Consider the following 115751-nt stretch of genomic DNA (forward strand, 5'->3'; position numbering starts at 1 on the left):
ACAGTAAACTCGAATGAGCCAAGAAAGAGCGGCGTACGGTGCGGGGCCGGTCGGAGCGCACCCTTTTCTCGGTGGCTGGCGGGCGAGAGAGTGCTGCGTCGCCGGCATCGGCGTCGAAAGAAGCCGAGCCGAAAAAAGTTAAAGTACAAACGTGCAAGCATACTAACCTAACCCTAGGTAAGGCATATCAGAGCGAAAGACAGTAAACTCGAATGAGCCAAGAAAGAGCGGCGTACGGTGCGGGGCCGGTCGGAGCGCACCCTTTTCTCGGTGGCTGGCGGGCGAGAGAGTGCTGCGTCGCCGGCATCGGCGTCGAAAGAAGCCGAGCCGAAAAAAGTTAAAGTACAAACGTGCAAGCATACTAACCTAACCCTAGGTAAGGCATGTCAGAGCGAAAGACAGTAAACTCCAATGAGCCAAGAAAGAGCGGCGTACGGTGCGGGGCCGGTCGGAGCGCACCCTTTTCTCGGTGGCTGGCGGGCGAGAGAGTGCTGCGTCGCCGGCATCGGCGTCGAAAGAAGCCGAGCCGAAAAAAGTTAAAGTACAAACGTGCAAGCATACTAACCTGACCCTAGGTAAGGCATGTCAGAGCGAAAGACAGTAAACTCGAATGAGCCAAGAAAGAGCGGCGTACGGTGCGGGGCCGGTCGGAGCGCACCCTTTTCTCGGTGGCTGGCGGGCGAGAGAGTGCTGCGTCGCCGGCATCGGCGTCGAAAGAAGCCGAGCCGAAAAAAGTTAAAGTACAAACGTGCAAGCATACTAACCTAACCCTAGGTAAGGCATGTCAGAGCGAAAGACAGTAAACTCGAATGAGCCAAGAAAGAGCGGCGTACGGTGCGGGGCCGGTCGGAGCGCACCCTTTTCTCGGTGGCTGGCGGGCGAGAGAGTGCTGCGTCGCCGGCATCGGCGTCGAAAGAAGCCGAGCCGAAAAAAGTTGAAGTACAAACGTGCAAGCATACTAACCTAACCCTAGGTAAGGCATGTCAGAGCGAAAGACAGTAAACTCGAATGAGCCAAGAAAGAGCGGCGTACGGTGCGGGGCCGGTCGGAGCGCACCCTTTTCTCGGTGGCTGGCGGGCGAGAGAGTGCTGCGTCGCCGGCATCGGCGTCGAAAGAAGCCGAGCCGAAAAAAGTTAAAGTACAAACGTGCAAGCATACTAACCTAACCCTAGGTAAGGCATGTCAGAGCGAAAGACAGTAAACTCGAATGAGCCAAGAAAGAGCGGCGTACGGTGCGGGGCCGGTCGGAGCGCACCCTTTTCTCGGTGGCTGGCGGGCGAGAGAGTGCTGCGTCGCCGGCATCGGCGTCGAAAGAAGCCGAGCCGAAAAAAGTTAAAGTACAAACGTGCAAGCATACTAACCTAACCCTAGGTAAGGCATGTCAGAGCGAAAGACAGTAAACTCGAATGAGCCAAGAAAGAGCGGCGTACGGTGCGGGGCCGGTCGGAGCGCACCCTTTTCTCGGTGGCTGGCGGGCGAGAGAGTGCTGCGTCGCCGGCATCGGCGTCGAAAGAAGCCGAGCCGAAAAAAGTTAAAGTACAAACGTGCAAGCATACTAACCTAACCCTAGGTAAGGCATGTCAGAGCGAAAGACAGTAAACTCGAATGAGCCAAGAAAGAGCGGCGTACGGTGCGGGGCCGGTCGGAGCGCACCCTTTTCTCGGTGGCTGGCGGGCGAGAGAGTGCTGCGTCGCCGGCATCGGCGTCGAAAGAAGCCGAGCCGAAAAAAGTTGAGGTACAAACGTGCAAGCATACTAACCTAACCCTAGGTAAGGCATATCAGAGCGAAAGACAGTAAACTCGAATGAGCCAAGAAAGAGCGGCGTACGGTGCGGGGCCGGTCGGAGCGCACCCTTTTCTCGGTGGCTGGCGGGCGAGAGAGTGCTGCGTCGCCGGCATCGGCGTCGAAAGAAGCCGAGCCGAAAAAAGTTAAAGTACAAACGTGCAAGCATACTAACCTAACCCTAGGTAAGGCATGTCAGAGCGAAAGACAGTAAACTCGAATGAGCCAAGAAAGAGCGGCGTACGGTGCGGGGCCGGTCGGAGCGCACCCTTTTCTCGGTGGCTGGCGGGCGAGAGAGTGCTGCGTCGCCGGCATCGGCGTCGAAAGAAGCCGAGCCGAAAAAAGTTAAAGTACAAACGTGCAAGCATACTAACCTGACCCTAGGTAAGGCATGTCAGAGCGAAAGACAGTAAACTCGAATGAGCCAAGAAAGAGCGGCGTACGGTGCGGGGCCGGTCGGAGCGCACCCTTTTCTCGGTGGCTGGCGGGCGAGAGAGTGCTGCGTCGCCGGCATCGGCGTCGAAAGAAGCCGAGCCGAAAAAAGTTAAAGTACAAACGTGCAAGCATACTAACCTAACCCTAGGTAAGGCATGTCAGAGCGAAAGACAGTAAACTCGAATGAGCCAAGAAAGAGCGGCGTACGGTGCGGGGCCGGTCGGAGCGCACCCTTTTCTCGGTGGCTGGCGGGCGAGAGAGTGCTGCGTCGCCGGCATCGGCGTCGAAAGAAGCCGAGCCGAAAAAAGTTAAAGTACAAACGTGCAAGCATACTAACCTAACCCTAGGTAAGGCATGTCAGAGCGAAAGACAGTAAACTCGAATGAGCCAAGAAAGAGCGGCGTACGGTTCGGGGCCGGTCGGAGCGCACCCTTTTCTCGGTGGCTGGCGGGCGAGAGAGTGCTGCGTCGCCGGCATCGGCGTCAAAAGAAGCCGAGCCGAAAAAAGTTAAAGTACAAACGTGCAAGCATACTAACCTAACCCTAGGTAAGGCATGTCAGAGCGAAAGACAGTAAACTCGAATGAGCCAAGAAAGAGCGGCGTACGGTGCGGGGCCGGTCGGAGCGCACCCTTTTCTCGGTGGCTGGCGGGCGAGAGAGTGCTGCATCGCCGGCATCGGCGTCGAAAGAAGCCGAGCCGAAAAAAGTTAAAGTACCAACGTGCAAGCATACTAACCTAACCCTAGGTAAGGCATGTCAGAGCGAAAGACAGTAAACTCGAATGAGCCAAGAAAGAGCGGCGTACGGAGCGGGGCCGGTCGGAGCGCACCCTTTTCTCGGTGGCTGGCGGGCGAGAGAGTGCTGCGTCGCCGGCATCGGCGTCGAAAGAAGCCGAGCCGAAAAAAGTTAAAGTACAAACGTGCAAGCATACTAACCTAACCCTAGGTAAGGCATGTCAGAGCGAAAGACAGTAAACTCGAATGAGCCAAGAAAGAGCGGCGTACGGTGCGGGGCCGGTCGGAGCGCACCCTTTTCTCGCCGGCTGGCGGGCGAGAGAGTGCTGCGTCGCCGGCATCGGCGTCGAAAGAAGCCGAGCCGAAAAAAGTTAAAGTACAAACGTGCAAGCATACTAACCTAACCCTAGGTAAGGCATGTTTGAGCGAAAGACAGTAAACTCGAATGAGCCATGAAAGAGCGGCGTGCGGTGCGGGGCGGGACGGAGCGCACACTTCTCTCGGTGGCTGGCGGGCGAGAGATTGCTGCGTCGCCGGCATCGGCGTCGAAAGAAGCCGAGCCAAAAAAAGTTGAGGGACTGCATGTGCCAGCATACTAACCTAACCCTAGGTAAGGCTTGTAAGAGCGAAAGACAGTATACTCGAATGAGCCAAGAAAGAGCGGCGTGCGGTGCGGGGCGGGATGGAGCGCACACTTCTCTCGGTGGCTTGCAGGCGAGAGAGTGCTGCGTCGCCGGCATCGGCGTCGAAAGAAGCCGAGCCGAAAAAAGTTGAGGGACTGCACGTGCAAGCATACTAACCTAACCCTAGGTAAGGCATGTCAGAGCGAAAGACAGTAAACTCGAATGAGCCAAGAAAGAGCGGCGTACGGTGCGGGGCCGGTCGGAGCGCACCCTTTTCTCGGTGGCTGGCGGGCGAGAGAGTGCTGCGTCGCCGGCATCGGCGTCGAAAGAAGCCGAGCCGAAAAAAGTTGAGGTACAAACGTGCAAGCATACTAACCTAACCCTAGGTAAGGCATATCAGAGCGAAAGACAGTAAACTCGAATGAGCCAAGAAAGAGCGGCGTACGGTGCGGGGCCGGTCGGAGCGCACCCTTTTCTCGGTGGCTGGCGGGCGAGAGAGTGCTGCGTCGCCGGCATCGGCGTCGAAAGAAGCCGAGCCGAAAAAAGTTAAAGTACAAACGTGCAAGCATACTAACCTAACCCTAGGTAAGGCATGTCAGAGCGAAAGACAGTAAACTCGAATGAGCCAAGAAAGAGCGGCGTACGGTGCGGGGCCGGTCGGAGCGCACCCTTTTCTCGGTGGCTGGCGGGCGAGAGAGTGCTGCGTCGCCGGCATCGGCGTCGAAAGAAGCCGAGCCGAAAAAAGTTAAAGTACAAACGTGCAAGCATACTAACCTGACCCTAGGTAAGGCATGTCAGAGCGAAAGACAGTAAACTCGAATGAGCCAAGAAAGAGCGGCGTACGGTGCGGGGCCGGTCGGAGCGCACCCTTTTCTCGGTGGCTGGCGGGCGAGAGAGTGCTGCGTCGCCGGCATCGGCGTCGAAAGAAGCCGAGCCGAAAAAAGTTAAAGTACAAACGTGCAAGCATACTAACCTAACCCTAGGTAAGGCATGTCAGAGCGAAAGACAGTAAACTCGAATGAGCCAAGAAAGAGCGGCGTACGGTGCGGGGCCGGTCGGAGCGCACCCTTTTCTCGGTGGCTGGCGGGCGAGAGAGTGCTGCGTCGCCGGCATCGGCGTCGAAAGAAGCCGAGCCGAAAAAAGTTAAAGTACAAACGTGCAAGCATACTAACCTAACCCTAGGTAAGGCATGTCAGAGCGAAAGACAGTAAACTCGAATGAGCCAAGAAAGAGCGGCGTACGGTTCGGGGCCGGTCGGAGCGCACCCTTTTCTCGGTGGCTGGCGGGCGAGAGAGTGCTGCGTCGCCGGCATCGGCGTCAAAAGAAGCCGAGCCGAAAAAAGTTAAAGTACAAACGTGCAAGCATACTAACCTAACCCTAGGTAAGGCATGTCAGAGCGAAAGACAGTAAACTCGAATGAGCCAAGAAAGAGCGGCGTACGGTGCGGGGCCGGTCGGAGCGCACCCTTTTCTCGGTGGCTGGCGGGCGAGAGAGTGCTGCATCGCCGGCATCGGCGTCGAAAGAAGCCGAGCCGAAAAAAGTTAAAGTACCAACGTGCAAGCATACTAACCTAACCCTAGGTAAGGCATGTCAGAGCGAAAGACAGTAAACTCGAATGAGCCAAGAAAGAGCGGCGTACGGAGCGGGGCCGGTCGGAGCGCACCCTTTTCTCGGTGGCTGGCGGGCGAGAGAGTGCTGCGTCGCCGGCATCGGCGTCGAAAGAAGCCGAGCCGAAAAAAGTTAAAGTACAAACGTGCAAGCATACTAACCTAACCCTAGGTAAGGCATGTCAGAGCGAAAGACAGTAAACTCGAATGAGCCAAGAAAGAGCGGCGTACGGTGCGGGGCCGGTCGGAGCGCACCCTTTTCTCGCCGGCTGGCGGGCGAGAGAGTGCTGCGTCGCCGGCATCGGCGTCGAAAGAAGCCGAGCCGAAAAAAGTTAAAGTACAAACGTGCAAGCATACTAACCTAACCCTAGGTAAGGCATGTTTGAGCGAAAGACAGTAAACTCGAATGAGCCATGAAAGAGCGGCGTGCGGTGCGGGGCGGGACGGAGCGCACACTTCTCTCGGTGGCTGGCGGGCGAGAGATTGCTGCGTCGCCGGCATCGGCGTCGAAAGAAGCCGAGCCAAAAAAAGTTGAGGGACTGCATGTGCCAGCATACTAACCTAACCCTAGGTAAGGCTTGTAAGAGCGAAAGACAGTATACTCGAATGAGCCAAGAAAGAGCGGCGTGCGGTGCGGGGCGGGATGGAGCGCACACTTCTCTCGGTGGCTTGCAGGCGAGAGAGTGCTGCGTCGCCGGCATCGGCGTCGAAAGAAGCCGAGCCGAAAAAAGTTCAGGGACTGCACGTGCAAGCATACTAACCTAACCCTAGGTAAGGCATGTTAGAGCGAAAGACAGTAAACTCGAATGAGCCATGAAAGAGCGGCGTGCGGTGCGGGGAGGGATGGAGCGCACACTTCTCTCGGTGGCTGGCGGGCGAGAGAGTGCTGCGTCGTCGGCATCGGCGTCGAAAGAAGCCGAGCCGAAAAAAGTTGAGAGACTGCATGTGCAAGCATACTAACCTAACCCTAGGTAAGGCTTCTAAGAGCGAAAGACCGTATACTCGAATGAGCCAAGAAAGAGCGGCGTGCGGTGCGGGGAGGGATGGAGCGCACACTTCTCTCGGTGGCTGGCGGGCGAGAGAGTGCTCGTCGTCGGCATCGGCGTCGAAAGAAGCCGAGCCGAAAACAGTTGAGGGACTGCACTTGCAAGCATACTAACCTAACCCTAGGTAAGGCATATTAGAGCGAAAGACTGTAAACTCGAATGAGCCAAGAAAGAGCGGCGTGCGGTGCAGGGCGGGACGGAGCGCACACTTCTCTCAGTGACTGGCGGGCGAGAGATTGCTGCGTCGCCGGCATCGGCGTCGAAAGAACGGCTGTTACACAATGCTACAGTCTGATTAAAATCCGTAGCCCAAGATAAGCCAACTACAGGGTGTGGACAAGGTCTTTTATATTTGGTGCATATTTCGCATCCATCAACTGTCTCATCTATAAGCTGACTATATTCAGGACAGTAATTTCCAACTTTGACCATCAATCTTTTCATATTTTCTTCGATGCATGCCCAAATTCTTTGTGAATTTTCAATCTATCATTTTTGCTGCATCTTTCCGACCCGTTTTCCAGACAATAAAATTTCAGTTTTGTGACCGTTTGAACGCCTTATCCTAGGCAGTATTTCGACTGCGTAGTGGCCATTATTGGATAAATGGAGTGCAACTTCCTGTTCCAACTTCATAGCCGTATCATTCTTCATATTCAGATAAGTTTATGCTCTCTTCAGAGATCTTTTACTCATCAGCAATGGAAGATGGGTGTCTATGATTTCCACTTCCAAAATTTTACGACCAATTTGAATGGGAATTACTACTCTTTTAATAGCATCAACAGTGCGGCCATCTCCAAATTTAAAGGTTAGACTACTGAGAAATATCTTGATGTTTTCACGCATCTCGGGCTCCAAAAGTTCAATGTATTTCTTAAACCAGGTTTTTCCTGCAACACTTTTTGTGCATGCGGTATCAACTATAGCATATTCAGCATTTCCCGTAGTGACGATTTCTTGACAGTCTCCATCGGCCAATAATGCCATTTGCACATTCTTCATCATCGGAGTCATCAGCACAGAAAACTTCCCGATTTTGATGAGGGCATTTGAGAGCCCAGTGCATTTTTGAGTCGCAGATGGAACATCTTGAGTGATATATTGCCATTTCTGTCAATCGGATTCATGTTTTGATCGAAATCCTTTTTACTTTTCACATGATAATCGGATTTCCTGGTAAACTTGTTACCGGTATTCCCAGTATATCTTCCCCTTGAAGATACCGGTAGTTCAGTTGAAGTTGTACCTTGTGACACAAATGCATCATTTGTTTGTGATAAGAACAACAAACTTCCTCCAGTGCTACCGGTACATTTATGTTTGAAAAAAAAATTTTCAATTCAGATTTCATTGACTCATGTTTAAATCACTGCCAACTGTCAATACAGGCTGTTTTTGTTTCTCAGTTGATAGTGCACCATCTATAATTTGGAATGCCAAACTGCATCCGGCAATATCATATCAAACTTTACCAAATTAGAATTCAAATTCTAATATATAATCAACCATTGCTGGGCCGGCTGGTCTAGTGTAGGAATTGAATGCAATATATGCATTATAGGCTAAATCAGTCCTCTCTGATTTAAAAGCAATATCCAATTTCTTAATAAGTAGGCTAGAGCCTTAGACCATCATCCACATTTAATTCATCTGCTGTTAGGTCAGAAACAGCTTTTTCAGCTTTAGAATTGCCATCTAAAGACAAAGTCGCACCAAAATTCCTTGTTTTTTCACCGGTATCTCAGTCACCGCTTTCCACGTGTCCAGTTTATTTACCTTACCCACTCCATGTAGGTCAAATCCTCACCAAACTTTGGTGGTTGAAGTTGCTTTGCAGTAATTTTCCTCTGCTACCAGTGTTAAACTGATTAATATCATATAATACAACCTTTTATTACACGATCAGAATAGATATATATTAGCTAGCACAGCACCCATGCTGCAACCATCATTAGCAAAGACAAGTAGATACAAAATCAATGAAGCGTGAAACATTAACATTGATAAGAAGTGAACAGGCAGTGTTGCCAGAAATTGACCAAACAAAATAGTACAAATAATACAATATCAACAATTTTAAATTATATTTGAAGACTAAAAGACATCAAAAATGTATTTTTGAAAAACAAATGGTTTTATCTGCTGATGCCAGGTTGATATTGAGGTTGACCATTTCAAAGCTAAATTTTCCCGATTTGGACATCCTTAGTCGAAAGGCACACTCGATTCGCAAAGTTTTGTAGATTGCGCACGGTACACCAATTTGTCTAATGTTTTGATTCCATAGGCAGGAGGTTGTGGATCGGTACTGCTTAGGATGGGATATTTATGGTTATAAATGCATATTACGTATTACGTGTTCCACATTAATCTTTTGTGTTCAAATTATGTAAAGTTGGAACGTGAACTCCAATTTACTCAACGTTATTGTAGTGGTGTCCTATTTGCACCCGTCTTGAAGAATTATGCGCAATCTCCCAGCTTCTAGTAACTGCACAACCAAAGTAGTAAAGAGTCAACGAGATCCTTGGAAAACGAACTGTATTCATCAATCTCCACATAAGAGTAAAATGTTGCTACAGCATAGAAACGTGAAGACCAACGATGTTATAACGACACGGATGTACTATTATAAATAAGCAGGGATGGCCAATTCGAATAAAGTATTCGAATATCACGTTATCCGAATATCGGAATTAGCGTTCGCTTCCGAAAACAAACAATATAACTAATCCCATACCCGACTCGGAATGGTAACCGGACGAGAGGCCGTGGTTCGCCATATGGATAAGCCGTCTTATCGGCTTTCCTCTCCCCCTGGATAAATATGTAAATCCTATCCTATCCTTGTGTGACGTCACACATTTTCAACGCCGCTTTCAAGACGTTTCCGTTGAATGAAAAGAAAACATTCTCGATAGAAACGTGCGCGTGATTGTTTCAATCACTCATCAGCAAATAACCGTAAACGCCTTTACGTTTGTGTTATTCTCTCTAAAATGAAAATTTTCGACAAATTTGTTCCACGATAACGATGACAATTAATTTATTTTTGTATCATTGTGAATGTGGTAAATACGTTCATCAGCGGCGAGTTTCTAGAGACAACGCAACTTTTTGATTGAAAAGCGGCAATTTAAAATACTGAAAATAAAACCGTAATCGATATAAGTTTTACTGAGGCCCGCGAAAATTTAAAAAACGCTTTTCTAGGCAGTGAAAATCGCAAAATGTCGTGTGCCTCTGGCACACATTATGTTGGGTCAGCGTTTAAAAACATATCGTCACGAATTGAGGGCGGGATTTTCCTGAATATACATTACTTTAAATTGCCGTCGAATAATGATACAAGGTTTGAAACGCGACTTTTTCCCGGGTTCTGAGGATGTATATAATATAGTTAATCTAAAGTATATTCAATCAATTTTATTGTGATGAAATAAATTTTACTCTGTGATGTTACAGCAGATTTATGGATTTTTCGAACGGTTTTATCTAAAAATAATCAGAGTGGCAGCATTTCGATTGAGCGGAGTCACTGATAACAAGCAGGCTACATCTAAATATTTGCAGAATTCGCAAAATAGGGATCAAAATATTATTTAATCGGGCAGTTTACCACACGTTTCTATTTTTATGACCGCGGGTGCAATGGTATATAAGAGTGGTGAAGATTTTATTTTGTCGACGCAACCGCAGGTTAAATTAAAGATAATTAAATTAATAAAGCAAGACATTTTAAATATGCCCGTATCGGTCACGAATTCATCACTTTGCACAACAGAAAAATATATATTCGTTGTTATATTATTTGTTGTAAAAGTCGACTCTTTTAACAGGTGGTATAATCGCGGCGATGAATATGTATTTTTAATTTACTGCTAAACTTTACATGTATATTCATTGTATCAAATGAATTATACTCTACACTTAACAGGATTTTATATCATTATTTGAGATTGTTCTAACGGCGATAACGAGTTGGCAAGATTGCAAAAATACGTATTAAAATTAAATACATCAGGCAGTTTATCTCGTACTTCTAGGTCACAGATCGCCGTGGACCGAATAGTAATGTTTTTTTTTTTGACGTAAGAAGAAGCAGCCGCGAGTTACGTTGGACACATTAAATTAATATATAAAGATATTTTAGAATCTCGTAGTTGTCATGGATTGAATATTTTACGTAACAGGATGATCATTATACGCTGAGAAGACGGCTCTTTTAACGAGCGCGGAATCGCGGTGGGTGTTACAGGCGACAATGGGAATTTCCGATTTCGAAAATTCTGGCTGCGCGGCTGGCGGTGGTGGTCATCTATCCTCTACTAATTTATTTCTAATTTCAAACACAACAATATGTTACACATAATAACAATATGATTCACATAAATTAATATACAAATATACTGGTAGGAGGTAGAATACTATAGGCTTAAATATTAGAATTTTCGAAGGCAAAATGAATTTTCGATTGTTGTTGCTTGTTTCAGATGTCTGTATTGCCAATAAATTTTATTACTCTTAGAAAATATACAAAATTATCTGAATACAAGTAGTATTTTTGTCAATAGACTTGACTATTATCGAAATATCATGGTATCAATGATAGAAAGCGTCAGACAACTCCAACTCCAGACTGTGTCACAAGTTGCTATTATTTTTTTATTGATAGCTATGAGCTATCAATTACTTTGTGTACATATACTGTTGGTTTGTGGCTTTATTCTGATATTTCTATTGAAGCTTATTTCCTAATTTACTGGGTTTTAATAAACTAAAACAAAAATGTGTTATTTTCGATTTTAGAATGTATTCGGAATTCCAGATTCGAAAACATTATTTTAGAATGTATTCGGAATAGCTTAGTATTCGGAAATAGCCATCCCTGTAAATAAGCAATGAAAAAATGATAAAATAACATTCACAACAACAAGCAATAATAGCCAGTACTAAATAGGACCTAACTAAGCTAACTCAATGTGACAGATTTCACGAAGCCCGCACCCCTACTATAAATTATATTTAAGACAAATCTCAATATTAAACGACACTTTCGCAATCCCACAGTGCCGTATAGAACAAAGAATCAGAAAAGCGTTATCCCAAAACCCGGGGGAAAGTTTCACTCCCTATGTCTTTACTATGGCGTAATAATGAGTCACTGTCAACAGGAAATCAAGATAATAAAGATGGAACATAATTTGTCTGAGATTGTTAAGATAATAGAGAAATATAAATAGTCAGAAGTGTGAGGCGTGCGAGGTCAAATCTAACAGATTATATTATACGACTGTTTTCAAGGCTCCAACTTTTTTCTTTGGTAAACGCAGAATGCATGGGCCAATTAGAGTCACTAATATCCAAATCTTTATCAGCAAGGATAAGATGACCTGGAAATAACATTCCATAATTTAGGGTCAAAAATATATCTACCTCCACAGCCCATTCAAATGAAAGATATGATGCCTTGAGGGGTAATTTATATCGAAGTTATACAGTGTTATGGTGCTTCTAGTTAAAATGGGTTTGGGCGGCTGTTTTTAATTAAAGAGGTAGGTCTTGCCCTGAAGTGCAATGAAAATATTATTTCTGCTCTTGCTCGAACGGTTTTCAATTTCCAAAACAAAATTAATGGCAAGAACATTCAGTCATTTTCCGAATTTTAAAGAGAGGCTGAATGCATGTCCTGAGACAGTAATAAAAGAAACCGATCTGAAAGAATACAAAGATAGATTGCAAGTGCTTCTGAAAAAGTTAGAGACTCGATTTAATGATTTGAAGAAACCGCACAGACTTCTTTTAGTTTTTAGCACAACATACATACTATGTTGTTATTTTCAGTAATGAACTTCATAAAATCAAAATTCTGTGCAACTTTAGCAAATGAACATATGACAAAATTGGTTCGCACTGCATTGGCTATACATATCGCCCAGACTTTCAAAGACTTACAGATAGGATAGAAACACACAATTCAGCTACTCCTGATAAGGCCTCGTAATATTATTATTTAATGTTATTAGATATTTGTGTAAATTTCTTTTCTGTTCCTGGTATTCTGATATTAATAATTTCAAAAACTATGCGCCTATCACCTATTTCTGACTTGCTGCATGGGGCTCTCATACTAAAACATTTTGCCCACCCCTGCTTGCCTTAAACTTCATGCAAAATTACGCCGACGAGTTCTCAGTTCTACGTCATCAACGGATCTTACTAATATTATCGGTCAAATTTTGAGGGGTTGACATTTGAAAACTCATGTCTCGCAATCGCAGTCCACTTTATGTAAGCGGTAAGCGCCAATAATCTTAAAAAATTGTAGAATCAAATTCGCAACAAAAATATTTCCGTGTTAACCCATCTTTAAAGCCATCATCCAAAGTACAAAGTCGAACTGGTTTATTTCTGCCCTAATTCGAATTAAATTTGAATTCGCATTATATTCGCTCCAACCTACAATCTTACGCATTGTTTAATATAATTATATATTTACACGAAATCGTATTATGGGCTAAACTCAATAGGCAATTTATGAAAATTTTCATTAATCCTAGAGGGTATTTTGAATTAAAAGAATTTAAGGATTTTTTTTCAAAATGTTTCGAATTTTCAAGGATGCACACGCCTGTCACGTAAAAACAGGAAATCGTAACATATAATAACATAACATATACCGATCTTAAGATCGATAAGTAATAACGGAGTGATGGAGAGGTTTATTTCAGTAATATATTTGAAAAATTGAGGTTAAACTTTCGAACCCTACTTATTAAAAGTTACAATAACATCACACATTGAACCGTGAAGTTGACATAATTCAGTTGTTCCGCCTAGAATTTTGAGGCGTCCGATGATACTCGAAAAAATTGTACAATTCACAAATATTTGAAGTAGAAATGCACTGTACACCGTGTCCGAGAGCTATGGTGATCATGTTTAGCTTACGAAATGAAAAATATAAATATAGTTGTCCCGTCAGTATTGATAGAAGCAAACTAAACCCCCAAAAAATATACCATATGCAGTGAAGGGGTTACAAAACATTATGAGACGTTAACGCCATTTTTTTCAAAATCAGAAAACTTCATATTTTCTCTTCATGTCTGGTTTCCTGCATTTGATGCAAACATTCAGATTCAGCATTTCTCTTCTTACATAAACGTATATTGTATCTAAAAAATGGAATAACTCAATCATGTGGCTAAACTACCCTAGCATATGCATCATAGCATCGTGTTGTCTAATCAACTTTCCATGGTCTAACACAGCGTGTCTCAAACTTTTCCCCCCGGAACACCTACGCATTTTATCTCGCTGAGTTTGAGTTTCCTCTTCATGGCGTATCTTTGACTAAAGAAATAGTTTCATATACTTACATGCGACATTGAACGATTAACAAAAACGACATGCTTCCCAGACTGACACTGGGGCTGTCTGCTTGGTTGGATATCAAATTTATGACCCATAGTTGCCGAAGTACGACCGAGATCGTCATGGCGACCAATTTAGTCGCAATTTCGATACCTGTTCCGCGGAACAATCCAAAGTAGCTCGTGTAACACAGTTTGAGAAACGCTGGTCTAACCTTGGTTGGATATCGAATTTATGACCCATAGTTGCCGAAGTACGACCGAGATCGTCATGGCGACCAATTTAGTCGCAATTTCGATACCTGTTCCGTGGAACAATCCAAAGTAGCTCGTGTAACACAGTTTGAGAAACGCTGGTCTAACATCTTTGATGCTCGGTTAATGCTTATGATAAGTATTAAATAATCCTGAATTTAGTACTAACTTGTCTAAATCGACGGAGTCTTTTAATGTCTCAGGTAGTGGCACTTTGAGAGTCTCTGGAAGCAGCAATGTTGATAAACCAGCCATTACAGAAAATCCTCCCATTACTAGGTATGGAATGTATCGACTGACACTTTCTCCTGTAAAATAATTATTATATTGTTTTTCAAGTCATTATAAAGTATGTGTACCAATATGGAGGTAACTAATTTTGTTCGCCTACTTCACATCACGGTGTAAAGGGACGAAAGGGGTATATTCACTTGGCTAACACAGACAGTCCCCGAACTCGTAATAGGATTAAATTGAGGGAGATCGGAATAAAATTATGGCCTAACCCTAACCTGGTACACGTACAACGGGAGTACCGTCTTGTCAGCCTAAGACAGGGACCTATTCCAGTCTTTTTCTTCCTGCACTAACAAATATACGAATATATATACAGACAAAACGTACCTGCAAAAATAAGGTAGGGTGCTGCAATAGCTCCCACCCTTGCCATTGTAGATGATGCCCCCACGCTCATATTTCTCATCTTGGTTGGAAACATTTCGCAACAGAATATGTAAATGATAGAGAAAACTCCGGTCACACTGAACTTGCTTATCATGGAAGATGCAATCATGAGAGATTCGCTGACTAAAAAAATATAGTTGAAATATCAAGCACTTAAAAAAAATATTTCAACTATCAATTTTAACAGTTGTCTGAGCAATCAGATGGTGGTGTCACCCTATATACAATATATAGGCAAGTAAGATTTATCATTATATAAATCTAAATGTATATATAAAAATTATAATTTACCATCAGTTTATTTCAGGTTTCTAGTATTTAGCCGACTTTGCTTGACTCGAAGTCTCGATCGTCAAGATGTAAAGATAAGTATTGTGAACACTAACTTGAAGAAAAAAACGGCGCTGCAGCACAAGCTATTCCTCCCAAAATAAGGTAACTGGATAAAATGGTTCTGCGGCCGAATTTCTCCATAAGGAAATAGGAGGAAACGTAAGCAGGAATTTCAACCGCCGCCGCAACAAAGCAGTTGACAAATTTATTTCCGCCCAAATCAGAAGTTCCCAAGCTAATGCAATAGTAGACCATACTTGCTGTAAACCTGCGAAATGAATTCAGTAATGCAATATAATGCAAGCTCACGGCTTCAGTGCAGAAAAGAATGAAATCTAGAGTATTCCTATTGTAGCTATTTTGCTTTAGTGTTATGAAATTTATTACCACCTGCTCGTACATATATCTGGTTGGTATAGCCAATGTTACGTACTTGATTGAAAACGATGCTATTTGCACCAGCGCTCAGACTCAATTAGCAATCAAACTAATTTACGAAACACTATGAAGCGAACGCCTCATTCATTACACAATGAACTCTATTATCATTAGAGAATTGTTGATATGGTGGCAGCTATAACTTGAGCTGACAAATAGCCAAACGGAAGCTTCACCGTTTATGGACTGGCTGCTATAAAGATAGATCAAACGCTAAATTACTGATTAAAATTTGATATATTTGAAGAAATATGTACAGTTATAACGAGTGAGATTCAGGGGGTTCGCGCGAATCCGATCTTGCTCACGACTTGCGTTTTATTCGGCGATCCGAAAGTTATGTATTCGTTTTATTTAAAAGGTGTCATGTTAATGCAGACGAAGTGGTGATCTAACATACATATTCTGAAATGAAGGAACTGTTATTCGTGAGTTCGATACAAATAGGCTCCCGTTCTCAAAATTAAAACAAACAAACACGCAGAATGTATAGCTGCTCTTATATAATTGTACGTCATATTTATCAATGAATCTCACAAAATAAACTACATGAACATGACACGCTTTACAATACATAACTCTTGACGCGGCAAATACAACGGATTTAGACAATCCGAGGCCTCTAGACCAGTGAGTTCCAACCTTATTTTACTCAGGGACATTGATCGGTAAATAACTATGTGTTTGTGATTCTGTTTTGAATAATTTATTGTGGGACTCCGTAAACAATAGTCAACCTTTTTATTTAATAAATCAAAATTCGAAACTGCATGACGAAACCACAAAGGCTTGGGATTCTTAGGCTTCAGTCCACCTTGTCTATTTGTAAATCCGGCACTGACGTTACCCGTTTGCCACAGTCGCTCAACGTTCGAAACAAAATCAGGTTTGCTGATTATCGTGACATTCTCAGAACGAAGTCACGCTATAACTCGTCCGAAGCCCCTGAATCCCATCACTGGTTATAAGTTATAACGCCTGTAACAATCGTCATTTTAGGTACAATTATTGATATATATGATACATAAAATTTACCAGATGAGAAACATTAAAAATGATCTTCGTCTAATAGACGGATGGCGAAATAAATCAAGGTACGTAAACTGCTCTTCTGTACCATCAGTCGAATCTTTGTCCATCTTGACTTTGTTTAACTATTATGAGTGTAATGTAAATAGAAGTAAAATTCGACTACGACTCTACGTCCCCGACCCTCTCTTTATTTCCGAGTGCGTTCTTGTAACCTTGCCATGTCTTGTACAAAGTTTCAATTAAAAAATGTATGATTAGTTGTTTCATGTTTGTCCATATAGAGTTATGTTTGTCCATTTATTTATTCATGATATATTCGGTATTTAAGGCACTAGTTTTGATCTGAGAATTATATAGCCTACAGTTCAAAAAGAACTCCACAGAGAGCCCGGCGCCAACTATTGTATACACCCCTTAGGAATTGAATCAGCAGGCATTTTAGTCTGTTATGTCGTTCAGAAGACACTAGACGCGTTAAGGCAGTCATCCCCCACGAATCGATCACGATGGCAAATTCACGGGTTAGTTCTGCTAACGTTGCCCATATAGTGTGTCTAACGATCATGAAAGCTACGTAAAAGATAGTCACGAACACTGATCTAATAAACCGATAAAATATAAAATCGAAAATAAGTTTGGTTGCCACTAATCATTCGTTTATCGTTTCGTTTATCAATTCGTAATCATAGTTTTGGGTTTCAGGCAGAAATGCGATACTTGGACAAATCTTAAATTTTACCGACAGAAGGTCTTCTTCTTGAAGAGATTTTCCATTTGTTTTTGCAATTTTTAAAATTATTTGCTTAGCTTCTTCTTTTCCGTTTATAATCAACCATCGTGGAGACTCAGGTATCAACCTGATAAAATTAACAAAGAACAATAATTCCTGCAATAAGAAGTTCAGAATACCCTAAAAGTTTGCATAATTGGGCTGATCTACATTACCGCTAACCAAGTATATTATACTGTGTAATCGATCTTATTTTACAAAATGTCCAGGGAGGCAATTCACGAGTTGGACAGAGTTATGATCTTGAAGTAATAGTATAATTACGTTGTATATATCATATTGGCGAAATAGTTCATTTTAATAATTTGTAAGCAATACGGTTAATATCACTGAAATATGGGAGATCGATTCCTCGGGTTTCATCGATAGATAAACCTAATTTTGTAGATGAAAGTAGATTCTCATTTCATTTAATATCTTCATTATGAGCAAGTATTCATGAAAGTATCAGAGATGCAAATTTCCAGTTATTGCAAATGTTTTAGGAATGAGTAACTTGCGGTAATTAGCCAGCACTGCCCAAACCATGCACTTTCTTACCTTAAATAATTATTTATTTTACAGATAATTCCATTTAAATTCGAAAGTCGGCGGGGAGGGGAAAGGATGGGTCATTCCACTTGTTTGTCAAAGTATTCATAACATCATACTATGCTTCAAATAATATCTTAACATCTTAAGAAGTGTGATGTAAATATAATGATTCTATACCCACCAGTAATATGGAATGAACAGAACTCCCAATGCTCCCATAAACCACATCAGCCATCGCCAATCGGTCAAATACCACGCAGCTGCAGGTAACAACATGTAACCAATTGTGAATCCTCCGACCTCTAAAGATCCTACCAGAGCACGCTTAGAAGAGTCCACAATTTCTGTAACTGCAGTTATCAATATATTTAAATGAAAGAACGACATTTGCCAATGATTAGAATTAAATTCAAAACAAATGAGATATTTCGGTTTGACTCTAAATACCTATGGAAAATAAATCAAATCTGAAAAAAACAAATTTGAAATAATTCAGAAAAATTTAGACTATAAACAATCTGTTATACATTAAGTATTGAGTGACAATTGCAACTTATTAAAATCCCCCAATGAAATGAAAGTATTCATTTATTTTTTATCCAACTCTTTGCTGTTGGCAGATAGTATAGTAACCTTAGCATTGATTGAATACCTATCTGGTTGAATCGATTATGATCCTCTAAAGAATATATTTAATATACGGTTTGGGAGTATATATGAGGTGTTCGAACTAACAAAATAATGTTGGAAAGTGTATGAGAGCAGTTAAAACTAAAAGTTCACACAGCTATATATATGAACTATATATATGAACTGTTTGTAATATTAACTGGCGGTTAGGAAAGAACGGTCAATACATATATATATATTCAGTTTGAGCTGTAATGAACAAATATCAATAAACGATATTGATACGTAATTCAATGAATATTCATATGAAATTTCTCTCTTGATCTAAAACACAAAATACAATCATTTTGTTAAAAATTTAGTTGAGAATTAATAAAAACTTTAAAAAATGAAGGCACTGTCGATGTTGTCAAATTTGTAATAACTACAAGATCACAAGTATTAGAACAAATATATTCTAATAATATCATTTTACCAAGTGTTATGTTTGCTTTTCCGTGCATATATATGTCGGTGCCACCATAATGTTTTTATGATGTCTAACCCTAATTTGAATTAATGTTTTCAGGATAAGTGTCTTATTATAACTGCACGAAATGTTCTTGTTTTTATCTTAGTATTTTCCAAACAGCGTCGATTTTACTTTCGCCTGCGGCGAAGATAATAGGGCGTATAAATAATTTTAGCTAAACATGCGAACATCCCACACTATGGAAATTTCCATTGTATATTCCGTAGTAGCGAGCAGCGAAAGAATGCGTTTGCAGTTGACACTGATTATGTATACAAAAAGATAACAATAGAAATATTTAAAAATTAAGGAGAGTTGAGAAATCTGTCTATTCTCAATTCAAACTGAAAATATAAAACTATGCATTTACTATGAAATCTATTCACTAAAACAATTTTTTTTTACCTATAACGAATGCTGCTACGTAATTTATCAGTGCAGTGCATCCTGCCATGAACATAGTAGCGGTAAACAAAGCAGAGTTATTACAAAATCCGTTACAAAACATTGAAACGAATTGCAAAAACGTTCCCCACAAAAACACTGGCCTTCGTCCATACCTGAATCAAATTTGGTAGAAAGGTTTTGAATTGTGTAGTATAGCAATAGGTAAAGCACGTTAATTTTGGGCACAAGTCTAAAGATTTACAAAACACTCGGAGAAGCGACTATTTGTAGCTACTATTCAGCCTGCATTTATACTAGGCAGCAACTGTTTGAAATATAAAAGCTTTCGATCAAACATTTGATGATTCTGCTCCCGAAATTTATTTATTTGTGGTGACCTAAGGGCATGAATAAAATTTTTATATATAAAATAAAAAGGAACAAATTAAAAAAAGCCAAAAAAAAACAAAAACAACCACAGTGAACTCTAAATGACTAGATTCCTACAAATGCATTTTGACCTTATTTATTAACTAATCTGTGATAGTTTTCGACGTTGATAAAAATTATCATAGTAATGAAGTTGAAGGAAAGCCATTTGTAATTCAGCATACACACATCAAGTAGGGCTTTATGCACCGGGAAGTTATGAAAAATTGAGATATCAAGAATTACAATCTGATTCAAAATAAAATAACCTGTCAGACAAAACGCCACTGACTAGAGATCCAAGTAGAATTCCAGCCATGTAGAGAGATATCACCGACGGCTTTTTCCACGCATCATCACATACCCAATTCAACTATAAAATATGTTATGTCTAATTACAAATGCCATGTTTTTATAGGTCGGATATAGTCCCTAAGTACAGGAGTCGCGATTTTGCTGTTTTTAACTTTGCAACTTGAATGATATTCAATTCCATTTTCCACGATAACGTACTCGGGTTATAAAAATTCTAAATCGAAAAACGTGATACTCAGAAATCAATAAGGTGATTATGTTATTGAACTAAAGGAACTACATGTTTTAAATTATTCGCAAGAATTGTTAAGCCTAATCCTGTTTCCATATTTTTGATTGAGCCGCTGATTGAGATACAATTTTCTTCCGAGCTACATTCACAATCACTAATTTAAAACTATATTGAAACAAAAATATCGTTTAGGTTTCCTAATTTTACCTAATTATATATTTGATAATCAAACTTTGAGGAATGAAATAAATTCACATTAATTCCAATATAAATTTATTTGGCAACAAAGAACTGAAGGGACAACGCCACCGATGTACATCATTACCTCCATGACGACTGTCGTTTCAGCCCACATCGGGTAAAAAGTCCATCCTCCATCACATGGAATTATTGTTCTATTCTTGGTATTTGTAGAGTTAATCGAAGTCTTGTTGAACCTGTATGCAAAACCTTGGTATTATATCATTTTCGAAGATTGAAAAACCATACCGATATATATATACCGTATATAATCCCAACGTACTCGGGTGCATATTTCTTGCACTGACTTCTGACCAGTTCTCCATCTTCATTGTGTTCCCACGGAATTAGCTGGTCCAACCATAATTCTTTTCCAGTTTCTGTCAATTTAGTCTGCAAGTATTTTAATAAAAATTGTTTGCAAAATTAGATTTAAATGCTATTTTTGGACCATTCTGTATCTGATGCATGCATCATTCCACGACAGAAATAGCAATGCGGCCATTATTCGGTTCCGTGGTCGTATCATCTTGAATCAAGCAATAAATATATATATGACAACTTTTTGCTGCCCAGTATACAATAGTAATTCAGTTTTATCATATCTAAAAATATTCGGCCGAGCACGTTGCACGAAATGTTTGCATGCTCATTTTATGGAATCTTGAGTCCTCAATTTGGGCACTGTCAAATTATTCTCGCTTTATGATTTTACATCGCACATCTTTACTGTGACGTAACACATGACTTATTCCCTCCCCCCTCCCGTGCTTTACAGCCTTCTAGAATTTTCTTGCCACGAGGTAGAATGGTAGATGCTCTTTGCGGATTAGGGAGGATGCTGTGTGATTATATATTTTGTTAATGATGGGGTTTTTTATTTTTGGGTTAGGCTTATGCCATACAATACAGAACGATTATCAGGTGGGAATTTTATTACTTGAAATATAATTCAGTTTATTGTTTATTCATAAATTAGCCGAATGGGATTTGATGTATCATCATTATCTTATTTTGTATCTTAGCATACTTGTGGCTGTTCTTTGAGTCCTTGTCAAAAACAGTCAATTTATCACTAATACTAAGACTGTTAACACTGACGTCAACATTAGCTGCATTTTTTGGCTCCTTATCAATGCACAGAACAAAGTTTCTTTCAACACGAGTGTACAGGATTTTTGGTGTACCGATTGCGGTGTTGTTCAGTTGTTAGTGCATGGATTGAAGAAATTAATTTGGGGACCCAAGGGACAAAACGCGACTTTAGTTACCCTGTAAATCCGAGTCGTAGTGGGAGACATTACGCGTACTTATCCCACAAGTTGCAATTCCTCTGCTATAGCAAGGCCGTGTATGGTAATGACATGGTTGTTTGCATATTGATATCAAGTTGGCTGTATTTGTGTATCGAATTTGATTAGTTATATATTATGCACGATTTGCTCTATAATGTTTGTCACATTTACTACTCAGCTTTATTTAACTTGAGAATACAGCGTCGTCTATGGTGTAATAGAACTTGGATTTCGTAAAATGCCGACTCTGAACCCTGATTTGACTTCTATCGATAAAAAATTTTGAAAGTTGAATAAATTTCGGTAATTTGTGATCTAGTGAAGTCTGATTTCTTTGTTTCGTTGTTGGGGGTGAGGACCAGGCAACCATCACATAAATAGGGTGCGATAGAGATTGAGCTAAGGACTGAACCACTCCCATCAGCCCTAATATTATAAAACGCAAAATGATTACACTATATTGAACGTTGGATGGCTGATCCTAGATTTTGTTATGCCCATACTTGTTTTTAAATTACTTTCATTTTATGAATCTTACCAACATGATATCATTACTTGAAAATTGTTAATTTTAATGCGCGATTGTATGTCATTGAAATAATAATTATATAAAAAAATACAATAAAATTCTCACCAGGTTATACTTGGCAAAATCAACATAGCAGTGATGCGATGGAGTATCGAGTATAAAAACCGTCACCATCGTAAAAAGTCCATTAGGTATCGAGCTTAACACAAGCAATCCCACTATTATCTTCTGATACTTGCCGTAACCACCAATTCTATGCAGAATATCTTCATACTTCATTTTTAATTCGACGAAAAACTAAAGTATTCGTACTTATGTACTGCAGTGCGTAGTTGTTACACATCTGTTAGACCTGTACAACTAACAAGACCCTGAAAGAGACAAATGTACAGGATTATGAAAACGTGTCTTCTAATCCTGCAATTATAAATGTTTAATAAACAAAAGATCAATCCCGGAGATGTTGCGTATATTTGACAGGATTAGAACATGCATTTTGAAACGGGCTTTTCAAGACTTTCATACACCAATTATAATATATTATGTGTTTGTTTTTCAATAGAAGGTCAGTCTCAAAGAGAAAGGTATCGGATATAGCGCGAGATAGCAATATTTTTAACTCTCCTGGCAACCTCCTCAAAACCTGTGTCCCAAAAATTAAAGTCTTTCCAGAATATCAAATTAGTTAAAAATGACGACTTATTTAGCAAAATATCTTGCAAATTTTGATAGCAGATTAAAAAGGCTGCTGCTTATAAACTGTATCAGTGAGGTCGGAAACTTTTGGTGAGATACAAATTCAGTAATATTCACTGAGAATAAAGTTTATTATACAATGCAATACAATTTATTTTGGCATTCTGAAAACAGAAAATCTCGAACATAAAACGAACAAAACACATAACAGAAATGCCCGGAAAACGAGCAAAACTTATCAATAAAGTTTATAACGCACAATGCACGTGATCGTTTACCAAAAGTGAAACAAATAATATATTTATAAATAATAAAAAGATTCTATGAGCAGCAGTAAAAGGCTCATCGGGCATTTCATGTGAAAAAAGTGAGTCACACATGACACATGAAAAAATGACAATAAAGTTGATAGTGTGTCGGACACAAACGCGTTTCAGCCAAATAAACGCATTTGGGCAATAATTACATGTGATCAAAGAGAATGCAAACTAAACACAACAAAACAAACAAATTCCAGAACATGCATATACAGATGCCAAAATTTGAAGGCAGTCCAATTGTTGCACATAAAAACTAACAATATAAGTTTCCATAGATTTCGGATGAATTGAAGGTTTTCTTTACATTGAATTAGAAATTGTACTCACGGCTTTATTTTGGGGTCTAAATCCGATATTCGTGAAAATGTTCGAAATCTGCCGTTATGTTGAGTAGTTTGTGAATGATGATTGAATGAATTTTGAAAACTTTTCACTCTGATTGTAATTCGACGAATAGATTACTATATAAACCTATAATTTTGATGGTGTTTTACTCTGCGCTGAAGAGTTTATTCGTTCCAGGTTTTCTATAACCTTTTTCAAACTAGTAAACCGAAAAGAAAGCACTACCCTCGACTTCTATACATTTCGGATTTATTGCATTGGATCGCTTGAATTTGAAACAATGTCGAATCTAATGAATAATACCGAAAATAGGTTTGTGTTAAACTATATGTCCATGAACCTGATGCCACTGTAGGACACGATAGACCTTTTCAGGTCCACGAAATAAATTTTCGTCGAACTTAAAATACACACTTTCATCTGCATTAATATTTCCGAGACACTGGACAAACTGCCAACAAACGCACGCTGTTGCTTTTTCGAGTCGCTTCACGCTCACATATCCTGCGAAATATGTTAAGCTTTCTGTCCGCGTTACAAAGAATTTTTTTGACCAACTGTTAATCGACAGATTGTCCCATGGGACAATGCATACATAAATAAAATTAGACTCTCGTTGCTATTGGCAGTGTTTCCGGTACATTGCCACGGATGTAATATTGGTTTATATAACAACTCCAGAAAAATCATAATATCCGAAAGAAATATCAAGACAAACAGGATGTCATAATATTGGATGATGATTAATAATGATCTACCATTTGATTTCGTTCGCAGCACTAAACCTGGCATATAAACTTGCTAATTCTGAACATAATATGTGTCAAGATATTTTGGTAAACCTTGCTCTTTGGAATGATTTGGATCCAGATCAAATATTTCCGAGTTTCTTGACCGCAACTTCAAAGTAAGTCATACTCCCCAGTTTTAAATATTCTATCGTGCAAATGATGTTAACGCCGGCCTGGTGGATAACATATTTTTGATAAAATCCATAGATTCTTGTAGCCGATATAAAGTGGTTTAAAATTATTTGAAAAAAAAATGACGGCTACAAATAATAACTTTTGCATTACCGTATTTTACGAACCATAAGGTGCACGGTATTATAAGCCACACTGTCAATAAATACTTAGATTGAATTTTTATCCGTACATCGGGCTATAAGATCAAACGGTTTTTGAAGCAATACCGGTGCATGCTTTGTGTGTAGGAAATAAAGCACTACCTGATCCATACATTACGCTCACCGGCTTATAACGATCGATTCTCGAGGGGGAAAAGGGATTCAAAGTCTATTGGTCCGTAAAGTATGGTTCTCAGGTTTATTATATAAAGTTATATATCACATCCTCCATCCATGACCTTTTCAAATTGACCTCAAATAGGATCAGTGAATGATACTCACTCAAAAATGAAATAAAGTGAAAATTGCCAAGCCAGCTCGCGAAACCGAATCAGATTTTTATTGAATTAATATTTACGCATGTAAACAACACCAAAAGTCGGGACTTTCTAAGTCTACACAATAGCCCATCTCCCAAATTAATACCAATGTAACAGTTACAATGCAAAATGATTTAATGAGCTCTTTTGTTTATTAAATTGAATGTAAGTAAACTCGCGATATTTCGATCACTTTTGGGTTTTCTCCGACTTAGGGCCGGGGGACCTCCTCAAAAGTTTTGCGGTACTTCAACCTAGCGACCTTGAACCACCCTGGGGTAGACTACTAGGTACCGGTAAAATTTGGTACCTTTGGTATTTCGATTCACGTTGAGACTGGAGGCATGAATCTTTATTGTCACACTCCTTGATGATTAGAGCTCAACCGTTATATCGGCCCGATGTTGTGTGTTTGCCGATATATCGTATCGGCAGTAAACAGCCGATATATATCAACTAAATATAACAGGTAAAAAATCTGAAAATGTTCGTAAAAGTTGTTTTATTTACTGTTGGTTGTGATTATTCTTTATGTATAATAAACTTATGTGGTTTATTGTTTTTATAATTAAATTACACATAAAGGGGCACCAAAGTTCTCAGTGATTAGGGCACCAAAGGGGCATAATCCGCCCCTGAGTGTAAGATTGTTGTTTACCAGCAACTTATTGGAAGATTTTGTTGGTTTGTTGGAGCCGATAACAGCGTTTCTTAAAGAAAAAGGGAAAATTCTACCCACAGCTGGAAAATGATGCATGGCTGCAAGACCTAATGATTTTCACGGTTGTGAAGAGGCATTGGGAAACTTTCAATTTGGCACTTCAGGGCAATAAAAATACGATTTCTGATCTTGCCCTACCGGTTGATGAATTGCAAGAGCTTATGGAAAATTTTGAAGCTTGATTTAGGGATTTGAAGGAGACGCACAGACGCATGCACCTATTTCCGAAATGAAACTGATTGAACTGCAAGAAGATCTGGCTCTCGAGACTTATTTGCGTAAAAGCGAAACTGCGATTGATTTATGAGAAAAAGTTTCAGACAATAAATACTATTAAGTTAAAATGGCTAGTGTAAGACCCATTTCAGTTTTTAGCGCAACATACTGCTGTGAGTTGTTATTTTCAGTAATGAACTTCATAAAATTAAAATTTTGTGCAACTTTAGCAAATGAACATATGACAGTATTGGTTCGCACTGCATTGACTACATAGCGCACAGACTTTCAAAAACTTATAGATAGGATGGAAACACACAATTAAACTACTCCTGATGAGCCCGCGCAATAATATTATTTGATGTTATTAGATATTTGAGTAAATTACTTTCCTGTTCACGGTGTTGTGATATTAATATTTTCAAAAATTAAGCGGTTCTCACCTATTTCTGACTCGCTGCATGGGGCTCTCATACTGAAATATTTTGCCCACCCCAGCTTGCCTTTAACCTAATGCAAAATTACGCCGACGAGATCTCAGTATACGTCATCAGCGGACCTAACTAATATTATCGGTCGATTTAAGCAGGGTTAACATTTGAAAACTCGTGTCTCGCAAACGAAGTCCACTTGATGTAAGCGGTAAATGCCAAAAATCCTAACAAATTATATAGAATCAAATTCGCAAAAAAATTTTTCATTAATCCTAGAGAGTATTTTGAATTAAAAAAATTGGAGGATTTTTTTTCAAAATGTTTCGAAATTTCAAGGATGCACGCCTGTCACGTAAAAATAGGAAATCGTAACATATAATTAGTGTACAAGGATAAAGGCTAAACAAGATAGACTACAATAATACACAAGATTAGTATATAAGATGTGTTTATTTCAGTTATTAGAAAGATTCATATCAAATAATAAATAGCGGAGTGATGGAGAGGTATATTTCAGTAATATATTTGAAAAATAGAGGTTAAACTTTCGGACCCTACTCATTATAAGTTACAATTACCTCACACATTGAACCGTGAAGTTGACATAATTCAGTTGTTCCGCCTAGAATTTTGAGGTGTCTAATGATACTCAAAAATATTGTACAATTCACAAATATTTGAAGCCGAGAGCTATTATAATCATGTTTAGCTCACGAGATGAAAAATAGAAATAGAGTTGTCCCGTCAGTATTGATAGAAGCAAACTAAAACCCCAAAAAATATATTATATGCAGTGAAGTGGTTACAAAACATTATGAGACGTTAACTGCCATTTTTTTCAAAATCAGAAAACTTCATATTTTCTCTTCCTGTCTGGTTTCCTGCATTTGATGCAAACATTCCGATTGAGCATTTCTCTTCTTACATGAATCTATATTGTATCTAAAAAATGGAATAACTCAATCATGTGGCTAAACTATCCTAGCATATGCATCATAGATAGCATCGTGTTGTCTAAACAACTTTCCATGGTCTAACACAACGTGTCTCAAACTTCCCCCCCGGAACACCTACGCATTTTATCTCGCTGAGTTTCCTCTTCATGGTGGTACTTTATCTTTGACTAAAGGAAGAAGTTCATACTTGCATGAGACATCGAACGGTTAACAAAAACGACATGCTTTCCAGACTGATACGAGGGCTGTCAGCTTGGTTGGATATCAAATTTATGACCCATAGTTGCCTAAGTACCACCAAGATCGTCATGGCGACCAATTTAGTCGCAATTTCGATACCTGTTGCGCGAAACACTCCTAAGAAACTCGCAGAACAAAGATTGAGAAACGCTGGTCTAACATCTTTGAATGCTCGGTTAATGCTTATGATTGGTATTAAATAATCATATATAGTACTAACTTGTCTAAGTCGACAGAATCTTGCAATGTCTCAGGTAGTGGCACTTTGAAAGTCTCTGGAAGCAGCAATGTCGATAAACCAGCAATTACAGAAAATCCCCCCATTACTAAGTATGGAATGTATCGACTGACACTTTCTCCTGTAAGATAAATGTTAGTTTTTTGAATCATTATAAAGTCTTGCCGGCATAAGACACTAGCCTATTTCAGTCTTTTTCCTCTTGCACTAACAAATATACAAATATATATACAGACTAAACGTACCTACGAAAATAAGGTATGGTGCTGCTATAGCTCCCACCCTTGCCATTGTAGAGGATGCGCCAACACTCATATTTCTCATCTTGGTGGGAAACATTTCGCAACAGAATATGTAAATGATGGAGAAAACTCCAGTCACGCTGAACTTGCTAATCATGGAAGATGCAATCATGAGAGATTCGCTGACTAAAAGAATATAGTTGAAATGTCAAGCACTTATGAAAAAAAATTATATTTCGACTATCTAACAGTTTTCCTAGCAATCAGATGGTGGTTTCACCTTATATACAAAATATAGCCAAATACGATATCATCCTTCATGCGGATATCATAAACATTTACATATATTATATATATCTTTATACATATATATTATATAAACTTAAAATTTACCATTAGTTTAATTTAGGTTTCTGAAATTTAGTCATTTTTATTTCATTTTTTGGCGGCTTTGCTTTTAGATCTCGATAAAAATCGTCAAGATGTGAAGATAAATATTGTGAACACTAACTTGAAGTAAAAAACGGCGCGGCAGCACAAGCTATTCCACCCAAAACAAGATAACTGGATAAAATGGTTCTGCGGCCGAATTTCTCCATAAGGAAATAGGAAGAAACGTAAGCAGGAATTTCAACCGCCGCCGCAACAAAGCAGTTGACAAATTTATTTCCACCCAAATCAGAAGTTCCCAAGCTAATGCAATAGTAGACCATACTTGCTGTAAACCTGCGAAATGAATTCAGTAATGCAATATAATGCAAGCTCACGGCTTCAGTGCAGAAAAGAATGAAATCTAGAGTATTCCTATTGTAGCTATTTTGCTTTAGTGTTATAAAATTCATTACCACCTGCTCGTACATATATCTTGTTGGTAGCCAATGTTACGTACTGGATCGAAAACGCTGATATTTGCACTACCACTCAGACTCAATCAGCAATCAAACTAATCTACAAAACACTAGGCGAACGCCTCACCCGTTACACAATGAACCTTACTATCATTAGAGAATTGTTGATATGGTGGCAGCTATAACTTGAGCTGACAAATAGCCAAACGGAAATTTCACCGTTTATGGACTGGCTGCTATAAAGATAGATCAAACGCGAAACTATTGATTAAAATTTGATATATTGTTTAAATACGTATTTATTAATCATATAAGGCGATCTATGTATAGTTTAACTCGCGCGAACCCGTTCTTGTTTTAGAATTCGGACGAACGCAGCTGATGACTTACGTTTTTTGTTTGGCGATTTGAATGTTATGCATTAGTTTTATTTAAAGTTTGCCATGTTAATGCAGACCAAGTGGTGATCTAACATACATATTTTGAATTGAGGGACCTGTTATTCGTGAGTTCGATACAAATAGGTTCCCGTTCTCAAAATTAAAAACAAGAAAACACGTAGAATATATAGCTGCTCCTTTATAATTGTACGTCATATTTACCAATGTATCTCACAAATTAAACTACATGAACATGACTCCCTTTACAATACATAACTTTCGAGGCGGAAAATACAACGGATTTAGACAATAAGAGGCCTCTAGACCAGAGAGTTCCAACCTTATTTTCCTCAGGGACATTGATCGGTGAATAACTATGTGTTTGTGTTTTTGTTTTGAATAATTTATTGTGGGACTACGTAAAAAATAGTCAACCTTTTTATTTAATAAATCAAAATTCGAAACTGCATGACGAAACCACAAAGGCTTGGGATTCTTAGGCTTCAGTCCACCTTGTCTAATTGTAAATCCGGCACTGACGTTACCCGTTTACCACAGTCGCTCAACGTTCGAAACAAAATCAGGTTTGCTGATTATCGCGACATTCTCAGAACGAAGTCACGCTATAACTCGTCCGAAGCCCCTGAATCCAATCACTAGTTATAAGTTATAACGCCTGTAACAATCATCATTTTAGGTACAATAATTGATATACATGATACATAAAATTTACCAGATGAGAAACATTAAAAATGATCTTCGTCTTATAGACGGATGGCGAAATAAATCAAGGTACGTAAACTGCTCTTCTATACCATCAGTCGAATCTTCGTCCATTTTGACTTTGTTTAACTATTAAGAGTGTAATGTAAATAGAAGTAAAATTATATATAATGTAATAATGGGATTGGTTAATATATTTTGAGAAAATGTATAGTTCAAAAAATATGGTTCACACGCATCCTGGGAGTTCCGATTTGCACAGATTACTTAAATTAATATTTTCTTGACCGTGTTATTTTTAAATTAACTAAATCTCGTTATAATTGAGATTTGATAGTGCCCGGTAAAATATCGATAAGTTTTATTTAGCTCTTGGCCTGTTAGTTCACTTGTGATTCTACGTCCCCGAACTTTCTTTATTTCCGAGTGCGTTCTTGTAACATTACCATGTCTTCTGCAAAGTTTCACTTCAAAAATGTATATTGATTAGTTGTTTCACGTTTGTCTATTTATTTATTTATGATATTATTTAGGGCACTAGTTTTGATTCGAGAATTATATAGCCTACAGTTCGAAAAGTTTATCAGAGCGTACTAATCTACTCGTACTCTTTGGAGTGCACTCATAGTTTTAAATTTCAGGCAGAAATGCGATACTTGGACAAATCTTAAATTTTACCGAGAGAAGGTCTTCTTCTTGAAAAGATTTTCCATTTGTTTTTGCAATTTTTAAAATTATTTGCTTAGCTTCTTCTTTTCCGTTTATAATCAACCATCTTGGAGACTCAGGTATCAACCTGGTAAAATTAACAAAGAACAATAATTCCTGCAATAGGAAGTTTAGAATATACCCTAAAAGTTTGCAAAATTGGGCTGATCTACATTACCGCTACCCAAGTATATTATATATACTGTATAATTGATCTTATTTTACAAAATGTCCAGGGAGGCAATTCACAAGTTGGACAGAGTTATGATCTTGAAGTAATAGTATAAGTATGTTGCATATATCATATTGGCGAAATATTTCATTGTAATAATTTGTAAGCAATACGGTTAATATCACTGAAATATGTGAGGTCGATTCCTCGGGTTTCATCGATAGATAAACCTAATTTTGTAGATGAAAGTAGATTCTCATTTCATTTAATATCTTTATTATGAGCAAGTATTCATGAAAGTATCAGAGATGCAAATTTTCAGGTATTGCAAATGTTTTAAGAATGAGTAACTTGCGGTATTTAGCCAGCACTGCCCAAACCAAGCATTTTCTTACTTTAAATAATCATTTATTTTACAGATAATTCCATTTAAATTCGAAAGTCGGCGGGAAGGGAAAAGGTTGGGTCATTCCACTTGCTTGTCAAAGTATTCATAACATCATACTATGCTTCACATATTATCTTAACCTCTTAAAAAGTGTGACGTAATATCAACATAATTAAACTGATTTCATACTTACCAGTAATATGGAATGAACAGAACTCCCAATGCTCCCATGAACCACATCAGCCATCGCCAATCGGTCAAATACCACGCAGCTGCAGGTAACAACATGTAACCAATTGTGAATCCTCCGACCTCTAAAGATCCTACCAGCGCACGTTTAGAAGAATCCACAATTTCTGTAACTGCAATAATAATCAATATATCTAAATGAATGAAATTTGCCAGTACTTGGAATTAAATTCAGAATAAATGAAATATTTCGGTTTGACTCTAAAAAACTATGGGAAAAAAATCGAATTTAAAAAAACGAATTCAAAATGATTCAGAAAAAGTCAGACTATAAACAATCTGTTATACATTAAGTATTAAGTGATAATTGAATAGACCTGTACATTTGTTTCATTGATTATGTGAAGGCATTGATTGCGTCAAACACGGGGAGTTGATAAGAATGTTGGAGGATCTGGAGATTAAATGAGAAAGATCAATTGATTGCGAGTCTGTACTGGGATCAAAAAACAGCATTGAGACTCCATGGCACAAGCGGTGAATGGGTAGAAATTCAGAAGGGTGTCCGCCAAGAGTGTGGGCTATCTCCTGATATGTTCAATTTGTATAGTGAAACTGCTCTGTTGAAATTAACGACAAAGCCGAATGTATAGCTTGGTGATAGGAACTACAATAACTTCAGATATACAGATGATACTGCCTTGATTGCTGATTCGGAGGAAAAACTGCAAGAACTGCTGGATATAGCAGTCAAAAAAAGGCTGAAACTGGGGCTGTCAGAAAACGTTTTCAATGGTCTGTAGTAAAAAAAACTCAGATACCTCGTTGTCATCTATCTGTGGATAGAACCGCGATACGCCAGAAGGAAAGCTTTACATACTTGGAAAGCATGATTACATCAGATGGTCGATCAGTATCAAATTTAAAATGCAGAATAGCAGTCGCGAAGAAAATATTTTTAAATATGAAAAGTGTTCTGTGTGCACGAAATCTGGGACTTGGCACCAGAAAAAAGCAGCTAAAGGGTTACGTCTGGTCGGTACTGACATACGGAAGTGAGTCTTGGACAATCCACAAGACGATGCTTCAAATTTTATGGACAGAGAACGCGTCAAATGCTGAAGTCTTAAGAAGAATGCAGGTCGGTTGCTTGCTGATGCGGAACATCAGAGAAAGACGGTGCCGATTGGTTGGACACCTATTTCGCAAAAACGATACCATCGAACGGGTGTTGGTAGTATGGTAGATAGTAACAGGCCTGTCCATGGGACAAATTTTTTTGTCGCATTCCCGTAGTAATTTATGCCTGTTCTATCCCATCCCATGGGATTCCCATTGGAATACATTTCAATAAGAATAGTATTGATTGAATATCTGTTTGAAGCGATTATGATTCTCTAAAGCAGTGGTGTCAAACTTGTGGGTTTTTGAGGGCTGCATTGCATTTTGGAAATTGTGCAGAGGGCCGCAAAAAGTGATTTATTTTGATAATGTATACTTGAAACATATTTTTAGATAGGTTTGTGACTTATATTGTGAATTTGTGATGCAATTAAACTGTCGAATGAAGTTTTGTCATTTGCTCGAAATTACATTTTAATTTTTGCATTTCACTATTATTGCAATTTACTGTATTTAATACCAAAAATCATAAATTTTTATGTACAACTATCCAAATCATTTCTAAACAAAGTTTTCATAAATGAAGAATAATACATACACTAAGAAAGACTTATTCTAACTATAAAGACTCGAAATTTACAAAAATACTACAGAATAAACTCAATGTTTTTTCATTACATATGTCCTGACATTTGGCATCTTTTTTGTGCGTCCAACTTATTAATATCAGGCTGAAATGATTTTACAGTACCAACTCTAATTAACGAGGTCGCATGATCATCGGGTAATCTGGATCGTGTAGTATGTTCGATTAATTTGAGTAATGCAAAAATATCACGTTTATCATTTCATTTATTAATCAGTAAACAAACAGATGACTGACTTTTCGGACCAGACATTTCCCGCCACATTTCCTACCATTACGTGACATAGGACCGCTTAAGTTATGATTGATATTGATTTCTAGTAAATAGGTAGTTGTATAACTTTAATAATATATATATAACACGTGAAAATTTCCTGTTCGAAGTTGAACTTTAAATTTGTCATATTGACTGCTGAGCTTATTTTAATAACGTCTACTTATATCAGACATGAGCAAACTACGACACGATGGCCAAATCCGGCCCGTTGGGTAGTTCAATCGGGCCGCCATGCTGCCAAAACCAAACTAAAACCAAATTTTAATATAAGGAATTTGTTGAGAATGCGATTAAATTTAGTTTCGTTACGAGGATCATTGTTTTTCAGTTAGGCTTTTGTAACACTGTAAATATTTTTCATAAAATGTAAGTTTGACATCACACTTACATGAATCGCAAGTCTTGGTGGGAAATATTTTTAGCTCCTGCTCCAAAATCCGTGCCCACCCATGACTTATATTGTATTCTTTCATTGTCCTGATGGAAATGTGACGAATTAAACAATGTGCTTTTGAATTTTGAGAAATGCAGAAATATTGCAACTCCCATTTTTCTTCAAAAATGCCACCTTCTTCACGTACTTTGCGTTTCGTTTAATCCCTAAAGTGTTTTTTTTCAAATATTTTTTTGCTAGGTTGAGGTGTATCCATAGTTGGGTCAAATTGAAAACAAAACAAATTTTAATTTTCCAAAACTATCTTCAGTAAAGTGCCGTTTTCTGTGTGAATAATCAATTTCACATTTCAATAAAAAAAAAATTACAAAATATTACAATTATTGTTAAGCGTTCGAAGGCCGCATTGGAAGTTCTCTGGGGCCGCATGCGGCCGCGGGCCGCGAGTTTGAAACCCCTGCTCTAAAGATCATATTTAATATACGGTTTGGGAGTATACGAGGTGTTTGAACTAACAAAATAATGTTGGAAAGTGTATAAGAGCAGTTAAAACTAAAAGTTCACACAGCTTTATATATGAACTGTTTGTATTATTGACTGGCGGTTATGAATGAAAGAACGGTCGATATATATATATATATTCAGTTTAAGCTGTAGGCCACTGAACAAATATCAATAAACGATATTGATACGTAATTCAATAAATATTCATGCAAAATTTCTCTCTTGATCTAAAACAAGAAATACAATCATTTTGTTAAAAATTCAATTGAGAATCAATAAAAACTGAATATATATATGAAGGCACTGTCGATGTTGTCAAATTTGTAATAACTACAAGATCACAAGTATTAGAACAAATATAATCTAATGATATCATTTCACCAAGTGTTATGTTTGCTTTTCCGTGCATATGTATGTCGGTGCCACCATAATGTTTTTATGATGTTTAACCCTAATTTGAATCAATGTTTTCAGGATAAGTGTCTTATTATAACCCCACGAAATGTTCTTGTCTTAGTATTTTCCAAACAGCGTCGATTTTAGTTTCGCCTACGGCGAAGATAAGAGGGCGTATGAATAAGTTTTAGCTAAACATGCGAACACCACACTATGGAAATTTCCATTGTATTTCCCGTAGTAGCGAGCAGTGAAAGAATGCGTTTGCGGTTGACCGTGATTATGTATATAAAAGATAACAATAGAAATATTTAAAAATTAAGTAGAGTTGAGAAATCTGTCTATTCTCAATTTAAACTGAAAATATGAAACTATGCATCAACTATGAAATCTATTTACTAAAATAAATTTTTTACCTATAACGAATGCTGCTACGTAATTTATCAGTTGAGTGCATCCTGCCATGAACATAGTAGCGGTAAACAAAGCAGAGTTATTACAAAATCCGTTACAAAACATTGAAACGAATTGCAAAAACGTTCCCCACAAAAACACTGGTCTTCGTCCATACCTAAATCAAATTTGGTAGAAAGGTTTTGCATTGTATAGCAATTGGCAAAGCACGTTAATTTTGGGCACAAGTCTAAGGACACTTGGAGAAGCGACCATTTGTAGCGACTATTCTGCCTGCATTTATACCAGGCGGCAATTGTTTGAAATATAAAAACTTTCGATCAAACATTTGATGATTCTGCTCCCGAAATGTATTTAGTTGTGATCTATTCCAAAGCCATGAATAAAGTTTTTATATATATAATAAAAAAGAACAAATTAAAATTAAAAAAGCTAATATCCAACCACAGTGAACTCTAAATCACTAGGTTTCAGCATATCATATCAAGTAGGGCTTCATGCATCGGGAAGTTATAAAAAGTTGGACTTAGCGCTATCAAGATAATGATCTGATTTAAAAAAAAATAACCTGTCAGACAGAACGCCACTGACTAGAGATCCAAGTAGAACTCCAGCCATGTAGAGAGAGATTACCGACGGCTTTTTCCACGCATCATCACATACCCAATTCAACTATAAAATATGTTATGTCAAATTACATATGCCATGTTTTCATGTACAGGAGTCGCAATTTTGCTGTTTTTAACTTTGCAAATTGAATGATATTCAATTCCCTTTTCCACAATAACGGTTATAAAATTTCGAAATCGATGAACGTGATACTAAGAAATTAATAAGGTGATAACGGTATTTAACTAAAGGAACATGTTTTAAATTAATCGCAATAATCGTTAAGCCTAATCCTGTTTACATATTTTCGAGTGAGCCGCTGTTCGTTGTATTTACCGACTCCACGTATCTATTCAGTCTCAAAACCTAATCCGTGTCTAAAATACTATAATATGACGACATTTGCAGCATAGAGTGGTTTGCCCATACTGTATAAAGCGACGAACAATGTTTCTCCGATCTACATTCACAATCACTAATTTAAAACTATATTGAAAAAAAATATCGTATAGGTTTCCTAATTATATATTTGATAATCAAACTTTAAAGAATGAATTAAATTTATATTAATTCCAGTCTAAATTTATTTGACGAGTGAAAACTGTAACTATTACCTCCATGACGACTGTCGTTTCACCCCACATCGGGTAAAAAGTCCATCCTCCATCACATGGAATTATTGTTCTATTCTTGGTATTTGTGGAGTTCATCGAAGTCTTGTTGAACCTGCAGCAAAACCTTGGTATTATATCACTTACGAAGATTGAAAATCCATACCGATAGATACATATATATATAATCCCAACGTACTCGGGTGCATATTTCTTGCACTGACTTCTGACCAGTTCCCCATCTTCATTCTGTTCCCACGGAATTAGCTGGTCCAACCACAATTCTTTTCCAGCTTCTGTCAATGTGGTCTGCAAGTATTTTAGTAAAAATTAGTTGCTAAATTAGATTTAATCGCTAATTGTGGACCATTCTGTATTTGATGCATGTATCATTCCACGACTAAAATAGCAATGCAGAATACAGCCTCGTCTATATGGTGTGATAGAATTTTGGGGTAAATCGCTGGTCATAACAATTCATTTTTAACTAATTATTAGATGATATTGTGCGCTATTCAGGTCGTATACCCGTAGTTCGAGGACTAAACATATTGTTTTGACCGTACAACCAAGATTAGATTTCTTACCTTCCTTCATGGTACATCAACTTAGAGGCTGAATTCAATATGTGTAAGCATGTCAAGGTTTGTATTAAAAGAGGGGGGGGGGGGGGTAAGAAAGTAACAGTTTATTGGCTATAGTATAGAGTCTATACTATAGAATAGACGATGGTGTGGTTGATCCTAGATTGCATTATGCACATGCCTAATTGTTTTTAAATTATTTTCAATCTATAAATCGTACCAACAGATTACAATTTCATAAAAATTGTAAATTTCAATGCGCGATTGAAATTATAATTGAAAACATAATTATATGAAAATACAATAAATTCTCACCAGATTATACTTGGCAAAATCAACATAGCAGTGATGCGATGGAGTATCGAGTGTAAAAACCGTTACCATCGTAAAAAGTCCATTAGGTATTGAGCTTATCACAAGCAATCCCACTATTATCTTCTGGTACTTGCCGTAACCACCAATTTTATGCAGAATGTCCTCATACTTCATTTTTAAGTTGACGAAAAACTAAAGTATTCGTACTTATGTCCTGCAGTGCGCAGTTGGTACACAGCTGTTAGACCCGTACAACTAACAAGACCCTGAAATGGATAAAAGTACAGGATGTAAACGTGGCTTTTAATCCTGCAATTATAAATGTTTATTAAACAAAAGATCAATCCTGAAGGTGTTGCGTATATTTGACAGGATTAGAACATGCATTTTGAAACGGGATTTTCAAGACTCTCATACACCAATTATATTATATTTGTTTGTTTTTTAATAGAAGGTCAGTCTGAAAGAAAAAAGGTAACGAATATGGCGCGAGATAGCAATATTTTTAACTCTCCTGGCAACCTCCTTGAACTCTGTGTCCCGAAATTGAATATCGCTCCAAAATATCAAATTATGACGACTTATTTAGCGAATTTTGATAGCAGATTAAAAAAGCTGCTGCTCATAGAATGTATTTGGTGAGAGACAAATCCAGTAATCTTCACTGAGAATAAAGTTTATTCGTGAAAAAGGTCGAAATCTGCCGTTATGTTGAGTAGTTTGTGAATGATCATTGGATGAATTTTGAAAACTTTTTACTCTGATTGTAATTCGCAGAATGGATAACTATATTAACCTATATTTGTTATACGGTTGCTTGTGCTTTATTACAAAGAACTTCAAATGAAATTAGAACATAAATTTAATGATCTTTTACACTTTGCTGAAGCGTTTCTTCTTTCCGGGTTTCTATAACTTTTTCTAAACTATCATTCGAAAAGAAAGCTTCAGAATTTCCTCTACTTCTATACATTTCGGATTTATTTGCAAGGATCGCTTGAAACAATGTAGAATCTAATGTATAATATAGCTGAAATAGGATTGTGTTGCGCTCTATGTCCATCTGAGTCCACTGAACTTAATGCCACTGTAGGACACGATAGACTTTCTCAGATCCACGAAATAAGTTTTTGTCGAACGTAAAGCACACACTTTCATCTGCACTAATATTCCCGAGACACTGGACAAACTGCCAACGAATGTACGCTGTTGCTTTTTCGAGTCGCTTCACGCTCACATATCCTGCGAAATATGTTAAGCTTTTTGTCCGCGTTACAAAGAATTGTTTTTGACCAACTGCTAATCGACAGATTGTCCTATGGGACAATGCATACATAAATAAAATTGGACTCTCGTCGCTATTGGCAGTGTTGCAGTGTTTCCGATACATTGCCACGGATGTAATATTGGGCTCGAAAGAAATATCAAGACAATCAGGATGTCATAATATTGAATAATCATTAATAATGATCTACCATTTGATTTTGTTCGCAGCACTAAACCTGGCATATAGACTTGCTTATTCTGAACAAAATATGTATCAAGTTATTTTGGTAACCCTTGCTCTTTGGAATGATTTGGATCCAGATCAAATATTTCCGAGTTTCTTGACCGCAACTTCAAAGTAAGTCATACTCCCTAGTTTTAAATATTTTATCGTGCAAGTGATGCTAACGCTAATATCAACTTTTGCGTTACCGTATTCTACGAACCATATAGCGCACGGTATTATAAGCCACACTGTCAATAATTACTAAGATTGGATTTTTATTCATACATCGGGCTTTAAGATCAAACGGTTTTTGAAGCAATACCGGTGCATGCTTTGTGTGTAGGCAATAGAGCATACAGCAAAACACTACCTGACATTGGGCTCATCGGCTTATAACGCACGATCGATTTTCGAGGGGGAAAAGGGATCCAAAGTCTATTGGTCCGTAAAGTACGGTTATTATATAAAGTTATATATCACATCCCCCTTCCATGATCTCAACTCGACTTGAAATATCATATTCCATCGTCATTATTTCTATTTTTAAATCCAACCCGAGCTGTGATAATAAACCGCATTGATATATACCTAACGACCCCAATTGAATTTTTTTGTTGTTCTGGTTTATTGTGTCTTTCAGCTCACCTACCTACAGTTTAATTTTGGTGCAGTATTATCACAAGTGCTTCATATTTGGTATATTATATATATCACGTTAATAAGCCGTCAATAATTTGTTAAATAGTTTCAAAACGAACAAATAACCTATTTGAGATTGAAAAATTTTGTATGCTTCAATTTTGCTTATTTTATTCATTCAATTTGGAAGCAAATTTAATGCATCGAGAGTCGTAAGTATTTTGACTACTGGACGCGCACAAAACTTTCAACCATGATGTAAAAATTAACCCATATGACCAAACAATGTCTATCTAATACATGCAAGATGTAAGCAGCAGCCTAGCGCTTCATACAAACAGTCGAAGAAATACTTTTAACCATACATATATATACAGAAATATTAAAGGTTCCTCATTTTAGTTATCAATATTTTCCGTTACATTCTATATTACAGCGTTGATGACAATGGCACTTTATAATGCTACATTCTGCTGCAGAGGTTCTAAAAACTGCCTGTTTCAAAACACTAGGTCTGCATTTGGTGCCCCTTTGGTATGTGATCTTAGCGCCATAAAACTAGTTTGTTACGTGATCTCATACAAAAGTGGCACCAATTTGGTATGCGTTTAATATCACAAAGACATTCTCAAAGAATTTATTCACTAACCCTGTCATCATTGGATTGGGTTAATACTAAAATCACTGAGATCACACAATTTCTGATATCACACAACATTTGAAATCATATACCAATGTGGTACCTTGTATTACTATAGAAATAACCAGAATAGCACTGAAAAACTGCACGGCATATTTTTCTGATAAAATTCGTGCCACGACAACTCCGGCGCTATGCGGCTAACCCTAGTCCAAAAGCGATACAACGAATGGAATCTATACAAGGGTTCACGAGTTCTACCGTGTTGTTGATGATTGAAATATTTGTTTGTTCCTGATCTGACCTTAAGGCATCATAAAACCTCGCAGAAGTTTAAACGTAACATGAAGGTTGGCGATCTGCTAATTTCGATGCGTCGATGATAAGAAACTATAGTTTGTAGCCCGAATATTAACTTGTATATAAGCTCTGATTAGAATTACGACGTCTTGAATCAATTTTCGTGATTTTAATTTACCAACAATCGGGAAGTGTTTTACCAATGTGTTGCATAGAAATACTGTCTGTTTTATAGTTCTTTAATCAATCTAACACAGGGCATGTCACAAACATGTTTTGTCAATATAACGTCCAATAAGCAACGATACATGGAAACCAACAAAACATAGTGTTGACATACACCTTAAGTATGTATTCAGTGTTGAGGCCAAGAGTATGCTTCGAGGGCGAGGCAATAAATCTACTGGCAGTAGACTTTGTCACAGACATACTATGTTTTCCTACTATACAAAAAAGCTCGAAACGACACCATCTCTTCATCTATGTATAATACGGATGGAATAATACAATGCCTTGTGTGCCATGATTCACAATTCATCATCTACCCCTCGTATGTGTCGAAACCCGGCTCCGTTTTTATTCAATTTCTTATATTTGCTTTCCATGTTTTCGATGAATTCTACAATATCTGGATAGAGCATACTTGGAGCGTCTTTACCCCACATGAAATCCAAATGGTCCCAAGATTTTATCTGTGAAAGGTTTTTTGTAATGTTAAATTTGAATGTCTCTCAACGCTAAAATCTTGTTGCCGGCGACAGAAGTCATTTGGATAAATGTTCATTTGAACAACCGGGCTTAAATTTAAATTTAGATCGAGAATGGATAAAATAAAACAAAACGTAATCATTCTAAAACTCCCAGTTTACCTAAAATAAACATATATATAATTGTGATTCTCAAATACGGTTCAGTGGTCGTTTTAAATAACATACCATACGGAAGTGCACCATACTCCGGAGTTTCGCAGCAAGCATTCTAGCATCTCTCGGATCAGCCAGATCGTCCCTGGATCCCAAAAACAAAGCCACCGGAGTCGAAATCTTACTCACGTCGTATTCAGGAGGAGATTCCTGTCCATACGCTTTCATATTTTCAGCGACTGTTAAAAGCATATAACATAGTCATGTTGCTATATACACGAAAATCGAATTTCACAGTTCCTCCAACCATCTGCGACCAGATAACTCGATGAGTCACAGCCACAAAATGTAAGTATAGTACAACTCGAACGAATGATTTGAGGCCTCCAGAACAGGCCCTGTTGAATATGCGTGTATTATATGCATTAAACTTGAATTCATTATAAAATGGAGTGAATAGCGTTACTTTCAGCCGGTACATACCACTGCAAGGTTATATATTAGCCTTGAAAGTAGAGAAATAAAACGATAGTCAAACTGATAATGGCTAGACACTGATCTAAGAGAAATTTACATCAATCCATTGCCGACGCATGCAGTTTAGTCATTTTTAGTTGGTAAATTTTGTTATTGTAAATGCGTAATTAGAGTCATATGTATTGACCATTACATATTCTGGGTGGCCAACAACTATACGGTTCATAATTACCACACAATGGCAATGGGACTTTAAGCATAAGTTGATTGTTTAACTGAGTTAAATTGAACCAACATTTGCTATATAGTTCTTTGTAAAATAGTATGGCTGATAGGTATTTTGATCTTCGTGTTACAAGTAGGCTACTGCAGAATTTCATATGCCTACCTGAACCAAAATCCCACTTCTGAGTTCGTCCGGAAGAGACTAGTTGAGACATGTGTATAAAATTATGAAGAGATGTTCCCGACGGAGTTTGTGCTAGAAAAACTGCCAACCTATCTCGGTGATAATGCTTTACGTTGAAACCGACAAGAAATAACAATAAATTATGCCCATGATATGCGAATGAATCATCCTGCGTCATTCTGTAAAATAAAATTATTTGATTAGAAATGCACGAAGAGAGGCGACACCTCAAGGAATTTGGTTTAAAAGATTTTCGTAAATTTATAATCAAACATTAACACCTGTTGGATTAGAAATGTGAATTAACCGCAATACATGAAAGTTCATCACAGCATCCGCCTGTGCAACTGCATTCAAAATATTAATGTTGGGCACGAAGTAAACATATGGATCCCTTTGCGAAAATATTGTTGTTACTGACTGTTTTTGCTGGGATGTTAGGGGTTGTTGTTGTCGCTTATATAGCCTTTCGTCCCATCTAATTCACCCATCGATTTCAATGGCAGCAAATAGACTCAGAACTACTAAAATTTATAGTAGACACGTACATTTAACGATGTATTTTATTTATCAATTTTGTATAAGAAAAATATAAAAACTGAATATTACTTGTGCAGTTTGATTGTGATCCATTTAGAAAGCGAAGTACTTGGCATAATTTCAGCGCCTCCGAACAAAGACACTCCAAATTGCGCAATGTCAGTCAAACCAGAGAACATTTTTATCGGACTTCTTATGTGACCAAGTGTTGCGACTGGCGCCAATCCAAACATCATCTTTATTTTCTTGTTAAAAACGGGATCTTCTGATAATCGAGCAAAAGCTATTAAGGTGCCCTATAAGACAAAGCGAAATGAATAAATTCCAGTAGCCGATCAAACATTAATAATATCACACCGTATGGCAATTTATTGTAGTTAAAGTTATATTTCTAGGAAATGAGCTTGTTGCGTGACATACAAATATCACGTTATTACTGACCATGAGTGACTGTGCAAAAATTTGGAGGTCATGTTTTTTTCAAGTCGAATCATTACGCCAAAGCATAAAATCAATTCTAAGTGTCATTGTCATAAATTGGCGAGGCATTATCGTACCGCCTAAAATGGTTTGTGTATTTATCAGGAATACAGATATAGCTGATAAATAATAATACCTGAGAATGCCCAATGTAATACAGACTAGTTTGATCTGTCAATCGCAGTACTGCGTCTACCATCGCAGGTAGATCATATTCAGACATTTGCTGCCATGAAAATCTCCAGTATTTTTCATCTGTATCGGGATTTAAGTACACATGATCACGTGAGTAAGTGTTTCCGCGGATGTTTCCCATCCAAACATCAAATCCTGCATCAGCCAACACAAAAGCCAAGCTGCGATTCGGCCCGTTTGTTACCCAACATGAGGAATCGGAAAGAATTCCGTGCTGAAGAAAAACGACTGGTCGCTTGTCACGCCCTCTTCTAGTTCGCTTTCCCTTTGATTTTCGACGTCCAGTGTCTGTAAATTACCAATGAACAGTAGGACAGACTTGTAGTCACTTTGAATCTAGGCTCTTGCACATACCGTACAACACTAATTACTATGATATATATACAGCAGTGGTTTTCAAACTTCTTAGTGTTGTGACGCCCTTCAAAAAATATGTTTAAGTTGCGACTCCCCCTGAAAAACGCTTTAATACTAGGGCTGGGAATTTCAGGCAAAAAACTTTAACCGTTAACCGGGTAAAATCAACCGGTTAACCGCAGCGTGACGTTTGACGTAATAAGTTACAATTTTGGATTGTTACGTCACGATGGTTACAAACCAATTTTGAGTGATATTTTCCCGGTATCGCTCAAAATCATTCACGAATGGAGATAGTTTCATGATCGCTCTGCTGCAAGAAAAATGCAGCGTGCTTCGGATATATGGAAATATTTTGGTGAAACCATATTCCGTTAATAGATGCAATTTATGTGACAAATTTTAAGTGTTCGAACTGCAAATTCTACTTTGAGATACGAGGTGCGGCTAAAATGAAACGGGACTGACGTCACAGATTGCGCAACACGATTAACCATCGGTAATCAACACTTTTGCAGTGTGGCGTAATCTTTGTTTAACAGCTGTTTTGACACAATATCGCAATTATTGTTGCTTTTCAGGATCCATAAGTGAATAAATCCTCCTGATGTATTAATTGGAACACTATCGAATGACCCGTAACATTAGTGAGGTCACATAGTTAAGGTTGAACGTTACAATTTTTAAATTTATTGTCTACTCCAGTTCTCAAGTGTGATTCCAACGAGAATTAGACTTTTTCTACGGAACGCAGTTACAATTACGCGAAAAAGGAAAGTTTTGCGACGCCCCAGAAAAATTGAAACAATGGTTTATTTTAGTTATGTGTTTATAAATAAAGTTATATGTTTTAAATAAAGTAATAGCTGTTATGGTAATACATGTTCAATTGGTCAAAGTGAACGTTATAGTTTTTTCAGATACTGGAATAAGCCTTCCGCGATGTGCTTGAACAATATAATATAATTATCGCGTTCAACCATCGCATAATATATGCAATGAATAATAACCTCTTGTAGGGACTCCCATAGTCTTAGTTTATTGTGGAATTGGGAAATAAATGCTAAGACTTCAAAGCTGCTCTTCATACAAATGTTTTCGAATTTTTTTCAATTAATTAAGCGTTTTAGCAGGGTTATGTTATCGTACAACTATTCTACCTTCGAATGATTGTAATCTCCCACTTGTCAATTCTGCTTCTTTGCTGCCGAATGGAATCCTGTGCATCGTTAATTTATATCCATCCTTTGTTACCGTGGTGTACACAGCACAAGGATATCCTGTATATCGCACCATCTGAGGCTGAAAAGTTCCAGATATTGTAAAATTACATATACTGCTACAGTTGCAGAGGAACCTTATTACAATTAATTGATCAATGGAATGAATTCTGTTCATCAATCAAACAGATTCACGAAAAATATCACATAATAGTTTATAATTTACACCTCATATTGTTTATATGAGATAGTTGATTATACATTACTGAACTCAACAAACGCGATTTGTAACTTACGACTGTCATGAAGCATTCTGGTGGTAATTCCGCTTTGGCTTCCACGCTCGCTTCAAAACTTGTATACGAGTGAATCAGATCAGTCATCATGTCTGAAAGGTAAAATAAGTATAAACGTTAAATTCACTTAAAATATACTTTTTTCAGAAAGTTCACGTACGCTGCGACATCATCCATTTATGAAACTACCGTGTTTTCCCGAAAATAAGACAGTGTCGTATTTCAATTTTCTTTCGAAAAATAACACTAGGGCTTATTTTGGGGGCATGTTTTTTATGTAGACAAAGTAGAGAATTACGAAATTTTCAAATATGCAAAAATATGAACCGTGTCTTATAATCTTCACGTTACCTCGGGTGATTAAACCTTTTCCTCTCTCACACGTTTTAGACTAATCATTTGAAACGTGTAATAGGGATGGGCCGGGATTCGGATCCGGACTCGGATTCGAGTCGAATCCAGGCATTTTTTGGACTCGGATTCAATTTCTTCGAGTCCACGTCATTTTTACCGAGTCCATGATCAATTCTGTTTTTACTAATTTACGCCTATGTTTGTACTTTTGCCTCTATAAATCCCATGACATACCTTAACTAGTTAAAATTCAAGATTAGATCTGTAACAATATCCCTCGTGTGCATTATAAACACTCCTAATAAAACGACGACAGATATCCAGATAATATAACGAAAGTTAAAAACTATTGATCGCTTATAACAATTATTTTGCGCCAGTCGCCTTCAAACTATCCATCCATTTTGGTATACATGTGGTACACAATAAAATATGTGTTATTGCAATATTTTTGAGTTTTTGATTCGCGTAAAAATGAAACATGCTCTGGATCAACCCAATGTGAAATCTCATCAATACCTCTTTTAAATCGAGTTTATTGCGTGCAATCCTTTCGCTAAAATGGCAATGGAAAGCATGGAGAGTTTTAGAACGTTTACATGAACTACTAAATTGCAAGCAGGTGTACCACATTGTATTGACGACAAGTGGCATTTTTCTACCATGTGCGCACATGACATAGTAAATTTACGGCTAGAAATATCTGGAATTATGGAAAAGCATTGTGTTCGAAAACTTTTTATTTTTCATATTGACGTGTAAGAATTTCTGAATAGCCGCCCAGAATTGACGCAAGGTGGGCTGGAAATCCAGTTCACAGCCAAGGCGCACATTGGCCCACCTTTACGTTTGTATTATGGCCGCCAAAAAAGAGAAAAAATATATATTTAAAATGATTCAACAGCTATCTGCGGAACCATTAGGCAAAAAATATAAGCTACGACGTATGTTTGTGAACGCACGATGCTGTAGCAAGGTCAAAAGCACGTTTTTCTGCTTTTCCATTATGACGTTACGGACTCGGCAGATTCGATTCGAGTCTTTAACCTATTACTCGGATTCGTCGAATCTCTGTAATGCCGGACTCGTCCAATCCCTAACGTGTAATAGAGATTTCCTGCTATCGACTGGGTCAAAAAAAAATTCGCGCTATCGACTAGGTTGTATTTTGAGGGGGAGGCGTATATACTAAAATCATTTTTACAATTTAGGCTAGATCTTATTTTCAGGGAAACACGGTACATTGCTTTAAGGATTTTCTTCGGTGTAGACATTGTTCAGTCTGAAACTTTACATACCTGATGTCACTAACCCCCATATCTATATTTCACGACCTCTACTTCAAATCTAAACAATCTGGATTGTTATATTAAAGAATGGTTTAATTACCTATATTACTGCTATACGAATCGGATTCAACCCCATCATCGGCCACGTCATTATCCGCAAACGTCATGATATCATTCGTAAATTTCTCCCAGTTCCAATATTTCAGTCGACTTTGGATATAATCTGAATCGAAGCCGTAGTTGGAAAGATCCGGCAAGCTGTTCGGCAACCCGATATAGTCAAATGAATCCGCAATGACCTATATTCACAACAAATTTGTTAAGAGACGTTCAATACCTCAGAGCCTCGGTTTTGACTCATTCCTGAAAGACTCGCTCGTAAAAAATGACACAACAATAAATGATAATTAAAAACTTTTGCCGTTTGAGTGAGTTCAAATAAACTCTGAGTGTGGCTTTTTTAGATTAAGGCTTACAGAACACATTGGGGAATTGTATGCAAGTATCTTACTTCTGCGAATTGAGATCCGGCCCGAAAGACATCTTTCCAACCTATCGGCGATACACCAGGCAGCTCCAGGCTAATGACATCATCTGATGAATTCAACACTCGATGAAGTCGATCCGCCATGACATTGTTTTTGTCATGCGCTGTGTAAAAAGCAACGTTGGACGTAAGTAATAAAACGGTTAGGAGAACACGCCAGTTGGAAGAGTATGGGTAACATTTCTCGATGGGATAAAAGGCAGAAAAATAAAACAACCCATCCATTAATACAAACAAGCAGCTCAACAAGTTAGCCATGTTATCACACAATATGCTTTAACTTTGTACATATATATAGGTATATATATATATAGTTTAAATTGAAAAAGTACATGAAAAACTGGGGACATCCCAGAAGTTTGTGTTCACCAATATGGAAGTGACTAACTTTGTTTGCCTACTTTACATCAAGTTGTGTAAAAGTAAAGGGACGGAAGCAGTGGTGAGCTGTAGCCGGAACGCACCGGAACGGCGTTCCGTTTGTTGGACATTTTACTGCATTTGCGTTCCTGTTGTTGAAATAAAATTGTGGTACCAAAAGTCCAGTTTCTCTGGTATAGTTAGGTATTAATTTATGTTTTGTTACATCATAATTCGTAAATCTTTTACGTCACATCACGCAAATAATTAGTACAGTACAGCAGTAACGTGTAATAGATGTTTCCCCGACCTTTGACCCCATGAAAATCCTATATCTTTCTAATAATAAGATTTGTATTGAATTGCTATGAATACTCTTATAATTTTACACAAACATATTTCATATAATTCCTTCGTAGTTCTGTAAATTTCCGCGTGGTGTTGTTAATATATTACATTTTTGCGAATTAGGTGCGTTCCGGTTGTTACAATTTTTCCAGCCCATCACTGGACGGAAGCATGTGGGCAGGGGTATATTCACTTGGGTAAAATAAAAACAGTCTCCAAACTCGTAATAGAACAAAAATAAGGAAAATCGGAATAAAATTATGGCCTAACCCTAACCTGGTACACATACTACGGGAATACCAAAGAGGGTATGGTGAAATTTCATGATCCCAAAAATATCTTCAAGACGACGATACTAGGAAAAAACGAAGGACAAATTAACAGAATTGCCCGTCAGCAAACAGGTGACAGGTGATTCTCATTGAGAACTTCTTGCGTTGAAGCTAAAATTGACTTGACTACAAGAATAATACTAGCCTAGAGGTCAATAGCATATCAATAATCTTTAAAGATTACAGGCCGATTTAACTAGCTTTAGGAAGATTACGTCTTAAATAATAAAAAACTTAAATGCCCTATCGCATGAATACATTGTATGACATATCGAAACTAAGTGTCATGGTATCACCAAAGCATATTTTGTGTTGCCATCTCAAACTAAAAAGTAAAATTCTAACCATAATCGCTGTCAATGTCGCCTGCAGCCGCCTTATAGAGACTTCCCAGTGCTGAAGCGGTAGAATCCAAAAAAGTACCGGTAGCACATGGATAAAATACACTCATAAAGATGACAAAAACTAACATTGATCGCATGTTGAATTGAACTAAACGACTGCATTCATGCATTATACGTGAGTGACTGACTGGTTGCATTCAGTGTATAACGTATAACAACGACCTTTGTGCGGTGGCATATATTCGACAATGTACAAACAGAAAATGAACGAATGAAATGATGCGTGACCGATTTGTGTAAACGGGGTAAACAAGATGTCTTAGTATTTCCCATGATGATTTACAGTTATTCCTCTCAATCTTTTTCCTCTGGCAGACCTATAACATTAAAAATGTACTAATGGACCGGCAACAAAATATGGAAATGAATGGAACAGCTTTCGTATCATAATCATAGCAATGCTTTGATATAGATACATAGCCACATAGAAACTGGCAAATGAACATAATACAATTTTACTTCACATAGGGTGAATTTACGAAAATTTTGGAATTATTTAAAGCAAAGTTATCGAATGTGTGGCAGAGTTGCATCTGTCTTTAATGTCTTGTTAACTTGGAGTAAGTAAATAAAGGGCATATCATAGAATATAGATGGATATTATTCTGAATATAACGAAAAATGTTGAAAAACTAATAATTTTTTATATAGTTCAATTTTATGCAATATTTTTCCAAAAAACGCCATGGAAATATTTGCAAGTCCCGGAACCTATTTTTTTATCACTACCCACATATCATTTGTTGTTAAATTCTACACCATTATATATGTTTTTGATATCATACAAAGTCAATTTTAACTTCGGCGGAACGATAGAACAAAATTTATCCAAACATGACAAAAGAAAAGAAAAAAAAGTTTTCACCATATTTTCCAGAACTAAAGATAAAAGATATTGAAGAAAAACACAATCACACCATATTGACACATTCCATAGAACTTATAACTGAAAAGTTACAAAATCCTAACAATAATATTAATATGCAACGTTTTTTATTCTTTTTTGTTCAGGAACCCTTCAAATTTTGGACACAATCAATGCCCCCATATGCAAAACAAATTGCAATACTCAGTATTTATGACTCAATGCGAGGGTCGTTGCTGTTTGTCTGCAGCGAGGAAATGTAATTTCCTGGTGTTCAGTAAACCGACACGCTAGACCTGATTATAGAATTAAACCTAGTGGGAGTAAAAATATTAGTTCGGAAAAATATGTTTGCTTGCAATTATAGAAAGATAAGCTCTAAAAGGTCTGCATGGTCCTATACATTTTACTCGATTGTTTCAATTAGCTTTTATTCTGCGGACCCATTAAGTAACCATCGCAGATCCCTTGGGATATGATGAGCAGGCCACAACAAACGGCAAAATAATTTAATTCTTTCAGCCCCACGGGCGCTACTTCTATTTGGAACGAATGCGGTAATTTTGTAAATTTAAAAAAATCTTTTGTTAATTTTTATCATCATGCTCAGAATTTTTCTCGAATTTTTGCATTATAGAATAGGAAGTGTAGGTTTCTTGGGGACAGTCTTCGATTTAATCTTTGTTTCATGCTATCACAGGTTATCTAGATTCTGGATGTGATGTATGTATACGTGGCGGTCATGATGACCCAATCTTGCAGAAAAAAGCCTGAATTGCAAATTTATATATTTTTTTAATCGAAAAAAATAAATTACTATTATTAAGACAGAAGTTGATTTTATAATTGACAACGTAAACAATGCTTAGGTATTTAAAATGGCTTTGCAATTTGATCCGTTTTAAAATGGCGGAAATTTCGACCAAAATTTTGGAACATTAAGCTTGTTCGTCGAATAGCAGAATGTGCCACCAGCTTAAACTCCGAATACGTTATCGAGCATTTGGGTCGATTCATGTTCTTAAGTTTAGTAGTATAATGAGTAGACGTTGTTCTCTTATATTTTCTGCGTAACTAGAGCATAGTATGGTCACGCTAAGTTATAATATTTATGGCAGGAGTTTCTCAGTAAATCAATGGAGTAGCGTTGCCGAAATACTTTCAGAGTGAATTAAATCATATATCCTAAAGCAGTGTACAACATATTTTTGTCAGTGGATCATATAATCAACTTCTGACATTTAGCCAGGGCCACACAAAAAATTTAGTTAATCCATGCGGAAACGGCAAGAGAAGGAATGTGGCTATCGCTTAGCTTTACGATATTGAAAGCACCGTGCTAAACGGCGAAAGATTTAATCGCAGCGACAAGAGAAAAAACGGTAAGGAATTTTTACCCACTTTTTAAAAATAAACTGTCGGATTCGGATTTTATGTTTGACGGGGAAAAATCTGAGTATTGACGAGAGCCGCACTAAGGGGCTTGGCGGGCCGGCTTGTGGCCCGCGGTCGCCTGATGCACACCCCTGTCCTAAAAGAATGTTATGTTTGTCTATCTCCCAAGTGTTGATTTATTTCAGTTAAATGTCTCTACACCAAGGTGTGTCGTAAGAATTCCAGAAGATGAAACAATCAAATCCGAATCGTGTGGTTTATCTGATTGCTAGGTATCGGCAAATGAAGCAATTTAAGACAAGTGCGAGGAATGTCTTTTGTATAAACTACTGTTAAGTTCTTATAATCTGTTCCATTTAATTACTACTTTTATACAACAAGATCAACTATTATTCACAGATCTTGACGTAATAGCACACCATTACATGAATAAAAATTAATTTGCTCAAACTAAAATGAAAATGTGTCTTGAGATGAACTTGCGGAAATGTCCTTTCTATACACGCTTGCCAATCAAATAGTAAACCACGTAAACTTAGATAACTATGTTTCAACTTTTTTATAACTTCATTGTAGGCGCCAAATTCATGCACTATTTGTTGGGCAAAAATATAATTGCCAAATTTAACCGACCGGTATAAAAATAAAATAATAGTCATAAGTTTTAAAAATAGTACAACCTCTTTTGTTTTCCTACTATAAACGACAACAATAGTTTATATATAGAGTGTCCAAAAAAGTTTCGCCCGATTATATCTTTAAAATCAAATGTTATTTTTTTTAATTTTGAAAAAGATTCATAGTCAACCTGTTTCTAGTTGGATGTTATAGATGTTGAATGCTGTAGTCCCCATTTATCATACAACCAAATTTATTCGAATTTGCAATTGGTAATGCTATGAAATCGGTACATTGTACGCATTATATTATAAATACCTTTTATGGTCGGTCAGCACCACCATATCAAATTTCCTATGTAAACTTTTGACAAGACTTTGTAATAGTCATGTAGTGATTTCGTCTATAAGGAAATGATTGTGGGTAACTATTAAAAATTCCAAATGAGTTGGCATTACATCATCAGACAGCGATGCAAATTGCCTTCGGCACTCGTTTTTTCCTTTAGTTGACGTTTTTAAGATATTTCAATATAAAGCAATGGCAAAAGATCCAAACTGCAATAGGAGGACAGCTTGATTAGTGTTATAATATAGAAATTGCGTATAATGGAGCGAATGATCAATGTATAGCTAGTTATGACTGCCATGATTTCTTTTCAACTTGTGTGGATTTTAAATGCGAAAAGTATTGTCGAAATAATAATATAAAATACATGAAAGTTTGTATTTCACAGTGATGCAGATTTCACAGGAATGAGTCCTGGTTTGTGGTTATTTACCATAATTGGACGCGCTATTCAATAATTATGACTGTGCCAGTAATTCCGCCGCTTTAGATCTCCTGATCTAATCAAGAAAACCATCAGTTCTTGCTTGTCAGTGCAAAGTCTACTGTGTCGATGAGGCGCTGATAGGAGAGATGGATGACTTATGTAAAGAAATATCAGACTGATGCTTTATTAAAAGTCGCCGAACGACAATATGTGGCATAATCCGACATCAAATTAAACGTGAGCTTCTAATAAACTGTAGAAAGTTACTCAACTAATTTAAAAATGGTTCTTATTCATTTTTTCAATCAAACAACGCATTAAAAAGAGTGATGCTTTATTAAAAGTGGCAAAAGGCCAATAGTAACACTTTGGTTTGTCTGGGTAATTGTTTCCTAAAATATTCACGGAAACATTTAATTTAATAATACTGTATTTAAACGCTATACGCTTACAGTAGACAAATGAAGTGTGTAGACTAGAGTTTAGAGAATTGACAAATATGAATATAAATGGTATCATTAATTCAAAATCATTCAACTCTGTGCTTCTTCAAACTGCAGAAAGCTACTCAACTGATTCCAAGATAGTTCTGATTCGCCTTTCTCAATCAAGAAAGGCTAGACAGGTTAGGTTGCAGGTTTATATGTATACATTTACTCGTGAGCAAACTAATGTAATATGATATTTTGTTAATACATTTTCCTTTTCTGAAATGGAGTGTCATTTTGTACGGCGACTGTACATTAAAACGGCAATGAATTGTGTAAAGAAAGATTTTTTTCTATATGATAGGTCTTGTTCTAGGTATGGCAACAAGTGTTTCATTATCTTGACTGGAAATATAGTGAAGCAAGGTAACAAGTCAACGTTGCATTTCGCGAGGTATATTTCGTGGTATATTTCAGTTCGACATAGTCTCAGCAGTTTCTCATGATCATATGTACGGATTATTAATCTTGGCTAATCAGGAATAAAACCGGAGGTGGGTGGTGTCATTTGCTAACCGATATTTACTTTTCGGCCATCTTTTTTCACCGCGGTAGACTTATATACCTTGCTATAGATATAAACGAAACGTTGCCAAGCAGAGATCACAAAGAACTTACTTGTATACTCAAGGAATATTATATTAATATTTTTTTTATTGAGTGCAGTAAAATACCATCAAGTACAATTTGGAGGTGATAGTTGCATTGTATCCTACGACGAATCCACGAAAGTGGAACTATTAAATTTCAACATAAATATTTTTACTCAGTACCGAACTAAGTATGATATTTTTGTTCAAAGCCGATTATTGTTACTTTAAACTGGGATGACATTCTATGAATATCCATATACCTGTGTAAAATCTGGCCTATTTTCAAAGTGTGCAAAACCAGCGATTCCAATACCATCGGTAAAAAGATGTCGCGATCCAATGAACAACATGATCCAATTTTATTGAATTTAGGTTTTGATGATTTCGAATAACGCGAGCTTGAAATTCGACTATGACTAAACTTTGGTAGTCTTCGTGAATTTTTTTCGCTGTTACGAAAAAATTTTATTGTATGAAAACAATTGACTAATATCATGTGGAAATTCTCCAACAAAAAATGTATGGAACGTCAAAACCCCATTGTGTGATTCACGATTACTAAAGTCATACATTTATGACTTATACAAGACTGTTGCATTCAATTTCGCGTACAAAGTAGGTATTGTACATTGCATGACGAACAACTCCGCCGAAGGGTAAGTTTCAGCAGTTCTTGTCTGGAATTACCGCTGATATCAGTCGGCATATTATGCGCTCAGTTACGCTCAACACAAGCGAGGAAACTTGCTTACGGGATATGTATAACGCAGCGTAAAATTAACAAATCAGTAATCATTATTGTATGGTTTTTCTTGTTTTCAGATAAAGTATGCCTTAACGATATTTTAGTGTGTGCGCCCAATGCCTAAAGAAACGACTGTGGGAAAAACCGTAGATAACATTTTATCAGCGAAATGTTTACAAGAGATAAAAATGGCTGTATGAAGAAGGTTCAAAATAGCAGAAAAGAAGTGAAGACGCGGACACTAGAAAGAAAAGTTCACATAGAAAATATACGAGACTATACTATAAAACTGTGCCTTATCATAGCTATCATATTATGTTGTCAAGTTTCAACTTCTTACGCCAACATGTGCAATCCAAAAAATGCCTCAACGTGTAAATATATGGGAAAATGTGTGAACATCAGACTATTAAAACAATACTATCCTCGACAAACCCCAGTGGGAGAAGAATTGTACATATGTACTTGCCCACTCATGTCATGTTATACTTTAGCAATGGATGCCATTTGCGCCGACACTGGAACATCAAAAGAGTAAGTTGTTGTTTAGTTTTCGAAAACAATGGGTACCAAACACACGATGATACAGAAAATTAAAGCGGTCAGGCCTCAAGGCGCTTTCAAATCAAAGTTGTACCATTTGGACTTATTTTGCTGGAATTCGTTCGGAGATATATTGTAGTTGACATATTACAACAAAACAAAACCGCTGAACTCGACCTTCAAGTTTAAGATGTTTACTTTTAAGTGCACTTGAACTAATTATAATTACATAACGTGCCAAAACTTGAACATCGGTGAGCTACTATTTAGAAACGGGATCGTCTAGCTAGATTAAAAACACCATTTAGAGTCTGGACAAGTTATCACACCCGTAACTAGCTGATTGATACGTCTTGCTTAATGGTTTTACCGGATTCAAACCATATCGCATATCCGAAATGTTCGTAATCCGAAATGTTCGTATATATTAAACTTTTTTTGAGGGGAATATCACGAGGGTGTCATAAACTTCCCGCTAAACGTAATGGAGTGTGATGGAATCGAAGAACATTCGCTTATTTGAAAACAATTCAAATTAGAGTTAACAAAGCCTTTGGTAATCAATAAATTAGTTGCATTTTCAATTTTACCAAGTTTTTAAGGCGCCTTAACGTAATAAGACACAAATTCGGGATACCAATTATATATACCAATTATTCATGGTAGGAAATTCCTTTTGATGTTTTATTTACAGTAATATTCGCGTGTATAAATGAACCGTTGGATCAAATACTAATATTTACTTCCCCTAGTCTATCAGTGATTGTGTGCGCGAGACACTGTGTGCTGCTACACTGCAAATTTCCATAAAATGAAATTCTTTGCAGTGGAGTCGTCACCATATAAGATTTCAAATGTTACTTATGATTTTTTTAGGAAGTAACATTCGTAATTCCACATACATGCTTACATCATATATTGTCACGCTAATAACCGAATTGCGTAAGTCATTTTTAGCAGTTTTGAGAAAAACGTGAAAAACTTCCTAATGATATTGTTATGCCATTGAGAGTCAATCATTTGCCATGGTTCAATTTTTTAATCGTAGCCGGATTCAAGTTAATTTGTATAACGCAGTTAAGTGACGTCATAATGGCGCACTGTGACTTGGGCAGAAATGTGTCTATGACTTGGGGACATACGCAATTTTGCAACTTCACTATATGCACCAGTCCTGAAAACTGAACATCCCAACAACGAATGTAATTCTCAGTATCTACAATGTCTAATCCCCGAGATAGCTAATCAGTTTCAATTACAATATTTTTTTATGTTTAAAAATATAAATTTTATCAATATAATACGTTATGCACACCCACCGAAATAAGACTAAGATTAAATATAAAGAATAAAACACCAATGCACCCAATATAAAAGCCATCCAAGGTGAATTGGACTCGGACAGTGAATATCGCAAGTGCACACCTTCCTATACTGTAGTATAAATTCAAATTAATACGCGCTAAGCTAGAATCCGAGATGCAAAAACTCGAAAATACTTCGCCGAGGTTATTTTGCCTTTGTGACGTTACAATAGTCTTGTGGTAACAATGATAATTCATTGACGAAACAATTGCACAAATGTGCATGTCATACTAAATATCCATTTTTATGGGTTTCGGAATTCTTAAAATAAAATCTGAGTTAACAGACAGGCGCAGCATTACATAAATACCTATTTTATAAAAAAAAACTCAAAATCGCCAAATATGTCTTACGCAATTTGGTTATTAGCGTGACGATATGCTAACGAATACCAGGCCAAATATAGCCGATCTACCCATAGGCGTATAAGATTTCACCAGTGAAATACAATAAGTTTAAAAACTATTGGTTAAGTTATTATACATGGAAAATATTTTTGTATCAAAACAACAATTTAGCAAAACGAACCACTTTTCGATAATTACGTTATTTGGAGTTAAATTATTTAGCCATTATGTCAGTCAAGAAAACAATGAAACTTTGACTATTTGTTGCGAAAACTGGGGATAAGCTGGAGTTAATATTAATATAAGGTACGGAATTTGATTCAATCTACAGAAATGAAATATTTTAAATAATTAAAATATTTTTCTGTCTATATTAAACAGTAAACCGCGAAAAAGCATAGGCCAATGGATTCAAGATCTTTCTGATGCTTGAGTTTATTATCGGATCATTTTTACCAAATGAGACCCAATGGTTCAGAAAAAAATATAATTTAATAACTTGAGTCACACATGAATACCATTTTTCACTTTTTGTGTATTTTGTCCGCTGACTTCAGATAGAATCACTGAGCAAATTTTTTTCCTTTGATGACTAAAAAGATTTAACTTGATATTGTTTTACGCTTTTCTCACTAAATAACATACGTAGGTGTTCAGAGAATGTTTGAATAATACAGATTACAAATCATTTGGTGTTTTTTAATGTGAATTTCACTAGAAGTTCGGGATTCGCTGACGGATTTATTAAAAGTATTACATTTTAACCAATATAACCATTAAATATCGTGATTTTATAAATGGCGTTGATAGTTCATGACTTACATTCATGATGCCGTCGCGAAAAAAATAGCTCGGATATTGGAGTATTTACCATATCACAGTTGATGTACTGTAAAACCCGCTACAAAGGAACACGAAACGAAACTTTAGTCACCCATTTTGTTTATACCGACAATCTTTGTCTCATCGTGATCAGGCATTTGGATCTTTGGAGAAAATTCTTGTAGTTCCATTCAAGATCTATGTAATAAAACATCTACACGAATATACTGCTGAACAAACTAAGATGTTTTTTAAATGATTTTCGAAAAAAAAATTTGTCAATCTTTTCTGTATTCCGGTAAAAGCACCAAAGAGGTTGAAAGTGCGTTTCAAGCTTAATGTTACAGCTTGCGGGTATTTCGTTGGCAAGATGATACGGCCTAATATTGAATCATTGTCGCTTTTGTTATTTACTAGATGAAAACAAAAATAAATAAAAAAGATTGAATTTTTTAATCGAATTTTTCTGCAACATTTTAAATTTATGATATATTCTGAATTATATTTCCATTTATAATTGAGACTAGTGTATGAAATAGCGACTAATCAGATATATGACGTTATGATAACGGGGATAAAATCTGACATTTTCAAAACATAAATGTTGATATTGATAAGAATAATCGAATCAGTATTTGTGTTTTGATTTCAAATATGTACAGAAATTACAAATAAAGCGATGTTTGTCTTTGAGCAATGAGCCCCAAAATCGAACCATCATCATCTTATCAACTCGCGGAAGATTGTTTTCCATAATGGTTGAAATTACGGGACTTTTATGTGTAAATTTTTACGTGCAATCCCTAACTAATTTCGATTTATTTGTTTTATAATCCAGAACATTTTACAACGATATGTGCATGAGGTTAGCCCAGTGCGAAATGCAGAGGCCTTTCAAAAAAGTGTGCAGAGGAGTATGCGGGGACAAAAATTGCCGACGTGAGTATTGCCTCATTTTATAAATGGCAGATATTTTGTATTGTGCTCCGTGGCAAACAAATTCTATATATATTTTTTTGATTTGAGTATCCCAAAAATAGGTGCTTGAACTAGCAAATAGGACACAACATGCACCAACAAGCACGTCTGTGGTTTAGGAGAAGTTTGGCATGTTTTCTCTGGGGTCGTATTTTTCAATTCCCCGGAGTTTGAGACGGGGAATTCTGCATTCTCCGGATTCGGATTCGAAATATCGGATTTTTATTGGCGGTATAAGAGGTCAAAATTTACTACAGAAACCCAAGGCCATTGAGTTTGCTGAGTGTTCCTAACTTTCTGGTAAAGAACGCTTACACACGCTAAAATCATTCGTTATTAAAATTGGTTGAAGCTGAATGCAAAAAAAAATTTTTAATCTGGAGGCGGATTCAAAATTTTTCTCAACGCGTAGAGTCGGACCCAACATTTGTTTTCAACCGATTCGTAGTGGAATGTAAAAATTTCCCCGACTTCGTAGTTTTGCCAGCAAGTACAAAAAAAATAAGGAAAGGGGACAGTATTTTAGAATAGGTATTTCTGCCCTATGGAACTCTCTAACCTCCATCCTGCACTGATCCACCGTATTTATATGAAAACAGTCAATGTTACGGGAAAAGCTGAGTTCGTACGAATCTGATGTTTTGATTCACCGAGAACGTGATAATGTCGCATTTGTGCTGCATTGCAGAAAATCAAACGTTCAAATCTATGAAATCGATCGACATGATCTGGCATAATACATCAGTATAGATAGAAATCTTTAGCATCTGAATAAGGTCGCTCGGGGGCAACAATAATAAATGAGTGCATCCACTACAATTGGCTAGGTTGCTATGGAAAATAAATATTGTATTTAAGCCGGCTATTAAATCTGTTTGTTTTTTTTTTGCCTGACAGCTTCTTTCATTCTTTCTATTTTATTGCCGCATTGTATTCATTGTTAGGCGAATAACACGGACTTTAGAAATTTTGACGCACGTCAAGTACGATCATAAACAAAGATAAGCTGAAACCTGGTACGATTCTTTCAACTTTCGACCTTACGCACGAGTACATGATCGGATTACATTTTTGGTTCCTGTATGCAGTGATACTTAAAAATGTACGATGCAATTTATTTCAAATTTGTCCAAAAATAAAGGAGATTTTGAATACCGAATGGAATTTTCTACGAATGTAATAAGAGGTTTAATCGGACAACTACACGAGCAGAATTATCGTGTTTTCATTCTGTAGATTTTTATCACTAAGGAAACCTAAAATCAGGTATTAACCTCAAAAATACCTCACTAATAGTTTCATTTTAATTCCCACTAGCATTTTACGGTAATTTAATCTGCGCCGCAACGATGGATAATGGATTAGTGATAGTCAAGCATGGAACGTTTCAGGAGTGTACACAATCACCGGAGGCCGTTATTCCGCACACGAAAGTCCTGAAAGCCAGGGATTATAAACGTAAACAATATCAATGAAATTACCAAATGTAGCGATGACTATTCTGGATTTCGTAAATAGAATAAGCTGAATGACATGTCTTGTTTTCAAAATAGAGAATTAATCTTGGCACACGCCTAGATATTTCAAATAAATCCGCAGAGTTCGTTTTCCCAAGAATCAATGTTTAATTGTAGCCTGGGGTGCATATTAAATGAATATGTACTTTTGATTAGTCAAGTAAACTTCTGAATTATAGATTAACACAAGATATTTTTTAATACTAATAGGTAAAGTTTATTCTAAAACTGCTGTATTAATCCGCCACGCCTAACCTGAAATTAATCTGAATGAATAGCAGATAAGTTGAAACAAACCAGTTTTTGACCTAAAGGCTTCTTTGTGGCAAAGATTGCATTGAAGAACATGTTAACAAACTCACATTATATATTAAACTTGGGTGGACCAATTTGCAATATGCCTCTTAATTTTTTATTCTCAAGTTTGAAGGTAGAAATGCGCCAATCCACACATGCACAGTAAATAATTGCAAGCCTGATGTTCATATGTGTTATTACCGTTTGTACCAAACGACTATTTCACACTGATGGGCCTGATGGGTCGTTTTGCTGAATTGATGGCACTGACTGGTTGATTTGTTGAATGATTTTAGATTTAATTTTAAATTAATATATATTCTCTACATTTTTAATGATGCTTATAACTGGTGTAGTTTTGTGCACCAGGACTATGATATTAAGCGTTGGGTGTTCGAATGCTTCTCCCCGTTATGAGGACGTATTCCATAACAAAAGATATAGTTCTGAGATTCGTTAGCAAATTAATAATATTTGAGTCTTTTGTTTTCAGCATTTGAAAAAGAACCTAACTTGAAAAATTGTCCCGAAGAAAACGAAGATTACTGCCATAATAGAGGAGTATGTTTAATGTTCAGGGACGGTCCCCAAGATCCTTTCTGCAGGTAATCTTTTCAATCGAAAATTGCTTAAAGAGTCAATACTCAATTTGATAGTTGAAATTATAAAATCTCTTAGGGCTGTTTATAGTTTTGACAAAAGTTTAGGAATTGATACAAAGATAAGATCTTAGTATGAAATTTGATTTTCTTCGGGGATAGTCACGTTTTGGCCTTAAGTTATATGATGTCGTTAATTGTTTCACACAACTTCAAAACAAGTTTAGTTGTAAATTGAATTCAGAGTAATATTTCAGTACCATACTAATCAAATGTAATTATTCAAAAAATCATTTTGTTCAAATGCAAGATTCTAATTGAATCGTTAAGGTTGTTCCAAATGAATTGTCACGTAAAATATTTCTAGGTGCCAGAGAGAATACACAGGACCAAGATGTAAAGAGAGGCGCGTCTCTACTCTAGTGAGTAATTGAATTAAAGTACTACGACACTGACTTGCAAGGCAAGATCACGCATCATCGCGGTTTTATATCTATGTATTATCTGACTCCCATATTTACCGGGCTTGAGGATTTAATAAATTAAGGATGTTGAACCCAAAGATCTATTGTTTCTGCATATAAGAAGAGCGTTTCAACTCATAACACACCACATAACATATGACAATAATGGCAATATAGTAATGCAAAGCCTGATTTATTTCAAACTATTCATTCGAGGTGCAAAGCGTTACACGTAATTTTAAACATGGAAATACGGAGTTACGTAAAAGGAATATATATAACCTAAAAATAGGAAATTGAACTTTTCCTAAAAAGATCTTCCGCTGTTGGTAAAGTTATAAAGACAAGCTCAACAGAGTCTTCTTTCCCTGTTAATAAATGTTGCCATGCGATATACAAAAATTTTACGTCTTCCGAGGACGCTCTAAAAAATCAATGTCCTATTTTTTCACGGGATTGAATATTTAAAATTCTCCTAGGATATAATCAACAGTTTTTCATGTGTTAAGAAATGATTTTTGCGTGCGCAACACCTTATTCCTAATTTACTGATAAATTGTAGCTCAGTTTTACGAACAAGTCGAATGTAGGAAGTGGGTGTATATAAATTTAATAAAAATTGGAACGTGTTTTCTTTCACTAAGCGATACATTTGTGGCAAAGAATATTTCATTGTAGAGGTTTTCTGAATAACCATCCGTTCTGAACGACCTCAAAATTAAGACAAATCATAAAGTAGGCTATGTCTATTTCGGCAAAAAATTGTGAACAAACGCTTTTATCCGCATTCGAATGCAGTTTGTTGTTTGGGAAACGAATGACTTGAGCTACCAACATTTTTGAGGTATCATATCATCTTCCGGATCTCGACTATGAAATTTTTATACATCAAAAAAACGGTCGCTTCAGGCCCAATTGTGACACTACAATGACTATTCCCACACAGGGTATTGATATCTTAGGTTACACCACAATGATCATTTCCTACAACCTTGTACAAAATTAGCTTCCTTTTTGTAAAGATCTGGTTGCGCTCCTAGATTCAATACGATGGGGTTCGACATACTTGTCGTGCAAAATCGTTTATGATGTAAATCGTATTGCGCTGTTTATGTTTTACGTCATTTCACCTTGTATTTTGCAATTTAGTAAAGTTTCGATTTTGGCGGGAAATTACGTCAGTAACCCAGTCAAATATGTGGAAAAGAAGACCCCCCTTTTACCCAGGAAGGCCAGCTTAGTTTACAGTTGCACGTTGATAAGACAAAAAGGAATTACTTCATTGTCATCACTTCGTCCATTGCACTCCATTTAGAGTTTAGAAATACGGTCACTCCACAGTTACCGACTGACTTACCGATAATTTTTTTTACTTTTGTTACAGTTCGGAGAAGAGCTCTAGGATGTCTAGATTATCACTGCTGGCAATTGTTTTATCGCCAAGAAAGAAATTCAAAGAACTGTCATAAAGTCCAATTAAAACGGTATCGGTATTTCTTAGGACCGAAAAAGAACAATTTTATTTATTTTCATACAGGCACATGCTTTCTAGCCTTGAGATTTTAAAACTTCCAATATACTGAAATATGGTTCTCTATAACAGGCAGCCAATTTAAAAACATCGACTATGGAACAAAAAGTTCGCTTCGCGTTTCCACCAGCAAAATTATAATCTAAGGAACAGAAATAAAGCTGTTGTGTATTAAATAAATACCTGGATATGTAGAAGCAAATTAACCTTCGTTGCATATTGTATTGCAAAATAAAAATTAACCACAGATACATTTTAAAGTGTTCTTTCGTTGATTTCTGTCAAAAAGTACCTTCTTTGAATATTTTTAATACGTTGCTTAAATTTAAGCAAATTTTGTTATAATTTTATGTTTATCTCCTACACCTTTTTATTTATATTTTACCTACGTATTTTATACGTAAGGGTTCCTGTGTCAAAAAAATGTTGGATTAAATTTGAGCATTGGTTTCTCTGTTTATTTCTTGTTGTTTTGATGAGAGCAGACCGTCCCCAAGTCATTAAAGCTTTTATTAATAGATTCATAGTAATATTCAACGAATTCTGCACCAGTATCATTTCTCTTCGAATGAAATATGCATGGTTTGCTGTTCCAATGATTATTTATTTCCTAGCTGTCATATGTAGAAATATTCCAATTATACAGGGTGTCTCGAAAGTAAGTATACACTTTGATTTTGATTTTCTTCTGAGGTACTCATCATAGAGCGTTGATTCCTTCACAAAACATAGTATGGATAAGTAGTAAAATTCAGGTATTGTTTGCATTTTTCATCAACCCACAGAATAAGAAGGAGCTTGACCCCAAAATTGCTGTTTTGCAAGAAGCAAGTAAATCAGTAAGGCACATGTGTGTGAAAAATGTACACAATACCTAAATTCTACTACTTATCCATACTGTTTTCTGAATAAATGAACGCTCTATGTCCATGATGAGTACCTAAAAAGCAAATCAAAATTAAAATTGTTTACTTACTTTGAGACACCCTGTATATAGTGAAAGATGATTCCAAGGAAGAAATAGGTGCCATTCATTAACTTATCTTTCGGATAAATCTATAAGCATTGGTCACAAAAAAGGCCATTCTGCTTGATGCTGCATGATACATGCATTTTCACTCTGTGGTAAATATATGATTGTTATGAGTTTTGGTCGTACATAGCGATTAACGGATGTAAGTTATAAGCTCGGATTATGCGAAAAATAAGAAGACTAACCGGTTACTTTGAAACCGCTGATGGAACGTTCTATCGAAATAGATTGCTAGGCTAGTAGGATTTGAAACTATAACAAACAGCAGTCGTAAGCAGGCTTGAGACGAGGCAAGCCTTTAATCAAAAATGAAATGGTGTACCCATAATCATCGAAGGGAGGAGGGGGGCTTCAATCATTAAAATCGTTAGTCATGATATGACGTTGCTAATGGATTCTTTCTGCATTCAAGTTTACCTAAATCATTTGCATTTATAATATGTAAAATATCGATGTGTAGCAAGCAAGGTTACTGAAAAGATAAAGAATCTTTAACCCCAAACAATTTGCGCTGATTATTTTTGACTGGCTTGGGTAACTGAATTTAACTGAATCTCTGTCTCAGCCAAAGAAACGGAAAAGAGTTTTTATCTGTTATAAATCTGGGGAACTGTCAACTTAAAGCCCTATGTTCAAACACTAAACACCAAAATTTGTTGCAGTCACAGTACATGTACTGAATTTGTCAATAAATACACAAAATTTATTGTTATCAGTTCACCAGAAAGTGAAGTAGTTTTCTAGCAGGTAGGAATAGAAGGTGTTATTAAAAGAAACAAAAGCTAGGACATCCGTTATGATGCAAAAATATGGTTGCCATTTATATATCGTGCACTCATCACGAAAGTATATTTGGTAACAACTTGAAATCAAAAAAGGTAAGAAAGTCAAGGTTTCATACTACCAGGAATGTAAAGGATGTTTTTCTTGTGAAACCACCCATATCAAATTTCAACTCTCAAAACACTAACCGATTGCCATTGTCCTAGTGGCATTTGCTCAAATACTGCATATCCATCCGGTGTTTGTGTTAATCGTTTACGTCATGATAGACCGGATCAATATAACGCTAACAGATTCTTTGGCGATTTATACATATCTTTCAATATCTATATCCAAAGTATCTCATTGTTGCTAGTTGCTACCAATTTTTAGCATTACCATTTATATTTAAACATACAGTGCCATTGTGTATCCGTGTATTTAGCTGATGATTCAGCAAATTTTTGCCATCATTGATCTGCAGTTCGATATTACTATATCATTACAATTGGTTTAGTTCTGCTCATCAAAAGACGATTAATTTAGAAAATCTTGACCAGTGATATTTCATACCCCCCCCCCCCCCTCAGTATAACATACCCCTTTTCATAAAAAGTATTAATACATAAATGTTCACGGCACGTATCTATCAGGAGTACGAATGATTCTAGTTCGTGTTCTGCGTTGTCTGAAATTCGGAGTCACCGGTCTCTCGCTCGATTCCGCTTCATCTGAACGAGGAGTTTCAGAATTGTCCGCTCCTTTTGACGTTAGTTGTGGCTCTGCATGCGAAGATGGTTCTTGTTTTATTTCCTTCTTGTCATCGTATGTTGGTCTTAAAAACCATCTATTCCGCCTGTAGTCTCTTCCATCGATATGACCTTGGATACAATTGCTCAGTGCATGTATCAAATCTCCATCTCCCTTTGTTTTCAATAGGTATCACGAGCACTTTTTGCCCTTTGTGAAGCTTAGAAAGTTGTTTTGTGCCACGATCGTAATATTTCTTAGATCTTGCACGTCTGCTCAATTTTCGATTTGACATTTCTCTCAACTTTCGGCGCGAGCAGTTTATTCGATATTGGAAGAAAACATCTTGTGCGACGGGACATTAGTCTTTGACTAGGAGAACTGTCCATACCATCTGTTGGCGTATTTCTCCATTCGAGAATAGCTTTATATACATCTGAACAGTCTCTACGTGCCTTTTTAATCAGATTCTTTGCTATCTTGACGGCTGATTCGGCTTTACCGTTCGACCTGCTATGCAGCGGAGATGACGTTCGACGCAGAAATTCCCAACTTTTGGCAAATTCTCGAAATTCAGCATTTGCAAATTGTGGACCATTGTCCGAGATCACTGTATCTGGTTTGCCATGTCTGCTGAAATTCTTCTTATATACAGCATATGATCACCGATCTCGCAGTTTCGTTATTCAGTTCGTCGAGTTCCCAGAAATCTGATCGACAGTAATTAAATATTAAAAATAAATCCATTCCTATTTTACTCCATGGCTGGTTAGGGATTTCACTGTTATTATTAACCAATTCTCGTTGATTGTCACGTGCATGTTCCACACATACACTACACTGACCAATATAGTCTTTGATTTCTTGGTTCATTCGAGGCCAAAATACTATATCTCGGGCCTTTCCCATGCATGATTCACTACCCATGTGACATTCATGAATGCGTTCAAGCATTTCGGGCCACAGTGTCTTAGGAATTACTATTCTATGGCTTTTGTACAAAGCATTGTTTTGGTAGCCAAGCTCATCTCTACAATTCCAGAATTCTTTCAGACAATCATCGACTTCACCTTTTGTTTCTGGCCAGCCAACTCTAATTACTTTTTTAAGCATTTGCAATTGCTCATCATTCTGTGTATGATTCCGAATCTGTTTTAGTCGTTTATCTGCGACATATGCATAATCGGCAAGATTTATATTGTTTAATTCATTTCTAAAGTTTTTTTCTTCGCCAATTTGAAAAATTTCAAAACTGTCTTTAGCGGGTTGTGGTATATTATCATTTTGCACAACCTAGAGAGTGTATCTGCTATATGCATTTCTCCTCCAGGCTTGTACTGAACTTTTAAATTGTACTTTTGCAGTCTAAGCAGCATTCGCTGTAATCGTTTGGGTACTGCTAACAAGGATTTTCGAAAAATAGCATCTAACGGTTTGTGATCACTTTCCACAGTCACTTTTCGACCAAAAATATAATGATCAAATTGTTCGCATCCAAACACGATTGCCAAACTTTTTTTTTTTAATTTGTTCCTAACGACGCTCTGTTGTCGTTGACGAACGCGAGGCAAAAGTAACAGGCTTACCTTCTTGTAACAGAGTTGCCCCTAATGCGACTTCGCTCGCATCACATTGTAAGATTACCTCTTTTGAAATATCATAATATTGTAGAATTGTTGCAGTTGTTGCTAACGGTTTGATATTTTCACGCAGCCATTTCCACTCAACATCTTTGTTCATCAATCTACGAAGTGGCTCACAAATTTCTGATAGGATGTTTAAGAAATTTAGCGAGATAATGAACAAATCCTACAACACATTGTACCTGTTGTACATTTATTAGTTTGGGCATTTCAACAACACCCTGAATCTTCCGTGGATCTGGTAAAAGACCTTTATAAGTCAATAAATGACCTAGATATGGAACGGATTTCAGTTTGAACTTGATTTTACTTTTGTTCTATTTCAAATTTCTGCTCCTTGCCCTTTCAGAAAGTTTTATTACCTTCTGATGATGATCTCTTACCGCTTCTTCATATGTGTTTTCACTTCCAGCAATTAGTATATCAACGGCAATACATCGTATGCCTTCGAGACCTTCCAGAACTTCATTCAGTCTCCTCTAAAATTCTTCCGGAGCTGTCGAAATTCCAAACGGCATACGTTTCCATCTGTATCAAAAATGGAGTTATAAAAGTAGTTGAATAGCTAGTTTGTTCGTCAAGCTCGATTTGCCAGAATCCATCTTTCGCATCAAAGACAGAAAAAACTTTTGCGTTCGCTAACTCTTGTAAAACATCTTCAATATTTGGAATAGGATAATGAGAACGTCTTAGAGCATTATTTAGGTCCTTTGGGTCCAAGCATATCCTCACTTTACCAGGTTTTTTAACTGCTACCATATTGCTAATCCAGTCGGTAGGTGTGGTAACTTTAGCAATTACCCCTTTATTCTCTAATTCCTTAAGTTTATTCATAAGATCATTGCAAAGGCAATTCTACGAGGTTGATGCTTTACTGGTGAAGCTTTGGTATCTATTTCTAGATGATATTCTCCAGGAGAACAACCTGGACCTTCAAAAACATCAGCGTACTTTTCTGAAATATCATCAACTGTTAAACGATTTTCATGATGTTTGGCTACAATAGATTGTACAGTACCTTGACTTTGAGGTACATTGACCTGCAAAGGTTCCAAATCTTTACAAGTCCGAGCTGAAAGCAACGGATGTGGGCCTCTTTCCACAACAATGAGACAAATTGTAATTCTTACCGTTGTGTTGGCATAGAAAGTTGCATTGACCAATCGGCTTCAGCAAGCTACCATCATAAAACTTCAGCGTTACACTACTTTCTTTTAAAGCTGGATTTTTTGTGCCTAGGACCTTACGACAATCATTGAAGCTTATCACATTACTGGTCGAGCCGCTATCGAGCACACATTTGAACAGAACTGGTTTTCGACCACCTTTCGCATGTAATTTCAAATCAACAAACCAGCGAACACCTTTAGACTGGATACTTCCAACAGTCTCAAAATTATAAGCCGAGTCGCTTGATTTATTGACATAATTATTAGCAGAGTAAAGTTTTCGATTAGTTTGTTCACAAACAGCAGCAAAGTGATTTTTCTTATGGCAAGCGTTACACAACACACCATATGCAGGGCAGAATCGAGCCCCCTTTCTGTGACTTCTGCCACAATATTTGCATATTATCTTTGCTGTATTGTTACCAGTCATTGATCTTCTTTTTTGTTTGTACCCATACTTCGCTTTCTTCTCTTTATAAAATGTTTCAATTTCTTCATAGTCTTCAGTCTTTTCGATTTTCTTCATTTGTTCATCGGCCATTCCACTACTGCGACAAATTTCTATTGCAAAATTCAAAGTTAGTTCACTTTTTCTAAGCATTGCAGCTTTCACATTTTTATCTTTGCTACCCAATATAATTCTGTCTCTCATTAGCTCGTCAGTCATTGGTCCAAATTTACACGTTGATGCTAATTCTCTAAGTTTAGTGACATAATCATCAATTGATTCATCTAGTCTCTGGTCGCATGTATAAAAAACATGTCTTTCATATACAACATTTCTAGTAGGTTCGAAGTGTTTATCTAAAGCGCCCAATATAAGTTTCAAACTTTTTCTATCTTCTTCAGAAATGTCAAGATGTTGGTATATTTTGTAGCAATCTTTACCCATTACCCCAGGTAATGTGGCGACTCGAATTATACCAGACTTTTCTTCTAAGCCAGTTGATATTTCATAATTTTCCCATTGCGATCGGAAGATAGACCAATTGGCTGTTGCATTTTTGTTTATTTCCACAGCCAATGGTGCGGGGATACTATTTGTGGCCATTGAATAGAAAATATGAAGTACCTTGTCGAAATAAGACTTACTAATGTTTCGTTCTCTATCTCTGACACCATGTTTCGTTCTCTATCTAGCTTTACGGGTTCTCAACACATGACTCGACATTACCAACTTATATTAACAGTAAACATAGAAACACCGCACAGTATAACAGTTACAATAAGACTACCACGTTTTACAAGGATAACCAAGAACATGAAACATGGGTAGCGCTATAGGGTATATTACGTAATATCTTAACACAGACTACTGGCACCTTATAGGGAAAGATTAGTAATTTGGACAAACATTTTTAAATACATAGAAAAAGGCTAATTATTAGTATTGGCGAAATTCTCCGAATTCATAAATTAAATCGATAAAAAAACCATTTTAAATTAGGCAACATATGGCAACGAAAAATAACTGGATCAATAACGTTCAGGTGGTAATTAGTATTCAAAACCCCAATCAATAAGGCTAATGGAATCGTTAGCACCATTTTAATCCTCGGAATATAGATTTATAGATCAAATCCTTATACTATTCTTTACAATTCTGATTAGGTTAAAATCCTGGGGGAGACATGATTATTGTTGGTTTTCTGTATATAAGGATCGCTATCGCTGTAGTATTATCCAGTCTTGTAAGATGTAGTCTTGTAGTAACCAGTCTTGTAGTACAACCTTGATGTTGTGTATACTGTACAATAAAGTAAAGAAGAATTGTCGCAATTGTCGTTTGTCTGCTATCATCTATTGTCTGCTGGGGGCGAGCGCATACGTGACCGAACAACGAGGTGAAGAATAATTTGTACAAGTCTAGAAGACAAGAGCCCGTGCTCCGACTAAAGAGCTACCAAAGATCTCGTACGCCGACTCAAGTTATATTTAGGACACCCGTCATAAATTAATTGGTGACCTCGTGAGGTATTAAAAGGTCTGGTATTAGGAGTCAAGTCGTCTGGAGCGGTGTCGTGTCGTCATGTCTTCATCGCTTGTGCTCCGTGTATATCTACATTAAACTACATCAACAACATGTTCTTATTTGCTACATGTACTTAACGGGCTAAAATGGTGACCCCGAACAAAGAATTGCAAGCCTTCTGATGTGGAGTCGAAATCGCTAAAGGTGACCCAACAAAACAATAACAACGGTAAAGATGGTACAGCAATAAAGGTATCACCGCACGAGAGAACAAAGGTACGGAATCAATCGGAAAAGAATTAGACGACGAAGGATACGAAGACGAAGGATAAAGACCAAGTCCACACAATGAACTTTTGTTTAAATTCAAAAATGCAAGGTGAAAAATTGATATATGTACATAAGATTTTTCTCCTAACTGGGACATTTATCGTACTACCGGTACTTCCTTTCTCAATGTATAGTCCTTCTTTAACTTCTTTGGCGATATTAATTAGGATCTCAATTTCTATGAATTGCTTGAAAACAGAGTTTGAGTGTTTACTCAAATTGCAAATAATCTTATGGCCAATTGATTATGCAATGAAGGTGAATATTCGATTTCAAATTTCTTGTCATTTATATTAATTAAAATTTGACGGATTCAAACTATTTCGATTAGATAGATTTCATTAACACTGAACTATTGTTAAAAGATGATTCAAACGAGTCACTCTCTTAAACGTTTATAACATCGGTATAAGAACGGTGCATAAATGAGCTCATCAATATATTCGTCAAAACGAGTATATGACAAATTTTTTAACAAACAAAGCGCTATTTTTCTTTTTTTTTCAAAGCCCGAAGCTGGCATTATCAACAAATCGCAACAAGCGAACTTACAAAGCGCTATTTTTTCAAAAACATGAGCTATCAGTAATTCAGTGTGACGAAGTATATTGGATTGAAAGATCAGTTTTATCTGTCGAAATCAAATTTAAAAAACAATAAATCGCCTTTTCTTTTCTAATCTATACTCTTACTGTCATCCTCCTTCCCTCTCTTTATTAAATCTTCTCGTCCCATATTTTTGAATTTTATTATGTATATTTTTCGATTTTTTTTTTTTGTCATATTCAATGTGTTTTTGAAATTTACGTATGTTAGGTGACAAATATGTCCAAAACCCAGATTTCCAAACTAAAGGGCCTAGATATATATTCAGGGATAAAAAAAATTTTCAGGTAAAATTTATAAAAAGACTAAAAATTGCTTATTTCGAAATTCTCCAAATTCATGAATTGGATCGATATAGTTCCCGTTGAAATTAGACAAACAGATGACAACCAAAAATATAATTAGATCGATGACATATGGTAATTAGTATTCCAAACCCGAATCGATAATCCTAATGGAATCGATATCACCATACGCACATACGTATATAAGGTTTCAATTGGATATTTGGAGAAAGGGGGGTATTGAAGAAGTGAGGTATTGAAGAAGTCATGTATTGAGAGGTCTTGTATTAGGATTCGAATCGTCTTGATAAGTGTCGTCTCGTTTCTCGATGTCGTCATGTCTTAACAATCTTCTGTATTCTGTGTCTACAACATTAAACTACATCAACAACATGTTCCTATATGCTACACTGTCTTAACGGGCTAAAACCTTACGTCACACGATTCGTTAAAAAATTACGGTAGGCCCACAGTTACCAGTAGTCTACTGGCAACCAAATTAAAACAATTACATTTTATAAACCAAACACTTGTGTGAAGTGGGCTCATTATATGTAAACAGAAGCACTTTCATTATTTAATATCGCCCTACTACTGCGACCTTACCGACACTGAAGATTTGTATTTGTGCCGGTACGGTATGTTCAGGAAGGGTACGGTACCGTAACGGTGCCAGCTAGGATGAGGTATGGCTGTATGGTGAAATTCCAAAAAATTCTCAATGCAAACTGGAGTCGTGCTGCGCTCAGTTTATACCAATAAATCTTTGGACATCAAGATTTAATTCTCTGTTTCAAAACAACAATCTATCAATATCATGCCAATACGCCGCACCGGGACCCCACCAGTACCGGTATTTCAAATTTGTGTTCAACAGCGACACAATAGATGCGGAAGAGGTTTAAATTAAACTTGCACTATCTAGCTAAATTTTTATTTGTTGAAAAAAGCACCTCACTTACCAGAGATGAAGAAGAAAACAACTTCCGTGCCCCTTCGATCACGGTGATTCACGATTTCTCGAGTAGCACGGCGAAGCAACTGAGCAAGACCGGTACAGCTCGATTCACGAAACGTCTCGTAAAAACTTTACGCACGGTCACGCAAGTTCTCTCGAAATCTAACGCACGGTCGTCTTTGAACAGAATCAACTGTATGATCTCTCAACCGTATCAGTCACTGCCGCTAGTCGCCCTGAGCGGACAAGCTCATTTCGCGACAATCTGTATGGTTTCCCTGTTTATAGACTGTGTTTTAAAATTTGGGCCATATATAAGTAATCTATGGATATATGAAATAAATGCTGGAGTACATATTGTGAACTACTTATGTGACCGACAATAAAATAGATGAATGAATGCAATCCCATATTTGATGTTAGTACGCTGTTAGTTGGCATATATAGGTGGGTCCACAGCTACTAGACTACAGTCACTCTTACCTAAGTTAGGCATTTAAGGATTTTTGATGCCAATTTTTCACGAAGTATGCAAACACCACAGCATTTGTTAGGGTGCATGTGGCACATACTTGTCTTAGGCCAGTAAGGTATTGAACATGTATCCCGTCTTAGTTATACCGTTTAATTATTATGTAGATACTGTTACAAACAAACACACATACATTTTAACCTGAATTCATGCTAAGAACACGCCGAACTACTGTTAACGAGCAAAATTTTCCCCTCGTAAGTTTGCGAGAACTCCGGCGCGTTAAATAACTTTCGTGAATACCGATTCTCGGTAAAATGAGAGAAGAAGGCACTTTACGAGACGTCTGTTTTGGCGCGCAAAAAATTCTCTCGAATATTAACGATACTTCGAGGATACCATTTTTGCCTTTTACGAGAAAGTAGGAGGTGCTCAACTAACACGTTACGATAAAGAAGTTTAGCGAATGGCGCCCCTGTACTGATAGCACGGATTTGAATCGCAGGCGAACCGCTGAAGCGTGAATATGTGGTCGGTTAGACCGGTTCCAACGGACATGTAATCAGGCCTATTTATTGTCACTTGAACGATGGTCTTGGGGGATTGACCGAGATGACCAGTCGTTCGAGCAGGACTAGGCGAAGAATGCAGGGCTGACACTTTAGAAGTTTTGTAGATGGATCTTGATCAGGGCGGTCCAAACCCAGGCCCGCGGGCCACATGTGGCCCGCCTCTTTATTATCTGTGGCCCGCGTCACATTCGGAGAGTAAACAATAAATCGCATTTCGTGTTTTTTCGTAATAAAATTAATCAGAAAAATCTTTTGACATATTGTTACATCACTAATGTCACTTAATTGACTAGTGTTATGGCTAGCCGAGCCAAATAGCGGAGTTGAATGATGTGCTTGGCAGTCTAAATTATTATCTGGCTTTCTATCTTTTTGGTCGGGAATATATACTAACAATATAGGCATCATAGAAAACTAAAAATTGAATGCGGATTCTATTAGCCTGGGATGTCTGATAACTATGTGTTTGCACATTAAAAGTGTTTGTTTTGTATTGCACTGTACACCTATTTTCGGCACTATTGTGGCCCGCGAACAATGAAAAATTAATGTATGGCCCGCGGAGCCGACAACCTTGGACCACCCGGATCTAGATGTTGCGTTCAAGATCTAGATGTAAAATTTGGATTCTAGATGTTAGCTATAAAATCTGGATCTATTTTTTTACGTTATAAATATTATCCAGTGGAAAAAGGCGATGTGTATAATTGCTAAACGAATATCATCTAGTATTAGGTGTAAGGTTGATAAAACTTAAATAATATGCCCGATATGAAATATAAGGTATTTTTATCACAAAACTGAAGAGAACACTATAGCTGTATAAAGTATATGCCAAAGTTTTCTTATCTTCAGTATAAACAGCTGAAACAGAGACTACGTGCAAATTTGACGGTTTTAAAAAGCCTTTCTTTGTTTTTTGTCAAAAACATATGACATACATTGTGTCATAAAAAACATCTATCCTAAAAAGCATTATCGGCAGTGCAAAAAGTTGGCTACAAAACTTCAATCTTGTTAAGTCAGAAAGCAGAACAATAACACAGAAACAGCAATGTGCGCCATCAATGTTACTATGTCATTTAAGTGCTGATTTTGAAAACAATTTAAAGCAATAAACTATGAAAAAAAGTAAGAAACAGAAGGAAGACAGATTCACTGAATGCAATAATAGTTATCCCTAAATTCAACCCAATTTGAAATTATCAATGTTGCACGTCTTATTGGAAACATGTTTCGGTTTCAAAAAATATGTACAGAAGAAACCTATATAAATCCCTTGCAGCAACTGTAGCAACAACATCAACCTCAAATGATCTTTGAAATCTACTATGATGTAGTATAATGAACTATTTGTAATCTCTTGTTTCATTTATTTTTATTACATTTGGTAGATTCATATTAAATGTATTTTTGAATGTTTTGTTTTAAAATCTAGAATCTAGATGGTTTTTGAGGGCAAACAAGATGTTTTTATTCAGACAAAAGGGGCAGCCCTGGAAGATTGTGTGTGAGTGATGAAGAAATATGTGCAACGGATGCGAGTCCGTCTCCAAAGGCAAGGTCGGCATTTGAAACATATTCTTGAGAGAACATAAGTTCGGTGCAAACCGTCCTAGATTTCTGAAACGTTTTGGGGTACAATCATACACATACAGATTTTTTTACAAAGTTGTATTTGAGATCCATGCGGGGCCAGATATTTCATCCAAATGTTAATGTCGTATTAAATACACTTTTATATGATGTTAGATAATGGGTCATTCTATCACGCTTGTCCGTCGATATTTTATTAACAAACTCAGTGGTCAGCAAAGAACTAAAACGCGATCTTGATGTCAATATATTTTAGCATTGCTTCCCCATATTCATGATGTACTGGTCTGGCCAATTTGAGTTATTTCTCATTCAGTTCAAGTTATTTCTCATCCAATGCCAAATCAGTATCTGGCTTGAACTCACTCTAACTATTGCCTAAAATAAGGCATAAATTTCAACATATAATACTCACTGTTCACTTTCAACTTTTGATTTTTCCCATCAAAAATTAAAATAAATAATGCGTACAAGAATTATAATGATTCCATAGATGTGCTCGGAGATCAAAACGAGTGAAATTAGTAGTATAAACAAACTTTAATTCGATAAGTTTGTGGAAAGGTATTGTCAATAACCAATAGAGGAAAGGAAAGAGGGCCACCGGGCCCGGTGGAAAATCAGCTCTCGCACTAATACTATATCCATAATCGTTTCGAACTTTGACTCCGAATTTCGGTGAGTTATGACGGTTTAAATTAAAATTTTGCCATATCCGTTTTTTATGCTATCTTTGCCGGCAGGACTTGAGTGCTCAGAGACTTAGAAATTCTTATGTTTTGTGTTATATTAGATATTCTTTCGGCCCATGTCCCAATTCGGAATATATTCTAGATTCAAAAATATTTTTTTATGTGGTATTCAAAAAAGTAAATTATATGTACCCGTATTTGATGTTTATGGCCTTTTTAACAGATAACTGCCATTGTCGAGAATGAAAGTTACAAAACTCATTTTCAATCGAAATTAGACATCAACAAAAAGTAAAACAATAAATTTTATTTTAGATTTAATCATAGGAGTCTAAAATATTCAAGAGTAATTCTATAATGACTTTTTAGATACGCATGTCCCCAAAATAGTTGTATGTTGCCAATGTGGTAAATATATTTGAAAGAAGATCTAAAACATTTTAGTTAAACACTAATTTCAAAATTATGGAATTTTCAAATTTACAGTCCCACAGTTCGTTAGATGGTGATGCTGACTCGTTGCTAGTTTTTAACGGCATATTTTGTTGAATTTAATAGAATGCCCCAACGTGCCCCAGGGTGTTGCCCCAACGTGCCCCACCCCACCAACGCAATGGAACTGAAGCAATTTTCAGCCAGCACATTTTTCATGTTATCAACGATCAGCTGTTGTGGGGTATTATGACATCATAGATTGGCGCCTATTGGATATTTATCAAGAACTACGCGCACCGGCAGTTTTGTGTTTTATATTTTCCACCAAGCGGTAATTCAAATATTTTGTGGACAGTTTCTTGCCAATAGCCGCGGAATAGTTTTTTGAAATAAGATTTTCAGCCAGCACATTTCTCGTATTATCAACGATCAGCTGTTGTGGGGTACCATGACATCATAGATTTGCGCACATTGGCTATTTTGAAGAACTAAGTTGGCGCCTATTGGATATTTCTCAAGAACTACGCGCACCGGCAGTTTTATGTTTTATATTTCCCACCAAGCGTTACTTTGATTATTTTGTGGACAGGTTATTGCCAATAGCTAAAGAATAGTTCAACGAAAAGAGATTTTCACCCAGCACATTTCTCATGCTCTCCAAGATGAGCTGTTGTTTGATTAGTTTGTGAACAGTTTATTGCCAGTAGCCGAGGAATAGTTCACTGAAGAGGGATTTTCAATCAGCACATTACTTGTGTAATTAACGTCCAGCTGTTGTGGGGTATTATGATATTATAGATTGGTACCTATTGTATAGTTATCATGTACTACGAACACTTGTAGTTTTATGTCTTATTGTGCGCAATTAACATGTAAGTAAAGCCTCACCACCCCCGTATGCTAATACATTATCGATCTCTTTTTCACGCTTTTTAATCGCTAATTATATGAGCGACTCGTTATGTGCATATAATTCGTACACGCATACATAAACTGTATTCGTACAAAATGATCTGGAAGTATTTGTACATCACCTTAATGGCTGTATTTGTATATTAAGTTTGCTATATATGCATATCACCTGGCAGTATATGTATCTTTGGTTGTTGTACATGTATATGAGATGGCGGTATATGCATATTCTTGGCAGTATATGTATGGCACGTTACCAACCCTATCGGCTGAAAATGCGGATATGTTAGACAGAGTACTAAAACAGTCTTGCATAAAATCCAATCCTTTTGTGACGGCGATATATGATTAAAACTGTAACGGTCGTGAAATATATCCAGTATTTTTGTTGGACTCTCAAAATATGGATCTTCTTAATTCTGCTTATTCAAATAACAAAAAAAGTTTCGATGAGCAAGTAAACTTAACGGAAATATAACTCTACGGTAATATAACTCTAACGGTGAAATATTTTAGTACCTTCAGCCTCAAATCTGTATATTAACAAATGAACTTGTACGTGGAAAATTGACCTCACTTTGACGTCCATAACGAAATTTGTCAGTATTAAAGGTTAAATATTGAAATCACGCTCTTTTTGTGGCTGCCTAATTTTGAAATTTCATTTTTTAATGAAACCGATCGCATACAAGGAAATTGAGAGAATTACGGTATCGTGTTTCACACGGTTTTGTTCAGCCTGACCCCGAACGAACTAAACCTTCGTGAGATCTGCCACACACTTTGCATATTATGCCAAGTGCATATCTGACTTTTCAAACTAAATTAGCGTCTTGATCATATCTAATCGATTTCCAATATATTGTGCTGGATTCATGGGTTTTATCCAGTGGCGGCGCGTGGTCATTTTGACAACCGGGGCAAGCTACTGCGGGACCAAGTCACCCCCATCTACGGGGACAGGATGAGAGCTGTAAGTTCTCCCATCATTTTATGAGTATAAAAACCATTTCATCGGTAACAACCAATCGGCAAAAGCGACAATTTTTAACGATAAGAAAGTGTCTTTAAAACCGGTCCAAGTCAAGGGATTAATAAATATAGACATAGTTTATTTTGAAACCTCTTTCAAAAGGAAAGGCAATATTTACCCAGATAAATACAATGACATATTAACAGATACTTCGGGAAAGCAGACAAAACCTAAAATAAGGTTTAAAACGTTACTATGAAGAAAGGAAAGTTAATGCAAAGATAAGGACATGCGTCGCTCACTCATAGATATATATGCTGCTAGACTTCTACTGCTTGAACATATATGCAACACGCCGCGGTTTCTTGGAAGCAAAATGCTCAATAACGCGCTGATTAAAGTCATGCATCCCAGAAATAACGTCTCTGTGAATGGATAAAACAGCCAAGGAATTTAATCTATCTTGCTTCATTGTGTTTCTGAGATACGTTTTAATACGCTTCAGCGTGCTGAATGTTTGCTCTGCGTCGGCGGAAGAAATAGGCGTCGTCAAAATGATGTCCAGAAATTTTGCAGACGCCGCAAAGGTAGTTACTAGAGTGTTATCTATGAGGAACCCTATAGAGGAATCTATAGAGCGCGCGAGTTGATGTGATGTTCAAAAAAGTTTGATTGGTGTATATACATCGCAATTCATTTTCCAATTTACCCACGTTTATCATGGGGTAAAATTTGGAGTAGCCAACAAATGAATGGGAAATTGACGTGCAAATTTTGAAAAATTTTTTGGGTTCATCAAAGAGAACGCGGCAAGGTGTTCAGTGCGCAGGCGATCGCCTATTTGATTCACCAGAATGTCACAGCATTCCTTTGCAGACAAAATCATACGCTGCGTTGTTTGCCCGCGGCGTAAAGAAGCACTCCATGTGTCGTCGTATTTTATTGTTTCCCGGATACGAGATACAGCATCGCAGAAGTCTGGAATACACGACTGCACAGACGCTCCATCCATTAGCCTTGACTGCAATGCGCCGTATAATACATCCACGTGATAGAATATTGTGGAGAAAAAAGCGAGAAAAAATGAAAACTCACCATCTTCTAGCAGACGCTTTAGACTAGAGATGTACCGATGTATCGGTATCGGGTATCGGTATCGGCCATTTTTTCGGTATCGGCCATGTATCGGTATCGGTTAGATTAAGGCCGATATTACCGATATATTTACCTTTTTGATATGGTCCAGAATGTTTTAAAAGATAAGTTAGAATACTACTTTTTAATTTATTTTTGTCTGGAGAGATCGTGAGCTATGAGCCATACATGTCCCCACCCCTGCGAGAGAATAGGATTCACGTGTTTTTAGCTATTTATCAGCTAAACTAGCTCAACTAATTTGGCTATTTTCGCTGTCAAATTTTTATATTAACATTTTTTAATATTACATAGTTTTTATGAAGAAATATATCAACACAGCACATAACAAAAAGCAACTAGGCGCCCAGTTTTAAATCATACAGTGGAATTGGGGTCCTTCCTTATTAACGGCACATGGACTTTTGGCACGGGTATAAATTCTGACTGTTTGTTGTCAAGTACGAGTGTCATTTAGTCCGTCGGCATCGATAAACTAAATTCCGACACAATTATCCCACTACACAGGTATTAACTTTAATTCTGCTTAACTACACGATTTCTTTATAGATATATTGACTTGACCGCCTAGCCCTAGACTGTCTCAAAATATAGGATAGCAATTGTAAAATATTATAAAATAGTGAGGTAAAAAAACATCCTCAACGGTTATCGGTGGGCCTTCTTTTTGTCGTTGCTGATCGATATTCTTTCATGTTGGCTTTGACTTATTGCGTCGACGATTACGATTAAAATTACACTAAATTAAATATTTGTAAAATGCTTTTAATTTTAACGTAGGACGGCGGCGCTAGATTGTGTGGGTGATATTCGATATTCTTTTAAACACGAATAACGATATTCGAAGCTCGCGATATTAACATTAGTTTCAAATTGGACATCCCGGCTTATGAGTTTTCCAATTGAACACCGAGATTACTAGCGTTACTGTACAATGTATCTTAATCAGTTACAGCACATGGATACCAAACATTAATTTCATATTATGTGATATATATATCTTTTTTTTCGATCTGAAATAATGTGTACTATGAACAACGCTTAAAGACCATTGTTTCAACCCGTCTGCCCTACACAGCATACCTAATTAAGTAATAATTGCATATAGTATCGGTATCGGAATATCGGTAATATCGGCCTTTTTGTAGTATCGGCATATCGGTATCGGCGTTTTTAGCTGGTATCGGATCGGTATCGGTATCGGCGACAAAAGTGGTATCGGTATATCTCTACTTTAGACCTGCCACCTCCCTCACAGAGCGTTCGTCCCAAACCGGAGAGCTCTGAATGCCATTGAAACACTCAATGAGCTCAGACCTAATTTCGGACACGCCCTGCACCACGCGTGATTGGAAGTTCCAACGTGTTGGTGCACAAGCTGGGAGGCGGCGGCTACATATCTGGCGAAGGAGGTCAGAGCGCTTCGGCGAAACGGAAAAAAATGAAGAAAACCCCGAAACATTTGCAAAAAATATACGGACGAGAGGGGTATCAAGACACATATTTTTAAAAACGAGGTTAGATTGGTGTGCATAACAATGTAAAAAATGCGCATGAGGAAAATCTTCTTTTATATAAACTTGAACACCATGTTTCGACCCACTCATGACTGCCGCGCCGTCATAAGTTTGAGCTATCAATTTTGACTTCGCGTTGTAAGGCTGTAACACTTCTTTCAGTACAGCCGATATCCCGCAAGCCGTGCGATCAACGATTGGTACAAAGCTGTGAAATCTCTCGGTAGGTTTACCATCTTTCACAAACCGAAAAATCACAGCCAGTTGGGAAACGCACGTGATGTCAGTTGTCTCGTCAGACTGAATCGAAAGGAACTGGCAATTCTCAATTTCTAGAGCCAAATGTTGTAAATAAATTTTGTACATTGAATCGAGCAAATCATATTGGATATCCTTAGATGTTCCTTTCGAAACAGTTGCGGCATCAAGATGATCTCTCAATACTGTATCTAGGGATGCGGTGTATTCCACCATATCCAAAAATACCCCTCTATTAGAAGAGCCAGCCCGTTCATCGTGCCCACGGAGGGACAGCTCGTGACAACCAATGAACTTCAAAACATCTATCAATCGACCGAGAACATGGCGGTTTTTCTCGACGTTTTGGTTGTGCCGACGAATAGAAACCGCGCGTCCTTCATCCAACTGTGCTGCAATATTAACATTTCCGAATGTTCGGTATTTTACTGCATTGTCCTAATGCTCCATAGAAGATTGATGATCCCTGGCACGCTCGGAAAGCTGTTTAAGATCTCTAAAACCAAATTTACACCAACGTGAGTCACGGGCGATAGCAAAAAGTAGGCAATAAAAACAAAAAAGTGCATTTTTGTCCTCGCTGTAACACAACCATTCGTGTTTTTTATACCAAGTTTCTGCGCAGAATGTACGACGACGCTTTCCTCCGTCATGGGATTGTTCCAGTGAACAATTTGGTTTGGTTTGGTTGATAAGGCCCAAGACGTTGTACCTCTAATTTTTGTTCCAGCGGCAGCTGCGAAAACGGAGTGCGAAGTAGTGCATCAACCTTATTCATTATGAGGTCTAAGGCTAAGAAATGCGAAGCCGGAAAGAAGTGAGGAGCTCAAAAGGAATGCGGAAAATCGAAAGCAAATGGACTAAAGGTCTCTAACTGATTCAAATAGCGAAACAAGCGACAAAAACGAAGGCGAGGAAACTATCAACTCTTCAAGCAACCAACGAACGAGAAGGAATGCGTGAATATGTCAACACGTTGTTGTAAGAAACGTCGGCATTGTGTCGTCATAATTTCGGGGCTAGCCCCGATCGGCCCCGATGATTCAGTAAAAGAAACAGAAAACAAACGAGACAAACGCGGCGAGTGGAAGATAAAAGAGAGAATACGATATACAATGAGCAACCGGGGCAAAATCGGCGTCGCCCCGTCGACGTTCGGCGAAGGCTTTGCGAGCGAAAAATGAAAATATTTTTCATTTTCATAAATATAAAAAATGAAGGTATTTTTCGAATATTTTTTATTATACCGAAAAAACAACCGGGGCATTGCCCCGGTTGGCCCTATTGACGCGCCGCCACTGGTTTTATCAAAGGTGTGCATGTGCAGAGATTCAACATCTAACTCGGTCCATTTGTGGAAGAAAACACATCGGAGGATTGGCTAGGATAGTGTGATATTTGACAACATTAAAACTGTTGCAATGTATGTGCGTGCATGTTTAAATTTCATTAATAACTGATGAACATAACGTTATAATTGGTTTGGTCGCTTTTCTGGTTCATTGAACTTCATATGTTTTGGTTCGTTCGAGTATCGCTGGAAATGCGTCATTTAAAGCCTAGTATAAAAAGCTGATCTATCAGATCAGCACTAGTATGTGACATTTATCACACCTAAGCTAAGCTTACATTAGCAATATATATGACTCTAAATTGTCCTGGGTATATCTATAGTGGGATCTCGCAGCCTAGATTTCCGTGCCTGAACCCTCGGCCTGAGCAATCGATATATTCTGTTTCACTCTCAGCTCTCGTCAATCTGGCGTGTGCTTATTTCCCAATACCTGGTAGCTTCGGACCACGAGTGTCTCGCCGTTTTTTCTTTACTTTTGTTTGGCTTCTGGTTGCCCCTTGGAACAAAATTGTTAAAACGAAATTGCGGCAATACATGATGACCGAGCAACAGGAAATGAAAATAAAAAATAGAATGAAAACAGCTACATTTTTGTTTAAATAACAGGTCCCATGTAGGACAAAATTAAAAAAAAAATAAAAGTAATAGGCGAACAACAAGAAATAAAAATATTGAAAATTGATGAAAACAGCAACATTTTTGGTGAAATATCCAGTCCCATATAGAACGAAATTGGAAAAATGAAAAATAATAGCCTCATAGCGAATTGTTCCATCTTTTAGTACTGAAAATTTGATTCATCACGTGCGCCAATGACATCAATCATTCCAAAATACAATACAACAGCCGTTCGTGCGGCGCCAAATTGTCAGAAAAAAAACTCGCGGCGCACTTACAAGTGAAAAGAATTGATGCATTTATGAATAAAATTTCAATTTTGTGATCGTTAATGTGTACTTCAAAGGTCAACTCTTCTTCTTTGAAATACCAAAAATAAAATCACTGATGTTCGCAAAACTCGGTTCAGCAGGTAAGTAAACTACAGCCGGCGAAATTACATCAAGAGATGTCCACCTATATTGTTAGGTAACAATAGAGGAAGACCCTACGTAACAGAGAGTGAACAACATCGAAAGGTAAAATGAAATTATTGATTCCTATAGGATTTGAAATAAAATAAAACGTTTATTACGATTGCCGACATATCCTGTCTTCAAGAACTGAAAACCAAACAAATCTTTTACAGTACCGCTAGCTATGGATGAATATTTTTTTTTTCGAATCGAATTTCGAATCACAATGTTCCGATTCGAATATTTAGTATATCATCATATTATGGTTGACTTTCTTTGAAATTTGAAAGAAATATAGTATAAATTCTAATAAAATAACAATATTGAGTTTAAAGAATTAAGAAAATTACTAGAAAAACACACTGCATGGATGTATCACTACCAAATATATATATTGTAATAATATCTCTACCCTTGATTTCTATACCGGAGTGTAGAATATTATCAGAATAAAACTCGTTGTTTCAGAGTACTGCGTTTACTTCACCAATCAGAAAAACGTTATACATGTTATACACTGGGGGCAGGCCAGAGCAAGATAATAACGGCATGAAAGGTCATGAACTTAGGCACTGAATTAATATAACATAATATATGAAATATCACTACATCCCCCTTTTTCCCAAATCAAGCCATAACTTGCAATACACTTAAATGTTCAAGAAATAACACTCAAAAGGAATTATTAAACATTCCATTAATGCTGGTATCTTTGAGGAACTTTGACTGTTCTTCCAGACCGTGTTATTGTCGGTTCTTGCTTGATCGGGGTCTGGGCTGGAATTTTTAAACTTCCCTCAGACTGATTACTGCTGTGTGGCTTATCAGCAATCTCTTGTTTGTTGGTCGAGTTTGAACGTTCTTTAGTATTTGATGGTTTAGGCGAGGTCCATTTGAATACATTCTCCTCTCTTTCCATCAAAGGTGTTGCTGGTGTATTGTTCTCAACATTGGTTGTGCTCGAAGATTCCACATATGGTGAAGCTGGCAAGCTTTCACGCAAATGAATTCTGTTGCGTTTCAGCTGATTTCCATTGCTCATTTCGATGTTGTATGAACGATCATTCTTCTTTGAAATCACTTTTGCAGGAATCCACATATCTTTTGCTTTATCAAACACTCTCACATCTTGTCCATTGTGAAAAGGCGGTAAATTTTTTGTGTGTTGATCAGCATATTGCTTTTGTACATCGGTATTATGTTTCACTCTGTCTTTGTAAATTTGTGGAACAGTATTGTCTGAATGACAAGGCAATAATGTAGAAATTCCTCTTCCAAACAGAAGTTCTGCTGGGCTTGGTAATACATTGTCAATCGGTGTTGCACGAACATTTAAAAGTGCTGCATCTATATCTCCTCCGGATTTGATACACTTTTTCATAATGGGTTTAATATATCGAATTTGTCGTTCGATAAAACCATTGCTCTGTGGGTGTCTAGCTGTACTGGTTGTATGAGTAATTCCCCACGCTTCACAAAATTTATCATATTTGCTTAAAAAACACGGTCCATTGTCTGTCACAATCTCTCTCACAGTTCCAAACATGGACAATATTTCTTTGGTTTTGGAAACCACATATTCTGCTGTCATTGAATTTAATTCTTTTACAACAGGGTACCTGCTGTAGTAATCAGAAATTATCAAGAAGTTTCTACCTTGGATTTCGAACAAGTCCGAACCAAGCTTGACCCATGGATGTGATGGTCGTTCGTGCATGATCATTGGTTCTTTTGTTTGCTGTGGTTGTAGTTCTTGACAATATTCACATGACTTGCAAATATTTTCAATATCTTTATATATTCTTGGCCAATATACGCAATCTCGTGCAAGTCTACGAGTTTTCTCAATACCTTGATGACCATGGTGCAATTGTTGCAAAATTGACAATCGGATAGGTTCTGGAATAAGTACTTGCTTACCCTTAAATATAATACCATTTTCAATGGCTAATTCATCTCTGAAGTTCCAAAAGTCTCTTAATGCACTTGGTACTTCTTTTATCTCATCAGGCCATCCTTCATAAATCATCTGACATAAGGATTTTAAAACAGGATCACAAAGAGTTTCTTCTCGGATCTGAGCTTGCTTGTTAAATGAAAAATTCAACATATCAATTTCCACATTTAAAGATTCGCATATGATACTCTCTATTCTGCTGTCAAGTTCAATATCATCACTTTTTTTAGTGTTTGGCAACCTTGATAGCGTATCTGCAAGTATCATCTCTTTACCTGGACGATATTTTACCACAAAATCATATCCTTGGATTTTCGTTATCATCATTTGCAGTCTTGGTGGTGCAGAATGAATTGGCTTTTTAAAAATCATTTCCAATGGCTTATGGTCAGTTATTACAGTAAAATCTTTGCCATAAAGATAGTGGTGAAATCTCTGGATACCATGAACCACTGCTAAGCATTCTCGTTCAATATTGCTGTAATTAGATTGAGTATTTGACAAGGATTTACTTGCAAATGCTACAGCTCCATGCTTCTGTACAAGTGCTGCTCCAAGTCCTCTCATGGATCCATCAGTTTCCAAATTCACTGGCAATTTTGGATCATAGTATTGCAATCCAAAGTTCGACGCGACCATTTCTTTTACTTCATCAAATACTTTTTGATGATCTCTATCCCATTGAAATGAAATATCTTTCTTCAATAAGTCTCTGAGTATTGCAGATTTCTCAGATAAATTCGGCAAATGACATGCCAGAAATGTTGCCATTCCCATGAATTTTTGTAGCTCTTGTTTATCTCGTGGAGTTGGCATTTCTATAATGTCCTCTACTTTTTTAGGATCTGAAAACACTCCTTTATCGGTGTATATTCTTCCGAAAAATGAAATTTTGTTTGTTTTGACCACACATTTTTGTGAATTCAACATCAGACCTTCTCTTCGTGCCACTTCCATGAAGTGCGCTAATCGTTTGTCATGTTCGGCCTCAGTTGAACCGTGAATAACAATATCATCAGATATTACAACACATCCTTCACATTGTTCAATTATTGCATCCATTCTTTTCTGGAATAAATCTTGGCTTACATTCAAACCAAATGGTAGTCGAAGAAAGCAAAATCGTCCACACATAGTTCTAAATGTTGTTAATTTTTGTGAAGTAGGTGCAAGTTTGATGCTCCAGTATCCAGCTTTTGCATCCAGTTTTGTGAAATATTTGGATTTTGTGAATTCAGGAGTAACTTCCTCTATTGTTGGAATTTTGTGTGGAAATCTTTTTAAAGCCTGGTTAAGCTTTCTGGGGTCTAAACACATTCTAAGACTTCCATCTTGTTTCACTGCATAAGTGAGTGATGAACACCAGTCTGTGTACTGGGTGACTTTTCTGATGATTCCCATCTTTTCCATTTTATCAAGTTCTGCTTTTATTTTGTCACGCAGATGTATTGGCACTCTTCTTGGAGGATCAATAAATGGTTCAGCATCTTTTTTTAAATGCAATTTTTCTTCCCCATGGAAACATCCAATTTTATCAAAGCAATCAGGATACACTAGCTTCAAATCTTCAACTGTGTTAATTTTTGTCTGCATCAGCATATTTTTGCTCGATGGTTTCTGCATATTATTTCCGCAGATATCAAATTTGGTATCCTTTATGTTCGATTTAATTTGATCAATTTTTAGTCTCACAAGATCGAACATCTTGCATGTTGGAAGGCCTAATATTGCTGGTCCTGATACATCAACAACATAGAATTTTTGTTTTCTATAAGCGTCTTGCTTTGCTTTTCTGATTTTCAGTAGTACCGACCCATGGCACTTTATGTTTGCGCCAGAATATCCCGAAAGTTTCACCTTTGGTTCTGGTGTCAAAACTTGTCTGGTAGGACGTGTTCCAAACATTCGTTTATATACTCTCATAGGCAAAGTATTTCCACCAGCACCTGTATCAACTTTCAATCTCAGCGGCCCTTCAACATATGGGTTATCATACAGAAGTTGCATTGTTGTATATGCTTCATTTGAATTCAATTTTTCACAGGATAAATCACTTATTTTGATGTGACTGAATTGATTTGTTTGGCAATCATCATTGTTGTCATCATTGCACTGCAATTTTAATTCGTCTTGTTTATTTGTGTAATCTCGCTTCCAGCGTTGTTTTGACGACTTCTGGTAGTGATGACTTACACTTTTATTTTTGTTATGTTTAACAAATCGATTTGTATGCTGTGATTTATTGCGGCACATTTTCTTCCAATGGCCTTTTTCTCCACATGCATTACATATGTCATTATAAGCAGGGCAATCCCGTGGTTGATGCTTTAATCCACAGCGAAAGCAACCTTTCGACCCAAACCTTATTCTGTCCAATCTAGTTTCTGACGTCGCCATCCTTGAGATTGATGTTTGAGATGATTGTACAGCTTCGTATTCTCTTCCTTTTTCAAGAACATCTTTAATCGAATGACCTTTAGGTTTAGACAATAATTCCTTGCGAAAATCATTTATTGGCGTCGACAATATTATTAATTCTATCAGGCGTTCATTTAATTCATCAACTGTGAATTCACACCTAGAAGCTTTGTCCCGCATTCTTGTTATAAATTCGGTTATAGTTTCCTCCGGCTTTTGTCGTAGTTGTGCAAATTCTAATCTGTTCACACGATAGCTTATTTTGACAGTGGCGTCAACCTGGCTTTCAAGAAGGTTCCAGATTTCATCTGGATTTTTTCTGTCTTCTTCAGTGAGTCCAGAATTTAGCACACGTCTCATTCCTTCGTCTCCTATAGCAATACATATTTTTACAGCTTTTTTGGCATTTGATGTGACTTCATTATCTTCAAGGAAAAGATTCATTCTAGCTTTAAATGCTTTGAAAGATTCGGCAAGTGGCTTGTAATGCCAGTCCATCATGGGCATTTTGCTCGACATATGTGTTTTTTATCACAATTGAAGTCTACCCTCAGGCACACTTAGTCACACAAAATTTTAATATTGCTAACTTTAGGCTACCGGTACCGGCGGGCTCCAATACTGGCATATGCAGCTATTAGACTACTGAGTTTCTTCTTTCTATGTGAGTTTCTTTGTTGGTTTTAGTTTATCACCAAACCGCTGCCACCATGTAATAATATCTCTACCCTTGATTTCTATACCGGAGTGTAGAATATTATCAGAATAAAACTCGTTGTTTCAGAGTACTGCGTTTACTTCACCAATCAGAAAAACGTTATACATGTTATACACTGGGGGCAGGCCAGAGCAAGATAATAACGGCATGAAAGGTCATGAACTTAGGCACTGAATTAATATAACATAATATATGAAATATCACTACATATATTACGGCTGAGATTTATTTTTTGTTACATAAAGGTATACTCAGTTACATATTTACTTACATACAATTATGTTTGCAAATAATACCGCGTGTATAGCGGTTGTTTCTTCTAAAATTGATCTTCAAAATTTATCCAAATGGTAAACGCTAGTTAGTACCGTATGCGCCATGATTTTAAAAGACGTAATGATAACGAGGGAAGCGTCGCAGACATGTTTGTAATAATGTATAAAGTAATCATGTATTTTTATAATAATATTATGTAGTTAATTTGAAGAAACGTTTAAAATATTTGTGAAACTGTGTAACATTTTAAGTAGTCGAACAAAATTGAGCGAAACCATTAGTCCCTCGAAAGCTGCCACCAATATGAAATATAACGACTCTGGGAGTGTCACGACTTTGGAAAGCTGTGAACGTATGGAAAATAAACGCTTATGGTCGTTATAAAGGCGGCGCCGTTGTGTCGTGCAATTGCCTTGTGTTATCTATTATTTTATTATTTTTAAATAGAATCAAGACCCTTTTTTCTTAAATTGCTTCGAATCGATTCGAATTGATTTTGATTCGAATCGCTTCGATACTCTGAAACTCACATCCCTACCGATAGGAAGTATGCATAAATAAATGGTGCCCACATATCTGCATCGATATTGTATAAATATCAAAATTTGCAACATTTTGTTATAAATTTCAGTTGTTCACTATAAGCAAAAAAGTTCCATTTTAAAGTACATGTTTTTTACCCCTGAAATATGACGTTTATTTTCGTCTACAATGTCTAATCAGAACAATGTTTACAGTGAGGTAACAATATAAATTTAAACAGGCTCTTCAGCATATTTTCGAGCATGATTTCAATTATTGACTCGTTTTCATGATTTTGACTGAGTTTTCTTACTTATGTTTCCAAAATCAGATAACCAGTCACCATTTCCGTTCGGAGTGTCAGTTGCAGTAATAGACATATCTGTTTCATATTCTGTTTCAGCCACAATCCACTTCGTGCTATACTCCAGACGGTACATTAGCGCCAGAATAAAGATAATGTCACGTTCTTTGTTATCGACGCAACAATTGTATGATAAATATGGCAGACCAGAAACAGAATGCTAATCCTGTCAAAAGTTCTAATGCTCTTACATATAGTTGAACAAGATGATGAGAAGGTTCTTAGTTTGACCAAATGATAGTGCTTCTACATATTAAAAACGTCTTATATTTCATCCAAACTATGTTTGTTTGAAGCATCGAAAGTATTCGACTTCGGGCACATCACTTTCAATGTCACATCCCTAACAAAGTTGTCAGTACGTAATGTGTCCGTCGTGTCGTTCCATCAACAGCATAATGAGACGCATAGATACATATATACTTTTAACACATTGACTTCGGGGAGATATTACTTGCTATTAATTGCTTTTTCTTGGTCGAAGTTTTTGAAATAATTATAATTTTTTGATTCAAACCCATTCATTCGATGGCTCTCTTTTCAATTGGCTAATTAATCGCAAGTGCGTGTGTGACAATTTATGTCTGACATAATGTATGAATAAAATGCTAGTATATTTGCATATGTTTCGATTGGGGTTGGTAACGTGATATACATATACAACCAAAAATTTACCTATATCGCCAACTAAATATATATATTGCCCCAACTAGATATGCATATACAGCCAATTCCATATGTATGAATAGTCACTCAATATACACATAAAGACATGTGAAAGTGATGTACATACAAAAGTCAATATCATATGCCCAAACAGTCAATTTAATATACATATACGTCTAATCGAGTAATGTACCTATACAGCCAATGCAATATGCTCATATAGACTATACGCAATATACCTATCTGTACAGCCATATATATGTAATACATTATTGTTATATCAGTACCATTTAGTAACAAATCCCCACATGTTATTTGTGCGTAACGATGTGTACAATATCAACCGTTTGTGGTGCACGAATACATACAATAGGTTGCAATCTATGATGCCATAAGATAACGCCCCACAACATCATGTGTTGCTGCCAATGACGACATTGAAAACCTCTTTCCATTGAACTAGTCTTTGGCCATTGGCAGTAAACTGTCGACAAACAAACCAAATTAACATTTGGTGCAAACTCTCATACTCACGTTACATATTTATTAATCAAGAAAGCATCTCAATTTTTAATTTTTTACGTCCAAAATTAAAACAAAGAATGCGTGCGAGGAAAATAATGATTCCGTAGATGTGCTCTGAAATCGAAACGTGTGAAATTGGTTAAATCAAACAAACTTTAATTTGATGAGTTGGTGGGAAGTTATTGTCAATAGCAAATAAAGAAAGGTGGGCCACGGAAGGACATGGAGCCCGGTGGAAAATCGGCTCTTGCACTCATGCTATATCCATAATCAGTCATTCGTTTCGAAGTTTGACTCCGTTTTTTTGGTGGGTTACTACGTCCCCACAAACGAACATCGGCCGTGCAGAGCGACGCAAGATATGAGATAAAATCGGTTTTAGGGTGCCGAAGCTAAAATTTCGTTATTTCTTTTTTCACTTCACCTTTTTCGACATGACAAACGACTGTATGGTATATTTTATCTTTATTTCACTGTGGAACATTCATAACTTTGGCAAGTGGATGTACCTTTCTAATCTTGACATGGAGCAGTCTGAGAATGTTTGGGGCTTATGGGGACGCTTATGGCGCAATAGACCGGGGTTCAATAGGACATGCTCCACTGCGCACAATTCATCAGAATAGTTTACGGAAGAAAGATTTTCAGTCACCACATTCCTCGTGTTAGCAACGATCAGCTGTTGTAGGGTATTATGGTATCATAGATTGGTGCCCATTGTACATTTATCGAAAACTACGCGCACCGCCAGTTTTACGTCTTATATTTTTCACCAAGCGTCAACTTGATGGGTTTGTGAACAATTTATTGTCAACAGCCAAAGAAGAGTTGCCCAAAAAGAGATTTCAGCTAATACATTTCTCGTGTTATCCACGATGAACTGTTGTGGGGTATTGTGACATCATAGATTGGCGCCTATTGTACATCTATCAAGAACTACACGTATCGGCAGTTTTATATCTTATAATTTGCACCAAGCGTTAATTTGCTTAGTTTGTGGACAGTTTAGTGCCAGTAGCCAAAGAATAAATAGTTCACTGAAGAGAGATTTTTCAGCCAGAACATTTCTCGTGTTATCAACGACCAGCTGTTGTGGGGTATTATGATATTATAGATTGGTACCTATTGTATAGGTATCATGTACTACGCACACTAGTAGTTTTATGTCGTATTGTGCGCAATCAACATGTAAGTAAAGCTTTGCCCCTCTATGCCAATACCGTACCGATCCCTAGCCGCTTCAAAGTTTTTTTACGCTTTTTAACGTGCTAATTACATGAACGACCCGTAATGTGCATATAATTTGTAGATGCAACAGAATATACATAAATTGTATTCTTATGAAATGATCTGGCAGTATTTGTACATCACCTTAATGGCTGTATTTGTATATTGAGTTGGCTATATATGCATATGACTTGGCAGTATATGTATATTTGGTTGGCGGTATATGCATGATCTTGGCAGTATATGCATGGCACATTACCAACCTTATCGGATGTTTCCCAAGTAGGCGAATGGCGAAGTGTTGTGACAACTGCACTATGTAGTGATACCATTTCAAACATACCCAGCCGACGCCATTGTAATTATTCTTCTGTTGTGTCAAATGCAGATTAAAGATGAGGTTTTCAACTGTATATTGTAAGAAACGCAGAATATTAAATGACCCCTGAGTGTACGAAACGGAAAGGAGCATCAAATAATGCGAATGGAAAACTGAACCCATATAACATGCTTAACTTTACATGGCATCAGTATCGTTTAATCACCTGTTAGAGATTTATCATGGATGAAATTGAAAAAAGAGATCCATATCAGCCTTTCCCAAATATTTTGCTGATAAAGATCGATGTGCATTGAATGAGACACACCATTGGTGTGCCTCGTCTTGAACGAACATCTCTTAAAAGTTTGTGGTCTATGCTACATTGCTTTGTATTCAAACTTTCCATATTTCTTTCTTTCTGTCTGATCCTCGCCGATCAATAATACATAACTATTATATGTGGCAGAAACCAACAAAACATGATTGAGTAGAGCATGAGATATCACAATATATAGGGTTGTTATGACGCAACCGCTTTAATCAATTCGATCGAGTTTTCTAGCCATAAATATTATGTTGAACCCCAAACATTATGACTAGTTTTAGAATGTAACCGCGCTTTCTTTTGTTGAGTTCTCTTTTGTTCAATCGTTGTCAAAATAAACTTTCTTTAACTTATACATTTTTCAACAAAACTTTGGTTCCTCAATATTATTTGCCAGAACGTGTTTACGTGAATCATTTTTATATGGAACCAAAAGGACAAAAATCTAAACACAAAAAAGGGGATATGCAGTCTAGTATCTAAACAATATGTGCACATATATGTAGAGCACCGGACAATTGATTTACGCTACCACAAAGTATGAAATTCCAGCATATCACTTCTCCAAAAAGTATCATTGGTTTATTCAAGTTTGTTTTGTATGTATAGTGCAGAGGTGGACACAATTTTTTAGTATAAGAGCCGCATGCTGCAAGTCAGAACTTTAAACGAGCCGCAGAATTTGTGAATTTATTAATATTATCGAAATACCACGAACAGAAAAGAAATTCACACAAGAGTCTAATAACAATAAATAGATAAACAAGGCAACTCTGACAACCCTGTTTTCATCTCGTACTTTCGTTTTTTTTTAAATTTTGGACGCATCGCACAGTAACTTAGAGTCTTAGACTAACTAACCGCAATCAAGCTGCAATATCGCCGACGCATCAATAAACATTGACCATTGTGACGAAAGATTTGCTGACTCGACTGACTTAAATTCAACGCTACAGCGATTTAAACATACTAAAACATAATTTGTCCTAATTATTGACGAAAACTTCTTTACGACTTAGTAATGATCGTCATATTTTCTTATGCTTTCGAAATATCTTTGGGAAGATATCTAGTATAAGTACTTCTGACAAAATTATATATGTGCCCTCTAGCTCTAGCATATATAATATGTTTCAAATTAATATTATTTAATCTCAATCACCACCTACCAGTTTATTAGAGCAAACTTCAACTTATTGATAAAAATACGCCATTAATTATATGACAAATATCTTGGCGCAATACCTTGTATCAACCAACTGCATTCTCATATACAATTATCTCTTAGGTTACGAAGTTATCACAATAACATGGATTTCAAGCAAAATTGGTCTCATCACATTCAATTGATTAATGGTATTATGAATAATTAATTTGAAGAGTTTTTGCTTAGTCGCATTGTACGATTCTAGGAAAATTCGCCGCAAGAGCATTTTGCTGTAAAACAAGTATTTGTGATAAAAACAGTTTTTTGAAGTACCTTTTTATTTAAAAAATATTTGAGAGCATACCCAACTCTAACCCTATAAACCATCTTTTTTTAACACAAATACTTGTTTTACAGCGAATTGCTCTCTCTTACGGCGAAGTTTCCTATGCGGCGAAATTTTCTGCAGCGAGATTTCCAGACACGACACTGTACAAAACTTTTATGGATTGCAAAAACACCTCATAAGCAGTGGTGGCATTCAGGAAGTTCGCATGGATTTGCACGAACCTGTTCTTCGAATAATGCATGATTGCCACCAGGTAAACTCATATTGATAATAAATAAAGCACAACCGGTGTAAGCAAAACGATGTAATTTGCCGACGTTTCGGATTTCTCTACAGAAAAACTTCATCAGGGCATGATATGGTAAAGACACAAGTGGATATATATAGAGCAAGAAAATAATTTTTTCAAATTTTTTTCCTTTTCTTGCTCGATATATATTCACTTGTGTCTTTCCGGCAAATTACATCGTTTTGCTTACACCGGTTGTGCTTTATTTATTATCAACCTGTTCTTCGAATGTTGTGATAATCAGCCAATCCGTTCTTGTTTTTTTAGACTCATAAGTTGATGGTTTCCTGAAATGGCGGAACGTGGTTTTAGTGATTTAGATACAAAAGAGAAACTGTTCCTAAAATTTTGAATCCCATTACTGATTCGGTTCCCCCGAATTCTTACTTAGCAATCTTCCCAAAAAGGAATTTTTGTGAATATGAAATGTTTTTAAAATTATGCATAATATATAGCAATGAATGTAATTATAAACCGGTCCCCTTTCCGCTACGGTCATTCAACCAAGGACAATGTAATCATCATCCAATATCATGCGCCATGTTCGACGCTATCTCAAAACAATTATATTTGCTGAGTTTCCTGAAAATAGTGCGGGCTTGGTGTAATATTTTGCGGCATAGTTTGCGATATAAACAGTATGTGTTTGTATTTCCAGGAAAGGCTCAAATAAATTTCATCATTTTATTATCTTATTGATTTGACTACGCTCAATGGCTGTTTCATTTGTTACGAGTTCCTTGTAAACCTTGTTATCTGGGTTAAGTCCCATGTCGGAAATCGACAATTGATGATAATAAAGGTTACGGTACACAAATATGTCATATATAAGCGGTTTTGCTATCCGTTGGGAATTTTTCGGTCTTCCGCTTGCCTAAATTTATTTCTTGATTGTGTTCAAATGGACTCACACTATAAGACTCGACGATTATACACCGAATAGTTCATTTCTGAGAGACTCAACACATTAAATTGAATGTTGTGGTGATAAATTATTTGAAATATAATATTTTTACTATTGGTCGGTTTTAGACCAAGATTTGCTATATTTCACCAAGCAACGCCCTCTGTACGTCCCGGGTGTGGCCAGCTTAGGTGGATATTGAGCCAAAGTATATTGTTGTGCCCACACCAGAGTATGATATTTTAGTGCAATAAATCAGGAACACATGCATATACCAGTTGCATTAAACTGGAAGCGCTCTATAGGTCAGGGCTGCCATCATAAATATTTCTAAGGTGTAAATTCATTCATCAATTTTAATGTGCGGTTTTAACTCCAGGAAGGAGAAGATTCCAAAAAATTTCTGAGCTATCTGAAAGTCTGAATATATGCCACAAAACCGGCGCTACGACGTGCTGTCTCCTCGCGGAATGAATAAAATGCTCTCGGGTCGAAGGTCACTGCTTTATGGCTACAAGTCTTCAGCATAGCAGTATTCCCTGAATTTCATATGGAAGGTTGATCTGGAAGATCATAAAGATCCATCTCGGCTTTGTGGCCAGCTAGTCCTGGCGCGTATTTATTCAGCTGCCCGTGATTTTAAACTATTAATTTGGCGCTGCCGTGATAAATTTTCATTGAAGTCTAAGCAACTGACGCATTTGCGTAGTTTTGCAGCAGCAATTGCACAGTGCCCTATCTTAAGTAATCACGGATTGAATTACTTTGAAGTGCTTCAGTTCAAATGAGTCCTTCCATTTTGTTGAAGAAATTCAGTGTCATTATTTTTTGTTTACGGATCAAGTGCTCTGTGATTCTTCGCAGACTCAATATGTAAATACTATTCTCTTTCAAGTAAGCGTCTATGAGCTTGCCTGAAGCGACATTAGGCACAAAAATAATCCGATTTAAATCACTGATAATTAGATTTTGTTGAAAATTAGATAAGAAATTCGGAATACATCGTTAATCCTCTCTAACAGTCTTTTACTTGTTTTCTACAATTATAGCAAGGTACGATTTTCTTCATTGTTTATCTGTTCTTTCATGTTATCAGTAACCTCATACAACTTATTACTGATTCGATGCATGATATGTGATGCTTGAACTTGTAATCAATAACCTATGTTGTTCAATTTTCAAAATCCTTAAACCGGAGGTTTGAAGTTTTTTATTGATATTGTTCGATAAATGTGACCGCTTTCAATTACCAACCAATTTGATCTTAACAGTTCAAACCAGAAATTCATACTAGTAACGTCGTAACCATATTATTACCCGACCATCTGGTCTAAGCAGTATCTAGAACAGGGGTGGGCAAGGTTTTTGGACCAGGGGCCAAAAATTTCGCTTACTTACACTGGCGGGCCATGTAAGTGTAACGTAAAAAGTTATATTTATTCAACAATATTCACAGTGTTACAAAAGCAAAAGTAGAAAACCATAAGCATCGTGCCAAAACTAAAATTAATCGCAATCACAATAAATTTCTCGATCTATTTTTTCAGCTTAAACATCAAAATTTAGTTTCAGTTTGGCTTTGGCAACATCAAGCGGGCCAGGTTGAATTACCCAGCGGGCTGAATTCAGCCCACGGGCCGTAGTTTGTCCATGCCAGATCAAGAATCAATAAATAGTACCATTAAAATAACATTAAGTGTAATCTTATATTTTCGTTTTTATAATGTAAAATTACAACTTCATCGTACGAATGTACAATAAGGTAATATTTTCATGATCTAAGACCTATAAGTAATTAGTAATTTAGCACAGATTACATTACAAATTGTTAAAACTTACAGTCTAAGTTTATAACTAAATTAAGAAAGGGATATATTTTATTCTTCCAATCTTACCCCTATTTTACCTGCATTCTGGATTATCATTATAATACACTTTCCGTACCAATTGAACGTATTTAACTGTATGAGGCAGAAAAGTACTCAACGCCACCATGCAGATGTAGAAAAACAACCTTATCACAACATCATGCATAAGTAGCACGTCAACGAAAACAATCCGGCGAGGACGGTAGCTATATGTAAATAATTGATCACGAATCTCAATAAAAAATCGCGACAAACATTATCATGATGCATACCTAAAGTTTCGGTTTTGAGGCGAGTTAGGTCATGATAAACAGTTTCTACATTTTGGTCGTTTAACATCAATAGTTTTCAAGCTTTAATTTTTGTTTCGTTTTTTTTTTTGCGACTGGGGTGGAACGCCCATTCAATCAATCGAGTTGAGTTGAGAAGCACTTTGATTGACACTGTCAAGGAAACGCTAGAAAAATAACAAGCCGCGTTGAAACAAGCCCAGTATTTAAAAGAAATTCGCGTAAAAGCATATACCAGATCTTTCGTATGCACGGGTTAAATACCCGAGGTTTTTTCTCTACCGAAATAACTATGAAATTTCATCCTAGTTTGTGCTTGATTTATTTTTAAAAATTGTGACAACTTTGTTTCGACGAAGGTACACTACATAGCACTTTTTGATTAGACATTTGATGAACACATGAAAATTACGTAAGATTAGTCATATTACAATCTTATAACAAACTAAACTTCATTGTTCTCTTTTGTGGTAATATATATCGTCATTTTGAGTCAATTTTCATTACGGGAATCTTTTTGTCAAAAATCAGCTGAGTCAAATATGCCAAAAACAATCGAGATTGAAAAAGATAACGTTCTGTATGTTTCGGAACTTTGACATAATGATCATACCATAAAACCGATATCTACTTTCATTTATTCTCCGTGTAGCTCGAAGAACTGAGTGCGTGACTTCTATTTTTATCCGAGTTTTAGACTATTACTCGGATGACAAGAAAAAGCGGACGACGCTTTCCTGATTTAGAGCCCGAATGCGTCTCGTTTGTACGTTCTAGCAGTTTCTTTCACACTGACACTGATTCTAATTTGTTTATGAGATTATATTTGCTATTGATAGTTTTCACTCCAACGAATAATTCATTGGCCATATCGCGGGAAGCAAACCTTGCGCAATGTGTCTATTTTGCGACATCGTGACAAATTGACGGGTCACTGATTGATTTGAAGTGTAGAATTTATAATAGGTTTTTTAGAGAATAATAAATGCTGCTATTTACACATTTCGTTCCGATTTATATCAATTTTACCAACTAATAAATGCGCGATGTTGTTACGGAATTGGTAAAATCACCAGAAATTTCGCATCATTTATAATACGAACAAAAGTTTTAGGTGATTTTCTCCAGTGCCCCCAAAACTCGCTTCGTTGACGATCATGATTGGATAAAGCGGAGAATTTACTAATGTTAGCAAATCCATCTACTGGATAATTACTATGATACTCTGCATGTTTCTAACAATGCAGTTTCATCTCATGTATTGTAGTTATTATCGTAGATATAATTCGATGTCAGTACCATTTTCTCATATACGTTCCCACAGGTAAACTTATAGCGTGATGGCTCGCCCACCCAACAGAAGGCAAAATCGTGCAGATTATCATATACACGCATGGTTGCTCAGATAATTTTTACAAAACGTACCTACATTCATCCCGTCAGTTATATTTGCGCACGATAATAGTGGAAAATTGGCCGTATTTATATTTTTGATCATTTTCGACAATCTTCTACTTAGCCTACACAATTTTTAGGGATTAAGATTTAGATCCCTAAAATATTACGCTATAATTTACACGACATCTATATGTTTCATAGTACATACCAATCACGGGCGTAAGACCGCGTTTTATCATTGGAACAATTTTTAAACATTGTCTTTGAAAAACATTGCTGAAATATAACTCACGAGTTAAACAATGATTTCGAGGTCAATTTCTCCCGGATAAATGACAAAACTGCGGGTTGAAACCGTGATTAAGTTTAGAAAGCGAAATAGTGATTCTGATTAACAACTTTGTAAAGTCGCGTAGAGAATCGTTTAGAATAATTCATTCTGTATAATGACATCCTTTCCCATTATTCATATCTCCAAGGAAACTAACATTTATTTGCAAAACAAAGCAATGAACTTCGTGCACCATGAAGCATAATATGTAAGCCACTATTGCTCAGCATCTGGCGAATAAAAATCACAAATGTGGAAATTCCTTCATGATTTAAACCCATAACAACAATGTCAATGGGAAATATAAGCTTGTGAATCGTAGGTCGCGCATATATTGTGATTTAACTATGTTTCAGATTTATGACACGGGTGTCATGATATCATGACATTCTTGCCGGTGGATTGCCCATAAACCACTAAATATTTTGCTATAAACACAACCTAATGGTCCACCAACGGCTCGTGGTTGACAAAATCAATAACGATGAGGATTCCATAAATCTTTGTGCCATCCACGTAAATATTGAGATGCCTTTGTACATATATATATATGTGCATACCATAATTAGTTGTGTGCATACATCCGAGATACGAAATGATCGTTTACTCGTGTTCCCCTAGTATTAAGACAAAGATGGTCAAAATTAAAATTGAAAGAAATTATCTGAATCAAAAAATTATCTTATCAGAATTAAATCCACTGATAAGTCTCTCTGAGTTTTGTCACGTATTGTATAATGGTCATCAGGACGATTCAACATTCATATCATGAATATTTTCATAATCTATATTGTCGTGTAAAGTTATCTGCGTACTCATAGCATTAACATAAGGACTAACGCCTGTTATGTACACAGGCTGTTCTATATGTTATGTTTCTTCTCGGACGCAGGAACTAAATATCACATGTGTGTAATTAAAGGAGAAAAATTGGCAACTCGTGTTTTTTGGACAAACCGGCAAAATTATCCCGCAATCATAACATGCCACGCAATTTGGACAATCACGTCAAATTGAAACCGGGACTGCGTTCTAATGTGTAAAAATAAAAATGTGCGTAAAAATGTCGTACCACAGAAAAAAAGAGAGCATGATTTAAAATAAAATGGAGTCTCTATGTCTCAACACAACAGTGAGAGATCGGATGCTCTATTGTTTAGGCAACGCCCGCAGTCCGGATTAGCACAGCATTAGCTACTAAGCACAGATGATATCGTGTGCATTAGCATATGATGCTTATCTCCGAATATTATTATATTTATATATACCGAATCGAATATTGACTTGTCAGTAATCAGGCATGTTATGGTAGGTGGTGGGATAACGGATCCGAACAGTGTTCAAAACTAAGGTTGATTCTATGTATTAAAACCCATTGTTTTTTAACAGATAATTTTGAATAAAATACATCAAACCAAAGAAATAGAATTACTAATTTTAAACCAGACAAAATGGCTACATCTATGCGTTGCAAGGTTGCAGCATATCATAAGTCATCGCAAGTACAAGATATTGTTTTGAAATCATCGCGTGCCAATGGAAATGAAACGTTAGCAAGACAATTATGCAGCAAGTCTACACAGGAAAAGTGCACAAAAAGAACAATTGGCGAGGATTTTGAACTAAATACATATGTTTATGAGTTCCTTGTCACACTTCGAGTTTTCAAGCCCGTATGCGGAAATAGATGGAACCATCATCAATTGAAATCAACAAACTTTAGTTTTATGCTCATCATATTTTGTTCCTTGTTATGTGTTGCTTCGGCTCACAGCTTTGGAAAGGATGAATGTGATCCAAATGATCCATCTTCATGCAGTTTTGGAGCAACATGCCAAAAAGAACATGTGCGGGGTCACAGAGGAAGAGCTTTTTATCGATGCAAATGTCCTCAGATAAACTGTTACAGTGCAGGATTGTACGATCCCGTTTGTGGAGATGACGGAATGTAAGCTTTCTATTAACTTTGTATTTTTCTATATATTTCATATATGTTAATTGTTTGTAATTTCTAATGATCACATTTTTAGATTTCAAAAACCATATTTCAATGTACTGTGCATAATGCTTCAAGAATGTGAAATGCAACAATCGATTCGGCAAGTCTGTTCTGGAATATGTGGGACACCGTCTTGTAAAAGTACGTAGAATAAGTTTAGTTTTATTTCAAACAGAAAGTTTCTGTTTATTTAAAACAGACAAAGTGAAGTTTCAGCCCGATTATTCACAAATAAAAATCAAATGAATCCTGAAAAAAAAAATGGAGCTTACAAGTCGGGTAAACGACAAAACACTTTCAACTATTGTTAAATGGAATGAAATACTGCCAACAAAATACTTACACATTTGTACTCCGATAATATTTACTATTGTATGATAAACATGGCAGGAAAATTATAGTCGAGTAGTCAAGTTTGAATAATTTATTATTAGTATCTTTCTTGAATCTATTTTGGAGTAGGAAAATATTTTAGAATATATTTTGACATATATATATATTTATATATATATAATATATATGTTTTTGAATTTATTATTCGATTAATATTATGATTGGAACTCACTTGCTCAATTAATTGATTTTATTGTGATTTGTATTCCGAGCAGCAATTCGCAAATTTTATAGCAAGCTCAAATGAGTGTTTTCATTCACTTGAATACATGGTATGCTCAGTTACAGGATCGGTTATAATTTTATCTCATGTTATTTCTTTTGCAGAAATTTCACCAGAATCCATGCACCACGGTCCATGTCCTCGCAAAGACGCAAATCTCTGCCTCAACGGAGGGTTATGTGTTCATCACAAGATTTTAGATCGGTCTTCTTGCAGGTAGGTAATCTCAAGTTCAATCGCATTACATATAAGATAAGATCTCATGCTGCATATGCACTTTCTGCCGTATCGATTAGATTTACCCGCGTGAATTGGTCGATCTGTTAAAGCTTCATAAAACAGACAACGCGTTGTAGTGGTTGATACCGGATACCAACCGCTTGTATCAAATGACGTAACAAATATATCGGATGTATCATGTCCGTGTGTAATTTGTGATAAGCGGATAACTTTGCGTCTAGCGATCTAGAAACAAACCTGAATTTGACAGCAAAATTGACGACAAATTATACCTTGTGATAAAAATGATGTTGCCTTGTCGTCTGCCAATTACTGTTTAAACATCAAATGTCAAATATTTTTGACCCCCGTTTCCGGGAATGATTGAAATTGGCGACATAGTTAGTGAACGGAAATAAACGTAATTTCACTATAAAACATATTAGAGATTTTTTCTTCATAGAAATGTAGTATTTACCCTAATAAATATCATAATCCATTTAACCCGAATTCGGCGTAATCTGACCCCTTTTAATGCATTTTTAATAGATGCCCAGCAGAATATACTGGTGACAGATGTGAGTCAAAAATACCGCCGCCGCCCGATCCTACAAAAGATGAGGTGAGTCACGATTCTCTCTACCAAATCAATAGATGTCTGTTACATTAAACGGACTCTTTAATCTGGGCGGTTTTGACATCATGTTAATTATCTCTTCAATAGTTGTTTATTTTTATTTTGAAACAAAATTAATCGTATTACTGGTTATGTAATTTGTTGAGGCCGGAAGCTCAGTCGTATCACCGACGAGATTTTCCGTTCAAAATGTAAAATGATTAAAATACTGCTTATTGTCTCATATGAAATCCGCATTATTCAGTGTCACAAGGATTAGGGATATATCAATTCTACGTTTTTACATCATAAGCAATAAATGGAATTAATCCTTCATTTTTTTTTTTCAATTTTATGATAAAAATTGTTTTCAGGATAAAGTAACATGTGATTCGACATCGACAAATTTTTTAACGATTTTCGCAATCGTATTGTTGGGATTCGTACTGCTTTTCATCATCGTCTGCATGTGTTGTAGGTAGGTGTCTAAATATTTATACTATGTAGAAAGGATTAATGTCATATTGTAGAATAGTTTTCAATGATGTGTCTTATCACCAGTTCATTCTATCTATTCTAGATTCCGATAAAAATGTCGCGTGAACTTGAAGTTTGCTGCCAAAAGCAAACATTGTTACATTTGAATATAATTTATTCTAAAAATTGAAAAATATTTAGATGGGACGAAAAAATTACCTTTAACTATCCAAAACCACAAAATTTGGGTGTTTTTGTGATTTAAATTGTTTTATGAAATTTGTTTTTGATCAATACCGTGTGTTTTGAAATGGTATTCTTATCTGACAGAAATCGCCAAGATGATAAAGAAGAAGACCCTTTTTGGCCTAGTTCTAGACTGGAGTTGGACGAAACAACACCATTACGAGAAAATACAAGATCAGATTATTTATTTCCCGAAAAAAGTAACGAAACAACAGAATCAACAACTGAATGACACCCAATATCCTCAGCTCTTCAATTTTATAAATTTATTTCTTGGGTGGAGAAAAAGGTCATTCAAATAATAAATGGATGAAAGTCAAACGCCGGAAACCTAACATTCTTCAGATATTTTGCGTCTAAATTTTTTGAGCATATTAAATATATCAAGATAACGCTGGTGAATTTTGCACTTCAACGTATAAATTTTTTCTTTTTTGTATTTTCTTTTTTATTATTCAGTTATTTGTTTGTCCTATTTATTGAAGTGTGCATGGAGGAATTTTGAATTTTGTTTTTCTCCGTGAAAAATAAGAAAGAGTTTCGTGAAATTGTGACGAAGTTTAATGTATATGATTTAAACAACTTATATAGCAAAATGACAATAGCTGCAACAAAAGCCAATCAAGGAGTAAGCCTATATGGCAAATGTCGAAAGCTTGTTTTTTCTGTAAAGACGTTTAGACTCAGAAACGTAGATTTATACTATTATTTCGTTCAAAACTGACCCAAATGTTCAAATATCACACAACACTCACGTAATATTTTCTCCTATATAGGGGTGTGGAATGTTTTTAAATTGGCGATCTCCTGATAATTTTTATCATGTCGGTCGTACAAGAATGATAATGGACAGGATGGGCTTCTTAAAACAATTATAATGTCCATTATATCCAGTTGGAGCATTGAGTGACATTTGTTGTTTTTATCGTTTAGACAAATCTGGACTAATTTGTTATAGCAAAGGTAGGCTGACTGTTAACCATTGCCATCAATTCTGTAAGTTGTCAGAGTGTGTGTCCTATAATAACCACGTTATATCTGATAGCAGGTGTCGTGATACATGATAATGATACCTTGTCATGATGTACAGAAACACTTTGACATAGTGTCGCTTCCCGCGCAAAATCTGGGTCGCTTAGAGCATATTCGGCGGTGTAGAGTTCGTGTGTGCCACTGGATTATAGAACAATGATGTTGATTATCCTTGAATGTATACGAAATAAACTTTCATAAAAAAAAATCATCAGAATCTATAGTCTCACCGTTGCTCGTTTTATGCGCGAGACAAATTACTATTCTACCGTTCCAATCACCGTACTTTTTTGCGTGTAATTATAGCCAGATAACAATCAGAATATTAGAGTTGAGAGTCCTAGATCATCGATTTTATTTACACACAAACCTGACCTCGTATATTTTAAAAACAGAGCATAACGTCATTACAGCATTAGATCTTCTTGTAATCTGTACACCGATGATGATTTCGCCCGTAGGCTCGAGGGCAACATTTTCTATTCTGATCGCTTGCGATATGGTATAAATGCGAAGATTACATAAATATGCGAAATTAGTTCCAATAATCTTTTTTTTGTTCGCTGTAAAGTGTGCCTCGCAGGCTGCTAGACATTATCTAACCGGAAATCACGTTCGGTTTTGGAACACAACCCTTTGTAAATAATGTTTTCCTGGAATAAACAAGAGTTGTGAAATCTAACTAGTGTCGTAAATAATCATCCATCAAATATATATTGTGGAAAATAATTCTCGACCAAATGACGTCAAAGTTAGTCCGGTATCCCGTGTGGTCACAATATTAATCTCATAAAACATTATACAAGAAAATTCTAGACATGAGATATAAGAAGAAACGTTGGGAACTTTTTCATGTCTGATGAATAATCGATATACTGGTTAATTCTTCATACCGACATTGTTTCATTCAATAAAATTAGCCAGGGAAATTTGTTTTGTAACATCATTAATGTGCTGTGGAAGTTTTTGACATTTTGGCATGAACTAAACACGGGTACTATAGGAATAAATAACAAAATGATATTCATTTTTCAACTAGAATTGCAATAGGGAGAATAAAATATTTAGCGTTGTGAACTGTCGTATGTTATGTATTACTACTGAATATAGCAAAAATAACCTACAACTTATTTAGTAACTATAGACTGTGTAAAAGAATTTACTTATTTGTAATTGTGTAAAAAGATAAGATAAATTCGTAGAGAACACACGGATAGTTACTCGCATTGCATTCTATATGATATACCGGTTTTATTGAATTTTCACTATTATATCATTATACTGATTAGTATTTTCTATTGTATGACACCAAACTATAAGTAAAAGGGGGAAGTGTTACTAACTCTGGCAGGCAAATCATTAGATATAAAAATGTTCACTTATCACTGTACAACTTCATAATGTAGAACGTGGCTTCATGACGCACCAACAACGGATATTCGGCACCGCTCGAGTATATTTATAATTTTACAGGTACACGTGCTAATGGTAGTGTACGAAGCGAATATTCGGATTACGAAGAAACTTTTGACTCACCCGATCATGTTATTATTAATTGACGCAAAAATAGTTAGCCGGTTTTCATTACAAATTTGTGGCTTTCGTTGTAAAATGTATGAAAAAAGCAGACTTGTTACGTTATCGAAAGCTACACAGTTCGAAATGTAATGACTGATGTTGGTCAAAATTTAAATACCGATGTTTCAACTTGCAACTTGAATGCAAATCAGAAATATAATCGTTCACTTCAGTATCAAGGAATTAAATAATCAAGTTTAATTAGGACCATTTGATGCCGCAGGCAGTCAGAAAAGAATTGCTCTGTTTTTAAGATAAATCTTTGGCAAATTTATAATGTGTACAACATCATTTGTGTGGATCATGTTAACCTCATCGGAACCTTAGCAACGCAATTTGCATTGTTTACCCACAGCGACCCAACGCGTGGTATATTACATTGGCGCTTAACAAGGAATCGGATTAATAAAAGCGGTTTTGCTAAAAAATTTATGAATCTATAAAAATGGCCACACATTCCGAAATATTTCTCAGTGACTGTGAAGGTGGGTTATCACGAAATTTTTTCTGAAGAATTTGATTATATATATTTTATCAGCGCTTTTGACATTTACTATTCACATAAAGTCAACTTACCCTCCACTTATGAATTTTTAAAAAATTGCTTCGACGAAAAACAACCGCAGTTCGGAAACGGCCTTTGATGACAGAAGTTGTATTCACTGCACGTTCACGAGTAGTGTTTTTAACTTTTTGCCATTAAATTCTAGTTCCTCATCACGTAGTTTCATGAAGGTTGAAACAATAAGTAATGTTACACAGAAATGCTAATGCATGGGAAGCTCTGGCTGTAAGGAGATCAAGTAATGACGTTTTATGTAATGAGCATACAAGTGCTGACAGTCCTGCAATAGGCTTTGAATAACTGATTCTAGAGTAAGTTTTTACCACTTTATTTCGTTTTCGGCTGTTTGGTGTAATATTCAGTCAAAGTACGATGCTACCAGTCACACTGTTATATGTACCAACGTTGGACTGGCATAATTTATGCATTTCATGTTGTGTTAAATATTGAAATATTGGAGTGTAGGAAAAGAAGGAGTATCCGCGATTATGAAAGTAATAACGAGGAGGACGAGATGTACAATGGAGATGTAATTGTCAGGCTTGTTCATTGGAAACGCGCACGTCCCATGGGATGGGATAGCACACATTTGTAGTTACTATGGGGCACATGACACATGAATTTTTGAGTTATTGTACACAGAGTGGACCTATTAATAGTTTTGTTATTAAGCCGTTGTTCTTATTGTTGCTCTTGTTCTTAGAATTTTCTTTCTATCGTTATGAAAAAATCGCTTTTCTTTTTAATTACTAGACCCATGGCGTTGAAATTTTCAGTGGTTAAAGCTTGTATTTTTTGCTGTAAGTGTGGCGAACCACTTAACTAATAGCCGTTATGAGTCACAATTGTTTTGTTTATGTTTTTGTCACGCATGATTACTTACGTGCTTTTCTTACGATAACTTGTCATTCTGTTTTCTGTTCGCTTGTCGTTAACATTGCTTTGTTATGGATTAAACATCAACATAATTGAAAGTCTTTTTCTTGTTAGAAAGAAGTTAGTTCGCTTCAAATGGTGACCCCGACCTCAAAAGCATACTTTTGAGAAAAGAATACGCACATAACGAAGAATATGAGTGAAGACAACAAAGTAGGCCTAACAGCGGTATCATTAAAGCTGCCGATTTTCTGGACTAAAAATCCTGCCGTTTGGTTCCACCAAGTCGAAGCGCAGTTCGCTGTTCGAAATATCACAACAGATGAAACAAAATACCACTACGTGGTTGCCGCTCTGGATGAAAATACCGCTGCCAGCATTCTTAATGTTCTCAATAACCCGCCGGAAACGACCAAGTACCAAGATCTCAAAGAGAAGCTCACTACTAAATGTTCGCTAACGGATCCTGAACGAGCTGCGTGCCTTTGTTCAATGCCTGGACTAGGGGATGGAACGGCAACGGAACTTGTGGGCAACATGCTTGCATTGTATCCAGTAGGTAAGACACCTGATTTCTTATTTCGCCATTTGTTCGTCAGTCATCTGCCACCAGACGTCCGGTCTCAACTTACAGACATTTTAACAACCACGGGCGACGATTTTCGGGAGCTGGCAAGGAAAGCAGATGATATTTTAACTGCAAAAGGCTATGAGGTGACAAACGCTGTACAAAAAACCAGTTCGTTCAAACCATCTCATGTTTTGTCTGAAATGTGTTTTTATCACAGGAAATTCGGCAAGAAAGCCAAAAAATGTCGCCCGCCATGTTCTCTTGTGGTTTCGGAAAACGCCATAGCCAACCGTCAGTAACCTCTTTGGCGGTCGGCGATTCAAACCTTTATTACGTCACAGACAAAAACTCTGGACGCAGTTTTTTAGTTGATACGGGTGCACAAGTCAGCGTGCTGCCTGCCACCGGTCATGACCGTCGTTACGGGCGACCAGGACAAGCACTTTTGGCAGCTAATGGCACCTCAATTACGACATATGGCACACGAAAAGTGCCTTTGACTATATGCGGTAAAAATTTTACCTGGAACTTCACATTAGCCAATGTTTCACGGCCAATTATCGGGGGAGATTTTTTGCGCTCTCACGGACTTTTGGTTGACATCAGGGGCAAACGACTTATCGAGGCAAGCACATACGCTTGTATTCCAACCAGAACGATTACTGGCACCCCGCCTTGCCTTCACTACGTAGCCGAAAACGATTTTGCCAAAATTCTGAACGAATTTCCTGATTTAACGCGCCCCACATTCAGCAACCCGACCACTGCACTGATCTTGTTCGCGGTTATCATCAAATACCTATTCATGAACAAAATATGTCCAAAACTGCCATTATCACACCATTTGGCCTATTTGAATTTCTCCGCATGCCGTTTGGGCTTAAAAACGCCGCCCAGGTATCCCAGCGTTTAATGGATACCATCTGTCGAGGTTTGCCTTTCGTATTTGTCTATCTTGACGACATCCTTATCGCCAGTATGTCTAAAGATCAACACAAAAAGGACTTGCGAAATCTTTTCCAAAGGCTAAAAAGCCACGGTATAGTTATTAATCCTGCCAAATGTAAATTCGGTTTAAGCGAATTAGAGTTCCTGGGACATACTGTTACAAAAGAGGGTGCTTTTCCTCTCCCCAATAAAGTGAAGGCGATAACTAATTTCCCTCGCCCTTCTTCTGTAAAAGGCCTTCAAGAGTTTCTTGGCATGGTTAATTTCTATCATCGGTTTTTGCCCAAAGCTGCCCAAATAATGCAACCACTATTCGCAGCACTTTCCGGCCTGCCCAAGAAGTCGAAGGTTTTGCCCGAATGGACTGACAGTATGATATGTGCATTTGAAAAAACTAAGAAAGCACTGGCAAAAGCAGTTATGCTTACACATCCACAACCAAACGCACCAACTGCCCTCACAGTCGACGCTTCGGACGTTGCCTTAAGAGGTGTTCTCGAGCAAAAGTTAAATGGATCTTGGAATCCAATTGCATTTTATAGTAGACAGCTACGCAAACCCGAGACAAAATACAGTGCATTCGACAAGGATGTTTTGGCCGTTTACTTAGGAATACGACATTTTCGTTATTTTCTCGAAGCACGACCCTTCACGATTTTTACAGATCGCAAACCCCTCACTTTTGCTATGTCAAAAGTCTCTGAGCCATGGTCAGCGCGACAACAGCGTCACCTCAATTTCATATCTGAATACACAACAGATATAAAACGTATTTCCGGTAAGGATAATACTGTCGCCGACGCCCTGTCGCGCGCGGTCATTAATTAACGACATCAATGACGGCATCGATTATGAAATTATGGCCACAGATCAACTAAACGACAAGGATACACAGGCTTACCGCACTGCTATCACCGGCCTTCGTGTCGAAGATGTCCCTTTTGGCAACGGCAAATTTACATTGCTGTGTGACGTATCTACGGGTAGACCACGACCTATAGTGCCTGCCAGCTGGCGCAGAAAATTTTTTGATGCGGTTCACGGGCTCTCGCATCCAGGCATACGTACCACTCGCAAACTGATCTCACAAAAATTTGTGTGGCATGGTCTTTCCAAACAAATTGGACAATGGGCCAAAACATGCCTGGAATGCCAAAAGTCTAAAATAAATCGTCATATACGGGCCCCTTTAGAAGATTTCAAAATGCCAGACAAACGTTTTGAGCATATCAACATTGACTTAGTTGGTCCTTTACCACCACCACAAGGATACAATTACCTTCTTACAATAGTAGATCGTTTCACAAGGTGGCCAGAAACCATTCCTCTCAAGGACATATCAACTATGTCTTGTGCCCGAGCTTTCCTGTCAAATTGGGTTGCCCGTTTTGGTGTTCCACTTCACATTTCTTCTGACCGAGGATCACAGTTCATTTCAGGCCTTTGGTCTGCCGTTGCCGAATTATTGGGAACAAAAATTCATCACACTACAGCCTACCACCCACAGGCAAATGGTTTGGTAGAACGTTTTCATCGAACAATGAAATCTGTCATCAAGGCACGACTCAATGATTCAAAGTGGTTGGACGTGCTTCCATGGGTTTTATTGGGAATCCGCACAGCTCCGAAAGAAGATCTTACGGCATCGTCAGCTGAGCTTGTTTATGGCGCTCCCCTCACTGTCCTCGGTGATTTCATATCAGACTCTAAAGACAATAGCTGCCCGACCACAAATCTTCGGCTTCTCAGAGAAAGAGTAGGATCATTGGCTCCAATTCCTACGTCGCACCGTGGTCCTTTCAGAGCAAGAATGCCAGCCGCACTCAATCAAGCCAAGTTCGTGTTTATTCGTCGTGACGCACACCGATCTCCTTTACAAAGACCTTATGAAGGACCATTCGAAGTTTTGCAACATGGGAATAAAACTTTCAAAGTACAGATTGGAATCCAAAGCGAAACGGGGGGCTATTTAGTGGACGCTAAACCTAACTTTAACAATTTTTATTGAGTTATATTCGGATGGCAATCGCATGAAACGGGACAGGCATAAATTGCTATGGGATGGGACAAAAAATATGCCTCATGGAGAAGTCTTGCAACTGTATACATAATAACTGGACTTATATATAATGTGAGGAACTTGCAGTACTGGAGATCAGTCACGAACACATCGTAAAAGTAGCAACTTGAGCGGCTGGAGAGCGAGATTTTATTTCCACAAAACAATGTCAAAAAAGGACAAAAGTGCAAATTTTACATAAATACAGTGCAGTGAATATTTGAACATTTTTTTTCACTATTCGTCACTTAACGTCAGATTTATTGTATAGGTCAGAGGGCACGTGTAAAATTGTATATATATTATACTACACTTTGATCGAGTACAATACTGATCACATCCACAGAACCTGGTTCCATATATATAGAAAATTATTAAACAGTATGGCAATTAGAATATAATCTAATAATTCATAGAAAAACGTAACAAAATGGGATTAGCATCGTATTACACTAAAATTTGTTGTTAGGTAATTATTAATGGCATAAGCTAGTTCTTATAAATTAAACTACACCGATATACAGCCAAAAATTGGAATGATATTGCACCACAGATGAAAAATACATGTTTCACTTATTATTTATAAATACAGTATCAGTAGGTTATTCTGAATACTTTGTTATCAAGAGCTTTTTCTTTTTTTTAGAAATTGATGATGGGGAGGAATTTTTTATTTTATTTCTGATGGAACATCACCCCACCCTTGTAAACCATATTATTTTAAAGATTTCTTTTTAACATTAGTGCTGGAAACTTGTGGTTTTGTATTTCAGTATGCACTGCAGTCTCAAGTTCGGACAAAGATGAGGCGGATTTCAACAAAGAAGTATCATCAGCAAATATTGATGAATAAAAGGAAGATGCAGCTGGTGAATCATTTATAATAGAGGTGGTCCGGCCAGATTTTGGTCAGGCTTTACCGGTCCGTCACATGAAAAAGGTTGCCGACCACTGATTTATATAACATAAAAATAGCAGATGACCAATTGTGCAACCCTGTGGAACTCCGCATTTGATAAGCTCCTTTCAGAAGTAAATTCCCCACTCTGAACAAATTGCTAACGACCGCCATGAGATTAAAGGATTTCCTTCTAATACCATAATGGCGTAATTTATCAAGTCAGATCAAGTGATTAATTAACCGTATCGAACGCTTTAGCGAGGTCAAAAAAAAAATTGCGCACGTGATCTTGTTGTTTGTACTATTATGCATCATCAATTTTTTGGCCAGTTCCGTAGAATAACTATTTCTGAAACCAAACTGAAATCGATTAGAAGTACCTGTTTTTTTAATAAAATATTTGATTCGTTTATATAAAATATTCTCATACATTTTGGCAACTTATGATAGTAGAGAAATAGGCCTATAATTATTTGGGTCTTATTTAGACCCCTTTTATGAAGTGGCACCACCTTTGCTATTTTTAAAATCTCAGGGTACACACTTTCATTAAAACTTTGGTTAAAGATTTCACATAGAATAGGTGACAAAACAAACTTGGCAATTTTGATTTTAATATTGAATATTTTGATATAGGTATATCCTCGTTACCTACAGCATTATTCACATCCAGTTTGTCAATTTGTTGTTCTATTTCCAGGGGAATTGTATCACGAAGGAAAAAAAGACTCTTTTATGCTTGTTCGCAGAGTTTGCATATGGTCGGTTGCAACTGAACTTCGTGAAGCAAGCAAGTTTGGGACCAACTTCTATGAAATGTTAGTTAAAAGCGCTACGAATTGCATTGCCATCATTAATTTTATTGTCATTCACTATAAAATAACATGGTAATTTGTTTTTCTTTGGTGAAGTGCCATTTTCACGAATTTGAATCAACGTCTCCGCGATATCTTTTTGGTAGCAAAAAAGGACTGTTTTGTAATAATCTTGTTTAGCCTTAGTAAGAATAGATAACTTGCTTCGATACTTTTTCTGTTCTCCTACTTTAACTGAGATCTATTTCTACAACATTTTCTGTACATTCTCGGGCATAAGCATCGTAACTCTCATCTCTTCTGTTCGGGGTTACTTTCACCAGCCACACTACAAAACACTATCAAGTATTAAAATATAACATTATAAAAACCATCTATCTTGAACCGGAATAATAGTTTTTAAAGGGCCAATAATCTTTGCACCAATAAAGCCATGTAAACAAATTGCCTTTTGCAGGGTAGATCCTAGATCTGGTATGGGACATACTTGAATTGAACAAGAATGCAAAATTGTGAGAAACTTGAGAAAATCATGAGAAACTTCGATACTACGGTCGGCCATTTTTGATGCTGAATGAGTCCTATCGTGAAATTCCTGTGGAATATCAGGACTAGGTCCCTCAGTATTACCCGGTACCCGGGGAGGGGGCTTGATGTTGGAACCCCTGGTAATATGGATTTTGTGGAGAAACCAAAAGAGGGTTACTGGGAAAAAAATAAGAAGAATTCTGACAGTACATTTGATAAAAGAATTGATACGGAATATTTCTAGAAAACATATTTGGTGCTTGTCTATTACGATAAACAACAACAGCCAAGGACGTCGAATTAACGGGTTGTAACAATTGTGGTATATATATATCGTTACTCCTAACACTTGGTGTTGTTACGCCAGTATTAAAACCAGAAAAAGTAACAAAAGTATTGGAAATATTCATTTTTTGATTGACTCATTATTTAACGTGGAATTTTTTTCCACTGTGTCGATGCGGAGTGACAGTTATTGAAGTACTCGAAATATAAGTAATGTAGATGTTTCAAGCATTTTCCGAAGCGTTCTGTTGCGCAATTTTATACACCCCAACAGATATAAAGGTTTTGTTCTGTCACTGTTCAGTTCGTCGTTTATCAATCCAAATTAATACGACTAATGTTCAAGTGTTCTGCAACCAAGTAACGGAATTTGATTTGCTGACGATATGCTGATTGCAATCGATATTTTTCGTTGTTGAGTTAACGAAATTCTTCTGATGTTGTATCAGTAAAACTAGAGAACTGAAGGTTGATTAAAGTCTTCAAGAATTCCAAGCCTCGCCGTCATGTTTTAGACAGGCTCCAAAATACTCATGAATAGTCAATAGTCGTTCTCCACGATCTTACAACGCCGTCACCAATTTGTAACGTAGCGGGGTTTTTAGGCGATGGCGCTCGGCGGTAATATATGTGCAAAAAAGCGTTTTCTTCCTCGCTAAACGACGATTTAATTAACTTTTGAAAACTGGTCAATACGCGGCTATTCTGTTGACCCAGTACACATGTTAACATGATAAGCAGTCAGAACTATCATCGCCGCTTCAACGGTTCACTTTTGTATTCAACGCTCGGGTACGATATCAAAGTCAGAAAACAGTGTGCACGAAGCAACAGACACGACTTAAAATAGGACAACCAATTAAAAACACGTGGCAACACAACAAACGCGCAACTCAAAAGCGCCACCCGGTGAAATGAACGTAAGACTACGTATTACGTTACAGGGGGTATTTCAAACCATGCTAGAATAGGGTTGCCATACGCCATATTTCGCATTAGATAATCAGTATTTTGATTGCACTACCTTTACCTGTACTTTATTCCGTGCTAGGGTTTAGTCACTAGTGCTAAAGATTGGGCAACAATTTTGCTCCTTTCGTTTTGTTCTGTATTTATTATATTCTCACGAGAAAGCGACGACAGCTTGTTTCTTTGGATTTATCGTAAATTTATATCATGATAATGTATGTACAGTATACGTGTTTTGATTACAAAATTGGTCAATGTGGCTCATTAAAATTTTGTCAGGGATTTTGTCTTCCCAGATATGGTAACCCTATGCTAGAATGACCACATAACTTTCTAGTGGATTACTTGAAATGACAATAAGCAACACCTAATCAACACCCACCAATGTTATAAAGACACTGAATAAGGTCGAGCAAGTAGCTAGATCAGGGTGGTCCAAGGTTGTCGGCCTTGCGGGCCACATTATTATTTTTGTATTGTTCGCGGGCCACAATAGGGCCAAGAATAGATAATTAGTGCAATACAAAACAAACACTTTATTGTACAAACACATTGATCATTATTTGTCATTTATCAAGCTAACATATGCTAAAACCACCAAAAAAATCAGTATAACGTGCAAAAATCTTACTGTAAATACATTTAGTGTAAGATTTCAAACTCCTCATCTTGGAAAAAGTGCCATAAAGAAAAAATACTGTTTCAGATTGTCACCAACACAACTTGCTGACATATTAAACAAGCATTGTGATATTTTATCTCCCATATCCAGTCAAAAATCTAATAGTCAACTTTCTTTTCAAACTCATGCTTAAAAATAACTTCCAAATAACTGAGATTGATTGATTACCGAATTTCACCAAATTTGAGTTAAAGGAGGATAATTACTAAATTTCTGACATATTGGCAGCATTTTTTTGTAACACTGTTTAGGCTGGTCCAACGACTAACATACCGGGCTGGTCGCAAAAAGAAACACCCGTCGGGAATTATATTGTTCGGTCATTACATTAATATTTAGTTATCAGGCACACCCAACCTAGGCTAATAGATTCCCCATTCGATTTATAGTTTAGGCTACTATGAAGCATATATTCCCGACCAAAAGATAGGGAGCCAATAAACAATTTAGACTAGCCAAGCAAATTATTCAACTTTGCCAGTTGCTTCCGATAGCCATA

At 37.0% G+C, this 115751-nt stretch overlaps 6 protein-coding genes across 8 annotated transcripts; 3 read left to right on the forward strand and 3 right to left on the reverse strand.

Moving 5' to 3' along the window:
• Nucleotides 1-12613: 12613 nt before the first annotated feature.
• Nucleotides 12614-22618, reverse strand: LOC120327950 (solute carrier family 22 member 4-like). Its single transcript, XM_039394326.2, has 12 exons — nt 22346-22618; nt 20700-20809; nt 20502-20613; nt 19899-20002; nt 19219-19373; nt 17854-18022; nt 17088-17205; nt 16352-16470; nt 14932-15146; nt 14486-14668; nt 14031-14169; nt 12614-13408 (listed from the first exon to the last, which is right to left on the reverse strand). The coding sequence occupies exons 1-12, from the start codon at nt 22517-22519 to the stop codon at nt 13321-13323; spliced, it is 1686 nt and encodes a 561-aa protein (XP_039250260.2). The 5' UTR covers nt 22520-22618; the 3' UTR covers nt 12614-13320.
• Nucleotides 22619-26849: 4231 nt separating this feature from the next.
• Nucleotides 26850-37637, reverse strand: LOC120327951 (organic cation/carnitine transporter 2-like). The gene is made up of 12 exons (XM_039394327.2): nt 37375-37637; nt 36675-36784; nt 36479-36590; nt 35824-35927; nt 35258-35412; nt 31507-31675; nt 30724-30841; nt 30056-30174; nt 28606-28820; nt 28098-28280; nt 27835-27973; nt 26850-27360 (listed from the first exon to the last, which is right to left on the reverse strand). Exons 1-12 carry the CDS (start codon nt 37546-37548, stop codon nt 27273-27275), a joined length of 1686 nt encoding a protein of 561 aa, XP_039250261.2. The 5' UTR covers nt 37549-37637; the 3' UTR covers nt 26850-27272.
• Nucleotides 37638-39716: 2079 nt separating this feature from the next.
• LOC120328105 (gastric triacylglycerol lipase-like) lies at nt 39717-49064 on the reverse strand. The gene is made up of 10 exons (XM_039394509.2): nt 48858-49064; nt 47437-47576; nt 47026-47224; nt 45283-45374; nt 44927-45068; nt 43351-43697; nt 42804-43030; nt 42174-42373; nt 41381-41547; nt 39717-41137 (listed from the first exon to the last, which is right to left on the reverse strand). Exons 1-10 carry the CDS (start codon nt 49051-49053, stop codon nt 40973-40975), a joined length of 1875 nt encoding a protein of 624 aa, XP_039250443.2. The 5' UTR covers nt 49054-49064; the 3' UTR covers nt 39717-40972.
• A 3635-nt stretch (nt 49065-52699) lies between these two features.
• Nucleotides 52700-63302, forward strand: LOC120328119 (uncharacterized). 2 transcript variants are annotated; one of them, XR_005567611.2, is made up of 8 exons: nt 52700-52806; nt 53374-53551; nt 54473-54929; nt 58311-58411; nt 60758-60869; nt 61231-61285; nt 62712-62811; nt 62931-63302. XR_005567611.2 is itself a non-coding variant. In XM_039394523.2 (7 exons), exons 3-7 carry the CDS (start codon nt 54565-54567, stop codon nt 62727-62729), a joined length of 651 nt encoding a protein of 216 aa, XP_039250457.1. In that variant the 5' UTR covers nt 52700-52806; nt 53374-53551; nt 54473-54564; the 3' UTR covers nt 62730-63302. The 2 variants fall into 2 exon arrangements, 1 of the variants encoding a protein (XP_039250457.1); XM_039394523.2 differs by having other exon boundaries at nt 62712-63302.
• Nucleotides 63303-100626: 37324 nt separating this feature from the next.
• Nucleotides 100627-103994, forward strand: LOC120328112 (uncharacterized). The gene is made up of 6 exons (XM_039394516.2): nt 100627-101218; nt 101301-101410; nt 101990-102101; nt 102654-102726; nt 103095-103198; nt 103528-103994. The coding sequence occupies exons 1-6, from the start codon at nt 100722-100724 to the stop codon at nt 103673-103675; spliced, it is 1044 nt and encodes a 347-aa protein (XP_039250450.2). The 5' UTR covers nt 100627-100721; the 3' UTR covers nt 103676-103994.
• A 3394-nt stretch (nt 103995-107388) lies between these two features.
• LOC144425149 (uncharacterized) lies at nt 107389-113733 on the forward strand. 2 transcript variants are annotated; one of them, XR_013477315.1, is made up of 4 exons: nt 107389-108053; nt 111846-111941; nt 112674-112791; nt 113246-113733. XR_013477315.1 is itself a non-coding variant. In XM_078114533.1 (3 exons), the coding sequence occupies exons 1-2, from the start codon at nt 107690-107692 to the stop codon at nt 111923-111925; spliced, it is 444 nt and encodes a 147-aa protein (XP_077970659.1). In that variant the 5' UTR covers nt 107389-107689; the 3' UTR covers nt 111926-111941; nt 112674-113198. The 2 variants fall into 2 exon arrangements, 1 of the variants encoding a protein (XP_077970659.1); XM_078114533.1 differs by lacking the exon at nt 113246-113733 and having other exon boundaries at nt 112674-113198.
• The last annotated feature ends 2018 nt before the right edge of the window (nt 113734-115751 follow it).

The sequence above is a fragment of the Styela clava genome, chromosome 7, assembly GCF_964204865.1.
Source record: "Styela clava chromosome 7, kaStyClav1.hap1.2, whole genome shotgun sequence".
NCBI lineage: Eukaryota > Metazoa > Chordata > Ascidiacea > Stolidobranchia > Styelidae > Styela > Styela clava.

What these genes read in the sequence shown, in the direction of transcription:
- LOC120327950 (XM_039394326.2), bottom strand. Translation starts at nt 22,519, where the DNA reads ATGAAGTATGAAGATATTCTGCATAGAATTGGTGGTTACGGCAAGTAT. An exon ending in ATTTTGCCAAGTATAACCTG is followed by an intron (nt 20,810 to 22,345) that starts GTGAGAATTTTA and finishes AAATACTTGCAG; the next exon opens with ACTAAATTGACAGAAACTGG. An exon ending in CTGTTCATTCCATATTACTG is followed by an intron (nt 17,206 to 17,853) that starts GTGGGTATAGAA and finishes TAATTTTATCAG; the next exon opens with GTTGATACCTGAGTCTCCAC.
- LOC120327951 (XM_039394327.2), bottom strand. Translation starts at nt 37,548, where the DNA reads ATGAAGTATGAGGACATTCTGCATAAAATTGGTGGTTACGGCAAGTAC. An exon ending in AAGAAGAAGACCTTCTCTCG is followed by an intron (nt 30,175 to 30,723) that starts GTAAAATTTAAG and finishes CACTCTTAATAG; the next exon opens with TTAAACAAAGTCAAAATGGA. An exon ending in TTTTTAATGTTTCTCATCTG is followed by an intron (nt 28,821 to 30,055) that starts GTAAATTTTATG and finishes TTCATTTCGCAG; the next exon opens with GTTTACAGCAAGTATGGTCT.
- LOC120328105 (XM_039394509.2), bottom strand. Translation starts at nt 49,053, where the DNA reads ATGCAACCAGTCAGTCACTCACGTATAATGCATGAATGCAGTCGTTTA. An exon ending in CGACATTGACAGCGATTATG is followed by an intron (nt 47,577 to 48,857) that starts GTTAGAATTTTA and finishes CTTTTTACACAG; the next exon opens with CGCATGACAAAAACAATGTC. An exon ending in GAAGTGGGATTTTGGTTCAG is followed by an intron (nt 41,548 to 42,173) that starts GTAGGCATATGA and finishes TGCTTTTAACAG; the next exon opens with TCGCTGAAAATATGAAAGCG.
- LOC120328119 (XM_039394523.2), top strand. Translation starts at nt 54,565, where the DNA reads ATGTTTACAAGAGATAAAAATGGCTGTATGAAGAAGGTTCAAAATAGC. An exon ending in GACACTGGAACATCAAAAGA is followed by an intron (nt 54,930 to 58,310) that starts GTAAGTTGTTGT and finishes TTTATAATCCAG; the next exon opens with AACATTTTACAACGATATGT. An exon ending in CGGGGACAAAAATTGCCGAC is followed by an intron (nt 58,412 to 60,757) that starts GTGAGTATTGCC and finishes TTTTGTTTTCAG; the next exon opens with CATTTGAAAAAGAACCTAAC.
- LOC120328112 (XM_039394516.2), top strand. Translation starts at nt 100,722, where the DNA reads ATGGCTACATCTATGCGTTGCAAGGTTGCAGCATATCATAAGTCATCG. An exon ending in TGGGACACCGTCTTGTAAAA is followed by an intron (nt 101,411 to 101,989) that starts GTACGTAGAATA and finishes TTTCTTTTGCAG; the next exon opens with AAATTTCACCAGAATCCATG. An exon ending in TTAGATCGGTCTTCTTGCAG is followed by an intron (nt 102,102 to 102,653) that starts GTAGGTAATCTC and finishes CATTTTTAATAG; the next exon opens with ATGCCCAGCAGAATATACTG.
- LOC144425149 (XM_078114533.1), top strand. Translation starts at nt 107,690, where the DNA reads ATGAGTGAAGACAACAAAGTAGGCCTAACAGCGGTATCATTAAAGCTG. An exon ending in GCTTGCATTGTATCCAGTAG is followed by an intron (nt 108,054 to 111,845) that starts GTAAGACACCTG and finishes TTTGTATTTCAG; the next exon opens with TATGCACTGCAGTCTCAAGT.